This window comes from Ornithorhynchus anatinus, chromosome 3, assembly GCF_004115215.2.
Source record: "Ornithorhynchus anatinus isolate Pmale09 chromosome 3, mOrnAna1.pri.v4, whole genome shotgun sequence".
Taxonomy (NCBI): Eukaryota; Metazoa; Chordata; class Mammalia; order Monotremata; family Ornithorhynchidae; genus Ornithorhynchus; species Ornithorhynchus anatinus.
Window position 1 is genome coordinate 141,433,085 of NC_041730.1, and position 140,555 is coordinate 141,573,639.

Genomic DNA, 140,555 nt, shown 5'->3' on the forward strand with positions numbered 1-140,555 from the left:
CTTGGGCAGATCGCTCCGCTTCTGTGCCTCGCTTTCCTCATCTGTCAAATGGGGATACAATATCCCTTCTCCCTTCCCCTGAGACCGGGAGCTCCCCGTAGCTCAGGGATCTGGTCCTACCGGATTATCTTGTATCCCTTCATTCGATGAGAGTATTTATTGAGCGCTTACTATGTGCAGAGCGCCGAAGTAAGCGCTTGGAATGGACAGTTTGGTAACAGGGAAAATCCCTGCCCAATGACGGGCTCACAGTCTAATCTACTCCAGAGCCTAGGAGAGTCTTGACACGTAGTAAGCACTCAACGAATACCATAATCATCATCATCGTCATTACTGTCAGCAATGTCTAACGGGGGATGGAGTCACTGCCCAATTATGGAGTGGTTGAAAGGGTCGGGAGGGAGGAGGGTCTGGTTACCACTTACAATGTTGGTATTTGTGAAGCGCTTACTCTGTGCGGAGCACTGGTAATAATCATGTTAGTATTTGTTAAGCGCTTACTATGTGCCGAGCACCGTTCTAAGCGCTGGGATAGACACGGGAATCGGGTTGTCCCACGGGGGGGGCTCACAGTCTTCATCCCCGTTTTACAGATGAGGTTACCGAGGCACCGTGAAGTTACGTGACTTGCCCAAAGTCACACAGCCGACAAGTGGCCGAGCCGGGTTTCGAACCCATGACCTCTGACTCCAAAGCCCGGGCTCTTTCCACTGAGCCACGCCGCTTCTCTAACTGTTCTAAGCGCTGGGGGAGATACAGGGTCATCAGGTTGTCCCACAGTCTCATCGCAATCTAAATGCCCATTTGACAGATGAGGTCACTGAGGCCCAGAGAAGCGAAGTGACTCGCCCACAGTCAGCTGACGCGTGGCAGAGGCGGGGTTCGGACCCGTGACCTCTGACTCCCAAGCCCGTGCTCTCTCCACCGAGCCACGTTGCTTCTCTACCTTCTCAGTACAGTCCAGGTACCAAACTGAGAGGAAGCAGAAGCTTTAAATATTTAAGAGATTAATCACAATCAGGCCATGGCTAGAAATGGCCGTCTCTGAAACTATCAGTCCCATACTCGGAGTTCCACTGATTCTCGAATTTTTTAACAAATTCAACGGTATCTGTTAAGCTCTTGCTACGTGCCGGGCGCTTTAATAATAATAATAATAATAATGTTGGTATTTGTTAAGCGCTTACTATGTGCAGAGCACCGTTCTAAGCGCTGGGGTTAAACACAGGGGAATCAGGTCGTCCCACGTGGGGCTCCCAGTCTTCATCCCCATTTTACAGATGAGGAAACCGAGGCACAGAGAAGTGAAGTGACTCGCCCACAGTCACCCGGCCGACGAGTGGCAGAGCTGGGATTCGAACTCATGAGCCCTGACTCCAAAGCCCGTGCTCTTTCCACCGAGCCACGCTGCTTCGCTTTACCTGAGCACAGGGTCAGATCCAAGAAGCGGCATGGCTCGGTGGCAAGAGCCCGGGCTTCGGAAGTCAGAGGTCATGAGTTCGACTCCCGGCTCTGCCACTCGTCAGCTGGGGGGACTGTGGGCGAGTCCCTTCACTTCTCTGGGCCTCAGTTCCCTCATCCGTAAAATAGGGATTAAAAGTGTGTGAGCCCCCCGTGGGACCACCCGATTCCCCCGTATCTCCCCCAGCGCTTTAGAACGGTGCTCAGCACCTAGTAGGGCGCTTAACAGATACCAACATTATTAGGTCATGGGTTCTGATCCCGGCTCCGCCGCTTGTCGGCTGTGTGACCTTGGGCAAGTCGCTTCGCTTCTCTGGGCCTCATCTGTAAAGCGGGGGTGAAGACTGTGAGCCTCACACGGGACAAGCCGATGACCCCGTGCCTCCCCCAGCGCTTAGAACAGCGCTCTGCACGTAGTAAGCGCTTAACAAATACCAACATTATTAATCCGGAGATGTAGACTGTGAGCCCCAGCTGGGATGTGGACTGGGTCCCACCTCATTACCTTGCGTCTACCCCAGTGTTTAGCGCCTGGCACACGGCGCTGTAGAGAAGCACTGTGGCCTAGCGGAAAGAGCCCGGGCTTGGGAGTCAGGGGTCGTGGGTTCTAATCCCGGCGGATTAGACCGCAAACCCGTCAGAGGGCAGACACCGTCTCTATCTGTTGCCGACTTGTTCATTCCAGGCGCTTAGTCCAGCGCTCTGCACATAGTAAGCGCTCAATAAATACTATTGAATGACATCCTGTTGAATGAATAATCCCGGCTCCACCACTCCTCTGCTGTGTGACTTTGATTCTATTTATTTGCTATTGTTTTAATGAGATGTTCATCCCCTCGATTCTATTTATCGGCTACCCGTTCTCGCCCGTCCGTCCGTCGTCCGTCTCCCCGGTTAGACCGCGAGCCCGTCAGGGGGCGGGGACCGTCTCTATCTGTGACCGATCTGTCCATTCCAAGCGCTTAGTACAGGGCTCTGCACGTAGTAAGCGCCCGATAGATACTAGTGACATCATTACTATTACTACTACTATTATTGGAGAAGCAGCGTGGCTCAGTGGCAAGAGCCCGGGCTTTGGAGTCAGAGATCATGGGTTCGACTCCCCGCCCTGCCACCTGTCAGCTGTGTGACTGTGGGCGGGTCACTTCTCTGGGCCTCAGTCACCTCATCTGTCAAATGGGGCTGAAGACGGTGAGCCCCACGTGGGCCGATCCGATTCCCCCGTGTCTCCCCCAGCGCTCTGCACAGAGTAAGCGCTTAGCAAATGCCAACCTTATTATTAACAACAACAACAACATCCTCGGGCAAGTCGCTTCACTTCTCTGTGCCTCAGTTCCCTCATCTGCAGAATGGAGATGAAGACTGTGAGCCCCACGTGGGACAACCTGACTACCTCGCATCTACCCCAGTATTTGAACGGTGCTCAGCGCATAGTCGGCGCTTAACAAATACCAACATTATTATTATTAACAATCCCCTTGGGCGAGTGGGGATTGACCTCATCCATCCCCCGATTAGACCGTGAGCCCGTCACTGGGCCGGGACGGGCCGGGCTCGCTCTGTTGCCCGGTTGTCCATTCCAAGCGCTTAGTCCACTGCCCTGCACCTAGTAAGCGCTCCATAAATACTACTGCATGAATGAATAATGATGCTGGTATCTGTTAAGCGCTTACTAGGTGCAGAGCACTGTTCTAAGCGCTGGAGTAGACACAGGGGAATGCGGTCGCCCCACGTGGGGCTCCCAGTCTTCATCCCCATTTTACAGAAGAGGGGACTGAGGCCCAGAGAGGCGGAGTGACGCGCCCACAGTCCCCCAGCGGGCAAGTGGCAGAGGCGGGATCCGAAACCCATGGACCTCTGACTCCCAAGCCCGGGCTCTTGCCACTGAGCCACGCTGTGACTGGATGGGGGGGATGGGTGGATGAATGAATGACGGGATGAATGAATGACGGGAGGAATGGATGACGTCACCTCCGCCCCGCCCCCCGGCACGCACGCACGTACGCAGGAGGGTACGTACGTAGGCCGGCAGGCCCGTACGTCAGTACGTAGGCCGGCAGGCCCGTACGTCAGTACGTCCGTAGCCAGGCAGATAGAGAGGCCCGTCCCTACGTCCTTACGTCCTTACGTCCTTCCGTACGTCCTTCCGTCCGTCCTTCCGTAGGCAGACGGGCCGTCCGGGCGCCCGGGGGCCCGACACGCATGCGCAGCGGCCGTCCGGTCCGCCCCCGGCCCCTCCCCCTCCCCGTCCCCGTCCCCGTCCCCGCCCCGGGTCCGTGTGTGGGTGGGCGGGCGGGCGGGCGGTCGTGGGGGGTGTCGGCCTTCCCCGTCCCCCGCCGTCCGGTGCCGCGCCGTCCGTCCTTCCTTCCGTCCTTCCGTCCGTCCGTCCGGCGCGCCGAGCCAGCGGGACAGCGGCGGGTGAGCGGGGCCGGGAGGGGAGGACGGGGAGGACGGGGAGGACGGGGAGGACGGGGGCCGTCTCCGTCCGGGATGTTCTCCGCCGCCCCCTCGTCTCTGTCTCTGTCTCTGTCTCTGTCTCTGTCTCGTTTCTCCCCGCCTCGGTCTCTGCCGTCCCTCCGTCTCCGCCCGACCGCGGAGCCTCTGGTCCCACCTGCCCCCGCCCTCTCCGCTCCTGCTCCCTCTGCCCCCGTCCTCTCTGCCCCGTTTTCTCTACCCCCACCTCCTCTCTGCCCCCGTCCTCTCTGCCCCTGCCCTCTCTGCCCCCATCCTTGTCCTTTCTGCCCCCGCTCCCTCTGCCCCTGCTCCCTCTGCCCCCGTCCTCTCCGCCCCATCCTCTCTGCCCCTGCCCTCTCTGCCCCCATCCTTGTCCTCTCTGCCCCCATCCTTGTCCTTTCTGCCCCTGTTCTCTCTGCCCCCACTCTCTCTGCCCCTGCCCTCTCTGCCCACATCCTTGTTCTCTCTGCCCCGGCCCTCTCTGTCCCTGCCCTCTCTGCCCCCATCCTTGTCCTCTCTGCCCCCGCCCTCTCTGCCCCCGCCCTCTCTGCCCCGGCCCTCTCTGCCCCCGCCCTCTCTGCCCCGGCCCTCTCTGCCCCGGCCCTCTCTGCCCCGGCCCTCTCTGCCCCTGCCTTCTCTGCCCCTGCCCCGGCCCTCTCTGTCCCGGCCCTCTCTGTCCCGGCCCTCTCTGTCCCGGCCCTCTCTGTCCCGGCCCTCTCTGTCCCTGCCTTCTCTGCCCCTGCCCCCGTCCTCTCTGCCCCATCCTCTCTGCCCCATCCTCTCTCTGCTCCTGCTCTCTCTGCCCCTGCTCTCTCTGCCCCTGCTCTCTTTGCCCCTGCCCTCTCTGCCCCTGCTCTCTCTGCCCCTGTCCTCTCTGCCCCTGTCCTCTCTGCCCCTGTCCTCTCTGCCCCTGTCCTCTCTGCCCCTGCCCTCTCTGCCCCTGCCCTCTCTGCCCCTGCCCTCTCTGCCCGCATCCTTGTCCTTTCTGCCCCTGCTCTCTCTGCCCCCACTCTCTCTGCCCTCTCTGCCCCTGCCCTCTCTGCCCCTGCTCTCTCTGCCCCTGTCCTCTCTGCCCCTGTCCTCTCTGCCCCTGTCCTCTCTGCCCCTGTCCTCTCTGCCCCTGCCCTCTCTGCCCCTGCCCTCTCTGCCCCTGCCCTCTCTGCCCGCATCCTTGTCCTTTCTGCCCCTGCTCTCTCTGCCCCCACTCTCTCTGCCCTCTCTGCCCCTGCCCTCTCTGCCCCTGCCCTCTCTGCCCCGGCCCTCTCTGTCCCGGCCCTCTCTGTCCCTGCCTTCTCTGCCCCGTCCTCTCCGCCCCTGTCCTCTCCGCCCCTGTCCTCTCCGCCCCTCTCCTCTCTGCCCCGTCCTCTCTGCCCCTGCCCTCTCTGCCCCCATCCTTGTCCTCTCCGCCCCCGCCCTCTCCGCCCCCGCCCCCCGGTCTCCCCAAGCGAGGGCCGAGCCGGGCGGGGTGCCGGCCGCCGAGGGCTCTGCCGGCCGCCACCTCGGCCGGCTGTGGGCGGGAGAGTCTCGGCGGCCGTGGGAGAGTCTGGCCTCCTCCATTCCCGAAGTCGTCGTCGGGGGTCCGGGCCGGGGGCGGGTCCGGCCCGACCTTCCTCCCCCCGGCCCCGAGGACCGGCGGTCCGGGCCGGGGCCGGGGAGGCCGGCGGGGGCCCCTCCGGGGCGTCCGGGGCCGGGGAGGCCGGCGGGGGCCCCTCCGGGGCGTCCGTGCCCGCCTCTGCCCGGCCGTCCGCGGGGCCGCCCCCGGGCCGCCGCCTGGGTCCCCGCCGGGCCGCGCGGGGGGCGGGGTGACCGTGCCGTCGAGGGCGGACGGGAGCCCGGACGACGGCCGGCGCCGCCCGCCGGGGCGAGCGGACCCCCTCGGCGCCCGGGGACGGGCGTCTCGTCGCCCCACGTCCGCCCCGCCGCTCCGTCTCTGCCCCGCGGACCCGAGCGGGGCTCGGGCGCCCCGGACTCCACCGGGCCCGGGGGAGTCGGAGGGGAACGGCGCCGGGCTTGCCCGCGGTGGTCGTCGCCCTTCCTCCCCGGGAAGGGCCCAGACCCTCTACCCGCCCCGCCCCGCCCGAGGTGGCCGGGGAGCCGGTCGGAGCACGCCCTCCGTGCGGTCCCCGGCCCGGGAGAGGAGCCCCCCCCCCGACCGCCGGGGCGGTCACCTTGTCACCGGGTAGAAGACGAGCCCGTGCCGGTAGAGAGAGTCGCCCACGATGCCGCGTCGAGGTGACGGAAGGGGTGGCGTTATCGTCCTCCTTCCTCGGTAGATGCCGGCGTCGTTCGAGCCCGGCTGCGGGCCCGGTAGCCCGCGCTTCGGTCCTTTGGGGGTCGGAGGTCACGGGTTCGAATCCCGCCCCTGCCCCGGGTCAGCCGTGTGACCGTGGGCGAGTCACTTCACTTCTCTGGGCCTCAGTTCCCTCGTCTGTCGAATGGGGAGGAGCTGCGAGCCCCACGCGGGGCGACCCGATGACCCCGTATCTCCCCCAGCGCCTGGAACGGTGCCCTGCGCCTAGTAAGCGCCTAACAAATGCCGACATTCTTATTATTATTGTCTCGTGAGTCGGGATGGCGACCGGTGTAGCTTGCGATGTAATTCCTCTCCTGGGTCGCGGGTGACTGGGGGGCAGAGAGAACCGAGGCCTCCCGGAGGTCGGCGGCGGCGGCCGGCGGCCTTCGAGGCGGCCGGTTGTCTTCTTGATCGATCGGGCTCCCGGGAGGCGGCGGCGGGACGGGAGCGCGTTCTCCACTTGGCCGTTTCGCCCAGCGTCCCCTCGTGTGATAAGATGGAGCAGCCGGGCGAACGCCGCTTCTGGATATCCTCCTCTAGGCCGTTCGGCCGACGGGGGAGGTGTCACCGTCCAGATGACTGGGCTTCTGCTCTGCTTTAGGGAAACGATTCTGGTGAGAGCGGCTGGTGAACCCCTTCGCGACGAAAGAAGCCGGAGTTGAATTTGCCCGCTTTGGCCGTTGATCTTTAAGACAGGCTGATTCGGTCGGTCTCACCGTCCCTCCCAGATCCTCTCTTCCCAACTCTCTCGCGGCCGCCGTCTTCCCCGGCTCTCAGGCCCGCAACCCCCCCCCCCCGCCCCTCCGCCCTTCTTTCTCCCTCCCTCCCTCTCCCTCTCTCTCTCTCTCTGCCCCCTCCACCCCCGGATGTTCAGTCGGTCGCCGGATCCTGCCAGTGCTCTCTCGGAAACGTCTCCGGAATCCCTCCCTTCCTCTCCCTCCGAACGGCCGCCTCGCTAGCCCGGCTAGCCTCGACCGCTGCAGCACCCGGCTCTTCGGTGACCTCCAGCCTCTCCCCTCGCCCTCGTTCCGCTTCCCGAATCGTTCCGCCTCCATGTAGCTCTGCGCCCCTCTCCCCGCCCCTCGGGATCCTCCGGCGGTTGTCCGGCCATCTCGGCGTCGAGGAGAGGCTCCTCACCGTTGGCTTCGGTGCTTTCCATCGAGGCGTCCTCGTGTTCTCTGTCTGTCTCTCTCGCCTAACCGCTTATTCTGGCTCCTCTCCCACTACACCTCAGCTCCCCCGCTTCACTCCCGTCGAGCCCTCCTACCCCCCGTGCCTCCTTCTCTTTTCTCTTGCCACCCCCTCCTGGCTCACACCCTTCCTCCCGCCGGGAAACCTCTCCCCCTTCGCGTCTGACGGACCCCGCCCCCCACCCCCGTCTTCAACGTCCTTCTGAGATGGCATCCCTTCGAGGACGCCCTCCCTGATTCATCTCTCGCGTCGCCATCCGCGCTTCTCCACCGCCTCCCCGCGGGCTCTTCGGCGCGTCCGCGTCCCCCAGGCACTCGGGTGCTTATTCCTCTTCTCCCCAACTGCGCTCGTGGCGGCCGCGTCTTCACGCTCCTCCGTTGCTTCCCTTTCCTTTTAATTGATTTTAGTGTCCGCCTCTCCTGCTGGATCGTAAGTTTCCCGAGGGCAGGGATAATAATAATAATAATAATAATAAATGTCGGCATCTGTTAAGCGCTTACTATATGCAGAGCGCTGTCCTGAGCGCCGGGGGAGATCCAGGGTCGTCGGGTTGTCCCACGTCAGGCTCACGGTTACAGATGAGGTAACTGAGGCCCAGAGAGGTGAAGTGGCTCGCCCACGGTCACCCAGCTGACGGGTGGCGGAGCCGGGATTCGGACCCGTGACCTCGGACTCCCAAGCCCGGGCTCTCTCCACCGAGCCGCGCTGCTTCTCATGACGTCTGCCTGCTCTGTCCTTCTCTCTCGAGCACTTGGGTACGGAGCTCGGCACTCAGCGAGAGCTCAGTAAATACAGTGGTTTGACCGAACTGATTTTCAGCGTCGGGGCGATGGCTGTGCCGATCGATCTCCGGCTCATCTCCTCATCAGAGGGTGAACGTGTCACGGATCTGGGAGTCGGTTCCGTCCCTGGGAGACGAGTCCCCGGGGTCTCCCCGTGTTGCCCGCGCGAGTCGGAGGTTTCCGTCTGCCGCGGTGTTAGTCGGAAGCTCCCCGTGGACCCCGTCGCCGAGGATCCCCTGGGGGGATCCGGCCGCAGGGGGTTCCGGAGAGCGGTCGGCGTTATTCCTTCCGCCCCCTCGGCGGCGTTTGGCTGGGAAGAACGCGGAGCCGCTTAGCGCCGACTCTTCCGCTCGGGGGTCCCAGGGAGCTAGATTCCCCCCCGGCGCCGTGCCGGGAAGAGCCGGGGGCCGTGAAAGGGCGGACGGTTGCGTGGGGCTCTCGAACCGTGTGTGGGAGGTGCCCGGAGCGCCCCGGACGGGGTCGGAGGGAGCCAGTCGGGCCGGGGGCCGGGAGGAGAGGCCGGAAGGCCGGCCGCAGGATTCCGAGAGCGGGTCGCGGCGGCCGAGCGCCTCGGGGAGGGGGGCTCACGCTGCCGGAGGCCTCGGAGAGCCGGGCCCCAGACCAAGCGCGCGGCCAGAACGCGATGGGGCGGCCCGCCTGGGAGTCGTGGGAACAAGAGGCCGGGGCCGAAGAGGAGGCCGCGGCGGGAGCCCCGCGGCCTCGGCCCAGGAGAAGCCGGGGGCGTCCGGGGGGCCCCTTCGTGCCCCCTCGGTCCGGGGGGGGGGGCACCTCGGGAGAGGCCGCCTCCGGGCCCTGACCTTCGCTCCCGGGGCCCGACCCCGCGGCCGGCCGGGGCGGGAGCTCCCGGCCGCGCCGAAGCTGGGAAGGGTCACGCCTCCCCGCGGGTAGCCCCTCGGGCGGGACCGAGAAAGCCGCCGACGGCAGCGGCGGCGGCGTTTACCGAACGGCGGCCGGGGGCCGGGCGCTCTACGAGGCGCTTGGGAAGTACAGACTGAAAACGTGGCACCTCTCCCGCCCGCGGGGAGCCTCCGCTCCGGCGGGGCACAGACGTGAGCGCGTCGGCCGTTAGAGCGGTCGGAAGTAGAGCCCGGCGAGAGTAAATGCCGGGGACGGGCGTCGAGAAGTCGTCGGTCCCGAGGGTGACCGACGGGAGGCCGGGGCTCGATCGGGAGAAGCTCACCGGAGGATGCGGGATGGCGGGGGGAGCCGGGGGTCGGGCCGAGGTGTGGGGAGGGTGGGAGTCTGAAGCCGGGGCGACCGGCGGCGGGACGGTCCGCGGCGAGGCCCTCTAGACTGTGAGCCCCTCACCGTGCGGGGACGGTCTCTACCCGTGGCCCGGTTGTCCGTTCCGAGCGCTAAGTCCAGCGCTCTGCGCGCGGGAGGCGCTCGGTAAATACATCTGAATGAACGAGGGAGGCCTAGAAGGTCGGCTCGGGAGAAGCCAAGGCAGCAGGTGGGGGAGGAGAGCAGAGAGCCGCCCGGGTCGGGTGGGGCTAGGCGGCGGACGGCCTGGAGGGCGCCGGGGGCCGGGCCGGGAGGTCCTTCGTTCATTCATTCAATCGTATTTAGCAACGATAATAATAACGATGATGGTATCTGTTAAGCGCCCACTACGTGCCGAGCACTGTCCTGAGCGCCGGGGTAGATACAGGGTCATCGGGTTGTCCCACGTGAGGCTCACGGTCTTCATCCCCGTTTTCCAGATGGGGCCACTGAGGCCCAGAGAAGCGAAGCGACTCGCCCGCGGTCACCCAGCCGACGAGCGGCGGAGCCGGGATCCGAACCCATGACCTCTGACTTCCAAGCCCGGGCTCTCTCCGCCGAGCCCCGCTGCTCCTCTGTACTGAGCGCTTGGAATGTACGAATCGGTAACGGATAGTCCCTGCCCTCTGACGGGCTTCCGGTGTAATCGGGGGAGCCGGACAGACAGGAGCAGTAGCCGGGGAGGACTCGGGGGACCGGTCCGAACCACCCCCAACGCCATCCCTGCCCGGGGCCCCAAGGGCTCCGGCCGAGTGGCGGGAGCCCGGGCCGGGGCGGCGGGTTCTAGACCCGGCTCCGGTGCCGTCAGCGTTTACCGAGCCTCCCCCCCCGCCGCCCGCCCCGGACACGGCGCACCACGGGAACTGAGCGCCCGGGAGGTTCAGAGGAAAGAGGTCACGCGTTGCCTGCCCCCGAGGAGCGGAGACAGACGGCGGCGGTATTTATCACCGGACTCTTGGAAATAAATAGCCGAGGGGACGGTGGAATCGGTGTCGCGAATGGGGACGGGCGGTGTGGCCTAGTGGGAAGAGCACGGAACTGGGAGGCGCAGGGGGCGGGGATCGGGTCCCTACCGACTCTCTTGTAGTGGCCTAGTGGCTCGGGAGTCAGAGGACGTGGGTTCTGATCCCGGCCCCGCCACCCGTCTGCTGGGCGACCTTGGGCAAGTCATCTGACTTCTCCGCGCCCCGGTGACCTCGTCTGGAATACGGGGGTCAAGACCGTGAGCCCCACGTGGGACAACCCGATTGCCTTCTGTCTCCCCCATTGCCTGGCACGTAGTGAGCGCTCAACAGATACCGTCATCATCATTACCGTTATACTCTCCCGGTCGATCGGTCGACTTTATCGAGCGCTTACTGCGTGCCACGCACTGTGCGGTGTGCTCGGGAAAGTATGATACGACAGAGTCGGTAGGCGTGATCCCCGCCTACCGGGAATTTCCGGTCTCCGGGTAGGGACGGGCTTTAAAAGGCATACGGAGATGGCAGAGTCCCAAGTGCTCAGTACGGCGCTTGGCACCCACGAGACGTGCAGCGGATACCACCGACTGATCCACGGGAACCAGGCTGAGCGAGCCGCGGATTAGATCTGTGACTCGGTAACGGTCGTAAGGGCGTCGGGTGCTCCCCGTGTGCCGAGCCCCGAACTGAACGCCGGGAAAGAGTCCGCGGGTGGGGATGAGACGAGACGGACAACAGGTGGAGACCGACGACAGGTCCGGGGGAGATGAAGCCAAAACATTAAGCATAAAGACCGAAACCCGGGCCGGGGCGGGGCCGGCGGCCAGAGGAGCGGCGTCGGTTGCTTGCCGGCCGCCCACCCGCAGAGATCCCAGTCTTGGAGGGAGAGGCGGGAGTGGACGTTGGCCGCCGGGACCCCCGTGGGGTGGGGTGGCGGCCGTTCCTTTTCCCGGCTCTGGCGTCAGCGAAGAGGTGACGTCGGGGTAGGATTTTCCGAGGAACGGTCCAACTGAAGTCGTTCGATTTCCGTTTTCCGTTGGTTTTCTGTCGGTTCGTTTTGCCTAGGACCGGCCTCTTCCCCCGGGTCGTTAGACTTCCGAAGAATATTTAGGAGGAGCCAGTAGGTCAGAGCCGCCGCCCGCTGGGTCCGGCCCCGGCCCCGCCCACGGCCTCCCTGGCCCACTCTTCACGGCTCCCCGGGTCTGCCCTTCTCCCGGACCCCCCGCCCCCGCCGTTCCCCTGGAGGACTTGGGCTCGAATCCCGGCGCTGCCACTCTCCCGCTGCGTGACCCCGGGCAAGTCACTACGCTCGTCTGGGCCTCAGCTTCCCCCACCGTAAAATGGGGATTCGCTCTCCGTTCTCCCTCCCTCCTCCTCAAACCGCGAGCCCCACGTGGAGCGGGCACCGTCCAGCCGGAGCGGCTGGTATTTATCCCAGCATTTAGAACAGCTCTCGACCCCGGGGGCTCAACGGATTCCGTAACGGTAGTGACGGGTATCGTCCCGTCCCGAGGGGTTGCGGCCCCTCGGAGGGAAGAGTGACCGTTGTCTGGCACGGGACGGGACGGCGGGGGGGCGATCCTGTTCCGTCGGAGGGGAGAAGCGGCGTGGCGGCCTGGCGGCTAGAGCCCGGGCCCGGCCGGCGGGAGACCTGGGTTCTGATCCCGGCCCTGCCGCCTGTCTGCTCTTTGACCCTGGGCTGGGCACCGAACTTCTGGACCTCGCTTTCCTTATCTGTAAATTGGGGTTGCGACGATCAGACTGCGAGCCCGTCAGCGGGCAGGGATCGTCTCTGTCGGTTGCCGAATTGTCCGTTCCCAGCGCTTAGTCCGGTGCTCGGCACGTAGGAAGCGCTCAATAAATGCTATTGAATGAGTGAATGCCTGTAATTCCCTCCACCTTAGCCCGTGAACCCCACGAGAAGCAGCGTGGCTCACTGGAAAGAGCCCGGGCTTGGGAGTCAGAGGTCTTGAGTTTGAATCCCGCCTCTGCCACTCGTCAGCTGTGTGACTCTGGGCGAGTCACTGCGCTTCTCTGGGCCTCAGTTCCCTCATCTGTAAAATGGGGATTAACTGTGAGCCTCACGGGGGACGACCCGCTTACCCTCTATCTCCCCCGGCGCTTAGAACAGTGCTCTGCGCATAGTAAGCGCTTAACAGATACCAACATTATTATTATTATTATTATTATGTGGAGCAGGCACCGAGACGGTACTTACCCCAGCACTTAGAGCGGTGCTCGGCACATCGAAAGCACTGAACACACGCCACATTATTATTATTATGATTGACTACGGTTCCACCTCCCCCCGTCTCCCTCCTGTCAACTCCTTCCGAAACGTCCCCGCTCCTCGAGAAACTCCAGGGGTTGCCCGTCCTCCTCCGCATCAAACAAAAACTCCTCACCGTTGGCTTTAAAGCACTTAGGGACCTCGTCCCCTCCTCCTCCTCCTCCTCCTCCTCCTCCTCCTCACCTCGCTACTCTCCTACTCCAACCCGGCCCGCACCCTCCGCTCCTCTAACGCCAACCTTCTCGCTCTACCTCCGTCTCGTCTAGCTCGCCGCCGCCCTCTCGCCCACATCCTACCTCTGACCTGAAACGCCCTCCCTCCTCATATCACGATGATGATGATGATGGTATTTGTTAAGCGCTTACTATGCGCCGAGCACTGTTCCGAGCCCTGGGGTAGAAACAAGGCGGGCGGGCTGTCCCCCGTGGGACTCGCATGTCTTCATCCCCATTTTCCGAGGCACAGAGAAGCGAAGTGATCTGCCCAGGGTCACACAGCAGGCGGGCAGCGGAGCCGGGATCAGAACCCACGTCCTCTGACTCCCGAGCCCGGGCTCTTGCCACTGAGCCACGTCGGCTTCTCAGATCAGACAGGTAATTGCTCTCCGCCCCTTCGAAACTTTATTGAAGGCCCATCTCCTCCAGGAAGCCTTCCCTGACTAAGCCCTCCTCTCCTCTTTTCCCACTCCCTCCTGCGCCGCTCTTACTTGCCGTTTCATTCGTCCTCCCTCCCCTCCCCGTAGCGTATATGGATAGATCTGTCATTTATTTATTCATCGATTTATATTAATGCCTATCAGCCCTTTAGACGCCGAGCCGGTTGCGGGTAGGAATGTGTCTAGTACTGTGCCCCGCACATCGTAAGCGCTCAATAAATACCATCGGATGAATATTCTGTACTCTCCCAAGAGCTTAGTGTAGTGCTTTGCACGTAGTAAGCGCTCAGTGAATATGTTTGAATGAACGGATGAACTCCGTTGTGTGGTCCTCTCCCGAGTGCTCGGCACAGGACTCTGCCCCCAGTAAACACCCAATAAACTCCAGTGATGGATTGAAAGTCCGGTTCAGACTCGCCCGTTCCGTCCCCTGAGGGGTTCTCGGAGCGAACCGTCCCGACCACGGAGCGGGGGTTGGGAAGGGAAGGGAGAGCTTCTCCATTTGGTCACGGACGAGCCTGCAAATATAATAGTCACGGTAATGTTGGTATCCGTTACGCGCTTACTATGTGCGGAGCACCGTTCCAAGCGCCGGGGTAGATCCGGGGTCATCGGGTCGTCCCTCGTGAGACTCACGGTCTTCATCCCCATTTTACAGACGAGGCCACTGAGGCCCAGAGAAGTGAAGTGACTTGTCACACAGCTGACAAGTGGCAGGCCCGGGATTCGAACCCGCGACCTCGGACTCCCAAGCCCGGGCCCTTGCCACCGAGCCGCGCTGCTTCTCTACCACGCAAATATATATGCCCCGCAAAGCCGGGTGTGCCCGAGGAGGCGGTAGCCCTCAGGGGTGCCCTCGGCCCGGTCCACGCCGTCCGCGACCCTCCGTCCGGCCTGCCGAGCCCCGACCGCGGCCGCCCGGGCCGTCCGAGCGGTTGGTGGCGGGTAGCGGAGGCGCCCGGGCGGAGGCGGGCCGCTCCCCTCGCCCTCCCGTGGCCCGGTCGCCCCGGGGCTGCCGCGGGGGTCCGTCGGAGGTTCCCGCTCCCCGAAGGGGGCCCGGCGCGGTTCCCCTGATCCCCGGACAGGGTGCTCCGGGCTCGAATCCCGCCGTCTGTCCGCTGCGTGACTTTGGGCGGGCACTCCTCTTCTCTGGGCCCCAGCTCCTTCATCCGGGGACGAAGACCGCGGGACGGGGGATTGCGGCCGACCCGATGCTCCCGTATCCGCTGCGGTGCTCAGCACGGCGCCTAGCACGGGGTAAGCTCTCGACGGATGCCGTGAAAAAAGGTGGCGCCGTCCTTTAGGCCCGGCGTGGCCGCCGGCGTCCGGGGAGGAGCTGGGCTTCCGCTCCCCTGCAGCCCCCTTGCCCCGCGCCGTCTGGGCCTTCTCCATCCCGGAGGAGGAGCCGGGGCGGGGGGGGGGGCGGCCGCGGAGCGGCAGATGTGACCCCGGCGGGTGCGTGGCGGGGCGGGGGGTCGGCAGATGCGCTCTCCGGTGAGCGCGCGGTAGGGCGAGGGGTACGGTTCCGGACCCCGCGGTCGCATCGACCCCCCCCCCGCCCCCCCCAAGACCGCGAGCTCGTTGTGGGCAGGGATCGTCTCTGTCGCTGCACCGTACTTTCCCAAAAGCTCGGCCCGGTGGTCTCTCTCCACACCGTGAGCGCTCAGTCAGTACGACCGAATGAACGCGTGGATCGACGTGGGGTTTTCCGGCATCCGCCCGACGCCCGCGCCCTCCGTCTCGCTGTCCGTGGCCGTGCCGGGGCGGGGTCTCGGCCACCCGTCGCATCCGCTGGGCCGGAAGGGCCGAGCGTTGAGGCGGCCAGGTTTCGGGGGTCGCTCTCGAAGGAGGGAAGCGTGGCGGAGCCGCAGGGCGGGCGCCCTCCCGGGCCGAGCGTGTTCTCCTCGCTCCGGGAGCGGCCCTCGCCCGCCCGAGGCTCGGTCCGTTGGGCACTCTGGCCGAAGCCGCGGCCGGCTGTGCTTCTTCCTCGCCCGCCGGCTCGGTTAGGGGAGCCCCCCGCCGTCCCTCCCCCGCCCCGCGCCGACCGGGGCCCGGCCAGTCCCCCCGCGGGTCCTCCCGGGTGCCTTGCCGGTAGCCGCGGGGAGCCCGGCGCCCAGCTCCCCGGCGGGGCGCGCTCACCCGGTCCACCCTCGGCCCGGGTTCTCGCCGCGCGGTCCGGCGAGGGCGCCGGGGGAGCGGCGGCCCGACGGCTCCGGTTCCGGTCACTCGACGGTCAGCCCGGAGAGCGGCGGCCCCCAGGTCGGCCCGGCCGCCCAGACGAGGACCGGCGGACCCCGGGACCCCCGACTCCCGGGCGGAGCCTCTCCGAGGCGCGGAAGGTGAGCGACCCGTGCTGCTCCGGACTCGCCCGCGGCTCGTTGCGTTCTCCTTCCCGGCCGCCTTAGCCCTCTCGGGGCACGGGGCCGCCCCGCCAGCCTGCCGGGGCTGTTGCCCGAGCGCCCCCGGGAGCCAGGAGACGTGGTGCCCGCCCTCGAGGAGCTTCCGCTCTGGTCGGGGACCCGGAGGCCGTGGCGGGTCCCAGCGGGAGGGGAAGAGGAGGTGGCCGGGGCCGGGTAGGTGGGCGAAGGGGAACGGCAACCGGGGGCGGGGATCTCCTCGGCCGCCCCTCCCGGCCCCCGGCCCGGGGTTGGGTTCCCGTGGATCGGGTCGACCTGCCGGCCCAAGGGGGCCGGGCCGGGCCGGGCCAGACCGAGGGGCCGTTCCCCAACGCGTCCCCTCGGGTGCCGTCTGCGGAGGCCGCCGGTGGGCCTCCAGGGCGTGCCGAGGGAGCCAGGAGCGCCCCGGGCCTCGTCGTCTCCAACCGACGAGGCCCCGCCGCCCTCTCGCTCCCGCCGGAGGCGGGGAAGCCGCGTGGCCCGGTGGAAGGAGCCCGGGCCCGGGGGACCCGGGTTCCGATCCCGGTTCCGCCGCCGGCCCCCCCGGCTGACCTCGGCCAAATCTCCTCGCCGCTCGGGGCCTCGGCTTCCTCGTCTGCAAAAAGGCAGTCGATTCGTTCTCCCGCCTACTTAGACTGTAAACCTCACGCGGCAGAGGGGCCGCATCCAGTCTGCCTACGCCGTAGTAATAGTGATATCAAATACCACCGTTGTTATTACCGTTACTGTCGTCGGTCCGCCCTCCAGCATCCGGGCTCTGTCCGGCACAAAGCGCGTAGCAGTTACCCCTGAGCTCGTGGCCAGCGATTGTCCATCGGCGTTGGCGGCTTGCCAAGGTTAATGTATCTTTTTTTATCTTTCAGAGGGCCGATAGCCAAGCGGGCCGCCGCCAAGCACCCTGGCCCTGAATGAGGAGGAGGAGGAGGAGGAGGACGCCGCCGCCGCCGCCGCCCCTCTCGCCCTGGTCCGTTCCCTCTTTCGGCTTTTCTCTGTGAGGCAATCTTTCCTCCCCCCCCCCCCGTGAGCCAGAGGACAATAAATGGAGACCCTTTTTCAACGGAATTCGGCCGAATTGGATTCCTTCCCAAACTCATTTCCTCTGCGAACGTTGCTTCTGTGTGTCTGACGGTATACGATACCTCTTCTCTATTTTCGGTTTGCCCACGTAAATAAATATAGGTGACTGCGTACGCGTGCGTGAGTGAGAGTGAGAGCGCGAGAGATTTTTCGGTCATCCTCGTCGCTGCCAGTGACCCGCCATTTTGGGCCGCTCTATTTCCCGTCCACGCTGTTGCGGGATCGCCATTAGAGATGGGGCGATGTGTATTTTGAGGTGGAATCGGTGAATCAGGGTGGTGTTCACTGAGCGCCCACTGTGTGGAAAGCACTATTACAGAGGGCTTGGGAGAGTGCACTGGATGCAGAGAAGCAGCGCGGCTTAGTGGAAGCAGCGTGACCTAGTGTGACTTAGAGAGGCCGCGTGGCTTAGTGGAAAGAGCCTGGGCTTGGGAGTCAGAGGCCATGGGTTCGAATCCCAGCTCAGCCACCCGTCAGCTGGGTGACTGCGGGCAAGTCACTTCACTTCTCTGGGCCTCAGTGACCTCATCTGTAAAATGGGGATTAAGACGGTGAGCCTCGCTTAGGACGACCCGACGACCCTGTATCTCCCCCAGCGCTTAGAACAGTGCTCTGCACAAAGTAAGCGCGTAACAGATACCAACGTTAATTAAAACGAGAGAAACTGCGTGGCTTAGTGGGTAGAGCGCGGGCCTGGGAATCAGAAGGACCTCGGTTCTAATCCCGGCTCCGCCACTTGTCTGCCGGGTGTTCTCGGGCAAGTCACTCCTCCGGGCCTCAGTTTCCTCATCTGTAAAATGGGGATTGAGAATCATCCCCCATGTGGGACGGGGACTGTGTCCAACCTGATTAACTCGTCTCCACCCCAGCGCTTAGAACGGTGCCCGGCACATAGTCCTTCGTTCAGTTGTATTTATTAAGAGCTTACTGTGTGCAGCGCACTGTACTAAGCGCTTGGGAGAGTACGATACAACCAGAAACAGTGGCATTATCTGCCCACGGTGAGCTCACAGTCTCGGGGCGGGGGTGGGGGCAGAGAGGCTTCGACGCCAATAAATTACAGATACATAGAAAAGTGCTGTGGGGCTGGGATGCCGGGGGGTAGAGCAAAGGGAGCGAGTCGGGGTGACGCAGAATAATAACGTTGGTATCTGTTAAGCGCTCACTATGTGCAGAGCACCGTTCCGATCGCCGGGGTAGATACGGGGTAATCGGGTCGTCCCACGTGAGGCTCACGGTTAATCCCCATTTTACAGATGAGGTAACTGAGGCCCGGAGAAGCGAAGTGACTCGCCCACAGTCTCCCAGCTGACAGGTGGCAGGGCCGGGAGTCCAACTCGTGACCTCCGACTCCGAAGCCCGGGCTCTTCTCCACCGAGCCACGCCGCTTCCCGAGGGACGTGAGGAAAAGTGGGGCTTAGGCTGGGAAGGCCTCTCGGAGGAGATGGGCCTCCGATAAGGCTTTGAAACGGAGGAGAATCATCGGCCGGTGGATTCGAGGGGGGAGGGCGTTCCAGGCCAGAGACGGGACGCGGCCCGGGGGCTGGCGGTGAGACGGGGGAGGTCGAGGCACGGCGAGAAGGTCGGCGCTGGAGGAGCGGAGCGTGTGGGCTGCGTTGTAGGAGAGAGGGGAGGCGAGGTGATGGACGGCTTTAAAGCCAGTGATGAGGAATTTTTGTTTGATACGTAGTACGTGATAAGTACATAGTACATACTAAGCGATTCACGAATACCACGTAGTAACTGCTTAAAAAATACCACAACCACCCCCCCCCCCCGCCCCCGAAACTCTGTTCCCTGTCGGTAAACCGGCGGTCAGAAGTGATATGAACGGTAGTGAGGGCAGGAGGAATCCCAAGGAGCTCCTCATCTTCCCTCGCAAACCCCGTCCTGTCCCGAACTTTCGCGTCACCGTGGACGGCACAGCCGTCCTTTCTGTCTCTAGCCCGCAACCCCGGTGTCATCCTTGACTCCGTTCTCTCGTTCGCCCGACATCCGACCCGTCGCCAAAGCCTGCCGGTCTCACCTTCGTAACGCTGCCGAGATCCGCCCTCGCCTTGCCGTCCAGTCGGCTACCGCGTCACTCGTCCTCTCCCGCCCGGATTCCTGCACGACCTCCTGCCTCTCCCCACTTCGGTCCGTACTCCACTCTGCTGCCCGGAGTATCTTTCTACTGAAACGTTCAGGGCACGTCACCCCTCCTCCTCAAAATTCTTCGGCGGTTGCCCGTCGACCTCCATGTCAAACAGAAGCCCCTCACTGTTGGCTTCAAAGCTGTCCATCCCCTTGCCCCCCCCCCCCCATCTCCGCTCCCTTCTTTCTCCCTCCCAGCCCTCACACTCCGCTCCTCCGCTGCTGCTGACCTTCTCACCGTGCCTCGATCTCGCCACCGACCCCTGGCCCACGTCCTATCCCTGGCCTGGAACGCCCTCCCTCCTCAAATCCGGCAGGCAATGAATCTTCCCCCCTTCGAAGCCCCACTGAAGGCTCACCTCCTCCAAGAGGCCTTCCCAGACCGAGCCCCCTTTTCCTCAGCTCCCCCTCCCTTCCGCGTCCCCGCTACTCGCTCCCTTTGCCCTCCCCGCCCCCGCCCCACAGCACTTAGGTATTTATGTATCTATAATTCTATTGATTTAAATTGATGCTCGTTGACTTGTTTTGATGTCCGCCGTCTCCCCGCTCCTTGACCTAAGCCCTCTGTGGGCAGGGATCGTCTCTATTGCCGAATTGTACTTTCCAAGCGCTTGGTACTGTGCTCTGCACACAGTTAGCGCGCAGTGGATATGTCCGACTGAACGAGTGAACGATGTATCTCAGGATGAGCTGGTGGAATAATAGTGGAATAGCAGGGCTCGGTGGAAGGAGCCCGGGCTTGGGAGTCAGAGGTCGTGGGTTCTGATCCCGGCTCCGCCACTTAATTCGCTTACCTTCTCTGTGCCTCAGTTACCTCATCAGTAAAAATGGGGATTAAAAAATGTGAGCCCCACGGGGCACGATCCGATCACCCTGTATCTACCCCGGCGCTCAGAACAGTGCTCTGCACACAGTAAGCGCTTAAATACCATAATTAAATTAATGTACTTAAGGAAAGACATAAACGTGGAGGGTGGGAATGAATACGCACACAGGGCCGGGGTGACTGCTAGGTTGATCAGCCTGGGACTTTGGCGATTCGTCGGTCTCTGTGTCCGGGAAGGGGTGGGAAGCAGCGTGGATCGGTGGAAAGAGGCCGGGCTTGGGAGTCAGAGGTCATGGGTTCGAATCCCAGCCCTGCCACTGGTCAGCTGTGTGGCTGTGGGCAAGTCACTTCACTTCTCTGTGCCTCAGTTACCTCGTCTGGAAAATGGGGATGAAGACTGTGAGCCCCATGAGGGACAACCTGATCACCTCGTATCCCCCCAGCGCTTAGAACAGTGCTCGGCACATAGTAAGCGCTTAACAAATACCAACATTATTATTATTATTATTATTTTTAAAAGGTTTGGGAAGTGGAGGAGAGTTATGGTCTCTTGGGTCGGATGGGGCAGGAATTCCAGGGGACAGTGGGGCAGCGAGGGATGGTGAGGAGGAGAGCTGAAACGATAGTAGTCATTGAGTGCCTACTGTGTGCAGAACGCCGCTAAGCGCTCGGGGGAGTCCAATTCAATAGACTCGGCAGACACGTTCCCTGCCCGCAAGGAACTTACAGTCTAGAGGGGGGAGACGGGCCTAGTGGATAGAGCGCGGGTCTCGGAGTCAGAAGGACATGGGTTCTAATCCTGGATCCACCACTTGCCTGCTGTGTGACCTCGGGCAAGTCACCTCACTGCTGTGCCGCAGTTACCTCAGCTGTAAAATGGGGATTAAGACCGTGAGCCTCACGTGGGACAGGGACTGTGTTCCATCCACTTGACTTGTATCCACCCCATCGCTTGGAACAGTGCCAGGCGCACAGTGAGCGCGTTAATAAATACCACAGTTATTAGCGCTGTTAGATTCCGGATATGGACCTAAGAGCTGGGTAGAGAGTCAAGAGTCTAGGAGATGCAGAAGGGGGAGGGGGTGGGGGGGGCGAGGGCGTAGCCGCGGAGAAGGTAGCGTTTTAGTAAAAGCCCTGAAGGCGGGGAGAGCGGGAGGCTCTGCCGTGGGCATGGCCGCCGCGGGGGCTGGTCTGCACGTGGTGCCCGGTTGATGCCCGTGTGGCGGGTGGACTTAGAGACGGAGGGAGGATTCCTGGCGGCGCTGCCGCCCGGCGCATCCCGAACGGTGTCTGCCGTCGTGGCTGTTGTCATGTGGGAGGCCCCGGCATTTCCGCCGGGTGGACCGGCAATGCTGTGGCACGTGCGTGTGAGAGAGAGAGAGAGTGCGTGTGTGCGTGTTTGTCCCTCTACGAGGGTATGTGTGTATGGGGAGTGTGTTTAGGGTATTTGTTAAGTGCTTACTGTGTGCTTGGCATTGTGTTAAGCGCTGGAGTAGATACAGGCTCATCAAGTCGAGCACAGTCCGTGTCCTAAACGGGGCTCACAGTCGTCATCTCCATTTTACGGACAAGATCGCCGAGGCACAGAGAAGGGAAGCGACTTGCCCCGGGTTCCGATCCCAGGCCCGCCCCCGTCTGCTGTGTGACCTTGGGCAAATCACTTCATTCATTCGATAGTATTCATTGAGCGCTCACCATGTGCAGAACACCGTACTGAGCTCTTGGAATGTACAGTTCGGCGACACTTCTCTGTGTCTCGGTTCCCTCATCCGTCCAATGGGGAATAAAACTGTGAGCCCCGTGTGGGGCAGGGACCGTGCCCAATCTGATTATCTTGTCCCTATCCCAGCGCTTAGTACAGTGCCTGGCACGTAGTAAGTGCTTAACAGATACAAGCGCTTAACAGATAACGTTAACGACGGCGAGGTCACGGAGCATATAAGTGGCAGGGCCGGAGTTAGAACCCCGGTCCTCCTGACTCCCCTAGGCCACGCTGCTTCTCACTGCGTCTGTGTGTGTCTAGGATTTTGTGTACGTCTGTGGGGGTGTGCGTGTGTCTGTGAGTGTGTGGCGTCTCTGGGGGTGTGTGGAAGAGGGGTTTTGGGTGGGCCCGTGCGTCCGTGAGGGGTGAGTTGGGGCATCTGTGAGAGGAGTGACCGAGGGCTTTGAAACCACCGGTCCAGAAGTTGGTTTGGTTTTGAGATACGGTTCGGCCCTGCCCCTCACCGCCCCGGGCCGGCGGGATATCGAGGCTCCAGGTTGTCTGGAGCAAAGGCCCGTCTCTGGGCACGGAGGTCGAGTCGGTCCTCCTCCCGCGGTGTCGCGGGGACGCCCGGGACGGGGCCGGCCGCCCTGGGCCACCGCCTCGGCCTCCCCCGGCCGGCCCGACCCCAGAGATGCTGCCGGGGCCGGACCCTGGGGACCTCGCCGCCCCCCCGCTTCTCTCCCCTCGTGTCTGGGCACCGGGGGGGGAGCGTCGCGGGGGGGATCCCTCGCCGCCCGCCGCTCCTCCCCGCTTGTGGCCGGGCGCCGGGGAACGTCACCGGGCGGATCCCTCGTGGCCGGGCGGGATAAGCCGCCGGAGTCCGTCGCCACGCCCCAGCCTGGGACCTCAGGCACTTGGCTCTCAGGAAGGAAACTCTCCGTAACCACAAGCGGGAGCACGGTGACGGAGCACCGTGGGCGAGCGCGGGGCCGGCAGACTCCCAGCCAGCGCGGCTCCGGAGGGGGTGGAGGGAAGACAGAGGAGGGACAGCCCGGCGGCCGGTGCCGGCGGGGTCCCTCGCTCAGTCGGGGGGGTCCGTCGGCGGATAAATCAGTCGGTGACAGCGATCGGGCAACCGCTCGAGGCTCTCGAGAGTCCAGCAAAGCCAGACCCGTGTTCCCTGCCCGCCACGAGCTTCAGGTGAAGTGGGGGAGACTGACGGGAAGACAGACGAGGGACGGGGCAATAGGGAGAACAGTCGTCGGGAAGAGTTCTCGCTCGGGAAACTGAGAAACGGAGACTGGCGGTTCCGCTCCCGCCGCGTCGCCTCATCCCAGATGTTGCCTTGCATCCGGCCCTCGCCCCGTGCTCCGTCGCAGCCCTGGAGTTGGTTTGGAGCGCGGTCCTCCGGGACCCACGTGCCAGTCGCCTCTCTCTGGCTTTAACCGCACGGCCGGAAATTGAGGAAATGGAATCGGGGAGACGGTTTTGAAAACCCTGCTATGTGCCTCAGCCCCGAGCAGGCTGCCCTGCTGCCCAACTCCCCTACCCCGGCCCGTGCCCCGGTACCCGCGCCGATAACCGCAGGCTCGGTGACTACCCCGGTCGGTACCCCGGTCCTGGCACCGGTGCCCGCCTCCGTGACGGCCCCATCCCGTACCCCAGCGTAGACCCCAGCAGCTGCCTCAGTGACTACCTCCGATCCGTACTCCGGTGGCCACCCGGTCCGTACCCTAGTGCTGACCCCAGTGGCTGCCGTGGTAGCCACCCCGTGGCGATCTGAGTGGCGGCCCCAGTGGGCACCGTGCTCAGGGGTATTGAGTAGAAATAGCGTTCGCTGTTTCCACGGGGGCAGTCGGGCCCCGTCCCTGTCCCTCAGGGGGCTCACGACCTGATCTGGTCGGTCTTACCAGTTGGGGCTGCGTGGGGTAGATCGGTCGCTCGGGCGTATTTATCGCGTGCTTACCGTGTGCAGAGCCCTGTACCGAGTGCTTGGGAGAGAACGACGTAAGAGTCGGTCAACGGCCTCCCTGCTCACAACGAGCTCCCGGGTCCACGGGAGGAGACAGACGATATGAATAAACGAATCACGGATGCGTACGGGAGTGCCGCGGGGCCGAGGGAAGAGCGAATAAAGGGTTGCAGATCCCAGCGTACGGGGGACACAGAAGGGAGCGGGAGAAGAGGAGGCGAAGGCTTCGGTGGGGAATGCCGTCTGTTGGATGTGGAGGAGGAGGGAGCTCCGGGCCAGAGGCGGGACGTGGGTGAAGGGTCGGTGGTGAAATAGATGAGATTGAAGTACGGTGGCGTTAGAGGAGCCGAGCGTGCGGGCTGGGTCGTGGCGGGAGAGCGGTGAGATGAGGTAGGAGGACGCGAGGCCACCGAGCGCTTTAAAGCCGACGGAAAGGAGTTCCCGTCTGAGGCGGAGGCGGACGGCCGTGGGGAAACACGGACTGAACGTTTCTGTAGAAGGGTCATCCGGGCGGCAGGGTGAGGTATGGACTGGACGGGGGAGAGACGCGAGGCTGGGAGGTCAGCCGGGAGGCTGATGAAGTCATCAGGTGGGATGGGATGAGTGATTGGATTAACGCGGGAGCGGTTTGGAAGGAGAGGAAAGGGTGGATTCCAGCGATGTCGCAGAGGTCGAACCCCCGGGATTCGGTGACGGATCGAATACGCGGGTTGAATGAGAGAGGTGAGTCGAGGCTGACGGTGAGGCCGAGGGCTCGGGAGATGGGGAGGACGGCGATGCCGTCTACGGGGACGGGAGAGTCGGGCCGGGTGGGACCGTACGGAGTTCTGTCTGGGCCACTGACGACCGTTCTCCCGGTCGCGGTCATCGAAGGCCCCCGGGCACGGTTTCCTTTGGAGCCGGAGTCGCCCGAGCGGGGAGCCTGCGGGGGCCAGAGTATCCCCGTGGCCCGGGGTCGGGCCGAAGCCGCAGTCCGTGTCGGGCGTGGCTGGTGATTTCCTGCTGGGTGATTGGAGTAGAAGTGACGGAATATATTGAGCAGCAGCCTGGCTTCGTGGCCAGAGCACGGGCCTGGGAGTCAGAAGGACCTGCGTTTTAATCCCGGCACCGCCACACGTCTGTTGTGTGACCGTGGGCGTTCATTCGGTCGTATTTATTGAGCGCTTACCGCGTGCAGAGCACCGGACCGAGATCTGGGAAAGTACAGTTGGGCGACAGAGAGAGACGATCCCTACCCAACAACGGGCTCACGGCCTAGAAGTCTTCACTTCTCTGCGCCTCAGCGAACCCGTCTGTAGAATGGGGATTGAGAGTGTGAGCCTCACGTGGGACAGGGGGTGCGTCCCACCCGATTAGCTCGGATCCACTCCGGCTCTTAGGGCTCGGCGCGGAGTAAGCGCTTAACGGATACTATCATCGTCGTCATTATTGTTATTCTCGCCGGGCGCCGGCTCAGTACAGTGCACCGTCCTGAGCCCTCTAGTCGTCCTTTGGCTCTTCCGACGGTCTGGAAGGACCCCAGTCGACGCTTCTAGTCTGCCTCTTCCGGTTCCTCCTCTTCGCTTTAAAATGGGGAAATGGAGTTTCCATCTTCATAACCTGCGGGCTCCGTCTCCGTCTGGAGGACGCCGCGGCCGACGCGACGGAACCGGAACGGACACGTCCGTGGTGATGAACTTTTCCGCGGGGACACGTCCCACAGAGACGAAACGCCTCCGCGGATGCGCGCGCGGCGGCGCCGTATCCGGGGTGACAGACGCGCCCGGGGTGCGAGGGAAGCTCACGGCGGGCAGGAGATGCGTCTGTTTATTGTCGCGTGGTACTCTCCAAAGCACTCAGTACGGCGCTCTACGCACGGTAGGCGCTCGGTACATCCCACTGACTGACAAACGCATCCTCAGTGACAAACGGGCACTTCGGCGCTCACCCCAGTGCCTGAGACGTAATGAGCACTTAACAAATCACGTAAAAAATAAAAAAGGCGGTGGGGAAGAGGGTGGGTTCTGTGAGGTCAGGGATCGCGGCTACTCACTCTCCTACTCTCCCAAGTGCTCAGTCCAGTGCTCCGCTCGGAGGAGGCGCTCAACAAGCTCCATCGACCGAGCGGCCTGGTATATGGGGGGGGGGGGGGCTTTCCCTCCCCAGAGGGGGAGAGATCGTCCCCATTGGGCGGAATACACCCCGGAGCTGCCCCCGGCTGGACCCCTGGAAGGCCGCTGGGCCCTGAGGTCGCCCAGCCGGCAGCTCGGAGCCCCGCGTACCTGTCCTGGTGATGATAACGGTAACTGTGGTATTTGTTAAGTGCTTACTACGTGCCAGACACTGTACTGAACCACGTGGATACGAGCAGATCGGGTCGGACTCAGTCCCTGGCCCACGTGGGGCTCACAGTCTCAATCCCTATTTTACAGATGCGGGAACCGCCCTTCGTCTGCTGTGTGACCTCGGGCAAGTCACGTTACTTCTCCACGCGAGCCCCACCTGGGACGGGGACTGTGTCCAACCCGATTCGATTGTCTCGACCCCAGCGCTTAGTACAGTGCTCGGCACGTAGGAAGCGCTTAACGAAAACCACCGGAATAATATTACTGATTGCACGCCTTCTGGATGTGGCAAGGAGGGCGACCCCTTCTTCCGGGGAGGGGGGTTGCCAAAGAAGACCTTGCTGGCACCCCTCTAGAGTGTTAGCTCGTTATGGGCAGGGACGTGTCTGCTAATTCTGTTTTATCGCGCTCTCCCAAGCGCCCGTAGCAAGCGCTCTATAAATACCGTTGATGGATGGATCGATCGGTCTGGGCGGGAGCCTCCGGGCGGCCGAGGGCAGGGGCTGACGGGTGCCTGTCTCCCTCCGGTTCCCACAGAGCCCCCCGCGCGGCCCGTCGCGCTCCAGCCCAGAGCGGGCCCGTGGAGGAGCCAGGCCGCCTCCACCGGAGTGGTTCTCCCCGGCGATGGGCGGCCGCCGGGGGCCGGCGGGGACGGACGGACGCCGGAGCCCGGCCGGGCCGCCGTGGTGATGACCCCGACCCGAACCCTCGCCCACCGGCCTGCCGCCCCCCTACCTCGCGGGACCTCGGACCCTGAGCCGGTAAGAGTGGGACGCGGGTCCCCCGACCGACCCTCCGGGGACCCGCCCGGACCGGGCCGCCGCCGCCCCCGCCTTCATCGGGGAGGGCGAGGCCGGGAGGGAGAAGGGGCTCGAGCCCCCTCACCCGCGGGAGGACGGCCCGGACAGAGAGCGGCCGGGGGGAAGGGCCCGGGGAGAGGAGCGATGTCCGCGAGCCAGGGGCGGGACCCGGGTTAGGAGTGGCCCCGAACGGAGCTGGGCCCGGGGGGGGGGGAGGGGGTTGGGGAGGGTCACGGGCGCAGCCTCCGTCCCGCCCCGGGGAGATTGAAGAGGGAACAGGTGGGGCTCAGGAAACTCAGAAATGACCAGAATGAGGGGCTGGGGGACCAGGTTCGCCGGGGGGCAACGGGCAGGAAGGACACCGTCTGCGGTAGTGACGGAGGTCAGGGACGGGGGACGCCGTGCGCGTGACGGTGACGGCGGGCAGGAACAGTGGGCCCCGTGCGTGTGACGGGGAGGAAGGACAGAGACGGGACGCCGTGTGCGTTTGTGTGCGTGAGAGAGAGACAGACGGAACGGACTGGGACGGGCGACGCCGTGCGCGTGTGGTGATGAGGATGGACAGGGATCTCGGACGCCGCGCGTGCGAGACGGAGAGAGAACAGACAGGGACGGCGGATGCGGTCTGTGTGGCGGTGAGGATGAGCAGGGCTGGTGGGCCCTCGGGGTGGGGAAGGCAGAGGTAAAAGCAGCGGGAACCTGAAGGCCCGGGAGCCCGTAGCACACATTTCACAGGCCGCTGTCCACAATTGACCTCAGGCAGCTCGAGCCCAGAATATGCAGAGAGCCTCCCGATACTGATAAAAACGATAATAAAAAAGAGAATAATAATTGCGGCACTGTTAGACCCGTACGGTGTGCCGGTCCCGGCACTGAGCGCCGGGGTAGATCCGAGATCACCGTGTCAGACGCAGTCCCCGTCCCGCACGGGGTTCACCGTGGAAGTGGAAGGGAGGACGGCGATTTTAACCCCATTTTAGGCATGAAGAAATGGGGATCCAATCCCCGCTCTTCCTCCCCCTTAGATTGGGAGCCCCGTGGGGGACGGGAACCGTGTCCAACCTGATGATCTCGTGTCCGCCTTAACGCTTAGTAAAGCGAAGCGGCGTGGCTCAGTGGAAGGAGCCCGGGCTTGGGAGTCGGAGGTCAGGGGTTCGAATCCCGGCTCTGCCACTTGTCAGCTGCGTGACTGTGGGGGAGTCGCTTCACTTCTCTGTGCCTCAGTTCCCTCGTCCGTAAAATGGCGATGAAGACCGTGAGCCTCACGTGGGACGACCTCGTTCCCCGTATCTCCCCCAGCGCTTAGAACGGTGCTCTGCACGTAGTGAGCGCTTAACAAATGCCAACATTATTATTACAGTGCTTAACACACAGAACGCACCTAGCGAATGCCACCGTTATCGTTATCGCTCTTATTATCTCGGCGCGTACCGGAGAGTTACCCGGGGTCCGTGACAGCCCCTAATTCCAGTGAGCCAAAACCCCGGACCTCCAACTGCTCCTCGGTGTCCCCCCGGTTGCCGTGGGGATCCTGAGGCCCCCCCACCCCCAAGGGGGTGATGTGGTTGGATCCCGTTGAGGCGGCCCCGCCAGCAGAGGATGTGTGCGTGCGTGTGTATGCGTTTGCGTGTGCACGCCCGGGTGCATTCACCCTCCCGCTGGGCCACGCGGCTCTCAGGGTGCACCCCGTGAGCCCGGCCGGGGGCCCTCCGCAGACGGGGGCCCGCCCCGGAGGGACCCCGGGCCGGGCCCCGGGGCCGGGCCGAAGCCTCGCCACGCAAACGGAACCCATCTTTGAAGTGAGGCTTGGAGAGGGAACGGAGTTTCTGTTGATTTGCAGCTCTCTCCGGGGAAGATGAGTCAAGGAGCCACCCTGTTCTCTCACGGAGTCGTGGGTAAGTAGCCCGAGCTCCCGGGGGCCCGTCGCCAGTCGCTTCACCCGGCGGGGCCCGCGGGGCGAGAGCCGGAGCGTTTCCAGAAGCGTCGGTAACGCAACGCGTCCCGGGGCGGTTGTCCGTTTTCGCCCCGGAGGCCGAGGGAACCGTTGGTTCGGGGCCAGGGTCTCACCGCGCTGAGGACCCGCGCGCGTTCATTCGTTCACTCCTCCGTCGAGGGCTTACCGTGTGCGGAGCACCGTACTAAGCGCTCGAGAGAGTAAAGTGCGACAATCAAGTGACACGCTTCCTGCCCACAGTGAGCCTATAGTCTAATCTTTCTGCTCAAAGTGCTGCTGGTAGAGAAGCAGCGTGGCTCAGTGGAAAGAGCCCGGGCTTGAGAGTCGGAGGTCATGGGTTCGAATCCCGGCTCTGCCACTTGTCAGCTGTGTGACTGTGGGCGAGTCACTTCACTTCTCTGTGCCTCCGTTACCCCATCTGGAAAATGGGGCTGAAGACCGTGAGCCTCACGTGGGACGACCCGATGACCCCGTATCTCCCCCAGCGCTTAGAACAGTGCCCCGCACGTGGTAAGCGCTTCACAGATACCAACATTACAATTATAATGAGGTTAACGAATAGGTACCTCAAGGTAGAGATGGCTTCTTAGTCTCCTTCCTTATGCGTTCAGCATGCGCACAGTAGGGGCTTAGCGCGGGGCTCTGCCCCCACAAGATGTCCAGGACAAGTGCAGGAGGTGCCTACTAGAGTGATTCGCACCCTCCAGGTGTCCTGAACAATGCTCTGCAAACAGGAGGCACCCGGTACGGTGCTCTGCGCACAATAGTTGCTCAATAAATACCAAAATGGCTGGAACTCCCTGCCCCTCCTTATACACCCGACCACCCCTCTCCGCGTATTCAAAGCCCTTACATCCCTTCCAAGACGCCTTCCCCGATTAAGCCCCCTTTCCCTCCCGGCTCCCTCTCCCTTCTGCGACGTCTACGAGCTTGGATCTGTCTCCTTGGGACGTTTGGTATTCGCCCCACCCCCGACCCCACAGCATTTTCTTTCTTTCATTCATTCATTCATTCATTCAATAGTATTTATTGAGCGCTTACTACGTGCAGAGCACTGTACTAAGCGCTTGGAACGAACAAGTCGGCAACAGATAGAGACGGTCCCTGCCGTTTGACGGGCTCACGGTCTGATCGGGGGAGACGGACGGACGAGAACGATGGCGATAAATAGAGTCAAGTCAATTTAGGGGCATAGCTTTAAATTATATATTATAAATGGTGTATTTATATTAACGTCTGTCTCCCCCTCTAGAGTGTAAGTTCGCTGTGGGCTGGGAACACGTCTACCAACTACTACTGATAAAAAGGTTATTTAGTAAGGGCTCTTCTCAGTGCTGGAGTAGATAAAAGTTTATCAGGTCAGACACAGTCCCTGTCCCACAGGGGACTCACAACCTAAGTAGGAGGGAGAACAGGTTTTGAATCCCCATTTTCCAGTTGAGGAAACCTAGGTCCAGAGAGATGAAGCGACTCGCCCAAAGTCACACAGCAGGCAACTAGCAGAGCTGGAATTGGAACCCAGATCCTCTGGCCCCCGGGCCCGAGCTCTTTCCAGGAGGCCACGCCGCTTCTCGACTCTTCTAACTCACCGGACTTTAGCCCGTCACCCAAATCCCTCGGAAAAGCCTTTTAGCAGTCGCTGGAGGTCCGCGGGCGGGACGGCACACAGCCGTTCTTAAACCGCTTCCCCGAGTCGGCCGGGAGCCGGGAGCCGACCCTGAGCCTAAAGGACAACGAGCTCACCCGACTCGGGCAGCGCGTTTAAGCCACCGCGTCGAGCGGAAGTGCTACGTCTGCCGGGACGGACTCTGTCGGGGTCGGCGTTAGCCTCGTGTCAGCGCGTCTGCCAAGATGAGCGTTGGCGCCCGCACCGGGGCCGGCGTCTGCGCCGCCGTCGGCGTCGTGCGTCGCTTTCGGTGCCGGGGTCGGGGCTAGAGTCGGGGCCGACGTCAGGTTCTAGTCTTCTCCCGGCCCGGGCCGCCGGTGTCGGGGTCGGGGTCGGCGCCGCGGTTCGTGCCGGCGCTAGTGATCGCCGCGGTGTCCGTCAGCTCCCCGTTAGCCGACGGTTGGGTTTTCCTCATTCCCGGGGCAGCGGGCCGAGCCATTTCAGTTTTCCTTCTCGGTAACGACGCTCTGCCAGCCAGGGAAGGGGCCTCTGCCGGCCAGTGGGCCGTTCCCCCCGGACCGTCCGCTGACCCCGTCGACCTCTGAACGGGAACGCGTATGTGCTTGGAAAACCGCCGGCCCGGGGAGGGCTCCCCGACGGTCCCTGGCGATCGAGCTCTTTGGAAGGGAAATGTCTCTGCTCTAAAGCGGCCACCTCACAAACTCTCCTCTCTCCGCCGGCCGGGCCGGTGCCGAGGGGCCCGTCCGTCGGCGTCCATGCCGGGCAGGCCTCCGTGACGGAGCCTGGGGGTTCCGGCTCCGCGAGGTGTTCCCGGAGCTGAGCCCGGATCCAGAAAATGAAGACGCTTTCGGTTCTTTTCGGGAGAAAGGAGCAGGAGCAGCAGCGTGGCCGTGGGCGGGGGCAGACACAGCACAGAACCTGTGTATGAATGGGAGTTAGCGTCACGGAGAGGCGGGCTAGGCATTCTGGCGAGCCGGAGGCTTCAGGCGAGTATGTGGACTGTGGACCCACGGCCGGCGTTGGGAAAGTTAGGAGGCTCCCAGGGGTGACCTCGGGCCACCAGCCGGGGGGTTCATTCATTCATTCATTCATTCAATAGTATTGAGCTCTTACTATGTGCAGAGCACTTTACTAAGCGCTTGGAATGTACAATTTGGCAACCGAGACAATCCCTGCCCATTGACCGGCTTACGGTCTAATCGGGGGAGACAGATGGACAAAAGCAAGACAACTTAATCGCAATAAGTAGAATCAAGGGGATGGACACCTCATTAAAATAAATAGGGTAATAAAAATATACACAAATGAGCAGAGTGCTGAGGGGAGGGGAAAGGAGAGGGGGACGAGAAGAGGGAAGGGGGGGATAGGGGGCTTAGCTGGGGGAGGTGAAGGGGGGACAGAGAGGGAGCAGAGGGAGCAGGGGGAAAAGGGGAAGCTCAGTGTGGGAAGGCCTCTTGGAGGGGTGAGCTCTCAGTAGGGCTTTGAAGAGGGGAAGAGAGTCAGTTGAGCGGAGGTGAGGAGGGAGGGCGTTCCGGGACGGCGGGAGGACGTGAGCCGGGGGTCGACGGCGGGACAGGCGTGAACGGGGGACGGCGAGGAGGCGGGCGGCGGAGGAGCGGAGCGTGCGGGGTGGGCGGTGGAGAGAGAGAAGGGAGGAGAGGTAGGAGGGGGCAAAGGTGACGGAGAGCCTCGAAGCCTAGAGTGAGGAGTTTTTGTTTCGTGTGGAGTTCGATAGGCGACCACCGGAGGTTTTTAAGAAGGGGAGTGACACGCCCAGAGCGTTTCTGCGGGAAGATGAGCCTGGCGGCGGAGTGAAGAATAGACCGGAGCGGGGAGAGACGGGAGGAAGGGAGATCCGAGAGAAGGCTGACACGATAATCCAGCCGGGATATCACGAGAGCCTATACCAGTAAGATAGCCGTTTGGGTGGAGAGGAAAGGGCGGATCTTGGCGATATTGTAAAGGTGAGACCGGCGGGCCTCGGTGACGGATCGGACGCGTGGGGCGAACGAGAGAGCCGAGTCAAGGATGACACCGAGGTCGCGGGCTTGAGAGACGGAAGGACGGTCGTACCGTCCACGGTGACAGGGAAGTCAGGAAGAGGACGGGGCTTGGGAGGGAGGGCATCTAAATAGACCTTAGTGCTGCCGTCACCAGAGACGGAGCACTGGCCTAGTTGGGCCCCTGGCCTGCGTGGCCCCTAATCTGGGTGGACCACCGGTCTAAATAGACCACTAGTTTGGGTGAGTCCCGGGTCTGAAGGGACCGCTGTCTGAATGATTCCCTGGTCCGGGTGGGCCCCCGATCTGGCCGGACCCCTGGTCCGGTTCAACCGCCGTCAGGATGACCCCGGTGTCGGTGGGCCGCTCTCCGGGTGACCCCCGGTCCGAACGGGCCCTGGCCTGGACCCGGCGTGACGTTCTCGAGACGAAATCTCCGTCGACCGTAATGGACCGAGACCCTCTCCGTAGAGACAAAGGAATCGGATTTAGCCGTTGAGAATTTCCTGTGGTGCCCGACGGAGCAACGCTTAGAAAAGAAAGCGCGGAACTGTACAAATAGCGTGACGCTTTTACTCCAGGGAGAGGATAGTCTGTTGACCCGGCCCCTCTACATTGTGCCGTGGAGCATTTCTCTCTTCCAGAATCGCTAAGGTGAGCCATTATTCAGGCCCGGTAGTGTCATTTTCAGACTCATGAGATTCAGGGCCCAGAACACGGCCCTGGTCGAGACTCACTTATAATTCAGGAACTAACCAGGTTTGCGTTAGCCGTATCTTAGCCAAGATTTCGGTCGTCGTCAACGTGCACGAGTCGCTATAGAATGAAGAAATGTGGGACCTGGAAGCTAGCTGTAGATGATCAAGAGTGGGAGCCCCATGTGGGGCGGGGACTGAGGCCCAGAGAGGTTAAGTGGTTTGCCCAAGGTCACCCAGCAGACAGATGGCAGAGGCGGGATTAGAACCCAGGTCCTCTCGCTCGCAGGCCCGTGCTCTTTCTAGTAGGCCGTGCTGCTTACCTTTATCGAGCACCTCGTGGGTGCCGAGCACTGTAGTAAGCACTCGGGGGGTGTAATAGAACAGAATTGGTAGAAACGTTCCCTGCCCACAAGGAGTTACAGTCTAGAGGGGGAGACGGACATTAATATAAATAAACACTAAGTGCTTCGGGGCTAAGGATGAGGTGAATAAAGGCTACAGATCTAAGTGCGAGAGCGATGCAGAAGGGAGAGGGAGTAGAGGCACCGAGGGCTTATTCGGGGAAGACCTCCTGGAAGAGATTTTTTTTTAATGATATTTGTTTTGCGCTTACTCTGTGCCAGCCTCTGGGAAGCAGCGTGGCTCAGTGGAAAGAGCCCGGGCTTGGGAATCAGAGGTCATGGGTTCGAACCCCGGATCCGCCACTTGTAACTGTGTGACTGTGGGCAAGTCACTTAACTGCTCTGTGCCTCCGTTCCCTCATCTGTAAAATGGGGATTGAGACTGTGAGCCTCTTGTGGGACAATCTGATTACGCTGTATCTACCCAGCGCTTAGAACAGTGCTCTGCACATAGTAAGCGCTTAACAAATATTATTATTATTGCAAGCTCATCAGGGAGGACACGATCCATGTCCCACACATGGGGCTCACAATCTTAATCCCCATTTTATAGATGAAGTAACTGAGGTACAGAGAAGTTAAGTGACTTGCCCAAGGTGATTTTAATAAGACTTTGAAGGCGGGGAGAGGGATCGTCCCACGTTGGACGTGGAGCTCCAGGCCAGAGGCAGGATATGGCGGAGGGGTTGGTGGTGAGATCGATGAGAGTGAGGCGTCTCATAAGTAGGTTGGCGTGAAGCTTGGAGGAATGAGGTGACCTTGCCGGACTGTAAGAGGAAATGGGTGAGGCGAGGTGAGGTAGGAGGGGGCAAGGCGGTTGACTGCTTTAAAGCCAACGGTGAGGAGTTGCTGTTTGATGCAGAGGTGGATGGGCAACCCCCGGTCAGCCCCAGCCCGATCAGTCTGTCAGTCAGTCACTCACGGTCACAGAGTCAATAAGTCACCGTCGGTCACAGGAGTTCCGTGGCTCAGTGGAAAGAGCCCGGGCTTGGGAGTCAGGGGTCATGGGTTCGAGTCCCGGCTCTGCCACTTGGGCAGAAGCACTTAACTTCTCTATGCCTCAGGGACCTCATCTGTAAAATGGGGATGAACTGTGAGCCTCACGTGGGACAACCTGATGACCCTGTATCTCCCCCAGCGCTTAGAACAGTGCTCTGCGCGTAGTAAGCGCTTCACAAATACCAACATTATTAATTCAGTCACTCAGTCACTCAGCTAATGAGTCAATCACAATCTCTCCGGTCCAGCCAGCCGGGCAGGCACGGTCACAGCTAGCCGGCTAGTCGGGCACTTTGTCCTTCTGTCCATCTGTCCTTCCACCAGGCAGGCAGTCAGTGGTCTTTCATTCTATCAATCAGGAGTGTTTATTCATTCAGTAGTATTTATTGAGCACTTACTATGTGCAGAGCACTGCACTAAGCGCTTGGAATGGACAAATCGGTAACAGATAGAGACAGTCCCTGCCCTTTGACGGCATGCTTACTGTGTGCAGAGCGTCGGTCTAAGTGCTTGGGAGAGTACAGAGAAGCAGCGTGGCCTCCTGGAAAGAGCCTAGGTCTGGGAGTCAGAGGTCGTGGGTTCTAATCCTGGCTCTGCCACATCTGCTGCGTGACCTTAGGCGAGTCGCTTAACCTCTCTGGGCCTCGGTTGTCTCGTCTGTAAAATGGGGATCAGGATTGTGAGCCCCGTGAGGGACAAGGACCGCGTCCGCCCCGATTACCTTGTATCTACTCCAGCGCTTAGAACAGTGCCTGGCACCTAGTAAGCGCTTAAGAAATATCACACTTTATTCTTATTACAGTTCGGTAGAGTTGGTAGATATGAGCCCTGCCCTCAAGGAGCTTATAGTCTAGAGGAGGAAACGAACATTAAAATAAATTACAGATAGAGGAGGTGTCAGAGCATCGATCAGTCATCGGTCATTCGGAGAGTCAGCCGCCGGTTAGCCGGCCAGCCGATTATTAATAATAATAATAATAATAATAATGTTGGTATTTATTAAGCGCCTACTATGTGCCGAGCACCGTTCTAAGCGCTGGGGTACATACAGGATAATCAGCTTGTCCCACGTGAGGCTTGCAGTCTTCGTCCCCGGTTTGCAGATGAGGTAACTGAGGCATAGAAAAGTGAAGTGACTCGCCCACAGTCACACAGCTGCCAAGTGGCAGAGCCGGCATTCGCGCCCATGACCTCGGACTCCCAAGCCCGGGCTCTTTCCATTCGGTACCTCCCGGAAGGAACGGGAACTCACATATTCAGTGTCACCTAATGCTGTTGGCTCTACCTTCACGACATCTCTAAAATCTGCCTTTCCTCTCCGTCCGAGCACCTCGATCCTAAATCTTATCCTACTGCATCGGCTTCCTCGCTGACCTCCCTGCCTCCTGTCTCTCCCCACTCCAGTCCAGACTTCACTCTGCTGCCCGGATCCTTTTTCTGAAAAGAGTTCAGTCCTTGTTTCCCCACTCCTCAAGAACATCCTCAGTCCCACATCACTTTTGCACACATCCATAATTACTTTTAATATCTGTCTCTCCCTCTACAGTGGAAGCTCCTTGTGGGCAAGGAAGGTGTCTACCAACTCTGGGGTATTGTACTCAACTCTAATAATAATAATGTTGGTATCTGTTAAGCGCTTACTACGTGCAGAGCGCTGTTCTAAGCGCTGGGGCAGATACAGGTGATCAGGTTGTCCCACGTGAGGCTCACAGTCTTCATCCCCATTTTACAGATGAGGAAACTGAGGCACAGAGAAGCGAAGTGACTCGCCCACAGTCGCACAGCTGACAAGCGGCGGAGCCGGGATTCAAACCCATGACCTCTGACTCCCAAGCCCGGGCTCTTTCCACTGGGCCACGCTAGTACCGTGCTTTGCACATGGTAAATGCTCATTAAATATGATTGATTGATTGACGGATTGGAAGAGCCTAAAGGAAGTCACCTGATCTCCCAGTTCCTAGTCGATGATGATGGTATTTGTTAAGCGCTTTCTACATGCCAAGCACTGTTCTAAACACCAGGGTAGATAGAAGGTAATCAGGTGATTGGTTCATTCAGTCATATTTATTGAGCGCTTACTGTGTGCAGAGCACTGTACTAAGTACTTAAAAATAATGATGGCATTTGTTAAGCCCTATTACGTGCCAAGCACCGTTCTAAGTGCTGGGGTAGATACAAGGTTATCAGGTTGTCCCACGTGGGGCTCACGGCCTTAATCCCCATTTTACAGATGAGTTGACCGAGGCACAGAGAAGTCGATTTGACTTGCCCAGAGTCACACGGGGGACAAGCGGCGGAGCCGGGATTAGAACCCACGACCTCTGACTCCCGAGCCCACGCTCTTCCCGCTAAGCCACGCTGCTTCGAGTTGAGCCGAGGGCAGCAGGGACGATGTTTGCGGACTACCCGCTGGCTGCCAAGTACCGTGCCGGGCGTCCCTGCCGTTAAACATGGCAACGGCCAATGGTGACTGGGCATTCCTGTCTGTCCGTCTCCCCCGATCAGACCGTATGCCCGTCAGAGGGCGGGGACCGTCTCTATCTGTTACCGATCTGTCCATTCCGAGCGCTTAGTACAGTGCTCTGCACATAGTAAGCGCTCGATAAACACTATTGAATGAATGCATTTTTACACAAAAACGGCAACTTCCGTGGTGGTCTACGGTCAGTTCTTGGACTGGTTTTCCGTCTCCGAACAGGGTTCGCCAGGATCCAGTCTTTGGCTGGCGTCGGGGATTCTCCGGCCGGTCAGTCTATCAGTTGCCTCGAAGCAGCGTGGCACAGGGGAAAGAGCCCGGGGTTGGGAGTCCGAGGTCATGGGTTCGAATCCCGGCGCTGCCGCTTGCCAGCCGGGTGACTGTGGGCAAGTCACTTCTCGGTGCCTCAGTTCCCTCATCTGTAAAATGGGGATTAAGACCGTGAGCCCCCCGTGGGACAACCTGATGACCCTGCATCTACCCCAGCGCTTAGAACAGTGCTCTGCGCATAGTAAGCGCTTAACAGATACCAACATCATTATCATTCTTACTATTGCCCTGGAGCGAGGAGACGGTCTTCTCTGACCGCTGTTCGTGGCAGCGACCGAGACCGAGCCGCTGCCCGCTACCCGGGCTGAGTCCCGGGGACAGGCACAAGACCGGGCCCCGGGCCGGGCTGGGGCAGCTCCCAGACGGGAAAGGGTCGGGGGGCAGACCTGGTGGCGAGGGGGGCGGGGGGAGAGGAGGAGGAGGCGGAAAGAGGAAGAGAGAGAGGAAGGAAGAGAAAAGAGTGAAGCGGCCTCAGTCCTGGGAGAAGCCACCGCGGCGGTGCCAAGAGAGAATCGAGGAGAGGGGAGGAGAGCGGAGATACTTGGGGCATCGTGAGGTGCGGCCTGAGGCGTTTTCGGAGCGGGATCCCGTCTCCTCCTCTTCCGGTCCGGCAGAAAAACAAGGCGAGGGGAGGGAGACAGAGACGGAGAAGGAGAGAGAGAATGCACGTGGGTGCCGGCGGGGCCCCCGGCCGTGAGCACGACGGTGTGGGTGGGGAGGGGAGGTCCCTCAGGTTGACCCCGAGGTCCGGGACCGTTGGGGGCGAGGGGGCGCAGCAGGCTAAGGCCCGCCCCGGTCCTCTCCCCTCCCAGGGATTTCGGACGCAGAAGCCGACCGGTGGAGGGACCGCGACGGGCGCTGCCCCCTTCGGCTCGACCGGCCCGGCCCCGGGGTCTGGGACCGCCTACCCGTCCCGGGAGCGGACCCCCCGCCCTGGGGGGAGGAGGCCGCGGCCGCCACCTGCTCCGTCACCAGCCTGATCGGGGACCTGAGCCTGAGCGACCCCCCGGCCCCGCCCGCCCCCTCGGCACCCCCCAGCAAGCGGCCGTGCCGGCCGCTCTCCTTCTCCGACGAGACGTCCGGCTGTCGGGTGGCGTGGAGGCCGTTGGGCTCCCGGGTCTGGACTCCGGTGGAGAAGCGGCGGTGTCTCAGCGGGGGCAGCGTCCAGCGCCGGGGCGGGGGCGGCGGAGCCATGCGGCGGAGCTCCAGCTTCAGCCTGCCCTCCGGGGCCGGCCCGCTCTCCTCGGCCCGGGACCGGCCCGGCCGGCCCCTGGGCCAGGGCCCCCCGGGGGGACGCCGGGCAGAGCTGCAGCGGTCCCTGTCCTGCTCCCACGAGCCGCTGTCCGCGCCGGAGTGGCCGCCGTCGCCCGGCGGCACGCCGGCCTCCACCCCCGAGGCGGCCCGGCGCTCGGCCGGGCTGGCCCGCAGCCGCTCCCAGCCCTGCGTCCACCACGACAGGAAGGCCGGGATCAAGCGCCGCAGGCCGGCGGGCACCTGGGGGCCGAGGCCGTCGCTGGACCTGGCCAAGATGACCCAGGTAGGTCTCCGCTCCCCGGGGGCGGGGGCGGGCGGGGAGCCTCTGACCGGCCCGGGTGGACGGGGCCGGCCGGGACGGGGAGCGTGCGTTCCCGGGCCGCCGTCGAGCTCGACCCCACCGGCCGTGGCGGCCCGCCGCTCCCCGGGCCCCGAGCCCGTGGTCGGAGGGGTCTCCTTCCGTCACTGCAAGATGGGTCGCCGTGGTCCGTCCCGCGGTCCCGTCCGTAGCCTCCTCCCGCGGCCCCCCGCCCTCAGCCCCGTCTGCGGCCCCGCTTACGGACCCACGGTTCCGCCCCCGGCCCTCGGCCCCCTCTCCCGGCACTTAGCACTCGGGTCTCGTTTCGGCCCTCCGGTCCTCCGGGCAGACTGGACAACCCGTCCCATCGTGGTCGCGAACCTCTCCTCCAGGCCTGGGGGTCGTTCGGAAGGAGGCGCAGGCCCCCCGATGGGCTTTATCCCGCCCTACCTCTCGTGTTTCCGGTCCCGGCATTAGGCCCGACTGGCCGGGGACGTCCGACCCTCCCCGGGGCCGCGTTGGGCTTCCCGAGATTGGGATCGGGCCCCGTTGGGCTTCCCGAACGGCTTTGGGAGGGAAAGCGTCCGGCCGGGTGGAGGCTTCTGAGCAGCTGAGCGTCCTGCGGCGGGGCAGAGGAGAGAACCCAGGCTGAGCGGCAGCGATGGCGACAGTGGTGGTGATGATGAGGCGGTCGTGGTCGTGGTGTTTATGGAGTGCCTGCCGAGTTCATTCTAGAGAGGGAAAAAAGCGTCGACGACCCTGGAAGGGAGAGGCTGGCGGTAGTATCCATTAGACTGCACCTGTGAGGTTGCTTGGCGCTTGGCTCAGTGGAAAGAACCCGGGCTTAGGAGTCAGAGGTCATGAGTTCTAATCCCAGCTCCGCCCCCTGTCAGCTCTGTGACTTTGGGCGAGTCACTTAACTTCTCGGGGCCCCAGTGACCTCATCTGGAAAATGGGGATTCAGACCGTGAGCCTCAAGTGGGACAACCCGATGACCCTGTGCCTACCGCAGCGCCTAGAACGGTGCTCGGCACATAGTAAGCGCTTAACAGATACCAACCTTATTACCGTCGTGATTCTCCGGACGGTGTCCGGTGCCGTTCGGGTGGCCCGCCACCCGGTGGGACCCAAGGGGCCTCCCGGCAGTTGAAACTGAAGAGCGGACTTCAGTGGGCCAAACCGGGGGTTGAAACCTGGGCGTGAGCTCCAAGGTGCACGGTGTGTGTGTCACACGGTGTACTGGGGGTCAGAATGCGGGTGGGGAGGGGTCAGGACCGTGGCGGGTGGGACGGTCAGTATCACGGGAGAAGGTCAGCGCCAGGGGTTAGGACCATTAAAGATGCTTTGAAAGGTTTTGGCCAGAATCCCCTCCCTCGATATGCTGCACCTGTAACTCATCCCCCATTATTAACCAGAGGGTCTGGGAGAATTCATTCACTCGTATTTACTGATTGCTTACCGTGTGCAGAGCACTGTACTGAGCGCTTGGGAGAATTGACAACTCCTTCAGGAGCAGAGAGACGTTACTCTCATGAATGAAAACGAACGAGAGTGGGAACTGAGAAGCAGCCGGATTTCAAGCGTTTCGATTGACGCATGCTAAGAGAACAGAAGACTCCCCAAATCTCAGCCTTTGTGGAATCCGGTGTCGGGGACCGTCCAGTGCAGAGCGGACAGACGTTCTGGCGAAGGAAGCCGTGGACGTGAGCCTGGAAGGGATCCTTCTCGTTCGGATTCTACCGTCCGGGGCCCGGGGAGGCCTCTCGGGGGACCCCTGAGGCGGGCTGGGGTCCCACCCCCACCCCGGCTCCGTCCCCCGGCACGGTGTCCACGGTGGGGATGAGAGAGATGACAGCCCCCACGGCCAACTGGGCCAGAGTCTCCCTCGGCCCCGGTTTGTGTTCAGACCGGAGCGATCCCATCGGGGCCGAAAAGACCCAAGACGGCGGTTTTCTGGCCCTCGAATACCCGGTAAACTGCCTCTTCCGATCCCCAACCCATTAAAATCCCTGCCCGTTTTCTCCCGCATAGTCAGAGCGGAAAGTTGGCACATCTAGCCGCCCCCTGCCCGCTTCGCCCTCCGAGGGGTCTCCGGGAGAATCCCTCCGCGAGGCGGTGGCTGGGCGTCCCCAGCCTGGCCCCGGGTGAACGGGAGGAAAAAGCAGCATAAGCCGCTGTCGACAGCATATCTGACAGACTCCGTCAGGGCCCCTGGAGCCCTCTCTGACCGCCAAGACCGATGACCGCACACCGGTCACCGCTTCCTCCTTCCAGCTTCCTCCCGGAGCAACGTAGGAACTGGGATGGAGAACGGTGCCGATGATTTTCCAGTGGTTTGGAACCGACGTTGGAGAGAACAGCAGTTAGCGATGAGGCCCAGGGTGGTCGTTTTCCTCCGGATTTTCAACTTCCCTGGGCGGCTCGCAGGAGGAGCGAATGGGGTCTTTTAACGTTCTGACATAAAGGAGGAAGACGGGTCGAGCAGACGCCAGGTCGTCGGCTGCCGCTGCCTTTTCCCCCTGCTCTCCCCTTCCTCCCTTCCCCCCTCAAGTCGCCGAGCCACCGAACCGGCGACCGCCGAGTTCCGGCCGACGCCGGAAGATCCAGCGGGAAGAGAGCGGTGGCAGAGATAGTATTAGTTAAGCATCTGCTCGGCGCCGAATCCCGTGCTGAGCACCGGGAAGGAATCCAGAGATGGGAATTAGCTAGCCGTGGTCTCACAATCTAAAGATAAGCAGTGGGAGGGAGGACTCCCGAGGACAAGGGAACGGTCGGACCAGAGACAACACGAAGGCCGAGGTGCAGGGCCCCGCGGGGTTCTCGGCACCCTCCCGGAATCCTCTGCGGAACCCACCTCCGGAACCCGGCAGAGACGTCCGCTCCCGGCCCCGGCCGAAGCCTCCCGCCGCTCTGTCGGTTTTAGGGACCGAGGGGTGTGCGGCCACATCGTGAGCCCCCCCCCGTAAGCACCCCCGCCGGCCCAGGGCCCGGCGGGAACCGAGCCTCGAGGGTGGGCGGGGAATGCGCCCGTTTATCCTCGTATCGAACTCTCCCGAGTGCTCGGTACAGCGCTTCGCACCCACTCGGCACTCGGGAAATTCGACCGAATGATTGAATGAATGAATGAATGAATGAATCCCCGGGGGTTCACTAAGCAGTCCGGTCATACGGCCCCGTAATAAATTAAAAATGCAAATCAGAGTGCTGATAGATGAGCTCTGGAAATGACATGTAGAAAGCCTCAGGGGAAGAGGCTCTCCCTTTCGTTCCCCACCACAGGCCAGACCCCAAAGACCGTGGAAGAGGTAGACCGTAAGCGGGGCGGGAGATGGTAGGCGGCCACGTGGGCCCGTGCCCGGACCCGGGAGGACGGGGCCCCGACGGGGACGAGGACCTGGAGGACGGGGGCCGGGAGGTCAGGGCCTGGACGGACAGGGACGAGGACCAGGAGGACAAGGGCCGGGAGGGTGGGGGCCGAGAGGATCAATTTATGCATTGATAAGAAGAAGGGTCTCCACCTGAAAGGCGAGCAGCCATACCATTCCTACTGTCGAGCGCTTAATCACGTCGGTATTTGTTAACAGCTTACTACGTGCCAAGCTCTGGGGTAGATACAAGGTAATTGGGTTGTCTCACGAGGGGCTCACGGTCTTCAGCCCCATTTTACAGATGAGGGAACTGAGGCCCAGAGAAGTGAAGTGACTTACCCAAGGTCACACAGCTGACGTGTGGAGGAGGCAGGATTAGAACCCACGACCTCTGACTCCCAAGCCCGGGCTCCTTCCACTGAGCCGCGCTGCTTCTTAGGAGTGCTCTCCCAGAATCCTCTGGGAAGCAGACCGAGCACAGTACAGTGCCGTCAGGAACGCTCTCCCAAAGTCCTGCAAGAGAACCGGCAGTGTGGCCTGGTGGAAAGAGCAGAGGCCTGGGAGACAGAGGACCGAGATCCTCACCCGGGCTCCACCCCACGTCCGCTGGGTGGCCTTGGGCAAGTCACTTCAAAGCAACGCGGCTCAGCGGAAAGATCCCGGGCTTAGGAGTCAGAGATCGTGGGTTCGAATCCCGGCCCCGCCACTTTCATTCAGTATTCATTCAATAGTATTTATTGAGCGCTTACTATGTGCAGAGGACTGTACCAAGCGCTTGGAACGAACAAGTCGGCAACAGATAGAGACGGTCCCCGCCGTTCGACGGGCTCACGGTCTAATCGGGGGAGACGGACGGACGGGAACGACGGCGATAGATAGAGTCGAGGGGAAGAACGTCTCGTAAAAACGATGGCGACTAAATAGAATCACTTGTCAGCCGGGTGACTGTGGGCAAGTCACTTCACTTCTCTGTGCTTCAGTTCCCTCATCTGTAAAATGGGGATTAAGACTGTGAGCCTCACGAGGGATAACCTGATCACCCTGCATCTCCCCCCGCGCTTAGAACGGTGCTCTGCACATAGTAAGCGCTTAACAAATGCCAACGTTATTATTACTATTTTCTGTGCCTCAGTTACCTCATCTCTAAAAGCGGTGAGCGCCCAGCTGGTCAGCCACGGGCTAGGGACCCCCTCCCCCTGCGATCGTACGCAGAGGGATGTGCCAGGGCAAGTTTGGGAAGCCACGACCACCCCCGCCAGACTCAGGCCACCCCCATCCCCTCCGGCCCCTGGGCCGAGGCCTGACGGCTTGGTTCGGTCCAGAGGAGAGTGGCGGCTGCGAGGCTGTGGACGGAGACTGGGCCCACACCAAATGGAGCTAGAGTTTCAGTCAGTTCATTCATTCATTCATTCAATAGTATTTATTGAGCGCTTACTATGTGCAGAGCACTGTACTAAGCTCTTGGGACGAACAAGTCGGCAACAGATAGAGACGGTCCCCGCCGTCTGACGGGCTCACGGTCCGATCGGGGGAGACGGACGGACGAGAACGATGGCGACAGATAGAGTCGAGGGGAAGAACGTCTCGTAAAGACGATGGCGACTAAATAGGATCGAGGCGATGTACAATTCATTAACAAAATAAATAGGGTAACGGAAATATATACAGTCGAGCGGACGAGTACAGTGCCGTGGGGATGGGAAGGGAGAGGTGGAGGAGCGGAGGGAAAAGGGGAAAAAGAGGGTTTAGCTGCGGAGAGGTGAAGGGGGGGGGGGCGGCAGAGGGAGTAGAGGGAGAAGAGGAGCTCGGTCTGGGAAGGCCTCTCGGAGGAGGTGAGTTTTAAGTAGGGTTTCGAAGAGGGGAAGAGAATCAGTTTGGCGGAGGTGAGGGGGGAGGGCGTTCCGGGACCGCGGGAGGACGCGGCCCGGGGGTCGACGGCGGGACGGGCGAGACTGGGGGACGGCGAGGAGGCGGGCGGCGGAGGAGCGGAGCGTGCGGGGTGGGCGGTGGAGAGAGAGAAGGGAGGAGAGGTAGGAGGGGGCAAAGGTGATGGAGAGCCTCGAAGCCTAGAGTGAGGAGTTTCTGTTTGGAGCGGAGGTCGATAGGCAACCACCGGAGTTGTTTAAGAAGGGGAGTGACGGGCCCAGAGCGTCTCTGTGGGAAGATGAGCCGGGCGGCGGAGTGAAGAATAGACCGGAGCGGGGCGAGAGAGGAGGAAGGGAGGTCAGAGAGAAGGCCGACACGGTAGTCTAGCCGGGATATAACGAGAGCCCGTAGCAGTAAGGTAGCCGTTTGGGTGGAGAGGAAAGGGTGGATTTTGGCAGTCAGTCAATCTGTGGTGTTCCCGGACCGCCACCTGGGTCCGGAGCACCTTCCCGAGAACCTACCGTGTGCAGAGGGCTGTACTGAGCACCTACTAGAGGTAGAAAAATGTACTAATTTCATTCATTTAATTGTAATACTTGTTAAGCCTTTACTCCGTATCGGGCACTGTACTAAGCGCCGGGGTGGATGCGAACACATAGGGTCGGACACAGTCCCTGTCCCACGTGGGCCCGGTCTCAGTCGCCGTTTTCCAGATGAGGGAACTGAGGCCCAGCGAAGTGAAGTGACTTGCCTAGGGTCACCCAGAAGACACGCAGCAGAGCCAGGATCGGAACCCGTGACCTGCTGACACCTAGGCCCGTGCCCTATCCACTACGCCGTGCTCTTCTCAGTAGGGTGCAGAGTGCTGTATTGAACACCTCCCGTGGGAGACCGCTGTATTGAGCTCTTGGGAGGGTACAGTAGAGTTCGTTGATACGATCCCTGTCCTCGGGGAGGAGGCTGTCTGCTCTGTGACCTCGAAGTACTTAACGTCTCTGTGCCTCAGTCACCTCATCTGCAAAATGGGATTAAGACTCGGAACCCCATGTGGGACAGGGACTGTGTCCAACTTGATTGACTTGTATCTGCCTCAGTACTTCAGAGCAGTGCTTGGCACAAAGTAGGGGCTTAACAAGTACCCTGAAAAGAGTAGCAGAGTTTGTTTACGTACCAAAGTGTAAAGGGAAAGACAAGTGCAGAACTGCTGAAGTGGTATTATAATTATTATTATAGCATTTATTAAAAACTTACTATGGGTCACACAGTGGTCTAAATGCTGGGTAGATGGAAGTTTATGAGGTTGGACACAACTCAAGACCTGAGGAGCAGGGAAATGAATCGGCCTCGTGGCTTTCTCAGGAGCTTTCGGCAGGACCATGTATTTTTGTGCATGTCTCCCTGCACTCAGAGGCCCGCCTCCTCCTCCTCCTCCTCCTCCTCCTCCTCCTCCTCCTCCTCCTCCTCCCCCCACTCCTCCCCCCACTCCTCCCCCCACTCCTCCCTCCACTCCTCCCTCCTCCCTCCTCCCCTTCTTCTTCTTCCATCCCTCCGCTCCCTCGAGAGATGCCCTCTGACATTCTCCTCTGGAAGATCCAACTTAATACAACTGATCGAATCCCAGCCAGAGTTCAGCCTCAGGAGTGAAAATGCAGTGATTTTCCTCTGGAATGCCCAAGCATTAAAAACATGGTTGTCTGGGACAGGGACCCCCGGAGGATGGTCCCCGTCACTCTCCCTCAAGGCTGGGTGTGTAGGTGAAGGACTCCCGGTCCCTGGACCCTGTCCCTCTCCCTCGGGATTGGGTGTGTGGGTCAAGAACCTTCCGGTAGGCGGTCCCTATCACTCTGTCTCGGGACTGGATTTCCGGGGTACGGACCCCCGGGAGAGGGTCCCTGTCGCTCTCCCTCGGGGACTGGCTTTCCGGGTCAAGAACTCCCCGGTAGGTGGTCCCTGCTACTCTCCTTCAGGATTGTACATCACCTCGCCCCTTCCTACCTCTCCTCCCTTCTCTCTCTCCACCGCCCACCCCGCACGCTCCGCTCCTCCGCCGCCCGCCTCCTCGCCGTCCCCCGGTCTCGCCCGTCCCGCCGTCGACCCCCGGGCCGCGTCCTCCCGCGGTCCCGGAACGCCCTCCCTCCTCGCCTCCGCCAAACTGATTCTCTTCCCCTCTTCGAAACCCTACTTAAAACTCACCTCCTCCGAGAGGCCTTCCCAGACCGAGCGCCCCTTCTCCCTCTCCTCCCTCTACCGCCCCCCCTTCACCTCTCCGCAGCTGAACCCTCTTTTCCCCCCATCTCCCTCTGCTCCTCCCCCCCTCCCTTCCCCTCGGCACCGTACTCGTCCGCTCGACTGTATATATTTTCATCACCCTATTTATTTTGTTAATGAGATGTACGCCGCCTCGATTCTATTTAGTCGCCATCGTTTCTACGAGACTTTCTTCCCCTCGACTCTATCTATCGCCGTCGTTCCCGTCCGTCCGTCTCCCCCGATTAGACCGTGAGCCCGTCGAACGGCGGGGACCGTCTCTATCTGTTGCCGACTTGTTCGTTCCAAGCGCTTAGTACGGCGCTCAGCACATAGTAAGCGCTCAATAAATACTATTGAATGAATGAATGAATGATTGGGTGAGTGGGTCAGAGAGCCGGGGGAGATGGTCCACGTGGCTCTTGCCAAGTGCCAGTTCAGCTCCCAGGACCCACCAGGCACAGGTGTCCCGGGAAGGAGACCTCTCACTGCGACCGTCTCCCCGTACCTGCCCCGGCCGCCTCTGCCTCTCTCGTCGCCAGGTTCCCGGGCCCGGCGGAGCCCACGCCGGATGCCCTCGGGACAGACGCCCCGCCGCTCCGCTCCGACGGAGTCTCGTCCGCCAGGAGGCCCCGGTCCCCCGTTTCTGGGCCACGGGGTCGTGGGTTTCCCGAGCCGGGTCAGTTCAGCCGCTGTTTCTTCTTCTTTTGCAGAACTGTCAGACGTTCAACAGCCTCTGCTGCCTTAGGTCCCCGGGGGATGACCGCCGCCCTCAGACTCGGGCGCCCCCCGGCCCCGGCGCCACGCCGCCCTGGGCGGCCCCGCCACCTGCCTCCCAGCGCGCCCGGGCCCAGACTCCGGCCGGAACGCCACCCGCCGACCCTCGAGGCCGCGGCGGCGGGGAGCGTGCGGCCTCCCGGGACGGCCCGGCCGACGAGGAGCCGGTCCGCCGCGCCGTCGCAGGCCGGCGCGGGGGGGCGGGGGGCCGGCCCGGGGCCACCTGGAGCGAAGGCCGCCCCGGCGGGGACGCCGTCTTTCCGCTGGACGGTGAGTTAGACATCGAGCAGATAGAAAAGAACTGACGGGGTGACGCCGCCTCGGGTCGGAGAGCGCGGCGGGGTGCCCGGGCTGGACGGGGCGGGGTGGAGGCCGGGACTGGGCCGGGCACCGCGGGGCCTCGCGGGCGAGGCGGACGGTGGCGGGGGAGGGCTGGCCGACCCGGGAGCCGGGGTCACGGGGCAGGCGGAGTCGGTGGTCCCCGGGCCCCGTCCCCACTCTGCGGGGAGCCGTCTCCAAAGGCGGGATCCTCGGAGGGCCCCTCCCCGCCCCCCCCCGGGACCCCCGGCGGGTGCCCGGCGCGATAGCCGACCTCAAACTGCCACAGTCTGCGTCCGTGCCTTTCACTTCCCCATGAGACTCTGGGGTGGCCCATTCCATCCGTGAGAGAGCGGTGTCTCTCTCTCCCGGAATTCTCCGGGAAGGTCTAGGTGTGGGGTCAGATCCCGCAAACCGTATCGGTGGGGTAGGGAGAGGGCTGGGTCGGGAGAGGCGATACGGTGGGTGTGACTGAGTGGGAAGAGGCGATAGGGTGGGTGTGGCCCCGGGCCGGGCGAGCCGCCCGGGGGCCCGGGCCTGGGGACGGAACTGGGCCCGGCCGGGACCTGTCAGCTCCGCGGCGAGGGGCGGCCGGCCCCGCGCCCCAGAGGGCGGGTGTCTCCAGGCAGCTCACTCCTCACCTCCCGCCTCGGCTCGGGATGGGAAATGGATGGGAGATGTGACCCGGATCACGCGGGGCCGTCGCGGGGCTCCGGTTGGGAGCCGTCGGGACCCCTGAGCGTGATGCACCCCTCGGGCCGCTGTGACGGGTTCCTCAAGAGAGGCCCAGAGAGGAGGCCTCATCCTGGGGACCCGCAGATCTCGGGGGAGCGGGGACCGCGGCCGGAGGGCCGGACGGCACGGCCCGGGGTCATCGGGGGAGTGAGACCCGCACCCGGAGGACTGGGCGACACCGGCCGGAGTCACTAGGGGAGCGGGAACCACAGTCGGAGGACTGGGCGATACCGTCCAGGCTCACCGGGGGAGCGGAGACCGTGGCCGGAGGACCGGGCGACACCATCCGGCGTTACCGGGGGAGCAGGAGCGACGACCGGGCGACGCCGTCCGGGGTCACCGGGGAAGCGGTAATCACGGCCGGAGGACCGGGCGACGCCGTCCAGGCTCACCGGGGAGCAGAAACCGCAGCCGGAGGACCGGACTACGGCGTCCGGGGTCGCCGGGGAGCGGGAGGCGGTACCCGCGGCGTCGGTTCCCGGCACGTCGGTTCTTTATTTACGCTCCGATTAACCACTCGTACTCGCGCGCCGAACGCGCTCGCGAGCTCTCGGCCACGCGCGCGGCAGCCACGCAGCCCGCGATGCAGCCCGTGGGCTTCCCCGGCCGGTGACGCAGAAGCACCGGTGACGTTTCTGTTCCCCGTAGGGTTTCCCCTCCTGACTCGCCCTCCCTCCCGGGCGCGCCGCTTTCCGGGCAGAGCCGGGCTGACATCGCCCCCCGGCGCCTGACGGGGAAAGCGAGCTTTTAGGGGCTATGCCATGGGGGGCGGGGGGAGCCAGTAAGTTCTTCCGTGGGTCTAACCGCAATCTCTCCTGCTGTGATGTAAGCCATTTCCGTCAGACCGTCGGCTCCTTGAGAACTGGGATCGTGTCGACTCACTCCGTTATGCTCTTCCGAGGGCTCGGTGCCCTACCCCGCGTAGCGTAGTGGGTAGAGCCCGGGACTGGGAGTCGGAAGGTTATGGGTTCTAGTCCCGGCTCCGCCACGCGTCTGCTGTGTGACCTTGGGCGAGTCGCTTCACTTCTCTGGGCCTCAGTTCCCACATCTGCAAAATGGGGATGAAGACTTGTGAGCCCCACGTGGGACAACCTGACTACCTTGTATCTACCCCAGTGCTTAGAACAGTGCTTGGCACGTAGTAAGCGCTTAACACATACCTTAATAATAATAATTATTAATGCACCCTATTGATTTCCTCTGAAGGACAGGTAGGCAACGCCCCCTTCCCCAATAACCCCCGATCTGATTACAATAATATAATAATAACAGTAATAGTATCCTAATAATTGTGGCATCTGTCAAGGCTTACTCTGTGCCAAGCACTGAGGTAGAGACCAGATGGTCGGCTCCATCGCGGACAGCCCTTTTGAGAGTAGGAGTCGGATTGCCCCTCCCTCGGACCGAAAACCTCCATTCCCTTCCAGCCTTTCCCCAGAAGATTATCTCCTAGCTCGCTGCCCATTTTGATCACTCTGCCGCGGCCCCTCCAGGGTTTCACTTCCTCCTTTTTCAAGGGTGGAGGTGGGAGTGGCCCCGGGGACCGTAGCCGGACCTTCCCGGGCAGCTGCTGGCAGAACGGGACGGGCCGGCACAGTCCCCCACCGGGACCAGCGCGGTCATTAAAATGGCCCAGCCCTGCTGACCCCTACTCGGTCCACCGAGACCCCCGGGTCGCTTCCCGCCACCTCACGTCATGCAGAGTCTGCCCCGGCTCCGGGCGACCGGTCCTGACGACCCTCCCTCGGCGACGCGTCCGTTCAAGGCTGCCCTTTGGCCGCCTGTCCCCCGCCCCCATCCGGGTGGGTTGCCCGTGGAGGTAGATCACCAACATTATTATTATTGTATTTGTTAAGCACTTAACTATGTGTTAGGCACTGTTGTAAGTTCTTGTGGTAGGTACAAGCTAATCAGGTCTGACAAAGTCCCTGACCGTTGTAGGGCTCACGTTCTAAGTAGGAGGGAGAACAGGTATTTGATTTAATCCCCTTTTTACAGTCGAGGAGACCGAGACACGGAGAAATTAAGTGACTTGCCCAGTCACACAGCAAGCGGTCGGCAGAGCCGGGATCGGAACCCGGGACCTCTCCCTTCCAGGCCCGGGCTCTTTCCGTCAGACCCCGTAGCTTCTAGGCAGATGGGGCTTGTCTTCCTACACGGACGGAACCGAGTCTGGTGCCGGCTGCCCCGTGGGCGGGGGCCGGCTCGGGTCCCGGCACCGTGGGATGAAAGATTTTTCTAACTATTTAGGCCTCGGGTTGGTTTTGTTGCCTTCCCGGCCTGAGCTCTCCGGATCTTGTCCCTGCACTGTCCCCGGGTCTCCGCGGGAGCGGAGGCCTCCGCTGCCCGCCCGTCGGCTCCGGCGGTGGGCCGGGTAGATGCCCCGACCCGGCCGACGCTGCGGCCGGGGCACACCCTGTCGCCTCGGCGGTCCCGCGGGCGCGGGCCGGGCCGGGCCGCGGTGAGGTGATTCGGGCCTCTGGGTTGGTGGTAGAGGCCCGAGTCGACCGGTCTCCGTGGGCCGCCGCGGTTTGCCGCGGGGTGGGGAAACGGTGGGCCGGGAGTCGCCTCGGCGGCCGATCCGGGGAGCCGGCGTGGAGGCTCTTTCTCGGGGTTCCCCTTCCGGGTCCTCCGCGGGGCCGGGGCGAGGGCCCGTGCTGGGCCTGGGCTCACCTGGCGGGCCTCTGTTATTAGCACTTGATTGCCGGTGGCTCGTTTTCCTCACCCGCCCCTCCTGGCTCCCTGCCCTCTCACTCCCCGGTCAGGTAGCTCCCCACTGCCTGCCCGTTCCCTGCCCCACTGCCCCTGCCCCCACCTGGAGGGCTGCCCACAGCCTTCCCTCTCCCTGCCTGGACGGCCATCCCTCCCCGGACGGTTCCCCCCGGGCCCGGGCGGCCCCCCGCCGCCCTCCCACTCCCCACCGGCCCGGGATGTCTTTCCTGAAGTAGGTTGGGTGAGCAGACCGGGCTCCCCGGGCACGGGGGGAGGAGGGCGTCGGTGCCCACCACCAGACGATGCTGGACCGAGGCCAGCCCAGCCCAGCTGGGATCGGGGGTCCCCGGGAGCAGAGACCTCAAGGAGCCCCGGGCACCCGCCCCCATGCAGCCCCATCCCCTCTGGTCGGCACCCGCCCCCGTCCATCGTCCTCTCCTGGGCGCCCGCCCTCCCTCCCCACCTCCCACTGGGCCCGAAGCACCCTGAAAGCCATCGCCCCACCCTCAGGTCCCCACTGCAACTCCAGGCTCCTGCCGCTAAGGTCCAGCCCGGTCCCACGGACCCCCAGCCCGGTCTCTCGGACCCCCACAGCCCCAGGCGCTTGTGGAAACCCGGGACAAATTTTGTGGATTGAGAGCAGCACAGTGAAAGCATCCCTTCGAACGAAAGGGCGCTCCGGGGCCGAGCCCTGGAGCGGCCTTTCACAAGGCGGCCGGGCGCGGGGGCGCCCGTGGCCTCTGATCACTGGATGGGAGGCGGGGGGCCGGCTGGACAGGCCGTCCCCTCCTGCCTTATCAGAGAAATTTCTGCAGGGAAACTTGGCCTTAATCCCCCCTGGGCTCGGTGGGCCAACGCCCACCAGGACCGACGGACGTCCGGTCCGGCCGGGAGATTGGCCCGGGGGCTGCCCGTCGGGGGTTTGGGAAAGCCTTATTTTTAAAATGCAATCTGTAGCCGCAGACCTTTGCGGATTCGTATGCAAAATCTCGCGTAAGATGAAATGAAGAAGCAGGCAGGCGAGCCAGCGGGCGGGACGGGTCAGGATGGCCTACCGTGGGCGCCTGGGCTCCGGGCCGGCAGCCGGATCCCCGTGGGATCCTCGTAGAAGGTCCGGGCGGGGACCGTCCGGCCCCCGGGGACCGACGACCCACAGCCGGTTTTCACGTCCGTGGTCTGTCGGCCCGAGCCGGGGGCCGCCGCGAGGGGCTGGGTGAGGACAGCCCGGCGGCCTTCCTGGTGGAGGCCGTCGCCGGGCCTGGTGGGGCCTGCCTCCCCGGGCCTGCTGGAGGCTTGGGGGTCGAGCCCCCGGGCAGCAGGAAGCAGGCCGGGGGCGACGATCTCTCCGGTCAGCCCTGTCGGCAGCCAGATAGCCGCGCAGGGGCTCGCTCTGTTAGAGGAGGGAGGAAGGAAGGGAGAGGTGACCCAGAGCCGGCGCCAAGGCCCGGTCGCTCCTCCTGTCTGGGGAGTCCGGCCCCCCGTGGAGGAGGAAACGGTGATTCCTGCACCCGGGCTCGGGGTGCCGGGGGGAAGGGGCCGCCGCGGGTCCAGGCGGGGCCATTTTGGAGCTGCAGTGGGCTTTCCCGAAGCACGTTCTCGCGGCAGAGGAATCACGAGGAGCCCCGATGGCCAAAAACCCTCCCGAGAATGTACGAACCGCGGAAACTTAGCGTCCCTCCCTCCAATTTATTGCACAAACGCACGGCTCCGTAACGCCTAAGGAGGTGGGTCTGCAGAAGACGTAACCTCTGTCCCAGGTCTCCCGCCACCGTGCGAGACTGTCTCCTCGCCGGCCGCTGCTCAGCCTGGTCTCGACGATGACGATATGCTATTGCACTAAAGCCACTCCGGGCTCTCAGGAATTCGCTTGTTACTTTTACCGTGTAAATAAAGCTTCCTGGTTCCATACTTGTCCGGCTCTTTCTCGGTTTCTCCGCCCCTGCAGTGGGTGCCCTGGGGGAGGAGTGTGGGCGTGCGTGGGGGGTTGTATGGGTGAAAGAGCCTGGGCCCGGTAGTTGCAGGACCTGCGTTCTAATCCCAGCGCCGCCGCTCGTCTGCCGGGTGACCTCGGGCGAGTCACTTCACTTCTCTGGGCTTCGGTTCTCTCGTCTGCAAAATGCTGATGCGATACCTGTTCTCCCTCCTACTTAGATTGTGAGCCTCACGTGGGACCTGGTCATCTTAGCGCTCAGTACAGTGCTCGACACATAGTAAGCATTTAACAATTATTGTTATTGGGGTTTTTTTCTTCTTCTTTCTTCTTTCTTCTTTCTTCTTTCTTCTTTCTTCTTTCTTCTTCCTGCTTCCTTCTTCTTTCTTCCTTCTTCCTTCTTCCTTCTTTCTTCTTCTTCCCGGGGCTCGGATTGAGCACGCCACATATCCACCCCAACGTAGGCCACGACCGTGTCCAACCCTGCCGACCCCAGGGTGGGGTGGGGGTTTTCTGAACAGCTCTTGCAGGGGGAGGTTGGGCCTTGGGTCCGATGCAGATCTCTGGCCTCGGTGGGCACCAAGAGCTTGTCCACTAGTGGAGGCCCGACCGGGGTTCCCGTGGCCAGCATTCCTGGTCTCCCGGTTCCATGGCCTGCATTCCCCCGGCTAACGGTTCCGTGCTTGCGGTCCCGCGGCCAGCGTCCTCCTGTTTACAGTCCCTTGGCGTCGGCTCCCGTGGCCGGAGTTACACGTATTCCCGACCGTCCCGTGGCCTGCGTTCCCGTGCCCGGAGAGGAGCTGAGCGCGTTCAAGCCCCGCAGGGAGAGCCGAGCAGGACGGGAACTCAGCCGCTTCCGCTCAGGTAAGGGGTCCGGGTCAGAACGGACACGGACCGGGGACGGCGCGGACGAGGGAGCCAGACTCAAGTGGGGTTCCCAAGGAGAGCGGGTACGGTCTCTACCCTCACCGACTCTGAAATCTCTCTACCCAACCACAGCCTCCTCACCTGCCTTCTCTTCCACACACCCACTCCTCACAGATCTGTCCTGTTCCCCTCCAGAGACCTCCGATCTTTGGACCCCCTCAGTTTTCTCGCCTTAATGCCCCACTTAGTCCCCGTGACGCCCTCAACACCACCCTCTCTACTGAACTCAGTACACTCCCCTATCCTTTTGTCGATGTCCTACCACTAACCCACCACCCCAGCTCACCTCCACAGTCCACTTCTTTCAATCCCGAGCACGAGCCGCAGGCACTGCCGGTAGAAATGCAGATATCTGGCCGTCCTCCTCCTCCTCCTCAAGTTCATCCCTGCCTGCTTCACCTCTGCCCTCTCCTCTGCCCGGCAATATTATTTCTCTATCCTTATTGACATCCATGTCTTGTGTCCTCCCCGGTTGTTTCAGACGTTTAACTCCCTCCTCAAACCTCCGTCCCCCTTCGACGTCATCCCTTGCCCGTAATGACCCGGCCAGATATTTTGTTAATAAAACTGAAGCCATCGGGCATGATCTCCCTAAAATCTCCGCGGCTACTCTCCGGTCCCTTCTTCCTCTGCCCCTTCAACTCGCCCAGCTTTCCCAGCAGGATCTCAAGAGGCAATCTCCCGCCTCCTCTCAAAATCTGCCCCCTCCCCGTGCCTCCAGATCCAACCCTTTCCTCCTTAGCAAAACAACTGTCCCCGTCCTTCTTCCCTCCGACAGCCATCTTCAACTGTTCACTCTCTAATGGCTTCTCCACCGCTGCTTTCAAATACGCTCACGTCTCCTCTTATCCTAAAGATACTGCCCCTCGACCCCACGGCTACCCCCAGTTATCGCTCCATCTTCCTCCCTCCATCCCTCGCCAAACTCCTCGAGCCAATTGTCTACCCCACTGCCTCCACTTCCTCTCCTCCAGTTCTCTCCCCGACCCCCTGCAATCTGGATTCCACCCTCTTCACTCCACCAGAACCACCCTCTCCGAGGTCACCAGTGAACTCCTTCTTGCCGAATCCAACGGCCTCTACTCCGTTCTAATCCTCGTCGACCTCTCAGTTGCCTTGGACACTGTGGACCGCCCCCTTGTCCGCAAACATTCTCCTACTCGGTTTCACTGATACCGAGAAGCAATGTGGCCTAGTGGATAGAGCACGGGAGTCAGGACCTGGGTTCTAATTCCGGCTCCGCCACGTGTCTGCTGTGTGACCTTGGGCAAGTCACTTCGCTTCTCTGGGCCTCAGTTACCTCATCTGCAAAATGGGGATTTAGACTATGATCCCCATGTGGGACACGGACTGTGTCCAACTCGATTAGTTTATATTTACCCCAGGGCTTATTCAGTGCCTAGTAGATAGGAAGCACTTAACAAATACGATCATTATAACTATTATCATTACCACCACTGCTAATAATAATGATTCAATAGTACAGAGTTCACAGTGCAGTTACCGACTAGAGGATCCAAGCAGTCATCCTGTCCCACCTCGACTACTGCATCAGCCTTCTCGCTGACCTCCCTGCCTCCTCTCTCCCCACCCCAGTCCATACGTCACTCTGTCGCCGCGATCGCTTTACTACAAAACCGTTTAACTCGTGTTTCCCCACTCCTCCAGAACCCCCAGTGGTTGTCCATCCATCAGCAGTTTTGAACTGGACTCTCCCAAGTGTTTAGTAAAGTTCTCTGCACATAGAGAGCACTCAATAAAAATCACTGGCGAGCCACCTCCTAATCGCTCCCTCCTACCTCACCTCACCTCTTTCCTATTACAACCCAGCCTGCACTCTCCATTTCTCTAATGCCAATCCACTCACTGTACCTCGATCTCGTCTACCTCGTCGCCGACCCCTAGCCCGTGTCCTGCCTCTGGCCCGGAACTCCCTCCCCTCTCATATCCGACAGACCGTCGCTCTCCCCACCTTCGAGGCCTTATTAAAATCACATCTCCTCCGAGAGGCCTTCCCTGACTAGGCCTCTTAACCCCTACTCCCTCTCCCTTCTGCTTCGCCCTTGCGCTCGTATTCGAACCCTTTCTTCACGCCCCCTTCAGCTCCATAGCACTCACGTCCGCATCTGTAATTTAATGTCTCTTTCCCCCTCTAGACCGTAAGCTCCCTGTGGACGGGGAGTGTGTCTACTAATTCTGTTATACTCTTCTCTCCCAAGCACTGAGTGAAGTGCCTTGCACACAGTAAGGGCTCAATTCATAGAATTGATGGATTGATCGACCAGAGAGCTGCAGCCAGAAAGCCACGATCAGAGGGCCGAGGCCAGAGAGCCGGGGTCGGAAAGTCACCGTCAGAGAGCCGTGGCCGGAGAAGCGTGACCAGAGGGCTGCGGCCAGAGAGCCGGGGAGAGGGCCGTGATCGGAGAGCCGGGACCGGAGAGCAGCCGCCAGGGAGCCGGAACCGGAGAGACCCGCGGTCAGAGAGCCGGGAGCGGAGAGACGCGGTCGGAGAGACAGGATCCGAGGGCCGGGTTGGGTGTCTGTGGTGATTTCTGCAGTAGGTGTGGCTGCGGCTCCTCGCTCCACCAGCTCCCCTCCTCCCTCGAGGCTCTGGTTTTGGGGGCCCTGCTTGGTTGTACACGCTTAGGTGCATAGTCCGGGTGGGGCGATATTTTATTCGTAGGGTTTCTAGGACTCAGAAGGATAACCAAAATAACAACTCTGCTGTTTATTAAACGCTTACTGAGGGCGAGGAGCTGTGATGAATGGCGGGGTGGATAAAGGAGAATCCAATCAGAACCCAGTCCTCGTCCCACCCGGGGCTTACGGTCTAAGGGGGGGAGGGGGTGGAGAGCAGGAATTTTATCCCTACTTTACAGTTGAGGAAATTGAGTCCCAGAGAAGAGACTCAAGAGGCTTGCCCAAGGTCACTCAGGAGCCCAGTGGCAGAGTAGGATTAGAAGCCAGGTCTCCTGCCTCCCAGCCTGGCTCTTTCCAGCAGGCCTCACCGCCTCGGCCCGGAGCCTGCTGTCGGCGGGATCGCCCCGGGTGCTGGTCGAGCGTGACCAGAGGCTCGACCCCCGCCCGACGAGTCCAGCAGCGCTGGTGAACACGGGGGCGGGGGTGGCAGGTGGATAGTGGGCGGGGCTCGGTGGGCACCGCCAGCTCCGGTCATCCCTTCCGGCCTCACTCCCTCCTGAACATTTCCCGTGCCGATCCGAGGGGCCTCTCCCGTCCCGGCCACCACCAGCCGGGACCGGGGCGTTTCTGCCCGGTGGTGACGGTGGTGGTGGTGGTGGCCCGGTGGAGCAGAAGAGTGGGAACGTCGTCAGGCTCTAGCCCCTGTGAAGGGGAGCGGCTCCCGAGAGAAAGACTCGGGGCCCGAGGCCCGGTGGGGGTCACTCACCCCTTGCCCGGATTCTCCTCAGAGACGATGCCAGCCGGTGACTCGGAGGGAGAGAGGGAGCCGTCACACGACGCGCTCTGACTGTCACCGCCAGAAAGGGGGCAGGGGGAGCAAGGGAGGAGGCCGCAGCGGTCACCGCTGGGAGTGGGATGGGGAGCGTGGGAGGAGATCGCGGTGGTCACCGCCGGAGGATGAGGGGAGCGTGGGAGGAGGCCGCAGCGGTCACCGCTGGGAGCGGGAAGGGGAGCGTAGGAGGAGGCCACAGTGGTCTCTACCGGAGGTGGGCGGGAGCAGGGAAAGTGACCGCAACTCATCCCAGTCCCATCGGCCTGGTTCATCCCGGGCTGGCCCCCATCCCCACCCCCCCGGTCCCACCCGGGCCGACCCCTCTTAACCCAGGCCAGCCCTGTCCCTCCCGCCTGGTCCATTCCAGGCCTACTCCACCCCTCCCGCCCAGTCTGTCTCAGGCCGGCCCCACCCCTCCTTCCTCTCCCTCCCTCGCTCCTTAGGGAGTGGGAAGAAGTGGTCTGGGCCTGTCAGCTGCTGGCCCCGTGGGCCTCGAGCCCATTTCTCCAGGATGCTAATATCTGCAACGACTGGAATTTCCACACCCACCTCGTTCATTGCCACGACACGCGCCTGGCCTAACGGCGGGCAGCTGGGAAAGGAAACGGATCCGGGGAAAGGGGCAGAATCCTCTCGGGTCGGCACTCCGAGGCCTCGGGTTCCTGCAGCCCCAAGAGCTATTCCACAGGGAGAGTGACTGGAGCCAGGAGTGGTGGCCGAGGCGGCCCCCGGGGTCGCCGTTGGGATGGGCTCTCCGGGGCCCGGCCGCGCCGGCATGAGCTCACCTCAAGGGACGGGAAGCCACAGTGAGGACTTTTAGAGTTTTAGCCCCAAGAGCCAAAGGCCAGGAGAGTCAGACCCCGGATCGAGAGTCCCGAAACCGAACCCCCAGGGGCTAGTTCGTGGCCGGGGCGGGGGGGTGGGGGGGTGGGGGCGGGCCGGAGGGTGCAGCCTGGGACAGGGCAGCCTGCGGCAGCCAGTCACGAACGGAGAACGGTGAACATCGTGGGGCTGCGAACCAAGTGCGGACTATGCGCTGAGTCCTGTGCTCATCCAGGGACTTGGGGGGCTGAGGGCCTGTAGAGACCTGGGAGGACAGAGGCAGGCAGGCGGGAGGAGATTGGAGAGGCCAGGGAGAATGGGGGAGGCCGGGGGGATCAGGAAGACCAGAAGTTGGGGAGGCTAGGGAGACCTGGGGTTGGAGAGGCTGGGGGAACCGAGGAGGTCAGAGGTCAGGGAGGCTGGGGGACCAGAGAGATCGAGGGTTGGGGAGGCCAGAGGTCAGGGAGGCTAAAGGTCAGGGAGGCTAGGGGAACGATGGAGCCGGAGGTCAGGGAGGCCGGGGAGGCTAAGGGGAGCGGGAAGGTCCAGGGCCCGGCATCACGCCCGGGGGAGGTGCTGCAGGAGCAGATCTGCTGCCTCGGCGAGGTCGTCCACGTAGCCGTCGGCCTTCACGTCGGGGTGCCGCTCGTCACGGGGCCTGGAGGGGAGGGGGAGACAGTGTCACCCGGGAGCCGAACCGCCGGAACTCACGGGAAACCCGGCCCGGAGCCCCTCGGCCCCGGGGACCTGAGGGCTGGGGGGACACGTCCCAGGGACGCAGACCCCAAGGACGCGAATCATACCTGGGGGACGTGAACCTCAGGGGCAGATACCTCAGGGACACAGACCCAGGGGACACAACCAGGTGGACAAACCCCCCAGGGACATGAACCCTGGGGATGCAAACACCAGGGACATGAACATGGTGACACAAACCCCGGGGACATGAACCCCACAAACTCCAGGGACAGGAACCTGGTGGACACAAACCTGACACATACCCCGGGGACATGAACCCGGTGGACACAAACCCAACACATACCCTAGGGACACGGACCCTGAGGACACGAATCCGACACAAACCCTGGAGACACGAGCCCTGTGGATACACACCCGGGGGGACGTACCCCAGGGACGTGAACCTGAAGGACACAACCCTGGGGTCACAATCTACTTCGACCTTTCAGGCAGGGCTTTGGGTTATTTCCTTTGTTCTTCAAGGGTGGCACCCACTGTCTATCTCTGTGTGTCTCTATCTCTGTCTCTCTGACTCCCCATCTCTTGCTCCGGTTTCCCTGTCCTCCACCCCAAGCCCCCGGCTCTAATCCAGAGGGCTGAGATGGTGACAGTCGGCCCTCCGCGTCCCTGCTCTCTGGGGATGGTCATATTTGCCTGCGGGACAGGGCAGGGTCCGGCCGCCCGGCCCGCCCGCCCGCCCATCCGGAACCCGTGCAGCCAGGAGTCCGGATGGCTGGGGAGTCGGGAACCGAGGACTGAATGTCGGGGGCTCAGCCGGGGTGGGCAGGGAGCCAGCTGGGGGGGGTCACCCTCGGTGCTTCTGAGTTCTGCCAGAGTCCCACCTCTCCCCGCCCCGCCAGCAAGAAGGTCAAGGGAGAAATGAGAGGGTCCTCCTCCCACCCCGGCCCATTTCATCCCTGCCCCGTGACCGAGTGCTGGCAGACTGGACTAAGGGACGGCGAGAGCGTGAGAACGAGGGCGGTCCCCCCACACGCAGTGTCCCCGTGGGGCTATTTTGGGCCCGGGGACATCTGTGCCGGCACTTGGACTCTCGGCTCTTCGAGAAAAACCTCGTGTATTGAGGAAAAGGCTGTTCCAAAATAAAATCTGGGTCTGAGGGGGGGCCCGCAAGGGGGATCGTAGGCAGAAAAGCTGGGGCAGGGCCGGGGAACGCCATCAGATCTGGGTGTGCCTCTATCTCTTTTTGCCATTCTGCCTCTCTCTCTGCACCTCGGTCTCTCCCACATTCTCTGTGTCTCTCCTTCTCTTGCTCTCTGTCTACTTGAGTGGACAGTATGTTTCTGTTGACAGACCACTATAATGGGTGCCTCTTGTGTACAGAGCATTGTTCCTCAATCAATCAGTGGTATTTATTGAACACTTATTGTGTGCAGAGCACTGTACTAAGCACCTGGGAGAGAATAATACAACAGAGTTGGTAGACTCTTATCTTTAGGACCTACTGCTTGGTGATTGAGGTATCTGGTCCCTTCTAAGGGCAGAGTGCTCTACCGGGTACTTACTGATGGTGGGGCACACGACTGGGCACCTGATGTATGCAGAGTGTTGTACTCAGTGCTTGGGGGAGTCCAATAGAGGTCAAAGACACGATCCCTGCCCTCGAGCTTACGGCCCAGTGGGGCCTTCCCGGAGTAGGCCCTCATTTCTCCCACTGGGCCTTCCTTTTGCATCACCTCTGCTCCGGGCGGTGCCCCACTTAAGCAGTTGTGATCGACCCCAGCCCCGCAGCCCTTATGTCCATATCCCTGGCGATATTCTCCCATTTCCCCTATCGGTAATATATATTTTCACGTCTGTCTCCCCCTCTGGACTGTAAGCTCGTTGTGGTTAGGTACCGTGCCCAGCAGTTCTACAGTATCGTTCTCTCCCAAGGCCCTAAGTAGCATGAAGCGGCGTGGCCTAGTGGAAAGACCTGGGGCCTGGGTTCTAATCCTGGCTCCACCACTTGCCTGCTGCGTGACTTTGGCAAGTCACTTCATTTCTCTGTGCCTCTGTTTCCTCAGGTGTAAAATGGGGATTCAGTACCTGTCCTCCCTCCTATTGAGACTGGGTGCCCTGTGTGGGACAGGGACTGTTTCTGACCCGATTAGCTTCTATCTCCCCCAGTGCTTAGAACAGTGACTGACACATAGTAAGCGCTCAACAAATCCCATCATTATTATTATCGGTAGTAGTTTGGTGCTTGGCACACGGTAAGTGCTCAATAAATACCACTGATTGATTGATTCGCCGATTGAGGGGCAGTGCGGCTCAGTGGAAGGAGCACGGGCCTGGGAGTCCAGAGGACCTGGCTCCTAATCCCAGCTCCACCATGTGCCTTCTGTGCAATCTTGGGCGAGTCACTTAACTTCTCTGCGCTTCCATTCCCTCATCTCTAAAATGGAGATTCAATACTTCTTCCCCCTCCTATTTAGATTTTAAGTCCTGGGTGGGACAGGGACTATGTCTGACCTGATCATCTTGTCTCTTCCAAATGCTTAGAACAGTGCTTGGAACATAGTAAATGCTTAACAAATACCACAATTATTATTATTAATATTATTGTTATGATGATGACGGTAATGGAGAAAATGGAGACAGTGACCAACAGAGGAGACAGGAGGAAGAAGGAGGATGCGAGTGTGGCAGGACCAGGTGTGGCCAAGCAAACACGTGGCTGCAGGTGGTAGATATAAGCATCTTGGGGCTGAGGAAGGACAAATCAAGGCAGAAAACCAGCCACAGACGCTGCAGTGAAAGCTGAACGCAGGCTGGAATGGCTCCTGAATGACCCTCCGCCTACCCCCAGGCCCCCAACCCCCCAGTCGTTCTCCCATCGGTCCTGAACGGAGCCTGGATGGAGCCTTCCCTGCCTCGGGGTGTGAAGACCACACTGCACTGAGCGGAGGACAGCTCTCACACAGCTCTAGAGAAGCAGCGTGACCTAATGGACAGAACAAGGACCTGAGTTCTAATCCCAGCTTCACCACCTATCTGCTGGGTGACTTCAGGCAAGTCACTTCACTTCTCTGTGCCTCTGTTCCCTCATCTGTAGAATGGGGATTAAGACTGTGACTCTCATGTGGGACATGGACTGTGTCCAACCTGATTAGCCTGTACCTACCCCAGGCTTAGTAGAGTGCCTGGTACGTAGTAAGCACTTAACAAATATCATGAAAACAAACCAAAAAAAGGTGGTCAAAGATTGAAGTATGGCCTCCTTCCCTGTAGTTCATCGCCTGGTGGCTCCTCCTGTCTGCTTGGCTCTCTTCCCCTGCTCCGCCCGGCCGTCCCCTTCCCTCCCCCGAGCTGACCCCCCCTCCAACGTTGGGCTCACCCTCCCCCAACCCCCGCCCCCCGGTCCCCAACCAAATCCGCCAGACCGCGGCATTTCCCATCTCCACGGCCCTTCTGAAACCCCACCTCCTCCGGGAAGACTCCCCTGATGAATCTCCCCTCCTCAGCGGTCATCCCGGAGCTCTCCTGACCCCTCATTGATTTTCACTTTTATTCCATTTCCCCGTTGGTTTGGGGTTGGTTTTGTTGCAGTCGGCTGTAAAGAGCTGACCTCCGTATCTGGAGGAGACCCCAGTGAATCACTGACGAGAGCGAGTACGACCGAAAAGGGCAGACTGTGTGTGTCGGGGGGTGGGAGCGGACGGGGAGCACCCACAGTCCTGACCACACTGCACACACAAAATGGTCAGCCTTCCCTGTGTTGCTGTATTTAATGTTTGCAGCTCCTGCCTCCGTTTGGTCTTGGGATCAGAGCGCGTCTCCCTCCTGGATGGCGGTGCGCTCTGCTGATCTGTCCTCGGATTTGATTCCCAGCGATCAGCTGGGATGCAGCGCTTTCTGACACTCTGTACCGCCCTGTCCTTAAAACGCTCCCTCTGCCCTCCCGACTTTCAGTCTCCCAGTGTCAGCTCTCCACAGGCAGCTATTTGAGTTTCCTGCTGTGGGTCATCCTTCCCTCGTGTCCCACCCGGCATGGCTGTGTTAAGGAGAACAGAGCTTCGATGCTAGGCGAAGGATGACGTTCCAGGACTTGAGGATTCGTCATCTTTTCTTGGCATTTTCATCATATATATGTGAACTGAGCACGCCCGTCGTCTCCAGCATTAGATCGGGAGCTCATCGAGGGCAGGGACTTTGTCTTCAATCAATCAATGAATCAGTAGTATTAGAGAAGCAGCGGGTCTCAGTGGAAAGAGCACGGGCTTACGAGTCAGGGGTAGTGGGTTCTAATCCCGGCTCCGCCACCTGTCAGCTGTGTGACTTTGGGCAAGTCACTTCACTTCTCGGTGCCTCAGTTACCTCATCTGGAAAATGGGGGTGAAGACTGTGAGCCCACATGGGACAACCTTATGACCCTGTATCTACCCCAGTGCTCAGAACGGTGCTCGGCACATAGTAAGCGCTTAACAAATACCAACGTTATTATTATTATCATTGTTACTGAGCACTTACTATGCAGAGCCCTTTTCTAAGCACTTGGGAAAGTACAATACAGTGGAGTTGGTACATGCCATTACCTGTCCATAAGGAGCTTCCGGTCCACAGTGGGAGACAGACATTAAAATAAATTAAAGTTAGGAGAAATAAGAGAATAGAAGAATTTAGACACAAGTGCTGTGGGGCTAGCAATGGGAAGAATAGCAAGCGCAAAACAATGATAATAATGATGATGATGACGATGATGGCATTTGTTAAGCACTTACTATGTGCCAAGCACTGTACTAAACACTGGGGTAAATACAAGATACTGGGAAGCAGCGTGGCTCAGTGGAAAGAGCCTGGGCTTCAGAGTCGGAGGTCATGCGTTCGACTCCCGGCTCTGCCACTTAGCTGTGCGACTGTGGGCAAGACACTTAACTTCTCTGTGCCTCAGTTACCTCATCTGTAAAATGGGCATTAACTGTGAGCCTCACGTGGGACAACCTGATTACCCTGTATCTACCCCAGCGCTTAGAACAGTACTCTGCACATAGTAAGCGCTTAACAAATACCAACATTATTATACAAGATCATCAGGTCGGACACAGTCCATGTCCCAAATGGGGCTCCCAGCCTAAATCAACTGCATTTATTGAGTGCTTACTATGTGCAGAGCACTATACTAAGCACTTGGTAGAGTAGAGTAAAATAGAATTAGCGGACACATTCCCTGCCAGTAACTAGCTTATACTCTAGAGCTTACAGCCTAAATAGGAGGGACAACGGGTACTGAATCCCCGTCTTACAAAGCACAGGGAAATGAAGCAACTTGTCCACGTCACTCAGCTGGCAAGCGGCAGAGCCAGGATTAGAACCTAGATGCTCTGACTCCCAGGCCTGGGCTCTTTTGACTCGACCCTGCTGTTTCTGAGTCAGAGTCCATCTGGGTGTGCCCGTCCCTGGGGGTCGGGAGATGACCGATCGGAGCTGGGGGTGGTGTTGGATCACCATGTGGGTGCTGGCCCTCCTGGTGGCGTTTAGACCCAGCTCCCCCGAGTCGCTCTGAGCCGGGACCGGGGTCGGTGCTGTCGGCCACCACCGTGTGGCCAGAGAGACGTCCTTTGGTGGGGATTCCCCGGGCCCCCGGCCCCTCTGCGCACGGGCGAGGGAGGAGCCGTGCTGATCCCAACAACCCCATCCGAGGAGGGGAGGGAGGAGCCGCGCTGACACCACCAACTCCGTCCGAGGAGGGGAGGGAGGAGCCGCACTGACCTGAACTTTCCCGTCCGGACTTGGAGCGCTCTCATGCCACAGCGCTGGGCCCCGCCAACATCGCTCACGATGTCGTCTCCGATCATGAGGGTCTGGACCGCAACGACACAGATCTCCATCAGCTGGCCCGGCCCCACCCTGCCCCGTTCCGCCACCCAACCTCCTCCACACCCCGACCCGTGCCCGCGGCTCGGGGCGACCCCATCACCTGGATTGGAAGAGACACTAACGCCCCTGGACAGAGGCAGAGACACCCGACCTTGGATGCATCTGGCATTGCCCCTCCACGGGTAATAATAATAATGTTGGTATTTGTTAAGCACTTACTATGTGCAGAGCACTGTTCTAAGCATTGGGGTAGATACAAAATAATCAGTTTGTCCCACCTGAGGCTCACAGTTAATCTCCATTTTACGGATGAGGTAACTGAGGCATAGAGAAGTTAAGTGACTTGCCCACAGCTGACAAGTGGCAGGGCCGGGATTCGAACCCATGACCTCTGACTCCCAAGCCCGGGCTCTTTCCACTGAGCCACGGATAGCAGCTCGAGCCTCCATCTCCCCATCCCCCTGCCCCCATCCAGCTGGCGATCAGTCAAAAAAGCCCCAGGGATCTGGGAGCTAGGACCGGAGGGAGAATCTGTGCCGCCCCACTTGGCCAGGCCCGGTTCTTGGGGCGCTGGGATCCATGGCCGGGAGACACACGACCAGTTTATCGCAACGTCTTTAGACGTCCCAATAGCGAAACAGGAATGGCCACAGAGTTCCCTCGGGTCATAACACTGGGCCTCGGTGCGAAGCACTGTGTGGGAGGTGTCATGTGGACAGCGCCGAGTGGGAAGCACTGTGCCGGAAGCATTCCACGGGAAGTGTGGGAAATGCTGTGTGGGAAGTGCTGTGTGGGAACTGATATCTTAGTGACAGCCCTGGGACGTGCAGAGAAAAAAGGGCCTTTGGAAAATCAAATGGGGTACTGAAATTCCCACAGCCATCTTATTTCGCTCAAAATATCTGCAAGAGCAGACTTTCTCAGGTGGCATAAAACAGATCCATATCCTTACTGCTTTACCAGTCTGCTAGCCAACCTGTATGCCGGTGGATCAATACATCAGTGGACCACTATACAAAGTATACCAAGTATACCAAGCCAACCTTAGTCACTTCAAATTTATCCTTCCCTGCCTTAACTCTGCCCTCTCCTCTGCCAGACAAAACTATTTTTCTTCCCTCATTGACACCCATGCCCGTCACCCCCGCCAATTGTTCTGGACTTTTTACCTCTCCTCAGGCCCCCTGTTCCTCCCCCTCCCCCATCCCTCACCCCCAACGATCTGGGCACCTCCTTCATTATGTAAATGAACACAATCAGGTCTGAGCATCCCAAAGTCACCCTCCTCCTTTTCCATCCCCCCCACCCCGCTCCCAACCCTCTCCCCTACTTTCCCATCCTTCCCTGCAGTATCCTCAGAGGAGATCTCCTCCTTCCTCGCAAGTGCCACCCCCTCCACCTGTGCTTCGGACCCCATTTGCGTTCACCTTATAAGAACTATCGCCCCTTCCCTCCTCCCCTCCTCAACTTGTATCTTTAACCGCTCACTCTCCAACGGCTTCTTCCCCTCTGCCTTCAAACATGCCCCCGTTTCCCCCATCCTAAAAAAAAAATCCGCTCTCGACCCTACTTCCCCTTCCAGTTATCATCCTATCTCCCTCCTACCCATCCTTTCCAAACTCCTAGAACGAGTCGTCTACACTCGCTGCCTTGAATTCCTCAACTCCAACTCTCTCCTGGGCCCCCTCCAATCTGGCTCCCGTCCCCTCCACTCCACCGAAACTGCCCTCTCAAAGGTCACCCACGACCTCCTTCTTGCCAAATCCAATGGCTCCTACTCTATCCTGATCCTCCTCGACCTCTCAGCTGCCTTTGACACTGTCGACCATCCCCTTCTCCTCCACACCTTATCTTGGCTTCACGGACTCCATCCTCTCCCGGTTCTCCTCTAATCTCTCTGGCCGTTCATTCTTGGTCTCCTTCGCAGGCTCCTCCTCCCCTCCCATCTCCTAACTGTAGGGGTTCCTCAAGGGTCAGTTCTCGGCCCTCTTCTTTTTTCCATCTACACTCACTCCCTTGGTGAACTCATTCGCTCCCACGGCTTCAACTATCATCTCTATGCAGATGACACAAATCTACATCTCCTCCCTTGTCCTCTCCCCCTCCCTCCAGGCTCGTATCTCCTCCAGCCTTCAGGACATCTCCACCTGGAAGTCTGCCCACCACCAAAAACTCAACATGTTTAAAACTGAGCTCCTCGTCTTCCCACCCAAACCCTGTCCTCTTCCTGACTTCCCTGTCACTGTGAAACGCACTATCATCCTTCCCGTCTCACAGGCCCGCAACCTCGGTGTCGTCCTTGACTCTGCTCTCCCATTCACCCCACACATCCGATCCGTCACCAACACCTGCCGGTCTCACCTTCACAATATCGCCAAGATCCGCCCTTTCCTCTCCGTCCAAACTGTTACCGTGCTGGTACAAGCTCTCATAATATCCCAGCTGGATTATTGCGTCAGCCTCCTCTCTGATCTCCCTTCCTCCTGTCTCTCCCGGCTCCAGTCCATTCTTCATTCCGCTGCTCGGGTCATCCTCCTACAGAAAGGCTCTGGGCACGTCACTCCCCTCCTCAAAAACCTCCAGTGATTGCCTATCAACCTTGGCACGAAACAAAAACTCCTCACTCTTGGCTTCAAAGCGGTGCATCACCTTGCTCCCTCCTACCTCACCTCCCTTCTCTCTTTCTACCGCCCACCCCGTACACTCTGCTCCTCTGCCGTTCACCTCCTCAGGGTCCCTCGTTCGCGCCTGTCCCGTCGACCACTGGCCCACATCCTACCACTGTCCTGGAATGCCCTCCCTCCTCACGTCCGCCAAACCAACTCTCTTCCCCTCTTCAAAGCCCTACTGAGAGCTCACCCCCTCCTGGAGGCCTTCCCAGACTGAGCCCCCCTTTCCCTTTGCTCCTCCTCCCCTCCCCATTCTCCCTTCCCCTCCCCACAGCACTGTGCATATTTATATATATTATTTATTACTCTATTTTGTTAATGATGTATATATAACTATGATTCTATTTATCTTGATATCTATGCCAGACTACTTGTTTTGTTCTGTTTTGCTTTGCTGTCTGTCTCCCCCATTTAGACTCTGAGCCCATTATTGGGCAGGGATTGTCTCTATCTGTTGCTGAATTGTACATTCCAAGCACTTAGTACAGTGCTCTGCACATAGTCAGCACTCAATAAATACGATTGAGTGAATGAATCAAAGGAGCTGTGAAGATGAGGAGAGCTGCGGTCTGCCGGATGTGAAGGGAGCGAGAGTTCCAGGCAGGAGGGAGGGAGTGAGCAAGAGCTCGGTGGCAAGAAAGGTGAGAGCGAGGCCCGGGTTGGTTTCAGAAGAACGAAACGTGAGTTGGGACGTAGTGGGAGAGGAGCGAGGAAAAGTGGGGAGAGAGCTGATTGAAGGCCTTAAAGCCAAGGGTCAGGAGTTTCTGCTTGATGTGGAGATGGATGGACATTTTTGAGGAGCAGGGACAGCTGCGCAGAAAATGATCCTGGGAGCTAAGTGACCTATAAGCTGAAGAGGAGCGAGGCAGAGGGTGGGAAGTTTAGCGAGGAGGCCGGTGCAGTAGTCCAGTCAGGACATGTTGAGTACTGGGACCTGCAGGGGATTAGTTCTGCTGGAGAGGAAGGGGTGGATTCTGGAGATGGTGTGAAGAAAGAGCTGGCAGGATTTGGTAACTCTGAATATGGCGGGGTTGACAGAGGCTCAAGTTCTGGTCTCCAAATCAAAACCTTATTAAAAGCATGTCCCCACCAAAAGGCCTGGCCTGACTAAATCCCTCATCCCCCCAACTCCCTCTCCCATTTGCATCGCCCTTCCATTTGGATTTGTACCCTCAGCCCCACAGCTCTTATCTACACATCTACAGAGCGGGAGCATGGCCTAGTGGAAAGAGCACGGGCTTGAGAGTCAGAGGACAAGGGTTCTAATCCCGACTCCATCACTTGTCTGCTGGGAGACCTTGGGGAAGTCACTTAACTTCTCTATGTCTCAGTTACCTCATCTGTGAAATGGAGATTAGGACTGTGAGCCCCAAGTGGGACGAGCTGATTATCTTGTATCTACCCCGGTGCTTAGAACAGTGCTTGGCACATAGTAAGCACTTAAAAAATACTATTATTATTATTTACACATCTGTCTTTAATTTTTAAATTTTAATGTCTGTCTCCCCTTCTAGACTGTAAGCTCTTTGAGGGAAGGAAATATGTCAACTAACTGTTGTATTGGATTCTCTCATGCTCTTAATACAGTGCTCTGCACACAGTAAGTGCTCAACAAATATCACTGATTGATTGAGAGAGATAGCGAAAGAGAAGTCAAGGATAATGTCAAGGTCATGGGCTTGAGAGACAGGAAAGAGTGTGGTGATGTCAACTGCAGTGGGAGAGTTAGGAGGGGTGGGAGCAGATAAGCTTCCTTAGGGAGCGTGTGTAAAATGGAGAACTGAACCTTGAGGGTCTCCCAAAGGGGGTGAGAGGCAGAGGAGAAGCCAGTGAAGAAACTGAGATGGAGCAGGTAAGAAGAGATAAGGCAGAGAACCAGGAGAGGCAGAATCTGTGAAGCCAAGGTCGGAGAATCTTTCCAGGAGCAGGGGGTAGTGCACAGCGCCTAAGGCTGCTGAGGGGATCAAGGAGGACAGGACTGAACAGAAGGAAAACCACTGGATTGAGAAGCGGTGGAGGGAAGCGTGGGTGCCCGGCCAGGGGCTGGCTGGGTAGTGGGAAAATCTCCTATTACCGTGAGGTTCAGAGTGCCTTAATTCCCCGACAGTCAATCAATCGATCGTGTTGATCGAGCCCTTAATGTGTCCAGAACCCTAGCCTAAACACTTGGGAGAGAACAATGCAACAGAGTTGGAAGACACGACTTCTGTCTAAAACGAGAAGTGGGAGCTCCTCTTGCCCGGGGATTGTGCCTACCAGCCTACCGTGCTCTCCCAGGCGCTTAGTGTTCAGTGTTCTGCATGCAGTAAGCGCTCAGTAAATGCCACGGACTGATTGTTGAGGACAAGCCTGGGAGTCAGAGGACCTGGGTTCCAATCCCAGCTCCACTCCTTGTCTTCTGTGTGACCCTGGGTAAGTCACTTCACTTCTCTGTGCCTCAGCTTCCTCATCTGTAAACTGGGGATTAAAACTGCGAGCCCCATGTGGGACTCGGACCGTGTCCAAACCGATTAGCTTGTATTTAACCCAGCGCTTAGTACAGTGCCTGGCACATGGTAAGTGCTTAACAGATACTATTTAAAACAAAAACCCCAAAAAAACTGGTGCGATGGGAAGACCAAACACGTGTGCAAGTTGAGAGCGGTTGGCCGGGGCCCAGAATGTTCGTGGGGAGTCCTTGGTTCCGGTGGGATTTCTCTTGGGTGTTTGGTGGCAAGACGTCAGTCTGGGGCCTTTTGGCAAGCCCTGCCTCGGCCAACATAGCCCGACCTGCACCTTGGGGCACCAGTGAGAGATGATCCGGCGACTGCACGTTCTGCCCACGGGGAGACACTTCCGCACCTTCCCAGGCCCGCTGGGAACTGAGACAGCGGCAGGGCTCTTCAACGGCAAAAGAGGGGGGAGAGCTGGGACCTGCTCCCTGCTCCTCCCCGCTGCTCCGCGGTGGCCACGGCTCAGCACTGCCCCTCTGGCTCTCCACCAATCCATCACTGCTATTTATCGAGCCTTCACTGTGTGCAGAGCACTGGACTAAGCCCTTAGGAAAGTGCAATGCAACAGAGTTGATAATAATGATGATAATAATAGTGAGAAGCAGCATGGCTTAGTGGATAGAGCATGGGCCTGGGAGTCAGAAGGACCTGGGTTCTAATCCAGGCTCTGCCACCTGTCTGCTGCTTGACTTCGGGCAAGTCACTTCACTTCTCTGGGCCTCAGTTACCTCATCTGTAAACTGGGGATTAAGAGCGTCCATGTTGGACAGGGACGGTGTCCAACCGGATTCATTTATATCTACCCCAGTGCTTAGAACAGAGCTCGGCACATAATAAGTGCTTAAAAAGTACCATAATTGCTATCAATTACTATTATCAATCAGTAATAATAATGTTCCTCGTTAAGCACTTCCTATGTTCCAAGCACTGTTCTAAGTGCTGGGATCGATACAAATTAATCAGGAGGGGAATAGTCTCCTTGCCACATGGGGCCCACAGTCTAAGGAGGAAGGAGTAAGATTTAATTCCCATTTTACAGACAAGGCAACTGAGGCACAGCAAAATTAAATGACTTGCCCAAGGTCACACAGCAGGCATAGAACCCAGGTCCCCTGATTCTCAGGTCCAGGCTCTATCCATTAGGCCGTGCTGCTTAGTTGGTAGACACGTTCCCGGCTCGCAACAAGCTTATAGCCTAGAGGGAGAGCTGGGCGTTAATATAATTAAAGATAAATGAATAAATGATGGATAGGTACATAAGGGCTGAGGGGCTGATGAAGGAATGAATAAAAGGTGCAAATCCAAATGCAAGGGAGATGCAAAAGGGAGTAGGGGAAGAAGAAATGAAAGCTTAGTTGGGAAAGGCACCTTAGAAGAGATGTGCTTTTAATAAGGCTTTGAAGGTGAGGAGAATAATCATCTGTGGGGTACGAAGAGGGAGGTCGTTCTAGGCCAGAGGTAGGACGCGGGCAAGAGGTCGGCAGCGAGGTGCCATGGCCTGGCTGGTCGGACCTAGACCCTCTCCCGTGGAGTCCTCACGGGAAGCAGCATGGCCTAATAAGAAGAGCTCGGGTCTGGAAGTCAGAGGACCTGGGTCCTAATACCTGTTGAGAGCTCACCTCCTCCAAGAGGCCTTCCCAGATTGAGCTTCCCCTTTTTCCTCTGCTCCCTCTCTGCTCCCCCTCCACCCTCTGCTCCCTCCCCCTTCCCCCCTTCACCTCCCCTCAGGTAAGCCCCCTTTCCCTCTGCTCCTCTCCATCTCCCTTCCCCTCCCTTCGGCACTGTGCTCATTTGTCTATATTTTTATTACCCTATTTATTTTGTTAATGAGGTGTCCACCCCCTTGATTCTATTTATCGTGATCAAGTTGTCTTGTTTTTATCCGTCCGTCTCCACCGATTAGATGGTGAGCCCGTCACTGGGCAGGGATTGTCTCTATCGGTTGCCGAATTGTACATTCCAAGCGCTTAGTACAGTGCTCGGCACATAGTAAGCGCTCAATAAATGCTATTGAATGAATGAATGAATGTTCTCCCTCTCCTTTAAACTGTAGGGCAGGTACTGTGGACGACCCGATAATCTTATTTCTGACACAGCACGGAGTTCAGTGTTTGGCTTAATAAATTTCATTTTTGGTATCATTATTATTATTATTACTGAGGCTTTGATTCCCCTTGCGTTGGCCACCGCCGTTTCCTGTGGAACTGTCTTTTATGATGCAGCACGGCCTAGTGGACAGCGCCTGGACCTGGGAGTCAGAAGTACCTGGGTTCTAATCCCAGCTCCGCCACTCGTCTGCTCTGTGACTTTGGGTAAGTCACTTCATTTCTCTGTGCCTCAGTTACCTCATCTGCAAAATGGCGATTAAGACTGTGAACCCCATGTGGGATAGGGACTGTGTCCAACCTGATTAACTTGTATCTACGCCAGTGCAGTGCTTGGCACCTAGTACGCGCAATCAATCAATCAGTGGTATTTATTGAGTGCTTTCTATGCGCAGAGCACTGTACTAAGCTCTCGGGAGAGTACAATACAGTGGAATTGAGATTGAGGTGTGGTGAGTAGGTTGGTGTTAAAGGAAGTAAATGCGTGGGAAATACGCGAGGTAAGGTAGGAGGGAGCAAGGTGATTAAATGTTTTAAAACTGATGGTAAGGAGTTTCACATGAACCAAGTGGGATAAAATAAGCGCTTGGATTAACACGGTAGTAGTTTGGATGGAGAGGAAAGGGCGGATTTTAGCGATGTTGTGAAGGTGGAACTGACGGGATTCGGCGATAGATTGAATATGTGGATCGAATGACAGAGATGAGTCGAGGTAATGCCAAGGCTACAGGCTTGTGGGGCAGGGAGGATCGTGGTGCTGGGTACAGTGATGGGAAAGTCAGGGGTAGGACAGAGTTGGGTGGGAAGATAGGTTCTGTTTTGAATATGTTAAATTTGAGGTGTCAGTGGCTCAAAGGATCCACTAGCTAAGGGATGTCCTGAAGGCTGGGGGAAACGCAGGACTGCGGAGAAGGAGGGCAATCAGGGCTGGAGATGGAGATTTGGGAATCATCCCCGTAGAGATGGTAGTTGAAGCTGTGGGAGCAAATGAGTTCTCCAAGGGAATGGGTGTAGATGGAAAACAGGAGGACCCCAGAACTGAACTTTGAGGAACTCCCAAAGTTAGGGGGTGGGAGGCAGAGGAGGAGCCTGCAAAAGAGAGAGGCAGAATGGGTTTGGGAGTCAGATGACCTGCGTTCTAATCCCGGCTCTGCCAAATACTCGCCGTGTGATCTCGAGCAAGTCACTTAACCTCTCTGTGCTTCGGTTCCCCTGTTCTTCCTCCTTATTAGTCTGTGTGCTCCATGCGGGACAGGGACTGTGTTCAACCTAATTAACTTGTATTTACCCCAGCACATAGAACAGTGTACGGCACATAGGAAGCACTTAACAAATACCGCTGAAAAAGGGCAAACAGAGAGACAGGAGAAAGAGGAGGAGAACCAGGAGAGGACAGTGTCAGTGAAGCTGAGGTTGGAAAATGTTTCCAGGAGAAAGGGCTGGTTGACAGTGTTGAAGCCTGCTGAGAGGTTGAGGGGGATTAGGATGGAGCACGGGCTGTTGGATTTGGCAAGAAGGACTTGTGACCTTTCTGGGAAAGCGATGGAAGCCAGATTGGTGGGGGTCAGGGAGAAAAGTGGAGGAGAGGAACTAGAGAGAGTGGGTGGAGACAACTCGCTCAAGGAGCTTGAAGAGAAATGGTAGGAGGGAGCTGGGGCGGTAACCGAGGGGGCTGTAGGGGTCAAGGGAGGGTTTTTTTAGGCTAGGGGAGGCGTGAGCATGTTTGAAAACAGTGGGGAAGAAACCACTGGAGAGCAAACGGTTGAAGATGGTGGACAGGAAGGGAAGAAGGGAGGGGGCGAGCACTTCGATATGGTGCAGATGGATGGGCTTAGAAGCACAGGTGGAGGGGGTACATTTTGAGAGGAGGCCAGAGATCGCCTCTTGAGTTACTGCTCTCCGGCTCCTGCTTACCTCTCTGCCCTTCCCGATAAATTCAGCATGGGTGGGGGAGCGGCCACACCTCCCAGGGTTCTCAGCAGTGGGGTAACTTCTCAGGAAGCCTGCCCAGCCGGGGCCCGTGTCGCTCTGGCACCGGGGTGGGGGCACGACCCCTCTGCGGAATGGCTGCCTGGAGCAGTGAAGGTTTACAGTCCGGCCTGTAGCCAGCGCATCCACCCGCCAATGCTCCCGCTCCTCGGGGAGCTCCCAGAGTCCTCAACGGCAGGGCCCCTCCACAGAGGGGCTGCCTGTGAGCAGTGAAGGCTGACCATCCAGCCTGTGGCCAGCGCATCCACAAACACTCCCGCTCCTCAGGGAGCTGCCGGATTTACTGCCGGTGAAGGGCAATAATCGCTAGAGGAGGGAGCAATTATTCCCAAATCATTTAGGATTTAAAAAATCATTGGCAAGAAGATAGGGGTCAGGAGGTGCGCCGTCAAGGGAAATAAAAAGCTCTACCTGTCAAGTGCCGATCTGACTTCCTTTCTGACTGCAGTGTGGCGAGCAGAGAGGCCGGGACAGAGAAAGGTCGCCCCTCCCCTCGCCCCCCGCCACTGGGAATGGGATGAGGTGGTCTCCGGGCGGGGGTCCCCTCACCCAGGCTGGCGTGGTGGCGGTCGCGGACTCGGCCACTGGGTCAGAGCCCGGCGGGGCTGGCTTGGGGCTTTCGTCAGCCCTGAGAGGACGAAGCAGAAAGGTGGGCGTATTGGAGATGGCCTTCAGAACCACTTGGGGATACCTGGCTCCCGCCTGAGTGCCGTGTTCCGACATTTGTAATCATCGGGTGTTCACCAGATAGGTTGGCGAGGAGCGGGGGGGTGTGTCCCGGTTATCGGTCTGAGGTGTAGAGTGATCGATCGACTGAGTGACTGATTGATTGAGTTCTCCTTCACCCGCCAAGCCTCAAGGCCAAAGGGGAGAGGCTCTGCAGGTGCCCAGAGTCTCCAGCCCTCGGAGTCAGGATCCCGCATTCAGGAGTTTGCCACTGGGATGAGCTGGCTAGGGATGGAGAGGATGAGAATCCCGGGAGTCAGAGCTCACCGTCACCTCCTGGCAGGATGCCCCACGGCCCAGTCTGGATGGACGGGGAGGGGAGGTGAAAGGTGGACAAGGCAGACTCCAGGAAAGAGATAAAAGGGGAGGATGATTCAGAAGAGGCAATCAGATGGACGAGGTAGGGAATACAGAGCGATGAGATGGACAAGGCAGAGAGACGAAGGAGGTGGACAAGACACACTAGGGGATGAAGCAGAGAGGATGATGAGGAAGAGGGATGAGAAAGAGACACGGACAAGATGGAGATGAATGGGGCGGACAAGACAGCCCAACGAGATGGGCAAGACAGAGAGACAGTTGAGGTGGATGAGACGGAGATGGCCGAGGAGAACGGTACACACACTACACACTGAGAAGTGGTGGGGCTGAGTTAGAAAGGGCACAGACCTGAGAGTCACAGGGCCTGAGTTCTCGTCCCAGCTCCGCCACTTGTCTGCTGTGTGACCTCGGACAAGTCACTTCACTTCTCTGTGCCTCACTTCACTTCTCTCTGCCTCAATTTCCTCCTCTTTAAAATGGGGATTCAACAGCTGTTCTCCCTCCCTCTTAGGCCGTGAGCCCCATGGGGGACAGGGACTGTGTCCGACCTGATTATCTTATATCTACCACTTGGGGCCGGGCAGCTCGGACTCGGCTCGGGCACACGCCTCCTCCCCCAACCGCCCCTCTCGGCACATGCAGGCCAGCCAGTAGCCAACCCATGGGGACTTTGGTTTCTTGAGGCCAGCGGCCGGTGTGGGCGGGTGGGGGGGGAGACCGCTGACGACCGTCTGTTCTGTCCCAGCCTGACCAGGGTGGTCGGCCCCTCTCTCCACATGTCTACATGGCCCTGGACGCTGTAGAGATGTTCATAAAAATAATTATAATGCTAATAATAATAATAATGAGGATTATGGTACTTGCTAAGTGTTTACTATGTGCCAAGCAGTGTTCTAAGCCCTGGGGTATTCAGGGTAATCAGGTTATCCCCTGTGGAGCTCACAGTCTTCATCCCCATTTTACAGATGAGGTAACTGAGGCCCAGAGAAGTTAAGTGACTTGCCCACAGTCACACAGCAGCCAAGTGAGGAGCCAAGCTGAGGAGCCAAGCCAAGCTGAGGAGCTGCGTGGCTCAGTGGAAAGAGCCCGGGCTTTGGAGTCAGAGGTCATGAGTTCGAATCCCAGCTCTGCCACTTGTCAGCTGTGTGACTGTGGGCAAGTCACTTAACTTCTCTGTGCCTCAGTTACCTCATCTGTAAAATGGGGATTAAGAGTGTGAGCCCCACGTGGGACATCCTGATTCCCCTGTGTCTACCCCAGCGCTTAGAACAGTGCTCGACACATAGTAAGCGCTTAACAAATACCAACATTATTATTATTATTAAGTGGCAGAGCTGGGATTCAAACCCATGACCTCTGACTCCCAAGCCCGTGCCTCCTTCCACTGAGCCACACTGCTTCTCTGTAAAGGACTTCACCCTATGCTGGACATTTCCAACTACCACCCCTTTGAACAAGACACGGGCCAAACTTCACAGGTCGGAGGGGAAGTGCGTTCAAAACTCCCCTTGGAGGGATGCGACCGGCAAACCTTCAGAATCCCACTCCTAGACCCGTGTGAGCGAGGGCCGAAGCCAGAACCTCTCAGGCAGTGAAGGGTGGGTGGGTGGAGGCACCTGGAGGGGCAGAACGGGATGCAGAAAGTAGAGGGAGTCTGGGTGGGTGAAGGGGAGACCGAAGGGTCGGGAGCCCCGAGGGAAGGAAGAGGTGTCCTGAAAAGTACAGAGACCTGAGGCAAGCGGGGACCGGGGCGTTGCTGTGTCCGATAACAGAAAGGGCATTGGGAGAGATGAGAGAGGCTCCGCCGCCTGCCCCCCTCACCTGCCCCTCCTGGGGCAAGAGCCTCCAGAAGACCCGCCACAGTCGCCTACTCCGCTCAGCAACGACCCCTGCCTTGTTTGGGCGTGGCGGGGCCGGGGCGCAGCAGTGGGAGCGCCGGGCCGGCTGGGCCTCCACAAGGCAGGGCCCGGGGTTGGGGCCAGGGTGGGGGCCGGGGCTGCGGCCTCCGTGACTGCTGACCTCGGGAGAGCTCCGTCCTGTGGGTGGGTGGGGGCCGGGGACCCCACTCCGGTAGCCACAGTGCTTCTTGGCTCAGTGGAAAGAGCCCGGGCTTGGGAGTCAGAGGTCATGGGTTCTAATCCCGGCTCCGCCACTTGTCAGCTGTGTGACTTTGGGCAAGTCACTTGACTTCTCTGGGCCTCAGTTCCCTCATCTGTAAAATGGGGATTAAGACTGTGAGCCCCATGGGGGGCAACCTGATGACCTTGTATCTACGCCAGCACTTAGTGCTTGGCACACAGTAAGCACTTAACAAATGGCATCAACATTATTATTATTTATGCTTGCCCTTGGCTTTACAGTGTTAGTTCTGTCTCTTCCGATCTGCGGCCAAACTCGTTCTCCCGGAGGACCGTGGCCCAGGACCAATTCTCATCAGCATTTTCTTCCCCAGAGCTTCGTTCGGGGCTCTACACGCAGCAGGGGTTCAGTAAATGTTACTGTGGTAAGAAGCCCCGAGCAGCAGGTAGCCTCCTTGTCCCTGGGCAGCCCTGTTTGCGCCCCACCCCCCCATCCCAGGCCCCACACCGAGGACGGGATGAGGGCGAGGTCTTACCTGGCTGGCTTCGACTCCCAGGTCCCGCAGCGCCGACTGGAAAAACCAAGGAGTCGGTTTCCCCACCACTTCGGCGTGGATGTCGCAGGCGTACTGTGGAGGGGACAGAAGCCACGTGAGCAGGGGGCGGCCATCGTCGAGCGACTGTTGTCCTGGCCGAATCGGCTCCTGGGGCGCTCCACAGGGGCCGGCCAGGGGACTCGGCTCCCCACCTCCCGCTCCCCACCGTGCTCTGCCCGGCCGGTCCGGCTCCCCTCCTCGTCCAGGCCCCCCCAGGCCCACGGGGACCCGCCCCAGGCCAGCCAACGTGGAGCCCTGGAGCCCCAAACAGCGGGACCTGAGTCCATGTCTGGGTTCGATCATTTATTCAGCTAGTCCATCTTGACACCTTTGGGCTGTTTTCCAAGGATGTCCTTCCGCTCTTCCTCCTGCTCCCACTGTTTGTAGATTCATTCATTCATTCAATTCATTCAATCGTGTTTACTGAGTGCTTACTGTGCGCAGAGCACTGTACTACGTGCTTGGGACGGTGCAATATAACAATACATGGACGCATTCCTTGCCCACAATGAACTTACAGTCTAGAGGGGGAGACAGACCTTAATAGAAATGAATAAATGACAGATATGTCCAGAAGTGCTGTAGGGCTGGGAAGGGGGATGAATAAAGGCAGCGAGGCAGGGCGATGCAGAAAGGGGTGGGAGAAGAGGAAAGGAGGGCTTAGACAGGGAAGGCCTCACAGAGGAGATGTGCCTTCAATAGGGCTTTGAATGCGGGGGAGAGTCATTGTCTGATGGGCACTCATCATCTAAACTCAATGGAGGCTGCCTGCATGGTGACCTAGTCATGCTTAGGGTCCTGGTTGGCCTTTTACTGCTTGATTCACCCAAAGTGGAACCGAGAGCCTCTGTAATAGAGGAGTTCACTTCAGTGTGGAGATGAAATATGGTTCAGACAGGTAGGGCGATAATAATAATAATAATAATGATAATGTTGGTATTTGTTAAGCCCTTACTATGTGCAGAGCACTGTTCTAAGCGCTGGGGTGGATACAGGGTCATCAGGTTGTCCCACGTGAGGCTCACAGTCTTTATCCCCATTTTACAGATGAGGTAACTGAGGCCCAGAGAGGTTAAGTGACTTGCCCATAGTCACACTGCTGCCAAGTGGCAGAGCTGGGATTCGAACCCATGATCTCTGACTCCCAAGCCCGGGCTCTTTCCACTGAGGTACGCTGTTTCTCTCAGGGCAAGAAAACTAAAGAGTGTCATGGGATCTCCATCAAACCCAAAACTCACCAACAGCACTGGAATTGCAATATGGATCTGCACCTTGCCCAGATCCAAGCGATATTAGCAGTAACTCACTGTAGAGAAGCCGCGTGGCTTAGTGGAAAGAGGCCGGGCTTGGGAGTCAGAGGTCATGGGTTCTATACCCGGCTCCACCACTTGTCAGCTGTGTGACTTTGGGCAAGTCACTTGACTTCTCTGTGCCTCAGTTACCTCCTCTGTAAAATGGGGATTAACTGTGAGCCCCACCAGGGAGAACCTGATTAACTTGTATCTACCCCAGTGCTTAGAACAGTGCTCGGCACATAGTAAGCCCTTAACGGATTCCATCATTATTATTATTATTATTTCTCCTGCAGGAAGCTCCTCTCTCAAAATGCATGAGAACAGCTCTAAGGTAGTTAGGGAGACACCCAGTAGATCTCGACAGGCTACGGCCCCCTCCCCCCAGCCTCCAGCAGGTAAGACGAGCGATACAATACCTCCAGCGCCTTCACGAAGGGGCCAACGTCCAGCTGGAGTCCATCCGTCCCTTTGTAGAAACGCCTGGAAAGGGAAGCGACCACATTCACGTAGGGTGAGAACGTGAGGAGCCATGGATAGGAACTGTGTTTCCTGTCTCAGCAGCCCGTGGAGTTCATTTCGCATAAACTCACATCCTTAGGAATGAAACTGTAAGAGTGACAAGCGGGTCCTAAAAGTGGCAGACTCTTGGCCCAGCTACAATGGGAGGTCACCGGTGTCCACTGACTAATAGGGTGGGAGACCGGAGGGAGTTTCTGCCAAGAATTCTCCCCAACAACGGACTGAAGGAGAGAATGCCATCAGATCAACAGCAACGGTCACCTTCCTTATTGGAAGTAGAGTTTCACGTGAGGGTGCAGCACCTGGACCGAAGGGGTGGGTTTGACTGACTGACTGAGGTGCCTGCCCACCTCGGGGTAGGACCTCGCTGACTGGGCCGGGCCCAGAGGCAGAGAGGCGGGCAGGCTGGCAGGGCGGCCCAGGGGCCTTCCCCAGGGGCCGGGTGGCGACCACCCACCCATCCATTCAAACTGGCTGCCCTGAAGCCTTCCCTGAAGGCCGGAAGGCGACAGGGCAGAGTCGATCGAAGGAAAACATGTCAGTGCCAAGCCAACAGCCAAACGGAAGAAACTGGAGCCCGGTAAGTTTCCTGGGAGTCCATCGCCCCGCCCAGAACTCTTGCTCTCATCCCTACATACCCCATGTGTGCGGGGGGTTAGGGTTAGGGGGCTACGGTGATTTAAGCTGAGGGAGCGTGAGGCCTCTTCTAAGTTTAGAACAGTTGGGAAGCTGGACTCTTTCATTCATTCATTCAATAGTATTTATTGAGCGCTTACTGTGTGCAGAGCACTGTACTAAGCGCTTGGAATGAACAAGTCGGCAACAGATAGAGACAGTCCCTGCCGTTTGACGGGTTTATGGTCTAATCGGGGGAGACGGACAGACAAGAACAATGGCAATAAATAGAGTCAAGGGGAAGAACATCTCGTAAAAACAATGGCAACTAAATAGAATCAAGGCGATGTACATTTCATTAACAAAATAAATAGGGTGAGGAGCCGGGTGGCAGCAGCCTGAGACGCTCATCTGCTGGCCCCTTTACCACCCAACTCGTTGGCCTGAGACTTTTCTCGTTTATGCTGCTTTGTATTTATATCATTTCACCTTCCGTTCTGTGTCCGTCATCAAATCCACCCCCGCCTTATTCTTAGATTGTGAGTCCCTGCAGTATCAAGGAAGGTATCTAATTCTCACCCATGTGGCTTTTTTCCTCAGTGCTTCCTATAATACTCTGCACACAGTAGGTGCTTAATCCTGTTACTACAACTACTGGTATTAAGACTAGCTAAGAATAACAATAATAATTGTGGAATTGGTTAAGTGCTTACTATGTACCAAGCAATGTACTAAGCACTGGGGTAGATACAAGATCATTAGATCAGACAGAGTTCCTCTCCCATACAAGGTTTACAGTCTAAGAGGGTGGGAGAATAGGTTCTTAATCCCCATTTTATGGATGAGAAAATTAAGTTCATTCAATAGTATTTATTGAGCGCTTACTATGTGTAGAGCACTGTACTAAGTGCTTGGGATGAACAAGTCGGCAACAGATAGAGACGGTCCCTGCCGTTTGACGGGCTTACGGTCTGATCGGGGGAGACGGACAGACAAGAACAATGGCAATAAATAGAGTCGAGGGGAAGAACATCTCGTAAAAACGATGGCGACTAAATAGAATCGAGGCGACGTACAATTCATTAACAAAATAAATAGGGTAATGGAAATATATACAGTCGAGCGGACGAGTACAGTGCCGTGGGGATGGGAAGGGAGAGGTGGAGGAGCAGAGGGAAAAGGGGAAAAAGAGGGTTTAGCTGAAGAGAGGTAAAGGGGGGGCGGCAGAGGGAGTAGAGGGAGAAGAGGAGCTCGGTCTGGGAAGGCCTCTCGGAGGAGGTGAGTTTTAAGTACGGTTTCGAAGAGGGGAAGAGAATCAGTTTGGCGGAGGTGAGGAGGGAGGGCGTTCCGGGACCGCGGGAGGACGTGGCCCGGGGGTCGACGGCGGGATGGGCGAGACCGAGGGACGGTGAGGAGGCGGGCGGCGGAGGAGCGGAGCGTGCGGGGTGGGCGGTGGAAAGAGAGAAGGGAGGAGAGGTAGGAAGGGGCAAGGTGATGTAGAGCCTCGAAGCCTAGAGTGAGGAGTTTTTGTTTGGAGCGGAGGTTGATAGGCAACCACTGGAGTTGTTTAAGAAGGGGAGTGACATGCCCAGATCGTTTCTGCAGTTAAGTCAAAGTGAAGTCCAGTGACTCGCCCAAGGTCACACAGCAGGCAAGTGTCCAACTCATGATTAGAACCCAGGTCGCCTGACTCCCAGCTCCACCCTCCTTCCTCTAGGCATGCTGCTTACTACCACCACTGCTCTTCCTCCTCTTCCTCCTCCTATTTTCTTATTTGGACTGAGAAATTCTACGATTTTCGATTTATGATGCCCAACTCTCAAAACTGTCAAAATTCAGGCCCTCTGTAGGTTGAACTTCAGATAGAAAATCCTCCTCATTTGCAGTCCTAAGGAATAGTTCAGGTTCCGCAACTCAAAATTAGACATCACGTAGATCAATCGATTAATCAATGGTATTTATTTGAGGGCACGCTGTGTGCACAGCACTGTACTAAACCATCAGTCAACCAATCAATAGGATTTATTGACTGCTTACTGTTTGCATTTGAGGAAGCACAATACAATACAGTTGGTAGACACAATCCCTGCCCATGAGGAGCTTCCAGTCTAGAGAGGGAGACCGACATTAAATTAAAGTAGAGCTAGGAGAAGACTTAGCAAAGTGCAAGGATACGGACATAAGTGCTTTGGAGCTCAGGGTGGGGTTAGAATCAGCGAGGCTCACTGGAAAGAGCACGGGCTTTGGAGTCAGAGGTCATGGGTTTGAACCCCGGCTCTACCACCTGTCAGCTGTGTGACTTTGGGCAAGTCACTTAACTTCTCAGTGCCTCAGTTACCTCATCTGTAAAATGGGGATGAAGACTGTGAGCCCCACGTGGGACAACCTGATTCCCCTGTGTCTACCCCAGCGCTTAGAACAGTGCTCGGCACATAGTAAGCGCTTAACAAATACCAACATTATTAATCAAACTTTTAAAGGGGAAGAGATTTGAAGGCATAGACGCCTCAGAGGGAGAGCTATTGATGCCTGTTTACTTGTTTTGATGTCTGTCTCCCCCTTCTAGACTGTAAGCCTGTTGTAGGCAGGGATTGTCACTCTCTCCTGCTGAATTGTACTTTCCAAGCGCTTGGTGGAGCACTCTGCACACAGTAAGCGCTCAATAAATACATCTGAATGAATCAATTCAAAACCAGTAAGGGAGCCTCCTAAAAACGAGGCCTCAAAAAATTGTTACAAACTCTTACTTGGTTTGATGTCTGTCTCCCTGCTTCTAGACTTTGAGCACGTTGGTGGGTAGAGATTGTCTCTGTTGCTGAACTGTATTTTCCAAGAGCTTAGTACAGTGCTGTGCACTCAGTAAGTGCTCAATAAATATGATTGAATGAATGTATGAATTTTAAGCAGACAGAGGAAACAAGGGCTTGAGTTTGCTTTAATGTGTCTTGCCTATCTCCACAGACTTTCCTAAAATCCTTCTCCCTTCTTCAAGCCTTCCTCAAATCTTCCCCACTCTTCCATTGATCCCACTGTGGGCAGGAAACGCGTCTACCAATTATTTTTTATTGTACTCCTCCAAACGCTTAGGTCAGTGCTCTCCTCCCAGTAAGTGCTCAAGAAACACCATCGACTGATTTATCGATCGATCGATAGATGGTATTTACTGAGCCCTCGACTGTGTGCAGAGCACAAGGAGCTTTCGGTCTAGAGGGAGAGACAAAAATTCAAAGAAATTACAGATATGGACATAAGTACTGTGAGGCTGAAGGTGGGGTGAATATCAAATGCTTAAAGGATACAGAGCAAAGCGCAAGGGCAATGGAGAAGGAGGAGGGAGGAGGGAAAATGAGGGCTTAGACGGGGAAGGCCTCTGGAAGGAGATGTGATTTTAATAAGGCTTTGAAGGTGGGGAGAGTGGAGGTCTGTCGAATATGAAGGGGGAAGGAGTTCCAAGCCAGAGGCAGGACATGAGCAAGGGGTCGGTGGATAGACGAGATGGAGATACGGTGAGTAGGTTGGCGTTAGAGGAGCGTAGTGAGCGTGAAGGGTTGTAGAAGGAGATAAGTATCATATTACTATTTTGCCCGCTACTGTTACTCTGGGAAGCAAAGCCTGGAATGTAGGTATGAATGAGGGGAAGGGAGATCAGGGTATTTAGTTTAGCTGGTGGTATCCTCCCTGAGGAGCCTCCCCCAGGCTCAGGTTCACTCAGGGAAAGGATCTCTCTTCACACTCAAAAGAATTCCCACAAGCGGGTCTCCTCAGGCCCCCAAACCCTCCCAGGCCACGGGAAATGTGTCCAGAGCAGGCAGGTAAGATCTGATGCTTTATTCTTCTGCCATTTTCAATTATTCAGCCCCGGCTTGCTTTCAAATGACCAGCTGACCTTTGCTGGAACAGACATTAACCTTCCATAGTCTAGCATAAACAGCTTAATTTCCTGACAGGGGCATGACAGGAGAAATTACCCAGCCAATTCCCACTCGGCCCAAACAGATGCTAAATGTAAATCACTCCACACACTGTGCTCCAGCTATTCTGACACTCTTCCTCTCCGTGACACGGCTGAACTGGGAGACCGCATCGCTACGGATTCCTGCGTTGGGTCGGTGGCCACTGCGCCCGCTGTGACCACTGTACCCGCTGTGCCTGCTGCACCCTCTTTGGCTGCTGCGCCTGCTGCTGTTTGACAAGGTGATTGTGCCCCCATAAAGCCCTGGACTTCCAGGGTTGACACTCCTGGACACTGTGGCTATGGCAATATGGAATAAGTAATAATAATAATAATCATAATGATGGTATCTGTTAAGCTCTTACTACGTGCCAAGCACTGTTCTAAGTGCTGGGGGAGATACAAGGTAATCAGGTTGTCCCTCGTGGGGCTCACAGTCTTCATCCCCATTTTACAGATGAGGTCACTGAAGCACAGAGAAGTTAAGTGATTTGCCCATAGTCACATAGCGGACAAGTTGTGGAGCCGGAATTAGAACCCACGACCTCTGACCCTCAAGCCCGGGCTATTTCCACTGAGCCACCCTGCTTCTTGGAATCTTGGATGCACCTTCATCTCTCCGGGATGGACACTCGAACCCCAAGAGGGACCGCTGGTGATTCGACTAGACCGTAAACCCAGTGTGGGCAGGGATTGTCTCTCTTTATTGCTGAACTGTATTTTCCAAGAGCTCAGTACAGTGCTCTGCACACGGTAAGCTCTCGATAAATATGATTGAATGATTAGGCACTCAGAGTCTGAATGGCTGGCCAATTTCTGTAACTCCAAAGCCAAAGGCTCTTCCCTGTTCCCCCTTGTGCCAGCACCCAGGACTCCAGACGTCATTGGCGGAGAATCTGTCTCACTTTGATGGGGGTGACTATTTGGTTATAGCCAAATGTGACTACAGATTTGGGATGAGGGTCTTCGGGTTTGGGAGAACACTGCTTCTGATGAAGAAATGCTGGAGAATTCAATGGGAAGTCGCATGGCCCAGCGGAAAGAGTGCTTAGAACAGTGCTCTGCACATAGTAAGCGCTTAACAAATACCAACATTAAAGAGGCCAGGCCTGGGAGTCAGAGAACCTAGGTTCTAATCCCAGCTCTGCCTCTTGTTTGACCTTGGGCAAGTCACTTACTGTCTCTTTGCCTCAGTTATCTCATCTGTCTATTGGGGATTAAGACTTTGAGCCCCACATAGAACATGGACCGTGTCCAACCTTATATCTGCCCCTGGCACATGGCAAGCACTTAACGAATGCCATTAAAAAAAAAAAACCTATGCTGGGAAGTGACGCCTTCCCCTTGCTCTTGCCTCGGACAGGAGCAGGTAGAGGATCGGATCCAGTTAATAACAATAATAATAATAATTGTGGTATTTGTAAAGCTCTTACTCTGCGCCAGACACTAGGCTAAGCTCTGGGGTGGATACAAGCAAATCGTGTTGAGTGCAGTCCCTGTCCCACCTGGGGCTCACGCTCTCAATTCCCAATTTGCAGATGAGGCAACTGAGCCACAGAGAAGTCAAGTGATTTGCCCAAGGTCACAGAGCAGACAAGTGGCAGAGCTGGGATTAGAATCCAAGACCTTCTGACTCCAAGGCCTGTACTCTATCCACTCCACCATGCTGCCTTTCCAGTTCTGTGCTACTCAAGTCCCACAGCCCCAGTAAGCCAATAGAGGCGCAGCTGTGTGGCGGTCCATTGGACTCCGGAACAAGCCCCTCCTGATTCATTCATTCAATAATATTTATTGAGCGCTTACTATGTGCAGAGCACTGGACAAAGCACTTGGAATGTACAGTTAGGCAGCAGTAGAAAGAGAGAAGGGAGGTGAGGTAGGAGGGGGCAAGATGATGGAGAATCCAGATTGGGAATTGAGACTGTGAGCCCCATGCCGGACAGGGACTGCGTTCAACACGATTTTCTTGTATCCACCCCAGAGCTTAGTCCAGTGCCTGGCACATAGTAAGCGCTTAACAAGTACCACAGTTATTATTATTATTGTTGTTATTAAGTGGATCCAAAGCTCTACCTCCTCCAGTCCCCAGAGCCAGATCCAGCCAGCGCTTGGAGCTCAGAGGACTCAGAGGGGACCTGGTTTGTGGGGGAAAATGGCTGAGCCCAACTAAGCCCTCATGTCTTCTTCTTCCGCTCCCTGCTGGGTCGCCCTTGCACTTGGATTTGCTCCCTTTACTCATCCCGCTCCCAGCCCCACAACATTTATGTCCGGATCCATCGTTTATTTTTTTATATTGATGTCTGTCTCCCCCTCAAGTCTGTAAGCTTCTTATGGGCAGGGAACATGTCTACCAACTCGGTTTTAACTGTACTCTCCCAGCGCTGAGTCTAGTGTTCTGCACATAGTAAGTGGTCAATAAATGCCATTGACTGATTGATGTGATTTTAGTAGGGCTTTGAATATGGTAGAAATAATAATAATAATAATAATAATAATAATAATAATGGCATTTTGTTAAGTGCTTACTATATGCCAAACACTGGTCTAAGAGCTGGGGTTGATACAAGGTAGTCAGGTTGTCCCACGTGAGGCTCACAGTCTTAATCCCCACTTTACAGATGAGGTCACTGAGGCCCAGAGAAGTGAAGTCACTTGCCCAAAGTCACACAGCTGACAAGTGGCGGAGCCGGGATTAGAACCCAAGACGCCCAAACCCGTGCTCTTTCCACTAAGCCATGTTATCTTCCGGATATGAGCAGGGAGGGAGCTCCAGTCCGGAGGGAGGGTGTGAGGAAAGGGTTGGAGGTGGGAGAGATGAGAATGAACAAGTGAGTACTTTGGCTTGAGTGGAATGAAGAGTGTGAGTTGGGTTGGAATGGGAGAGGGGGAGAGGGAATGGAATGCCTTAAAGTCGGTGGTCAGGTGCACCTCCCCGACTTCTGCCCTGGCCCTCCCCCCCCAACCCGAGGAGACGATAACCAGACACTCACCCTTTCCCCAGGGACAGAAGAACGGGGTTTTCCAGGCTCATGAGGACTCGGAAAGCCTCATTGACTTTCTGGTAAGAAAAGTCTTCGCCGGCGTCCGCGACCACCACGCAGTTTGGGTTGGTTCTGTCGATCCGGTCAAACTCAGGGCGGACAGCTAGAAAACAGGGTAGACGGTGAGCACCGCGGGTCCGTGGCCGCAGTGGCCAGTGACGGGCAGCCGGCCAGACCGTGGCCCCTGTGACCACGTCCCCATCCGTTGGACTGAACCCGGCCTCCCTGGATTCGATCTCTGCTCCCTCACCTCTTGCCCGCAGCACTAAACTGTCCGTCACTGTGCTCAGCCTGTGTCCAGCCTGTGCCTGGACTGTCTTTGGACTTTGCCTGGCCCACGCTCGATCTATAGCTCACCTTTTGCTTGGCCTGTGCTTGGCCTTTGCCCGGTCTGTGCTCCGACTGTCCTTGACCTGTGCTCCTAGTGTGCTCTGCCTGTTCCAGGCCAGTGTCCAGCCGGTTCCCGGCCTGTACCCAGCCTGTGCCTAGTGTGTGCTCAGGCTGAAATCAGTGCTCAGAACCAGAATCCAACAACACTGCAGCTCTGTACACCACAGTCAAGAAGCCCTCGCCCGCAGGGGGCTTATTATAAGCAGAAATGTGTCTGTTGTTATAGCATACTCTCCCAAGCACTTAGTACAGTGCTTTGCACACAGTAAGCGCTCAATAAATATGATTGAAGAAGACAAATAAGAAGAAGGGAGAAATCCTTACCTGCAGTGAGAACCCCGGGTGTCCTGGGAGAATCTCTCCTGCCTGCTTATTAACACTATTGTAGTGTGCCTTACTGTAGCATGTTGCTATATTAGCGATCTCGCTTGTTATTGTTTATTGTCGTCAGACTTTGAATTTGATCAGGTCGCCCCTTAATCGAGTCTACCCCCGACCCTGATCATCGCCCCTTTTATTAACACGACTATATTGTATCATACTGTATCATGTTGCTATATTAGCACTACTGTATTGTATCATACTGTACCATGTTGCTATATTACCGATTTCGTTTATTACTGTTTATTGTTGTCAGTGCTGCCACCCACCTCTCTGGCCTCGCCATGTCCCTCCTCCCCCCCTCCCCCCTCCCGCCCCTTCCTATCCTCCCCTTCCCCTTCCCCTTCCCCTCTCTCGCTCAGCTCTTTCCCGCTCTCTCCTCTGTCTCCTCCCCCCCTCCTCTCTCCCGCCCTAGAACCCCACTTTACCAGCGCTACCCCTCTTCCCCCTCCCCCTACTCTTCCCCCCACCAAACCCCCTCTTCACCCCCTCCCCCCTTCTCTCTTCCCCACCCATGCCCCATCCCAGTCCTCTTGTCCCACCGCTACCCCTCATCCCCCTCTCCCCATCCAGGGCCCCGCCACCTCCTTCCCATCCAAACCCTCCCCTCCCCCCGCCCTTCCCCCCCTCCCCCCTTGCACCCACAGCTACTTTCAAGTGTGGCCTCTGGAACCCCCGCTCTATTACAGGTAAGCTACCTTTCATCCATGACCTTTTCCTCTCTCTCTCTCTCCTCCTCCTCGCCCTTTCGGAGACGTGGCTCTCTCCCGAAGACACGGTCTCCGCCGCCGCTCTCTCCGGCGGAGGCCTCTCCTTCTCCCACTCCCCCAGACTCACCGGTAAGGGAGGAGGCGTCGGCTTCCTCCTCTCGCCCCGTTGCCGCTTCCGCACTATCCCTCCTCCCCCCCTCCCTCTCCTTCCCCTCCTTCGAAGCCCATATCATTCGCCTCTACCACCCACTCCAGTTACTTGTCGCCGTCATCTACCGCCCTCCCGGTCCCACCTCCGACTTCTTCAACCACCTTGACCCCTTTCTCACCTTCCTTCTCTCCTTCTCTCTGCCCACTCTGATCCTCGGAGACTTCAACATCCATACGGATGTACCCGACGACTCCTCTGCCGCCCGCCTGCTATCCCTCCTCGACTCTGCCGACCTCCTCCTCCACCATACCGCGCCCGCTCACCGACTGGGTCACACCCTCGATCTCGTCATCTCCTACCGCTGCACTATCTCCTCCCTCACTGACTCTGAAATCCCTCTCTCTGACCATAACCTTCTCACCTGCCTCATCTCTCACATTCCCTCCCCCTGCAAATCTTCGCTACTGCCCCACAGAGACCTCCGCTCTCTCGATCCCATCCGTCTCTCCAATAGCATCTCTCCTCACCTTGCCGCCCTGTCCTCTCTTCCCACTCTCGACGATCAGGTCTCCGCTCTCGACTCCCCCCTCTCTACTCATCTCGACTCTCTCGCCCCCCTTTCCCTCCGCCGCTCTCGCTCCACTAACCCACAGCCCTGGATCACCTCCTCTGTCCGCCTCCTACGCTCCTACGCTCAAGCTGCCGAGCGCCGCTGGCGAAAGTCCAAGCACCGAGCCGACCTCACACACTTCAAATTTATCCTTTCCTGCCTTAACTCTGCCCTCTCCTCCGCCGGGCAAAGCTTCTTCTCCTCCCTCATCGACACCCATGCCCGTCACCCCCGCCGATTGTTCCGGACCTTTAACTCTCTCCTTAGGCCCCCTGTTCCTCCCCCTCCCCCATCTCTCACCCCCAATGATCTGGCCACCTATTTCCTCACTAAAATCAACACGATCAGGTCTGAGCTCCCCAAAGTCACCCCTCCGCCTCTCCCCTCCCCCCCACTAACCCCCTCCCCTACTTCCCCATCCTTCCCTGCGGTATCCTCAGAGGAGATCTCCTCCCTCCTCGCAAGTGCCACCCCCTCCACCTGCGCCTCGGACCCCATTCCCTCTCACCTTCTTAAAACCGTCGCCCCTGCCCTCCTACCTTCCTTAACTTCTATTTTTAACCACTCAATCTCCAAGAGCTCCTTCCCCTCTGACTTCAAACATGCCCACGTCTCCCCCATCCTAAAAAAACCCGCTCTCGACCCCACTTCCCCCTCCAGTTATCGCCCTATCTCCCTACTACCCTTCCTTTCCAAAATCCTAGAACGAGTCATCTACAATCGATGCTTAGAATTCCTTAACTCCCATTCTCTCCTAGACCCCCTCCGATCTGGCTTCCGTCCCCTCCACTCTACCGAGACTGCTCTCTCTAAGGTCACCCGTGACCTCCTTCTTGCCAAATCCGATGGCTTCTACTCCATTTTAATCCTCCTTGACCTCTCTGCTGCCTTTGACACTGTCGACCATCCCCTCTTCCTCCATACCTTATCTCACCTTGGCTTCACGGACTCTGTCCTCTCCTGGTTCTCCTCTTACCTCTCTGGCCGGTCATTCTCGGTCTCCTTCGCCGGAGCCTCCTCCCCCTCCCATCCTTTAACTGTTGGAGTTCCTCAAGGGTCAGTTCTTGGCCCTCTTCTGTTCTCCATTTACACTCACTCCCTCGGTGAACTCATTCGCTCTCACGGCTTTGACTACCATCTCTACGCAGATGACACGCAGATCTACATCTCCGCCCCGTCCTCTCCCCCTCCCTTCAGGCTCGCATCTCCTCCCGCCTCCGGGACGTCTCCACCTGGATGTCGGCCCGCCACCTAAAACTCAACATGAGCGAGACTGAGCTCCTCATCTTCCCTCCCAAACCCGGTCCTCTCCCAGACTTCTCTAGCACCGTGGATGGCACGACCATCCTTCCCGTCTCTCGGGCCCGCGATCTCGGTGTCATCCTTGACTCGTCTCTCTCGTTCACCCCACGCATCCTATCCGTTACCGAGACCTGCCGGTTTCACCTCTACAATATCGCCAAGATCTTCCCTTTCCTCTCCACCCAAATGGCTACCTTACTGTTACGGGCTCTCGTTATATCCCGGCTAGACTACTGTGTCAGCCTGCTCTCTGATCTCCCTTCCTCCTCTCTCTCCCCGCTCCAGTCTATTCTTCACTCCGTTGCCCGGCTCATCTTCCTGCAGAAACGATCTGGGCATGTCACTCCCCTTCTTAAACAACTCCAGTGGTTGCCTATCGACCTCCGCTCCAAACAAAAACTCCTCACTCTAAGCTTCGAGGCTCTCCATCACCTTGCCCCTTCCTACCTCTCCTCCCTTCTCTCTTTCTACTGCCCACCCCGCATGCTCCGCTCCTCTGCTGCCCACCTCCTCACCGTCCCTCGGTCTCGCCCATCCCACCGTCGACCCCTGGGTCACGTCCTCCCGCGGTCCTGGAACGCCCTCCCTCCTCACCTCCGCCAAACTGATTCTCTTTCCCTCTTCAAAACCCTACTTAAAACTCACCTCCTCCAAGAGGCGTTCCCAGACTGAGCTCTTCTTCTCCCTCTACTCCCTCTGCCATCCCCCCTTTACCTCTCCTCAGCTAAACCCTCATTTTCCCCTTTTCCCTCTGCTCCTCCACCTCTCCCTTCCCATCCCCACAGCACTGTACTCGTCCGCTCAACTGTATATATTTTCATTACCCTATTTATTTTGTTAATGAATTGTACATTGCCTCGATTCTATTCAGTTGCCATTGTTTTTACAAGATGTTCTTCCCCTTGACTCTGTTTATTGTCATTGTTCTCGTCTGTCCGTCTCCCCCGATTAGACTGTAAGCCCATCAAACGGCAGAGACCGTCTCTATCTGTTGCCGACTTGTTCATCCCAAGCGCTTAGTACAGTGCTCTGCACATAGTAAGCGCTCAATAAATACTATTGAATGAATGATGAGTTTACAGTGTAGATGGGTCACAGACATTAGTATGGATAAATAAATTACCAATGTGTACAGAAGTGCTGTGGAGCTGAGGGAGGGGCGGGGAGAATGAAGGGTGCAAATACAAGTGCCAGGGTGATGCAGAAGGGAGTGGGAGAAGAGGAAATGAGGGCCTGGCCAGGGACGACTTCTTGGAGGAGATGGGCCTTCAATACATCTGAGGTGGGGAGAACGATCGCCTGTCAGATATGAAGAGGGAGGGTGTTCCAGGACGTAGGGGAGAGGATGGCAGCGAGACAGATGAGATCGAGGTACAGTGAGTCGGCTGGCATTAGAGGAGTGAAGTATGTGAGTGGGGTTGTAGTAGGAAATCAGGGAGGTAAAGCAGGAGCGGGCAAGGTGACTGAATGCTTTAAAGCCGACGGTAAGGAGTTTCTGTTCGATACAGAGGTGGATGGGCAACCACTGGAGATTCTCGAGGGGGAGGGAAACACGAACTGAATGTTTTCTTGTTGAAGAGTAATCCAGGCAGTAGAGTGAAGTATGGACTGGAGTGGGGAGAGTCAGGAGGCAGGGAGGTCAGCAAGCAGGCTATAATAATAATTCATTCGATCGTATTTATTAAACTCACTGTGTGCGGGGCATACTATGCTGAGCATACCGTAATAATTACGGTATTTATTAAGCACTTACCAGGTGCCAGGCACTGTAATCAAAGTGGGATAAAATAAGTGCTTGGATTAAGCACTTATTAAGCAGCATGGCTCAGTGGAAAGAGCAAGAACTTGGGAGTCAGAGGTCATGGGTTCTAATCCCGGCTCCGCCACTTGTCAGCTGTATGACTTTGGGCAGGTCACTTCACTTCTGTGTGCCTCAGTTAGCTCATCTGTAAAATGGGGATTAAGACCGTGAGCCCCACGTGGGACAACCTGGTCACTTTGTATCTCCCCCAGCACTTGGAACAGTGCCTTGCACGTAGTAAGCGCTTAACCAATACCATTATTATTATTATTAGCGTGGTAGCAGTTTGGATGGAGAGGAAGGGGTGATTTTAGTGATGTTGTGAAGATTAAACTGACAGGATTTGGTGACGGATTGAATATGTGGTTTGCCTGAGAGAGATCAGTCGTGAATAACGCCAAGGTTACGGGGAAGTGAAGCAGGGAGGACGGTGGTGCTGTCTACAGTGACTGGAAAGTAAGCGGGAGGACGGGGCTCGAGTTGCCCCCACGTGGGCCTTTCTCAGCCGCAGGGTTAACCTCACCGTCGTGGACGAGCAGGTGCGGCCTCAGGTGGCGTTCCTCCAGGAGGTGACACACGGCCGGCACGGGAGCCGTCACTTCGCTCTCAGAGATGTCAAATCCCAGATGCTGCAGCATCGCCACAAATGCGCCCAGAGGCCTCTGGGACTCGTTGGTGCAGAATCGCAGCTTCAGCCGGGATTGTTTCAGCCTGTCCGAGAAATCAACACAAGTGAGGGCCTGGGGGAAAAGGCGAGGAAATAGTCCAACATTCATTCATCTGCCTAACCCTCCGTCCAGCCGGCAACTGCTCATTCATCTGCCCTACCATTCATTCACCCATCCAATCATGACAATAATAATAATCGTCGTACTTGTTAAGCACTTGCTATGTACCAAGCACTCTTCTAAAAGCTGAGGTAGATGCGAGTCGATCAGGTTGGACACAGTCCCTGTCTCACGTGGGGCTCATACTCTTAATCCCCATTTTACAGATGAGGGAACTGAGACACAAAGCACTGAAGTGACTGACAGATGGCAGAGCCCAAATTCGAACCCAGGTCCTTCTGACTCCTAAACCCATGCTCTATCCACTAGGCCATGCCGCTTCTCTGTCTAACGTCTGCCTAACTATGAGATGCAGCGTGGCTCAGTGGAAAGAGAACGGGTTTAGGAGTCAGCGGGTCATGGGTTCTAATCCCGGCTCTGCCGCCTGTCAGCTGTGTGACTTTGGGCAAGTCACTTAACTTCTCGGCGCCTCAGTTACCTCATCTGTAAAATGGGGATTAAGACTGTGAGCCTCATGTGGGACAATCTGATTACCCTGTATCTACCCCAGCACTTAGAACAGTGCTCAGCACATAGTAAGTGCTAAACAAATGCCAACATTATTATTAACTATCCATCTATCCACCCAGGTCTTGGATTCTAGCCCCAGTTCTGCCACTTGTCTTCTATGTGACCTTGGGCAAGTCAATTCATTTCCCTGGGCCTCAGTTACCTCATCTGTAAAATGGAGATTGAGACTGCGGGCCCCATGTAGAACAGGACTGTGTCCAACCCAATTTGCTTGTATCCACCCCAGTGCTTAGTACAGTGCCTGGCACAGAGAAATCGCCTAACAAATATCACCATCATTATTATTATTCAACCACCCAACCTCATTCTCTCCATCAGGTGGCTGCATAATAATTATTAATATTTGATTAATAATTAGTTATTGTTATTTGTTAAGCGCTTACTATGTGCCAAGCACCGGTCTAAGAGCTGGGGCTGATACAAGGTAATCAGGTTGTCCCACATGGAGCTCCCAGTTTGAATCCCCATTTACAGAAGAGGTAACTGAGGCACAGAGAAGTTTAGTGGCTCGCCCAAGGTCATACAGCAGACAAGCGGTGGAGCCGGGATTAGAACCCACCCTCTCTGTCCAGGCCCGTGCTCTTTCCACTAGGCCACGATGCTTCTCCCAGTATGTCCTATGCACCGCCCCCCACGTGAACTCAAGCTGCTACCGATCCCATCCTCTGCATCTCTCTTTCCATCAGGTGGTCATAGGAGCCCACCATGGCTGCTGCTGCTGCTGCTGCTGCTGCTGCTGCAGGGTGTGAGTCAGTCAATCAATCATATTTATCGAGCGCTTAAAGTGTGCGGAGCACAGGGGAGAATATAATATAACACTATCACAGACACATTCCCTGTCCAGAACGAGCTTACGCTCTAGAGGGGCCGCCAACCCCATCCTTGCCCTACGTTCCCCCCAGGACGGTGACCCCGGGCCCTGCCCGCTGACCGGGGGGCGGCACAGAGATTGCAATAACACCCTGTCTGGGTAAAGTCGTAATCTTTAAAGCCACATTCGTTTTACCACTGCATTTATTAACTGCTTCTTCTGCAGGAAAGCACTGTACTAAGCGAATTCTAGAGATGCGGCGAAGGCAGAACTGTTAAGGCGGGATAATAATTTGGTATTTGTTAAGCGCTTACTATGTGCAGAGCACTGATCTAAGCGCTCTGGTGTAGACACGGGGGAATCAGGTTGTCCCACGTGGGGCTCACAGTCTTAATCCCCATTTTACAGATGAAGTAACTGAGGTACAGAGAAGTTAAGTGACTTGCCCAAAGTCACACAGCTGACAAGTGGCAGATCTGGGATTCGAACTCATGACCTCTGACTCCAAAACCCGTGCTCTTTCCTGTGAGCCACGCTGCTTCTCTGCCTGGCATCTGCAAAATCACTCGAAACCTTGCCCGAAAAGCCAAGTTGCCGTCTCCGGGCATCAGCCTGCAGAACTCTTCCTGGAAAGCTGATGACAGCGGAGGGCATTATTTCAACTCATTTAACTATAGGCAACCCTCTTCTTCCATAGCAGGAGTGATTCATCTCCTCCTTCTTATTTGTCTTTGTTAATCATAGGAGTGTGAATTATCAATTACACTTAGTGGTTAATTGCCCTTCATAAAGATAAGCTTTTATAATTTTAAATTAGTTAGTTAATACATTGTAACTAATAGCCTCCCCTTGTATGTTGTAAATACATCTTCATTGACTGGAGTCGCAAATGCGAGTTTCGCTCCCTCACAGGGTAATGAAGCAGTTGAGCGAAGAAGCGCGGGGAGTGCCCAGGGGGTCATTTCTGGGAACGGACGCCGGTGTGACCTTCTCAGAACAATAAACGCCGATCGGTGTGACCGTCCGACGGCCGTGCTCCGCATCTGGCATTCCAAGCACAGCCGGCCGGCGTCTACAACAGACAGTGACTCTCCCCCTCTTCAAGGCCTTATTGCGGGCACATCTCCTCCAAGAGGCCTTCCCTGACTAAGCCCCCCTTCCCTCTTCTCCCACTCCTTTGTGCGTCACCCTGACTTGCTCCCTTTTTTCATCCCCCCTTCCAGTCCCGCACTACTTATGTCCAGATCTGTCATTTATTTTATATTAATGTCTGTCTCCCTCTCTAGACTGTAAGCTCGCTCTGGGCAGGGAATGTGTCTGTTCAGTTATTTTATTGCCCTCTCCCAAGCCCTCAGTCCACGCTCTGCACACGGTAAGCGCTCAATAAATACGATGGACTGACTGACTACAACGCCACCGTCCCGCAGTGAACGCGGGGAGTCAGGGGAGACCCCTCCCTGCCAGTTGTCCAACCCGGGAGCCGTGCCAAGAGGAGCTGCCACCCAGGCCCCAGTGGGGCCGACCACTCGGGCCTCTCTGGGACTGTCCCTCCGGCTCTTGGGTTTTGGGGAGTGGTGAGGAGAGCAAAGGCCAGAACCGACACAAGGGTCGAAGCGATTCCCATGCAGTGACTGGCCCCAGTGGGATGATCTGTGGGTGTCTCGAGGGTCGGAGGCAGCAGATCTGATGGTAGGATAGCCTCCTGAGTGGCCCGTTGATGGAGAACTTTTTACCCTCCTTCCTGCTGCACGTGGAGAAACAGTCGGGCCCCCAGTCTGGGCTTCGGCCTCGGCCGCTCGGGTGAGCGCGGCTCAGACACACTGACCGTCAGGATGGGCGAGGGGCGTCCGGCCGCTGGCAAGACCTGCACTGGATGTCTGGCCGCTTCCACATCCGGTCGCTTCTTCCTTCACGACCTCTCCAGAATCCACCCTTTCCCCTCCATCCAAACTGCTACACACGCTGGTCCAGGCATTTGCCTCATTCCAATTCAACTAGTGCATCGGCCTTCTCGCTGACCTCCCTGCCTCTCCTCTCAACACTCCATACTTCACTCTGCCGCCCGGATCATTTTTCTAAAATGTTGTTCAAGGCAGGTCTCCGCTCGTCTCCCCTCCCAATTCTCCCTCCCTTCTGCGTTGCCTATGCACGGGGATCTGTTCCACTCTAAGCACTTTGATCGTCACCCCATCCCCAACCTCACAGCTCTTATGTACATAGCCTCCCTTATACTCTGCCATTTCCCTGTAATTGATTTTAATGTCTTTCTTTCTCATTAAAGAGTCAGTTTCTTGAGGGCAGGGACCGCGTCTACCAGCTCTATTGAATCGTACTCTCTCAAATGCTTAGTCCAGTGCTCCACACAGTAAGCAATCGATCCATCAATCAATCGGTGATATTTATTGAGTATTTACTGGGCAGAGCACCAGTCTAAGCGCTTGGGAGAGTATAATATAACAGAATTGGTAGACGAGGTCGCTGCCCAGAAATGAGCTAAATCTTTAAATCACTCAATTACCTTGCCCCTCCTATCTCACCTCACTACTCTCCTACTACAGCCCAGGTTGCACTCTTCGCTCCTCTAATGCCAACTTTCTCACTCTACCTCGATCTCCTCTATTTCTCCCCGACCCCTAGCCTGCATCCTGCCTCTGGCCTGGAAAGCCCTCCTCATATCTGACGGACAATTACTCTCCCCTCTTTCAAAGCCTTATTGAAAGCGTATCTCCTCCAAGAAGCCTTTCCCTACTACTAATACTAATAATAATTATTATTATGGTATTTGTTAAGTGCTTACTATGTGCCAGGCACTAAACTAAGCGTTGGGGTGGATACAAGCAAATGGTGTTGGACGCAGTCTCCGTCCCAGTCTCAATCCTTATTTTACAGATGACGTAACTGAGACCCAGAGAAGTGAAGTGACTTGCCCAAGATCACACAGCAGACATGTGGTGGAGCTGGGATTAGAGCTTCTAACTCCCAGGCCCTTGAAATAAAACTCTTGGCGGGCATAGTCCAAAGTCTTCCTGCCAGTGGGATTAACTAATCCATTTAAAGTTTTGACCTGCTTTTTATATCTTCAGAAAACGCCCCAACACTATTCTCATTTCTCTCCGTGATTCCGAGCCCTCACCTGTCCCTTACCTTCCCCACAAGGTGCTCAAGGGCCTTAGTAAGCCCTCTTTTTTTCTCTTCAACTCCCTTCAGCGTTGCCCTGACTTGCCCCCTATATCTATCCCCCCTCCCAGCCCCACGGCAGTTATGTACAGATCTGTAATTTATTTATATTAATGTCTGTCTCCCCCTCTAGATCATAAGCTCATTGCGGGCAGGGAATGTGTCTGTTTATTGTTGTATTGTGCTCTCCCAAGCGCTTAGTACAGTGCTCTGCACACAGTAAGCATGCAATAAATACAACTGACTGACGGACCGACCATTGATCGATTGATCCTCAAGACCCTCCAGTTACCCATTCCTCTTCACACTGAGCAGAAACTCCTCTAACCATTAGCTTCAAGACACTCTATTTCACCTCTTCCCTTTCCCAGTGCACCCACTTCACTCCTCTAATGGCAACCTTCCGTGTCTCCACTCCTCTGTCATCCTACCTTCCCTCTTGCCTGGAACGCCCTCCCTTTCACATCTGGCAGACTACCGCTCTCCCCACTTTCAAGGCCCTTCTGAAATCACATCTCCTCCAGGAAGTCTTCCCGGATTCTGCTCTCATCTCCCTACCTGTCTCCCCCACAACTGTCACTTCAGCACTTCCTTGTTTCCTGAGCCCTTGGTGACTCCAAGGGCTCAGGATCTGGGATAAGGACATATCAGAACCCAAGGGCCAAGGTGGAGTGAGAGACAAAGGAAACAGAGAGACAGAGACAAGAGAGCAAGACAGAGAGAGACAGAGGGAGAGAGGCAGAGACAGCAAGAGAACAAGACAGAGACAGTGGGAGAAAGTGTATATATCCATAATTCTATTTATTTACACTGATGCCTGTTTAGTTGTTTTCATGTCTGTCTCCCCACTGCTAGACTTTAAAGCCAGTGTGGGCAGGGACTGTCTCTCCTTATTGCTGAATTCTACTTTCCAAATGCTTAGTACAGTGCTCTGCACACAGTAAGGGCTCAATAAATATGACCGAATGAATGAATGATAGCAAGAGAAAAAGACAGAGACAGAGTGAGGCAGAGAGAGCAAGAGAAGAAGACGGAGAGACAACGAGAGAGGCAGTCAGAGAGGCAGACAGCAAGAGAAAAAGAGACAGACTGAGGGATGGAATTAGAAAGATGGAGCATGACAAAAATGGGGGTGAGAGAGAAACAAAGAGCAAGAGTCATTGAGGCAGAGTGATAGAAGAAGACAGGGAGAGAAAGAGTGAGATAGAGACAGGAGGAGAGTGTGGCAGAGGAAGGGGAGAGTGAGAGAGATGGAGGGAGGATTAGAGACAGATTAAGAAGGGAGGGAGGGCTAGAGAGAGGGGGTGGCGGAGGAGGAGGCCGCCAGAGAGCGGGTGACAGCAGGGGACTCTGGAATCTGGGCCCTCCTGCCAGGTGAGCTGATCTGTGATTGACCTCTTCCTCATGTCCTCATCTGACAGGCAGGGCAGGGCAAGACAGGATAGGACAGGACAGGATGGGAAAGGATGGGAAAGAATGGGGTGGGACAGGGCAGGACCATATGGTAATGGGACAGAACAGGACAGGAGAGGACGGGACAGGAGAGGGAGCGGGGAGGAGGAGGAGGATCCTGGTAGTAACACCCCCCTCCCTTCCCTGCACAGTTCCCGGGGCACTGGCAAGTCTGGCCCTGACAAGTCACCCCGAACCTTAGCCAGCTGCTGGCTGTCAGCATCTGCCCGGCCAGGATCACTCACCCGAAAATAATGGCAAACTCTCCTTGGGCAACCCCCGCAAAGTGCCCATGCAATCGCTTCACACTCGGGCTGACCTTGGGCAGCATCACCCACCCTGCCTGGGATAAATGCAACCAACAATGCCAACCCTTGGGGATGGACCAATCTCCCCCTCTCTGTGTGAACCCCCCCACAAACCGTGCCAACCCCCACAGATTCTTCCTGCCCCCAAGGACTGTACCAACCCCCAAGAATGTTCCAACCCCCGGGACTGTACCAACCCTTGGGTAATTTATCCCCCCCAGGATCATTTTTCTACAAAGACATGCAGGACATGCACTCCTCAAAAAAATTCCAGTGGTTGCCCATCCACCTCTGCATCAAACCAAAACTCCTCACTACTGGCTTTAAAGCAGGCCATCACCTGGCCCCCCCATCTCACCTCACTTCTCTTCTTCTACAACCCAGCCCGCACACTTTGCTCTTCTAGTGTTGACCTTCTCACTGGGCCTCCATCTCGTCTATCTCACTGTCGACTAGCCCATGTCCTGCCTCTGGCCTGGAACACCCTCCCTCCTCAAATCTGACAGACAATTATCCTCCCTCCCTTCAAAGTCTTATTGACGGCACATCTCCTCCGAGAGGCCTCTCCAGACTAAGCCCCACCCTTTCTCATCTCCCACTCCCTTCTGTGTCACCCTGACCTGCTCCCTTTGCTCTTCCCCGCTCCCGGCCCCACGGCACGTATGTACAGAGCTGGTCCGGGGGGGATTGGTATGATTCCAGAGGTTTGTTCGGTTCCGAGGATGGAGTTGGCATGGTCATGGGGGAGGTTGGTATGGTCCTAAAGGTTGATACAGTTCTGGTGGGCGGTATGGTCCTGGGGCGTGGTACGTTTCTGGGGTCGGTTCAGGGGTCTGCTATGTTACAGGGAGTTGGCCTGGGTGAGAGGGTTGGCATAGTCTGGGGGAGAATGCTGTGATCCCAGGGCTTGGCACAGCCCTGGAAGTTGGTAAATTCTTTGGGATGGGTTACAGTCCTGGGGATTGGCATGTTTTTAGAAGATGGTACATTCATTCAGTCATATTTATTGAGCACTTACTTTGTGCAGAGTGCAGTCCCTTTAGACTGTAAGCCTGTTATGAGCAGGGATTGTGTCTCTTTATTGCTGTATTGTACTTTCCAAGCACTCAGTACAGTGCTCTGCATATAGTAAGCGCTCAATATATATGATTGATTGAATGAATGAATGACTACTAATCGCTTGGGAGAATATAATGCAATAAAAAAGACACATTACCTGCCCACAATGAGCTTACAGTCTAGAACGGGGGAGACAGACATCAATACAAATCAATAAAATAATAATAATGTTGGTATTTGTTAAGCGCTTACTATGTGCAGAGCACTGTTCTAAGCGCTGGGGTAGACACAGGGTAATCAGGTTGTCCCACATGGGGCTCACAGTCTTAGTCCCCATTTTCCAGATGAGGTAACTGAGGCACAGAGAAGTTAAGTGACTTGCCCACAGTCACACAGTTGACAAATGGCAGAACTGGGATTCGAACTCATGACCTCTGACTCCAAAGTCCATGCTCTTTCCACTGAGCCACGCTGCCTCTGGAATCATACCAGTCTCCCCCGGACCATAACAACCCCTGGGACCGTACCAAATCTCCCTGCAAATTGTGCCAATGCCCCCAAACTGTGCCAACCCCTGGGACCGTACCAATCTCCCCGCAACCGTGCCAACCCTGGACCAAAACAACCTCTGGGACCAAACCAACCCCTGGGATTGTATCAACCTTTGGGACCAAGCCAATCTCTTCCTGGACTATACCAACCCACCTAGACCGTGCCAACCCCCCCAGACTGTGTCAACCTCTGGGACCCTATCAGCTTCCAGGACCATACCAATTTCTGATCCCCCACCAGCCATACCTACCCTCCTAGACCCTATCTACCCCATCTACGCCCAGACGGTACCAACAACCCCTGGCCATGCCAACCCTCCTGACCATACCTCGGGCGTATAAAACCCAGTAACTTCAAGGGGCAAAGGTTAAGACGACACCACTGACAAAAACCCAGCCTTTCCCCAAGTTACAGATTTCACTCCTAGCTAGATCAAAACCTGGAGGAAGGGTTCTATTGGTTCAAACTTCACAACACCGCTAAAGTCGGCCTTTTTCTCTCCATCCAAACTACTACCATGTCAATCCAAGCACTTAGCCTATCCCACCTCGACTACTGCATCAGTCTCCTTGCTGACCCCCCGCCTCCTGTCTCTCCCCACTCCAGTCCATACTTCACTCTGTGCTCTGGATCACATTTCTACAAAACCATTCAATTCATGGTTCCCCACTCCTCACGAATCTCCAGTGGTTTCCCCTCCACTTCTGCATCAAACAGAAACTCCTCACCATTGGCTTTAAAGCACTCAATCACCTTGCCCCCTCCTACCTTACCTCGCTGCTCTCCTAATACAACTCAGCCCTCACACTTTACTTTAATGCCAACCTGCTCAATGTACCTCCATCTCATCTATTTCACCGGCCATGTCCTGCCTCTGACCTGGAACTCCCTTCCTCTTCATATCTGACAGATGATCACTCTCCCCACCTTCAGAGCCTTGTTAAAGGCACAACTCCTCCAAGAGGCCTTCCCCAACTAGACCCTCATTTCCCCTTCTCCCATTCCTTTCTGGGTCACCCTTGTGCTTGAATTTGCACCCTTTATTCACCCCTCCCTCCACCTTGCAGCACTTAATAATAATAATAATAATAATAATAAAAACTGTGGTATTTGTTAAGTGCTTACTTTGTACCAGGCACTGTATTAATCGCTGGGGTGGATACAAGCAAATCAGGTTAGACACCGTTCCTGTTCCACTTCGAGAAGCAGCGTGGCTCAGTGGAAAGAGTCCGGGCTTGGGAGTCAGAGGCCGTGGGTTCTAATTCCGGCTCTGCCACTTATCAGCTGTGTGACTTTGGGCAAGTCACTTCACTTCTCTGTGCCTCAGTTACCTCAGCTGTAAAATGGGGATTAAGACTGTGAGCCCCACGTGGGACAACCTAATTACCTTGTATCTACCCAGCGCTTAAAACAGTGCTTGGCACATAGTAAGCGCTTAACAAATACCAAAATTATTATTATTATTTCACTTAGGTTTCCCAATCTTAATCCTCATTTTACAGATGAGGGAACTGAGGGACAGAGAATCAAAATGACTTGCACAAGGTCACAAAGCAATTAAGTGGCAGAGATGGGATTAGAACACCCAGGACCTTCTGACTCTCTTCCCCGTGCTCTATCCACTAGGCCATCCCCCTTCCCTGAACAGATCTTTAATTTTCCTTTAATTTTCTATTAGATACCTACTTGAACATAACACTATTAATGCTGCAGCCACTACTGAAGGCCCCAGCCCCCCGCACTCCACCCCATCTCAAGCAACAATAGCCACCCAAGCACTTAATAATAATGTTGGTATTTGTTAAGCGCTTACTATGTGCAGAGCACTGTTCTAAGCGCTGGGGGAGATACAGGGTAATCAGGTTGTCCCACGTGAGGCTCACAGTTAATCCCCATTTTCCAGATGAGGTAACTGAGGCAAAGAGAAGTGAAGTGACTTGCCCATGGTCACATAGCTGACAAGTGGCCGAGCCAGGAGTCGAACCCATAACCTCTGACTCCAAAGCCCAGGCTCTTTCCACTGAGCCACGCTGCACTTAGTACTGTGCATAATTTCTTGATTTACATTAATGTCTGTCTTCCCCATCTAGACCATAAACTCACTGTGGGCAGGGAATGTGTCTGCCAACTCTGATCTATTGTCCTCTCCCAAGCTTTTAGTCCAGTGCTCGGCACACAGTCAGCGCTCAGCAAATACGAGTGATTGATTGACTGATCAATACCACACTTGCCAGAGTGCTACCTAAAGAGGTTATTGAATTGTCACCGCTGGGGACCGTTCCTGACAAGTCCTGGTGCATTATCCCCATTGGCAATAACTGGGGAGGAGGTGATTGTGTTTCCAGTCAGTCAGTCAATCGTATTTTTTTCAGTAGGATTGGTGCTGAGCTACAGAGATTACATTTGCACCACCACCGATGCTAGATGGAGGTGGTTTTATTTTCACCAACAATGCTGCTGAGCAGAGGTGATGGACTATTTTATTTAGCACTGGTGCTGGACTGAGATGATTGTGTTTTCACAGCCATCAGTGCCAGGCAGAGGAGATTGTGTTTTCACTAGTATTGATGCTGGGTAGAGGTGAAGCAGTGAGATTTAGTGGAAAGAGCCCGGGTTTGGGAGGCTGAGGTCGTGGGTTCTAATCCCGGCTCTGCCACTCATCTGCTGTGTGACCCTGGGCAAGTTACTTACCTTCTCTGGACCTCAGTTACCTCATCTGTAAAATTTAACTTAACTGTAACTTAATTTTTTGAGGCCTGGTTTTTAGGAAGCTCCCTTCCTGGTTTTGAAAGTCAGATAGTAAAATGGGGATTGAGACTGCGAGCCCCATATGGGACAACCTGCTTACCTTGTATCTACTCCAGCGCTTAGAACAGTGCTTGGAACCTAGTAAGTGCTTACCAAATACCACTATTATTCTTCTTATTATTATCTTTTGGCCACGTCCCTTAGCACTCATCTTTCCACTCATCAGAACTCTCCATTCTCTTCCCGCATCCCTGTGCATCGAGAAGACACTCCTGCCCATCGGCTTCAAGGCTCCCCAACAATTCCCTCAAATTTTCATATCTGCTCTCTTCACCGGCTACTCTGCAGCCTACTCTCTTCATTCCTTCCAAGCTCTCCTGCTACCTATACCTCACTTTCATTTCTCCCTCTGCCCCAACACTCACACTTTCTCCAGCCTGGAACTCCTTTCCCCTTTAAATTTGCCACGGGTTTTTCCATCTGCTAAATTCTCCTGGAATCCCTGAAATTAGAGAAGAAGCATGACTCAGTAGATAGAGCATGGGCCTAGGAGTCAGAAAGACCTGGATTCTAATTCCGGCTCCGCCACTTGTTGCTGTGTGATCCAGGGAAAGTGACTTCACTTCTCTGGGCCTTACTTACCTCATCTGAAAAATGGGGATTGAGACTGTGAACCTTACGTGGGATAGGAACCGTGTCTGACCTGATTACCGTTTATCTACCCCGGTGCTTAGTACAGTTCCTGGCACATAGAAAGCGCTTAACAAATACCATAAAAAAAAGGAAGGTCAGATCTGGGAAAAATAACCCTGTTGCCTGACATGCCAGGCAGACCTGTCAGAATCAATCAATCAGTGGTATTTATTGAGTGCTTAAAATGTGCAGAGGTCTGTACTAAGCACTTGGGAGAGGACAATACAACAGAATTAATGGAAACACTGGCTGCCCATATGAGTTTACAGTCTAGAGAGGGAGACTGCATAAAGCTTTTGCCTTTTACTAAAGATTTCCATGGAGAGGATCAGTTAAGAGTTTGTAACAATTTTTTGAGGCCTCATTTTTAGGAGGCTCCCTTCCTGGATTTGAAAGTCAGATATAAAAATGATGGTAATCAGTTGTGTACATGCTCCCAAGTCCCCTTTTCCTTTACTTTAACACCCTTCTGCATTGCCCTGACTTGCTCCCTTTATTCATCCCCCTTCACAGCCCCACAGAACTCATGTCCATATCCATCATTTATTTGTTTTTATTATTGTCTGTCTCCCTCTCTAGACTGTAAGCTTATCGGCTCATTGTGAGCAGGGAATGTATCTGTTTATTGTTGTATTGTACTCTCCCAAGGGCTTAGTACAGTGCTTTGCATAAAGTAAGCACTCAATAAGTGACTGAATGGAGATAGACATTAAACATGAATAATTTATACTATATAATTTAAACATATGTATGTAGGTGCTGTGGAGTTGAGGGTGGCGAATAGCAAATGTCCAAAAGTTATGGGTTCATTCATTCATTCAATCGTATTTATTGAGCGCTTACTGCATGCAGAGCACTGTACTAAGTGCTTGGAAAGTACAATTCAGCAACAAAGAGGGACAATCCCTACCCAACAACAGGCTCACAGTCTAGAAGGGGGGAGACAGACATCAAAACAAGTAAGAGCTTGTAACTTAATTTTTTGAGGCCTCGTTTTTAGGAGGCCCCCTTACTGGTTTTGAATTCATTCACTCAATTCTATTTATTGAGTGCTTATTGTGTGCAGAGCATTGTACTAAGCGCTCGGAAAGTACAATTCAGCAACAAAGAGAGACAAACCCTGCCCACAATGGGCTTACAGTCTAAAAAGGGGAGACAGACATCAAAACAAGTAAACAGACATCCATAGCATCAATATAAACAAAGAGAATTATAGATAGGTACACATCAAAACAAGTAAACAGACCTTAATAGAAATAAATAGAATTATGGATATGTACATATATTCCCAAGTGCTTAGATGAAGCAGATGGCAGAGGGCTCAGTCGGGGGAGACCTCTTGGAGGAGATAAGACCTCAATAATGCTTTGAAGGTGGACAGAGCGGTGGTCGTGGTTGGGCAGATATGGAGAGGGAGGAAATTCCAGGCCAGGGGGATGGCGAGGGAAAGGGATTGGCAGTGAGACAGACGAGATTGAGGCACAGTGAGCAAGTTAGCACTAGGGGCTGGAGTAGGAGATCAGTGAGGTGAGGTCCGATGGAGTGAACTGACTGAGGGCTTTAAAAACACTTTGGAGAACATGGAATGCAAGCGTGTTCCAAATCTTCAACCTCGGTGGCGTGCAGGTCAGGGTAGGCAGGTGGGCCGAAGCCCCGTCCCAGCGAAACACTCCTGCTCTTCTATTTCCGGAGTGGTAATTTATTTTAAAGTCTGTCTCCCTATCTAGACTCTAAGCTTCTCATGGGCAGGAATAGTATCTCTTGACTCTATGATACTGTACCTTCCCAAGTGCTTAGTACACTGCTCTGCACACAGTAAGTGCTCAATAAGAACCATTAGTTGATTGATTGGAGTGGGATGAGGGGTGGTGGGAGCAGGGTCTCTCTCTCTCTCTCTCACCCCGCAGACCTCCTGGAATTGGGTGTCCCTGGGAAACCAAAGCCTGGTGGGTCCTGCTGCCCACCGCCTCTTTGAGAGGCAGGGAGGGACAGGCTAGAATGGGTGGATGGGGGTCATTCGGGGTCAAACTCTGCCCCCTCCTGACTACTGCCTCACTTCCCCCTCTCAGCCCCAAACCTCTCTGCCTGCATCTGTATGTTTGAGTCTCCTTTGTTAATGAATTGTACATCGCCTTGATTCTATTTAGTTGCCATTGTTTTTACGAGATGTTCTTCCCCTCGACTCTGTTTATTGCCATTGTTCTCGTCTGTCCGTCTCCCCCGATTAGACCGTAAGCCCGTCAAACGGCAGGGACTGTCTCTATCTGTTGCCGACTTGTTCATCCCAAGCGCTTAGTACAGTGCTCTGCACATAATAAGCGCTCAATAAATACTATTGAATGAATGAATGAACATGCCTGCTCTGTGACCTTGGGCAAGTCATTTCACTTCTCTGGGCCTCAGTTAAGTCATCTGTAAAATGGGGATTAAGAGTGTGAGCGCTTTGAGGCAGGGACTGTGTCTAACCAGATTAACTTGTATCTACCCCAGTGTTTAGGATAGTGCTTGGCACATAGGAAGCACTTAACAAAAACAATAATAATAATAACTAGGCCATGCTGCTTCTCCCAAGCGCTTAGTACAATGCTCTGCACCTAGTAAGCACTGCAGATCTATCTATGGCCTACTGAGGGGCTGACTCAGTAAGTGCTGAGCTGGTTGTGGGCAGGGAATGTGTCCTTTTGTTCATTCATTCATTCACTCGTATTTATTGAGCGCTTACTATGGGCAGAGCACTGTCCTAAGCGCTTGGAATGTAAATTCGGCAACAGATAGAGACATCTCCTGCCCAACAATGGGTTCACCGTTCATTCGTTCGTTCAGTCGATTGTCTGTGCTCACTATGTGCAGAGCCCTGTACTAAGCGGTTGGGAAAGTAGACCACAGCAATAAAGAGGGACCATCCCTGCCCACAGTGGGCTTGTTCTCTCGTCCTCACCCGAGCGCTCAGGACTGTATTTTACACACAGTAGGCGCTCAATCAATAGGATGGAATGAATGAATGAATGAATGAATAGGGATGAGGGAAGAGCCCGGGCTTGGGAGTCAGAGGTCGTGGGTTCTAATCCCGGATCCCCCACTTGTCAGCTGTGTGACCTTGGGCAAGTGACTTAACTTCTCTGTGCCTCAGTGACCTCATCTGTAAAATGGGGGTCTGTAAAAATCTGTAAAAAGAGTGTGAGCCCCACATGGGACACAACCTCATCACCTTGTAACCACCCCAGCACAAAGAACAGTGCTTTGCACATAGTAAGTGTTTAACAAATCCCATCATTATTACTATTATTATGCGGTAACAGAGGCCCCGAGAAGTGAAATAACTTGCCCAAGGTGACAAGGCTGGAGGAGCCAAGGCTGGTTGCCCGGTGCCTAGGCTGGAGGAGCCCTTATTCATTCATTCATTCATTCATTCATTCATTCATTCATTCATTCATTCAATAGTATTTATTGAGCGCTTACTCTGTGCAGAGCACTGTACTAAGCGCTTGGAATGAACAAGTCGGCAACAACTTTTGCCCCCCACCCCCTCAACTGCTCCCACAGACACACATAGAGAGGGAGCAGCGTGGCTCAGTGGAAAGAGCCCGGGCTTGGGAGTCCGAGGTCGTAGGTTCGAATCCCGGCTCTGTCATCTGTCAGCTGTGTGACTCTGGGCCAGTCACTTCACTTCTCGGTGCCTCAGTTACCTCATCTGTAAAATGGGGATGAAGACTGTGAGCCCCACGGGGGACGACCTGATTCCCTTGTATCTCCCCCAGCGCTTAGAACAATGCTCGGCACATAGTAGGCGCTTAACAAATACCAACATTATTATTATTATTATTATTATTATCATTATTGTGATTATCCCGGCTCCGCCATTCGTCTGCAGCGTGACCTCGGGCAAGCCGCATACCTTCTCTGTAAACCTCATCTGTAAAAGGGGGACTAAGACTGGGAGCCCCAGATGGATAACCTGATGACCTCGTATGTCCCGCGGCGCTTGGCACACAGTAAGCGCTTAAGGAATCCAAATCCCGCAGACAGCCACCGAGCCAGAGACCCAGACCCCCCACTCCCCCCCGCCCCCACTCCCCCCGGTGGCCCATGTGGTCCCCTTACCGACTGACGGCGCGCTGGGCTCCGGGGATGGGGCGGAGGGCTCCGTGGGCGCCGTCGACGAGCACCCCGCTGATGTCCAGCAGCACCGCCTCCACCCCCGACAGACGCTCCCGACAGGCGTCCATGGCCCCCCCCGGGACCCCCGGACCTCCCTCCGGCCCCGCTGCCCCGCCCCTCCGATGCCCACCCCGGAGGCCCTGGTGTCCTGGTGTTCCGCCCCTCCGGCCTTTGGGTCCTCCCCCTGCCCCGCCCCCGGTGTCCCCGGTGTCCCCGGTGTCCCCGGTGTCCCCGGTGTCCCGCCCCTCCGGCCCTTCCCTGGTGGCCCCGGTGACCCCGGTGTCCCGCCCCTCCGGTCCTGGGGCCCGCCCCCCGCCCCTTCGATGCCCACCCGGGAGGCCCGGGTGTTCCCGGTGTCCCGCCCCTCCGGCCCTGGGGCCCTCCCCCTACTCCTCCCCTGGAGGCCCCGGTGGCCTCGATGTCCCGCCCCTCCGGCCCTGGGACCTTCCCCCTTCCCCTTCCCCGGTGTCCCCGGTGTCCCGCCCCTCCGGCCCTTCCCTGGTGGCCCCGGTGACCCCGGTGTCCCGCCCCTCCGGTCCTTGGGCCCGCCCCCCGCCCCTGCCCCTCCGATGCCCACCCTGGAGGCCCGGGAGGCCCTGAAGGCCCCGGTGTCCCGCCGCCCCCGCCCCTTCCCGGGTGGCCCTGGTGGCCCCGGTGACCCCGGTGTCCCGGGCCGCCCCTCCGGTCCTGGGGCTCGCCCCCCGCCCCCTGCCCCTCCGATGCCCACCCTGGTGGCCCTGGTGCCCCCCCCCCCCGGTGGGCCGGCCCTGTCCTCAGCCCCCGGACCCGCCCCTCCTCCCACCCCCCCAGCCTCGGGCCCGCCCCCCGCCCCCTGCCCCCCGCCTTCTGGGAAATGTAGTCCAGGGGGGCGGGGGGAACGAGAGGGGAGCGGGGGGGACGGCGGCGGGGGGGACGGCGGCGGTGGGGCCGAGCCCGGGCCCGGGCGGGGCTTGGAGCTGGCGCGGGCCGGGGCTGCACAGCCGGGACCAAATCAATACCCTCCCTCCCCGCCGTTCATCGATCCGTTCACTTCTCGGTCAGCGGGTGCAGAAAGCAAGACAAACCGACACACCTTAATAATGTTAGTATCTGTTAAGCGCTTACTATGTGCAAAGCGCTGTTCTAAGCGCTGGGGGGATACAAGGTCATCAGGTTGTCCCACGTGGGGCTCACCGTTTTCATCCCCATTTTACAGATGAAGGGACGGAGGCACTGAGAAGTGAAGTGACTTGCCCAAAGTCACACGGCTGGCAAGCGGCGGGGTTGGGATTCGAACCCATGACCTCTGACTCCCAAGCCCGAGCTCTTTCCACTGAGCCAAGCTGCTTCTTGCCCACGTATTTATTGAGCGCTTATTAGGTGCACGGCAACAGATAATAATAATGGTGATATTTGTTAAGCGCTGACTATACGCAAAGCACTGTTCTAAGCGCTGGGAGGGGGGGGGGATGCAAAGTGATGGGGTTGTCCCCCGTGGGGCTCACAGTCTTCATCCCCATTTTACAGATGAGGTCAAAGAGTCCCAGAGAAGTGAATCGGCTTGCCCGACGACACACATCTGGCAAGCGGCGGAGTCGGAATTAGAACCCACGACCTCTGACTCCCAAATCAGCATGGCTCAGTGGAAAGAGCACGGGCTTTGGAGGCAGGGCTCATGAGTTCGAATCCCAGCTCTGCCACTTGTCAGCTGTGTGACTGTGGGCAAGTCACTTAACTTCTCTGTGCCTCAGTTCCCTCATCTGTAAAATGGGGATTAAGACTGTGAGCCCCATGTGGGACAACCTGATTCCCCTATGTCTACCCCAGCGCTTAGAACAGTGCTCGGCACATAGTAAGCGCTTAACAAATACCAACATTATTATTATTATTATTATTATTAAATCCGGGCTCTTTCCACTGAGCCACGCTGCCTCCTCCCCAATAACGGGCTACAGTCAACCACCTAACAGGTCGTATAGAGAGCGGGGAAGTCCTTCCAATACCAGAGAACGAGGACTTGCAAAGACAAATGAACATCCATTTTGAAATGTATAAAGTAGTGAGGAGCGGGATAAAATCCAATACATTCATTCAATCGTATTTATTGAGCGCTTACCATGTGCAGAGCCCTGGACTAAGCACTTGGAATATACAAGTCGACAACAGATAACGACAATCCCTGCCCAACAACGGGCTCACAGACTAAACGACGGGCTCACGGTCTAAATGCACTGTACTAAGCTCTTGGAATATACAAATCGGGAACAGATAGGGACAATCTCTGCCCAACAACGGGCTCACAGTCTAGAAAGGGGAGAAAGACAACAAAACAAAACAAGTAGGCACCAATACCATCAGAATAGATAAATAGAATCATAGATATATACACATCATTAATAAAATAAATAGAGTAATAAATAATATATGCACATATGCACCAATGCTGTGGGGAGGGGAAAGGAGTAGAGCAGAGGGAGGGAGTCGGGGGAGTGGGGAGGGGAGGAGCGACGGAGGGAAAGGGAAGGCTCAGTCTGGGAAGGCCTCCTGGAGAAGGTGAGCTCTCAGTAGGGCTTTGAAGAAGGGAAGAGATTGAGTTTGGCAGATGTGAGGAGGGAGGGTGTTCCGGGACGGCGGGAGGACATGGGCCAGGGGTCGACGGCGGGATAGGCGCCAACGGGGGACCGTGAGGAGGTGAGGGGCAGAGGAGCGGAGTGTGCAGAGTGGGACGGAGAAGAAGAGAAGGGAGGTGAGGTAGGAGGGGGCAAGGGGCTGGACGTCTTGGAAGCCAAGAGTGAAGAGGTTTGCTTCATGCGAAGGTTGATAGGCAACCACTGGAGGTTTTTGAGGCGGGGAGTGACATGCCCCAGTACCTTTCTGCAGAAAGATAATCCGGGCAGTGGAGTGAAGTATAGACTGAAGCGGGGAGAGACAGGAGGATGGGAGATCGGAGAGGAGGCTGGTGCAATAATCCAGTTGGGATATTATGAGAGATTGTAATAATAATAATAATGTTGGTATTTGTTAAGCGCTTACTATGTGCCGAGCACTGTTCTAAGCGCTGGGGTAGACATAGGGGAATCAGGTTGTCCCACGTGGGGCTCACAGTCTTAATCCCCATTTTACAGATGAGGGACCTGAGGCACAGAGAAGTTAAGTGACTCGCCCACAGTCACACAGCAGCAAGGTAGCAGTTTGGATGGAGAGGAAAGGACAGGTCTGAAGGTGACACCGGCAGGTTTTGGTGACGGATTGGATGTGTGGGGCGAATGAAAAAGCAGAGTCCAGGATGAAAGCATCCCCTCCCCTGTTCTCCCTTCCTCCCTCCATTCAGGCTCACATCTCCTCCTGCCTTCAGGAGATCTCTACTTGGATGCGCTCGGGCAATCTCAAACTCGACATGTCCAAGACAGAGCTCCTTATCTTGCCTCCCAAATCCTGTCCTCTCCCGAACTTTCCTATCACTGTAGATGGCACACTATTCTTCCTATCTCACCAGCACGGCCGTAACCTTGGTGTCATCCTTGACTCCACTCTCTCATTCAACCCGCATATCCAATCTGTCACCAAATCCTGTTGGTCTCACCTTCACAATATCACCAAGATCCAACCTTTCCTCTCCATCCAAACCACTACCAGGTTAGTACAATCACTCATCCTATCCCGACTGGATGACTGTATCAGCCTCCTTTCTGACTGCCCAACCTCCTGCCTCTCCCCACTTCAGTCCATGCTTCACACCACTGCCCGGATTATCTTTCTTTAGAAATGTTCAGGGCATGTCACCCCCCTCCTCAAAAATCACCAGCGGTTGACTATCAATGTCCGTATCAAACAAAAGCTCCTCACTATTGGCTTTAAAGCTCCCCATCACCTTACCCCTTCCTACCTCACCTTGCTTCTCCCCTACATCCCAGCCCGCAAACTCTGCTCCTCTGGTGCTAACTTTCTTACTGTGACTCCATCTCGTCTGTCCCGCCGTCGACCCCGGCCCGTGTCCTGCCTCTGGCCTGGAGCACCCTTTCCCCTCAGGTCCACCAAACAATCACTCTTCCCCCCTCCAAAGCCATACTGAAGGCACACCTCCTCCAAGAGGGCTTCCCAGAATAAGCTCCCTTTTCCTCAGCTCCTCCTCCCTTCCACATCACCTCGACTCCCTCCCTTTGCTTTTCTTCCCTTTCCCCGCCCCACAACACTTATGAATATATGTATATAGCTATAATTCTATTTATTTATATAGTTGCCTGTTTACTTGTTGTGATGTCTGTCTCTCCCCCACAACCGCCCCTGACTGTGACCCCGTTGTACGCAGGGATTGTTTCTTTTTATTGCTATATTGTACTTTCCAAGCTCTTAGTATTCACAGTAAGCCTTCAATAAATATGATTGAATGAATGAATGAATGCTTCCTGTGCACAAAGATGAAGTAGCAGAAAAGGTACTTGAAAACATAGATGAACATCCAGTTAAATATATATGTAGGTATATGTGTAAGTGATAAGGAATGAGATAAAATAAAATACATTAGATCTAAGTGTGGCGGTTGGCTTCAGTCAATCAATGGTATTTACTGAATGCTTACTTTGTAGAAGGCACTGTGCTAAGCGTTTGGAAAAGTACAATATAACAGCGTTGGTAAACACGTTCCCTGCCCACAGGAGTTTATAGTCTAGAGGGGGGGAACACGTTAAAATAAATTATGGGTGTTCATTCGATTGTATTTATTAAGCACTTAACTGTGTACAGAGCACTGTACTAAGCGCTTGGGAAAGTCTATTCTTTATTCCGCTGCCCAGCTCATCTTCCTGCAGAAACGCTCTGGGCATGTCACTCCCCTTCTTAAAAACCTTCAGTGCTTGCCTATCAACCTTAGCACGAAGCAAAAACTTCTCACTCTGGGCTTCAAGGCTCTCCATCACCTTGCCCCCTCCTACCTCTCCTCCCTTCTCTCTTCCTACTGCCGACCCCACAGGCGCCTCTCCTCTGCCGCCCACCTCCTTACCGTCCCCGTTCTCGCCTATCCCGCCATCGACCCCTGGGCCACGTCCTCCCGCTGTCCTGGAATGCCTTCCCTCCTCACCTCTGCCAAACTAACTCACTTCCCCTCTTCAAAGCCCTACTGAGAGCTCACCTCCTCCAGGAAGCCTCCCAGACTGAGCTTCCCCTTTTCCTTCTGCTTCCCCTGCTGCCTATCTGCCCTGCCCCCTTCACCTCCCCTCAGCTCAGCCCCTTTCCTACCTCTTTCCCTCTGCTCCTCCCCCTCTCTTTTCTCCTCCCCTCAGCACTGTGCTCATCTGCTCATTTGTATATATTTTTATTACCTATTTATTTTGTTAATGAGATCTACATCCCCTTGATTCTATTTATTGCTACTGTTTTTGTCTGTCTCTCCCGATTGGACTGTAAGCCTGTCAATGGGCAGGAATTGTCTGTACATTCCAAGAGCTTAGTACAGTGCTCTGCACATAGTAAGCGCTCAATAAATACTATTGAATGAATGAATGAACAGTAAATGGTGACATTCCCTACCCACAACCAGCTCACAGTCTGGAGCGGGGGAGACAGACATAAATACAAATAAATGAAATTACAGCTATGTACATAAGTGCTGTGGGGCTGGGGCGGGGACAAGGACAAAGGGAGCAAATCAGGGTGATGCAGAAGGTAGTGGGAGGTGAGGAAAAATGGGGCTTAGTCTGGGAAGGCCTTTTGGAGGAGAAGTGCCTTCTGTAAGACTTAGAAGGGGGGGAGAGTCATTGTCTGTCAGGTTTGAGGAGGGAGGACGTTCCAGGCCAGTGGGAGGATGTTCCAGGCCAGTGACAGGAGGTGGGCCGGGGTCGATAGAGAGGCAGGAGAGATGGAGGCACAGTGAGAAGGTTAGCACCAGAGGAGCCAAGTATATGGGCTGGGTGTAGGTGGAGGGAAGCGAGCTGAGGTGGGAGAGAGCAAGGTGATGGAGTGCTTTAAGGCCAATGATGAGGAGTTTTTGTTTGATATAGAAGTGGAGAGGCAAACACTGGAGAATTTTGAGGAGGGGTGTGACATGTCCTGAGCATTTCTTTGGAAGGATGATCTGGGCAGTGGCGTGAAATGTGGCCTGGAGTGGGGAGAGACAGGAGGTTGGGAGGTCAACAAGGAGGCTGATGCAGTAATCTAGGCGGGATAGGATGAGTCATTGTATTAACGTGGTAGCAGTGTGGAAAGAGAGGAAAGGGCGGATTTTAGCGATGTTGTGAAGGTGGGACCGACAGGATTTGGTGACGGAGTGAACATGTGGGTTGAATGAGAGAGCAGAGTGAAGGATAAGGCCAAGGTTACGGGCCTGTGAGACAGAAAGGATGGTGGTGCCTTCTACAGTGATGGGAAAGTCAGAGAGAGGACAGGGTTTGGGTGGGAAGAAAAGGAGCTCTGTTTTGGGCATGTTAAATTTGAGGTGATGGGAGGGCATCCAAGTAGAGATGTCTTGAAGGCAAGAGGAAATGTGAGACTGCAGAGAGGGAGACAAATCAGGGCTGGAAATGTAGATTTGGTTATCATCTACATAGAGATGATAGTTGAAGTCATGGGAGTGAATGAGTTCTCCAGTGGAGTGAGCGTAGATGGACAATAGAAGGAGACCCAGAACTGAACATTGAGGGACCCCTACAGTTAGGGGCTGGGAGGCAGAGGAGGAGAGATGGAGAATGAATAGTCTGAAACATAAGGAGAAACAGGAGAGGAGGATTAGGATGGAGTAGAGGCTGCTGGATTTGGCAAGGAGAAGATCAGTGGTGGCCTTTGAGAGGGCAGTTTTTGTTCATTCAATAGTATTTATTGAGTGCTTACTATGTGCAGAGCACTGTACTAAGCGCTAGTCGGCAACAGATAGAGACAGTCCCTGCCGTTTGACGGGCTTACAGTCTAAGGGAGAGACAGACAGACAAGAACAATGGCAATAAATAGAGTCAAGGGGAAGAACATCTTGTAAAAACAATGGCAACTAAATAGAATCAAGGCGATGTACATTTCATTAACAAAATAAATAGGGTAATGGAAATATATACAGTTGAGTGGACGAGTACAGTGCTGAGGGGATGGGAAGGGAGAGGGGGAGGAGTAGAGGGAAAGGGGGAAAAGAGGGTTTAGCTGCGGAGAGGTGAAGGGGGGTGGTAGAGGGAGTAGAGGGAGAAGAGGAGCTCGGTCTGGGAAGGCCTCTCGGAGGAGGTGAGTTTTAAGTAGGGTTTTGAAGAGGGGAAGAGAATCAGTTTGGCGGAGGTGAGGAGGGAGGGCGTTCCGGGACCGCGGGAGGACGTGGCCCGGGGGTCGACGGCGGGATAGGCGAGACCGAGGGATGGCGAGGAGGTGGGCGGCAGAGGAGCGGAGCGTGCGGGGTGGGCGGTAGAAAGAGAGAAGGGAGGAGAGGTGGGAAGGGGAGAGGTGATGTAGAGCCTCGAAGCCCAGAGTGAGGAGTTTTTGTTTGGAGCGGAGGTCGATAGGCAACCACTGGAGTTGTTTAAGAAGGGGAGTGACATGCCCAGATCGTTTCTGCAGGAAGATGAGCCGGGCAGCGGAGTGAAGAATAGACCGGAGCGGGGCGAGAGAGGAGGAAGGGAGGTCAGAGAGAAGGCTGACACAGTAGTCTAGCCGGGATATAACGAGAGCCCTTAGCAGTAAGGTAGCCGTTTGGGTGGAGAGGAAAGGGAGGATCTTGCGATATTGTAAAGGTGAAACCGGCAGGTCTCGGTAACGGATAGGATGTGTGGGGTGAACGAGAGAGACGAGTCAAGGATGACACCGAGATTGCGGGCCTGAGAGATGGGAAGGATGGTCGTGCCATCCACAGTGATGGAGTGAAGGGGGCAGAAGCTAGATTGGAGGGGGTCCAGGAGAGAATTGGAGGAGAGGAATTGGAGACAGCGGGTGTAATTGGTAAATTCAAGGAGTTTGGAGAGGAATGATAGGAGGGAGATGGGCCGATATCTGGAGGGACCCGTGGGGTCAAGAGTGGGTTTTTTCTAGGTAGGGGAGACATGGGCATGTTTAAAGGCAGTGGGGAAGAAGCCCTTGGAAAGCGAGTGGTTGAAGATGGCTTTTAGGGAGAGAAGGAGGGAGAGGGCGAGAGTTTTATAAGGTGCGAGGGAATGGGGTCCGATGCGCATGTGGAGGGGGTGGCATTTGAGAGGAGGCAGGAAATCTCCCCTGGAGATACTGCTGGGAAGGATGGGAAAGTTGAAGAGAGGGCCGGACGCAGTTCACACAGCAGGTAAGTGGTGGAAGCTGGGGTTAGGACCCAGGTCCTCTGATTCCCAGGCCCACACTCTTGTCACTAGGCCATGCTGTGAGCCCCACAAAAGGATTTAAGTGTGTGTGGAGGGGTGTTAATATTTAGGGGGTTTTGTGACATTAAAGTCCTAGAATGGCAGTTGGGGGATATAATGTTTGGGGAGATGAGGAATTCAAGCATGGGGGCCTCTTAGAGATTAGAAGAGAGCAGTGCTTTGATATGGGAGGGAATTATACTCTTCAAAATTCTTAGTACAGTGTTCTGCCCATAAAAGTGCTCAATAAATGAGCAGAACATTGGCAGTGGGAGAGACAAGAACAAGGTGCAGCAAATAGATTAACTCGAGGGGCATAGTCGCAGAAGGTATTGGATGAGGTGGAAGGGACTTTACAGAGGGCCTTAAAGTTGATGGTGAGGACTTTCTTCTTGATGTGGTTGAGGATAGTACAATCCCTGGAGGTTTTTGAGGGCTGGGGATACATCAGCAGAACGACTTTTTTTAGGAAAATGATCTAGGCAGAAGAGTGAAATATGCACTGGAGTAGGGAGACACAGAAGGCATGGAGGTCAGCTGATGCAGTAGTCAAGCCAGGATTTGACAGGTGCTTGGGCCAATATGCCTGGGCTGCTGCCCGGATCATTTTTCTGTAAAAACATTCAGGACATGTCACCCCCCTCTTCAAAAAACTTCAGTGGTTGCCCATCCACCTCTGCATCAAACAAAAACTCCTCACCATTGACTTTAAAGCAGTCCATCACCTTGCCCCTTCCTATCTCACCTCGCTTCTCTCCTTCTACAACCCGGCCTTCACACTTCACTCCTCTAGCGCTAACCTTCTCACTGTGACTCGATCTAGCCTGTCTTGTCAGCAGCCCCTACCCCAGGTCCTGCCGGTGGCCAGGAACACCCTCCCAAATCTGACAGACAAATGACTCTTCCCCCTCTTCAAAGCCTTGTTAAAGGCACATCTCCTCCAATAGGCTTTCCCAAACTAAGCTCCACTTTTCCTCATCTCCCACTCCCTTTTGGGTCACCCTGACTTGCTCCCTTTGCTCTTCCCCTCTTCCAGTCCCACAGCACTTATGTACATATATGCCATTTTATTTATTTCTGTTGATGGCTGTGTCTCCCTCTCCAGACTGTGAGCTCGTTGTGGGTAGGGAATGCCACTGTTCATTGTTGCACTGTGCTTCCCCAAGCGCTTAGTACAGCGCTCCGCACACAGTAAGTGCTCCATGAATACGACTGAGTGAATGAATGTATGACAGTGGGGGCAGCCTGGATGGAGAGGAAGGGGCGGATTCCGGAGAAGCTGTGGAGAAGGGACCCATAGGATGCGGTGCCCCGCTGAATGAGAAAGAGGAGTACAGGATAATGTCACGGGTACGGGCTTCAGAGCCGGGGGCAGTGACGGGGGAAGAGTGCCGTCCACTGGGATGGGAAAGTTGGGAAGAGGAGGAGTAGGAAGAGGAGAGGATTTGAGAGGGAAGACCAGGAATTCAGTTTTAGCCATGTTGAGCTGGAGTCGGGGGGAGGGAGGGGGGACTCGACCCCACACGACTCTGCTCCCCCGGTGAGACGTGGACACGAGTGAACTTTGCTGTGGCCACTGCGGCCCCGGGCCCAAGGACAGGCCCGCGGCCCGGGCCCCGGGGGCTCGGAGTCGGGGCCGCTGCGGACCCCCTCCCCTCTCCCCTTGGCGGGGACCCTCCCCCCTGGCGGGGCCCCTCCCCCGGGGCGGGGCCGACCAGGGCCAGGGCGCCGGGGAAGGGGCTGACCGGAGGACAGCGGCGCGGGCCCCGGGGCCGAAGCACAGTTCCATGAGAGCTGCCGGCCGGGGACCCGGCCCCAAGCCTCCGCCGTCCCGTCCGTCCGGACCGTCCGGGGATTCCGGTCCGTCCGGTCCCTCCGGAGCGTCCGGAGCGTCGGCCCCGGCCCGGGCATCGCCGGGATCAGCGCCGCCGTCCGGGGCATCACCGTCACCATCACCATCACCGCCGTCCCTCCCGTCCGAGGCATCTCCATCACCATCACCATCACCACCTCCCCTCCCGTCCGAGGCATCACTGTTACCATCACCGCCGTCCCTCCCGTCCGGGGAATCACCATCACCATCATCCCCATCACCGCCTCCCCTCCCGTCTGGGGCATCACCATCATCCCCATCACCATCACCGCCGCCCCTCCCGTCCGGGGTATCACTGCCACCGCCGTCGCCACCGTCGCCGGTCCTGTCCGGGGCATCACCGTCGCCCCTTCAGTCCAGAGCATCACCACCCACATAACCTCTGCTCCCGTCCGGGGCATCACCATCACCATCACCATCACCGTCAGGGCCGGTCCCGTCCGGGCCATCACCGCCGTCGCCGGTGCCGTCCGAAGCTCCCGCCGGGCCGATGCTGGGCCCGGGGCCGGGGCCGGGGCCGGGGTCAGGCCCGGGGCACCGGGAGCCGGTCCCCAAGCGGCCATCGACCCAGCGCCGAACCGCCTTCTCCGTCCTGGACATCCTGGACCCGCACAAGTTCACGCCCTTGAGAGGCGCCTGTCCCGGCCCGGGAGGAAGTTTAGGGGTCGCCGGGGCTGGGCCCGGATCAGGGCCGGGGTCCGCCCAGGACCCGCAGACTCAGCCCGAAGCACAGGGTAAGGATCCGCCCGCCCCTCACCGAGCCCTGGGAGGGTCCTCGGTCCTGGGCAGGTTGGAGCTCCCGGGGGTCCCAACGCTCGGGATTTCGGGGCAGCCCCTTCCCCCCTGTTCCTAACCCCCTTCCCCCCACCCCCAACTCCCAGGACCCTCAATCTCCCCTCCCCCCATCTCCCCCGGCCCCTTATCTCTGCTCCACGTCCTTCTAATAATAATAATAGTATTTGTTAAGTACTTACTCTGTGCCAAGCACTGTACTAAGCGCTTGGGTAGCTACTAGATAATCCGGGCGGACACCATCCTTGTAACCTATTGAGTTCACACCGTAAATAGAAGGGAGACTTTTTACAGATGAGGAAACTGAGGCATAGAAAAGTTGTCACTTGCCCAAAGTCACCCGGCAAGCAAGTGGCAGAGTCAGTCAGCCAGCCAATTTTAATTATTGAGCCCTCACCGTGTGCAGAGCACTGTGCTAAGTGCTTGGGAAAATACTATATAAAAATATAATAATGATTCATTCATTCATTCAATAGTATTTATTGAGCGCTTACTATGTGCAGAGCACTGTACTAAGCTCTTGGAATGAACAAGTCGGCAACAGATAGAGACGGTCCCTGCCGTTTGACGGGCTTACGGTCTGATCGGGGGAGACGGACGGACGGAAACGATGGCGATAAATAGAGTCGAGGGAAGAACGTCTCGTAGAAACGATGGCGACTAAATAGAATCGAGGCGATGTACATCTCATTAACAAAATAAATAGGGTGATGAAAATATATACAGTCGAGCGGACGAGTACAGTGCCGTGGGGATGGGAAGGGAGAGGTGGAGGAGCAGAGGGAAAAGGGGAAAAAGAGGGTTTAGCTGCGGAGAGGTAAAGGGGGGGGGGGGCGGCAGAGGGAGTAGAGGGAGAAGAGGAGCTCGGTCTGGGAAGGCCTCTCGGAGGAGGTGAGTTTTAAGTAGGGTTTCGAAGAGGGGAAGAGAATCAGTTTGGCGGAGGTGAGGAGGGAGGGCGTTCCGGGACCGCGGGAGGACGTGGCCCGGGGGTCGACGGCGGGATAGGCGAGACCGAGGGACGGATGATGGTACTTGTTATGCTCTTACTATATGTTAAGCGCTGGATATAGCCAGATGCGTTTCCTGCCCAAAGTCGTGATTAGGACCCAGATCCTCGGATTTCCAGGCTCTTTCTACTCGGCCACTCTGCTTCTCACAATCTCCCCTTTCACCTCCTCTGACCCCCCAATCTCCTCTTGCCCCTCCCTGCCTCCCAAGGACCCTCAATCCCGGCCCTTGTCCCCATCTCCTCTGCCCTCCCCCCTCTTTCTCGTTCACCTCCTCTGACTCTTCCCAACTCTTGCTCTCCCCTCCACCTCCTCTGACCCCCAATCTCTTCTTCTTCCATCTCCCCTCACCCCAATCTCCTCTTGTCTCTCCATCCTTCCCGGACCCTCAATCTCCCCTCCCCTCAACCCCTTGGTTTCTCCCCCGTCCTTCTCGCCCTCCGAATCCCGTTCTTGCCACCTCCCCCACCCCCCCCCGCCACTGGCATGGTCCTGACTGGCCGATACGCTTCGGGTGCACGTGATAATAATAACAAAAATAATGATGATAATAATAATGACAATAATAATAATAATAATGGTGTTTGTTAAGCGCTTATTCTGTGCCAAGCACTGATCTAAGCTCTGGGGGGGATACAAGGTAATCAGGTTGTCCCCCTTGGGGCTCACAGTCTTCATCCCCCTTTTACAGATGAGGTCAATGAGGCCCAGAGAAGTGAAGCGACTTGCCCAAGGTCACCCAGCAGACAGCGTGGCTCAGTGGAAAGAGCCCGGGCTTGGGAGTCAGAGGTCATGGGTTCGAATGCCGGCTCTGCCACTTGTCAGCTGTGTGACTGTGGGCAAGTCACCTCACTTCTCTGTGTCTCAGTGACCTCATCTGTAAAATGGGGATTAAGATTGTGAGCCTCACATGGGACAATCTGATTACCCTCTATCTACCCCAGCGCTTAGAACAGTGCTCGGCACCTAGTAAGCGCTTAACAAATACCAACATTATTATTATTATTACAAGTGGAGGGGGCGGAATTAGAACCCATATCCTCTAACTCCCAAGCTCTTTGTCACTAGGCCATGCCGCTTCCCGTGAGGACGGCGACGGGGCTGTCATACTGACCGCACGGGAGGAGAATTGGGTATTTGGGAGACTCCCCTTGCAGAAACCCCTAAGGCGACGACATTTTCTCCCCGCTCGGACGGGGGGGCTGGACGGACCACGGCCTGACCTCGGGGCTCTGGGCTCACCCCTAGGGCGAGGAGGGGTCCCTGGGAAGGGGCTGCGATGGATTGGCCGGGCGGTGGCTATTTCCACAGTGGGGAAGGGGAAAGCCAAAGTTTAGATGTGACCGTCGTCAGCTCAGGGCGCTCAGTGCTGAAAAACCATTCATTCATTCATTCATTCATTCAATAGTATTTATTGAGCGCTTACTATGTGCAGAGCACTGTACTAAGCGCTTGGAATGTACACATCGGTAACAGATAGAGACAGTCCCTGCCCTTTGACGGGCTTACAGTCTAATCGGGGGAGACGGGCAGACAAGAACACTAGCAATAAATAGAATCGAGGGGATGAACATCTCATTAAAACAATAGCAAATAATAGAATCAAGGTGATGTACATCTCATTAGCAAAATAGGGTAATGAAAATATATACAGTTGAGGGGACAAGTACAGTGCTGAGAGGAGGGGAAGGGAGAGGGGGAGGAGCAGAAGGAAAGGGGGGAAGAGAGGGCTTAGCTGAGGAGAGGTGAAGGGGAGGTAGAGGGGGAGCAGAGGGAGCAGAGGGAAAAGGGGAGCTCAGTCTGGGAAGGCCTCTCGGAGGAGGTGAGCTTTAAGTAGGGTTTAGAAGAGGGGAAGAGAATTAGTTTGGCGGAGGTGAGGAGGGAGGGCGTTCCAGGACCGCGGGAGGATGGCCATACCAGCATGGGACGGCCAGCTCAGGACAGCCCATCCAGGATAGCCCGGGAGAGCCAGCCCGGGACAGCCAGCCTGGGACAGCCAGCCCGGGACAGCCAGGGACATCTATGAAAAGCATAGAAAGAAGCAGCATGGCCTAGTGGATAGAGCGCGGACTTGGGAGTCAGAAGGCCGTGGATTCTAATCCTGCTCTGCCACTTGCCTGCCACCTGGGGCAGGTCACTTCACTCTGGGCCTCAGTTCTCTCATCTGGAAAACGGGGCTCGACAATGTGAGCCCCACGTGTTGCTGGGGCTGTGTTCAACCCGATTTGCTTGCATCTACTCCAGCGCTTAGCAGAGTGCCTGGCGCACAGTAAGCCCTCAATGAATGCCGTAATAATAATTATTATTGTAGCCCGCGGCAGTCAGCCGTGGGGGTGGGGGCAGCCCGGGGCAGCCGTTCCGGGACAGCCCTGGGCAGCCAGCTCGGGAGAGCCAGCTCGGGGCAGCCGTTCCAGGATAGGCCGGGACAGCTAGGAGAAGCATAGAGAGAAGCAGTGTGGCGTAATGGTTAGAGCACGGCCCTGGGAGTCAGAAGGTCGTGGATTCTAATCCCCGCCCCGCCCCTTGTCTGCCGTGTGACCTTGGGCAAATCACTTCACTTCCCTGTGCCTCAGTTCCCTCATCCGTAAAAATGGGATCGAGACTGTGAGCCCCACGTGGGACAGGGGCTGTGTCCAGCCCGATTTTCTCCTATTCACCCCAGCGCTTAGCAGAGTGCCTGGCTCACGGTAAGCTCTTAATGAATGCCATAATAATAAAATTAAAATAAGAAGAAGAATGGTATTTGTAATAGTGGGATTATAGCCCGCGGCAGCCAGCCCGGGGGCGTTGGGGCGGGGCAGCCCGGGGCAACCGTGCCAAGATAGCTCTGGGCAACCAGCCCGGAGAGCCAGCCCGGGCCAGACATTCCAGGATAGCCCGGGGACAGCCAGTCCAGGACAGGGGCAGCGGGGAAGGAGCGTTCTCCTCTTCTCTCTTCTCCTCTCCTTTCTCTCCTTTCCTATCTCTTCTCCCCTTTCTCTTCTCTTTTCCTCTCTCTTCTCTTCTCTTTTCCTCTCTCTCCTCTCCTCTCCTCTCCTCTCCTCTCCTCTCCTCTCCTCTCCTCTCCTCTCCTCTCCTCTCCTCTCCTCTCCTCTCCTCTCCTCTCCTCTCCCTCTCCCTCTCCCTCTCCCTCTCCCTCTCCCTCTCCCTCTCCTCTCCCCTTTCTTCTCCTCTCCTCTCCTCACTCTTCTCTCCTCTCCTCTCTCTTCTCTCCTCTCTCTTCTCTCCTCTCCTCTCCCCTTTCTTCCTCTCTCCTCTCCTCTCCTCTCCTCTCCTCTCCTCTCCTCTCCTCTCCTCTCCTCTCCTCTCCTCTCCTCTCCTCTCCTCTCCTCTCCTCTCCTCTCCCTTCTCTTCTCTTCTCTTCTCTTCTCTTCTCTTCTCTTCTCTTCTCTTCTCTTCTCTTCTCTTCTCTTCTCTTCTCTTCTCTTCTCTTCTCTTCTCTTCTCTTCTCCTCTCTTCTCCCCTCCCCTCCCCTCCCCTCCCCTCTCCCTCTCCCTCTCCCTCCCCCTCTCCCTCTCCCTCTCCCTCTCCCTCTCCCTCTCCCTCTCCCTCTCCCTCTCCCTCTCCCTCTCCCTCTCCCTCCCCTCCCCCTCCCCTCCCCCTCTCCCTCTCCCTCTCCCTCTCCCTCTCCCTCTCCCTCCCCTCCTCTCCTCTACCTCTCCTCTCCTCTCCTCTCCCTCCCCGCGGGGCCGGACCCCCGGGTCGATATTCTATTACTGCGTCCGGCCTATCTCCCGTCCCCAGCCTGCAGCCTCCGACTTCAAACCTCCTTCCCCTGTCTGATCCTAATATTGTTCGATTCAAACTTGCCCCGTGCGAGATGACATCTATCGACCGGGCCCTCCCCTGAAGCTCCAACCCCATTACCGAGGCAGGGGCGAGGAGATGGGGAAGGGGATTTTGCTTTCAAAGGAGAAGCTGTGATAACTTCTTGCCTAATTGCTCCCAAGCGCAGATCGGGCCCTGACCGGAGCTGCGGGACGGACCCCGCAATCTCCTGACACTCTCCCATCCCCTTTCCACTGCTTCTGGGTTTGGGAATCAGAGGGCGTGGGTTCTAATCCCCATCCGCTACTTGTCTGCTGGCTGACCTTGGGCACGTCGCTTCGCTTCTTTGAGCCTCAGTCACCTCATCTGTAAAATGGGGATGAAGACTGTGAGCCCCGTGTGGGACAACCCGATTGCCTTGTATCTACCCCAGAGTTTAGAACAGTGCTTGGAACATAGTAAGCGCTTAACAAATGCCATCGTTATTATCATTATTATTATTATTATTATCCTGAGGGAGGAAGTGAGGAGAACCAGGTGAGAAGGGGTGCAGGCGTGGGAAGACAGGTGTGGAGGGGGAGCAAGTGGGGGAAACAGGTGAGGAAGGGGAGCAGGTAGGGAGGGGGAACTAGGAGGGGAGAAGGAGGTCAGCAGGGTGGGGGCAATTGGGGAAGGGGGCAGGGATTTCCACTCCTGCCCTCCTGCTGAACAATGATCATATCCCACTGGTCGAACCCAGGCCCCGGCTAGGGCAGGGGGAGACATTAGGCAGCTCTGGACACATTTGGGGGTAGCTGGACTGTGGATAGTCCTCTAGACTGTGAGTTCATTGTGGGCAGGGATTGTCATTGTTTATCATTGTATTGTACTTTCCCAAGCGCTTAGTACAGTGCTCTGCACACAGTAAGCCCTTAATAAATATGATTGATTGATTGATTGATTGATTGGAATCGGGGAGGGCAGGGGAAGGAAACTCACTTCTCCCCTAGCTGCTAGAGGAACAGTGTGGCCTAGCGGAAGTCTGAGCCCGGGAGTCAGAGACCTTGGGTTCTAATCCCAACTCTACCACTAGCCAACTTAATTTCTGTAGGTTTCAATTTCCTCATCTGTAAACTGGATATCTCTTTTCCCTCTACCTGGACTGTGAGTTCCCCTGGGGACAAGGACTGTGCTCAACCTGATTATTTTGTGTCTGCCCTAGTGCTTCATTCAGTTCATTCGATCTTATTTATTGAACATTTACTGTGTGCAGAACACTGCACTAAGCTTTTGGGAGAGTACGATATAACAGTAAACAGACATTCCCTGCCCACTGTGAGTTTAGAGTCTAGAGAGGGAGGCAGAGATTAATATAAATAAATAAATTAAAGATATGTACATAAGTGCTATGGGGCTGGGAGTCGGGATGAATAAAGGGGAAAAGGAATCTTCCCTCAGAAAGTTTTAAAAATAAAGCGAATCCCCTGCTTGTGCCCCCCAAAACCAGACCAAAACAAAAAAACTACTGGAATGGCCTCACTCCTCACCTCTGCCAAACGAACTTTCTTCCCCTCTTCAAAGCCCTACTGAGAGCTCACCTCCTCCAGGAGGCCTTCCCAGACTGAGCTTCCCTTTTCCTCTGCTCCCTCTGCTCCCTCTCTGTTCCCCCTTTGCCCTCTGCTCCCTCCCCCTTCCCCCCTTCACCTCCCCTCAGCTAAGCCCCCTTTCCCTCTGCTCCTCCCCCTCTCCCTTCCCCCTCCCCTCAGCACTGTGCTCATTTGGATATATTTTTATTACCCTATTTATTTTGTTAATGAGGTGTCCATCCCATTTATCGTGATTATGTTGTCTTGTTTTTGTCTCTCTGTCTCCTCGAATTAGACTATAAGCCCATTATTGGGCAGAGATTGTCTCTATCTGTTGCCAAATTGTATATTCCAAGCACTTAGTACAGTGCTCTGCACATAGTAAGCGCTCAATAAATACTATTGAATGAATGAATGAAATCAGAGTGACTCAGAAGGGAGTGGGAGAAGAGAGGAAATAATAATATTAATAATGATGGCATTTGTTAAGTGCTTACTATGTACAAAGCACTGTTCTAATTGCTTGAGAGGATACAAAGTGATCAGGTTGTCCCACATGGGGCTCACAGTCCTAATCTCCATTTTACAGATGAGGTCACTGAGGCACAGAGAAGTGAAGCAACTTGCCCAGAGTCACACAGCTGACAAGTGGTGGAGTCAGGATTAGAACTCATGACCTCTGACTCCCAAGCCCAGGGTCTTTCCACTGAGCCACACCGCTTCTCTAAGGAGGGCTTAGTCAGAGAAGGCTTCTTGGAGAAGAGGTGTCTTCAATAAGGCTTTTAATGGGGGGAGAGTAATTGTCTGTTGGACATAATAAATGCTTAATTTAATAAGTAGTAATAACCAACAAATACTGTGATTATTATTATTATTGTACTTATGGTATTTATTAAGGGTTTACTATATGTCAAGCACTGTTCTCAGCGCTGGGGTAGATAAAAGTTAATCAGGTTGGACACAGTCTCTGTTTGTTGTTGTTGTTATTCTTGATGATGAGGATGATATCATTCTGCACCCTGACCCCTGCCTGCCTCGCTTTTACCCCAGATGTGAACTTCCAGGAAGCAAGTGATGCATCCACCCTGGAGGGTTTCCCGGAGGAGGAGGAGGAGGAGGAGGAGGAGGACTACGACGACAATGATGATGAGGATGCAGGGCCACAGCAGCAGGAGAAGAAAGAGGAAGAGAGGGATGGGGAGGAGATGGGGAAAGAGAAAGGAGAGGACAAGGAGGAGGAGAGAGAGGAGGAAGAGAGGGCAGGCCTGCACCATTCGCCCGGTCTCCAGGGGCCCGCAGCAGTCCGCCTGTCCAGCGACGGCTCCCCGCACCGCCAGCCGAGCTGCACCAGGCCTCGCCGGGCCCGCACCGCCTTCACGTATGAACAGTTGGTGGTCTTGGAGAGCAAGTTCAGTGCTTCACGGTACCTGTCGGTGTGCGAGCGGCTCAGCCTGGCACTGGCCCTCAGCCTGACCGAGACACAGGTCAAAATCTGGTTTCAGAATCGCAGGACCAAGTGGAAGAAGCAGAACCCTGGGGCGGACGGGCCCGGCGCGGGGCCCGGTGCTTCCCCTGGGGCGGCCGGTCCCAGCTCGCTCCCCGCGGGGCCTTGCGGCGGCCCCAGCCCCGCCCCCCTGGGCCCAGGCCCCCACACTCCGACCTTCCCGACTTGGGCCCCCCGCTCCGCGCCAGCTGGCGGTGTCCTGTTCCCAGTCCTGGCAGCTCCTCTGGCTCCCTTCCTGCACCCGTATCTGGCCCCTTTCTATGGGCCTCACGGGTAACGGGGGGTAGCCTAGGCTGGACCCCTGTTCTGCCTCTGCCCCAGCCCTCCAGGCCACCCCCTGACCCTGGCCATCTGCGGATGTCGGAGCTCTAAAGGCCCCGTGGTTGACCTGATGGCAGTTGGCCTGATGGCGGTTGGCAAAGGCCAATGGCTCATGACCAGCCTTGGTGGTGGTTAGGGACAGCCCGGCATGGCTCCCCGCCAGATCTCGGGGAGTCTGGGGAAGAAGGAAACAACCAAGTCAGAGTCCAAGCCATTTCTAGCCAGCTGGACACTCGGCACCGACCAGCCAGAGGCCGGGTCTGCGTCTGGTCAGCTCCAGGTTGGGCCATGAGCAACCCCGCTGGGGCCCCGGCTGTTCTCAGCTCTCTCTGGTCAAAGAGTTCAGCCCTGCCCAGTACGGCACGGCCCAAATCAACTTGGCTCAGCCCAGCACAGCCCATCAGCTCATGGCCCGGCGCGCCATGGCCCAGTTCAACATGGACCAGCTGGGCACAGTCCTGATTGGCATGACCCAACCCAGGCACTGTCCAGACCGTCACGGCCCAGGTCAGCCCGGCCCAGCCCAGCATGTCCCTCTCAGCCCAGAGCAGCCCATCGCTCCATGGCCCAGTGAGCCGTGGCCCAGATGGGCACTGCCCAGCACACCACGGCCTGGATCAGCACAGACCAGTTGGGCACAGTCCGTATCGTCACGGCCTAGATCAGCCCACCATGGCCCAGGATGGCATGGTTCAGACTAGCAAGGTCTAGATTGGCACCCCTTTCCCCGTCATGGCCCAGCAAGCGTAGCCGGGCACAGCGCTGCCAAGGTAAACCTGAGGCTCAGTCATTTGTCCGTGGGTGCAGAAAGCTGCAGATCCGGACCCCGAAGGAGCCAGAAGATTGTGTGTGGGAAACTCCAAGCCTTGGTAGGTGAGGGAATCACAGATTTGCACTTCGACAGAGCAGGGATTTACCTGCACCCCGAGAGTGGGATGGGCTGCAGCCTCTGGCCACGAAACCCTTCTTTCTGGCACTCATTTCTTCACCCAGAGCCTCACCTATCAATCAATCAATCAATGGTGTTTACTGACAGGACCATAACAGGAAAAGGAGGAGGAAGAGGAGTCAACAGAGGAGAACTTTCCCGGGCCTTGGGCAGAGGCTCCTCTCCCGGCGCCTTCCAGGGTCACCCAGTGTCTTCCAGTGTCTGGCGATGGGCTGATCAAGAAAGCTCCTTGGGTTTGCCTCCTTCTCTCTAGAAACCTAGAAAGGGAAGCATCCCTCCACTGACACAACCCTGCAAAACAGGGTTTCCACTTCGCAAGCAAGTGGAAAAATGGATGACCTCCGGCTACTCAACTGGAAACGCCTCAAAACTACTAAGCTCCCTCCACCCTCTCTGCCCCTTCCCACCCTTCCCTCTTCCTGGAATGTCAACCGACTCCAAGGCAAAGTGCCCTTCGCTGGCGCAGAAGGGTAACACAACGTTACATTATGTGGGCCGTGTGTGTGACGCTGGGCTGGGCTGCCGTGCTATCTTGCACTGTGCTGGGCATCCCGGCACTGTGTGCTCACTGGGATCGGGACACTTTAGAAACTGTACAGTCTCCAGAATCTGAGCTCTAGCTGGACCCCATCAGCTCACTTTGGTCTGCATCCGTACCTCCGGGAAATGGGTCTTCCTGGAGCGATTGTCTCAGGGGGATTTTAAGTTCCATTTCTATCCTCCAATGACTTTCCTCTCCTCATAAAAAGACCATTTCTCACGTTTCCCCTTGAGGCAAGTTCTGACTGTGCCTCAGGGCAACAGCTCCGTGGTTCCAAACAATTTTTTGCATTGCCACTAACACCAGGCTTGAAGGCAGTGAAGTCTGGGGGTGGGGGACCGGTCTGGCTGAGGTGTGGGCCACTCAGGCTGGGTCTGGGGGAACCAGTCTGGCTGAGGTGGGGACCAGTCCTGTTAGGGCGGGGGGCTGGTTCAGCTTGGGTAGGGAGGCTGGTCATTTTGGGGGAGGGATCCAGTCTGACTGCAGATGGGCCAGGATGGTTCAGCTGGGGTGAGGAGGGCCAGTCCATCTTAGGCAGGGTTAAGGGTGCGGAAGGGTGGGGCGCAGTTCAGCTGAGGCGGAGGGCTGGTTCAGCTGCGGCAGGGGGGCTGCTCCGGCTGGTGCGGAGGACGGGGTTGTCTAGCTGGCCCTGATTTGGCTTGGCATTATCATCGCCTTGAGACTTAGAGATGGCTGTGACCATTAGCAGCCCTGTGACCGAGGGGAAGAAAGCAGAGACCTACCGATGTTCTTGCTTTGTTCATAAAAACCATGGGTGATAAAACTGATGAGGATGACAAGATTGGTGATGATGATGACGATGACGATGAGCTGTTGTGAAAGCGAAAAATTCTGTTTCTGCGGGTTAGAACCCAGGCAAGTTTATGCTTTGTCAAGAAGATTCTCTGGTTTCATCTCTCCATAGGCCCCAGATGAAAGACCCCTTAGCAGCCATGTAGCATTTCAATTTTGAGTTTCTTCCCTTAAATTGGATTTGTGCCACCTGTCTTGGACATTCTTCTTTGGACACTCACCCTGCCGACACACAAGCCCCTTCCCTGAGCCTGGCACTGGATTTAGCATTGCTTCTTTCTCCCTGAAGCCACCCCCTGCCTAGTTCATGATTTAAACTTGGTCCTTGGGGACTTGCAACTCCACAATCTCTTTTGCCTCTGGGCAACCCGATCTGTGTCTAGCTGTAGTTGTCCTTCTAGTCGAAGGCGACACATCTTCCGACACTTCGCCTATGAGTGAGTGAGTGGCTGAAAAGATCAGTGGGGTAATCCACGGACCCGGCCCCATCAGGCACACAGAAAGGTTGTCTCTTGTGGGGTTGTCACGCTGAACATTTGCAGGACCTGGTGCTGTTTTCTCTTTTGCCTCATTGTCTCTCTTACCATGTGAAGTTTCCCTCTGGATCGACGTGCACCACACTGATCTGTCCTCAGCCGTGGACTCCCAGCTTTTAGCTGGGGTACAGCACTACCTAAGGCTTGGTTTTACCCTGTCCTTCCCTCTAACCTTTTGGCTTTTAGTTTCCCAGTGACAGAGCTCTCTGGACAGCTGTTTGGGTCTCCTGCTGCTGATCATTCTCCTCATGTGTCCAATGGCCCTGTGTTAGGGTGAGCAGAGCTTCCGTGCTGGGGGACTGACGACGTTCCAGAACTTTACTGTTTGGGATTTTTGTCTCTCCCTGTTGATTTTTTTTTGATGGTACTTGTTAAGCGCTTACTCTATGCAAGCACTGTAATAAGCGCTAGGTTAGATGTTAAATCTGGCCCATCAGTGACGCTGGTGTAAATGGTTAAGGAGAGGATGTGATGCCTGTTTGGGGTCCAGGTCTCCCAGCCAACAGAGAAAGTTGGACATCCCGACAACTCTGTAGACCTTCAGTTTGGTCTGGAGCCAGATGCCACACTGCTGGTGCTCTGTTTCCCAGTCACCCAAAGGACAAATCAAATTATTGATTAATTGATCTCAAGAACCTGAGAACCTAATTCCTATCACGTTTAAGAATAAAGTCTTAGGAATCACACGTATTAGAGATGATCATTATTATTCAAAGAAACCCAGCTGGTAACCACAAATTAATTTTCTATATTTGTCCATTTCAGTATTTGTTGAGTGCCTACTTTGTGCAGAGCATTGTACTAATTGAGGCAGTGAGGCCTAGTGGAAAGAGCACAGGGTTGAGAGTCAGGAGAGCCATAGTCTAGTCCCGGCTCCACCGCTTGCCCGACGCGTGACCTTGGGCAAGTCACTTGACTTCTTTGGCCTCAATTTCCTTAACTAATATTAATAATGATAATTATGGTATTTGTTAAGCGTTCACTGTTTGCCAAGCACTGCTAAGCACTGGGGTAGATACAAGGTAATCATGAATTTCTTGAGCGCTTATTCTGTGCCGTGCACCATGCTAAGCACTGAGGTAATAATAATAAGATAAAGGGTCATCAGGTTGTCCCACATGGGGCTTACAGTCTTAATCCCCATTTTACAGATGAGGTAGCTGGGGCACAGAGAAGTTAAATGAGTTGCCCAAGGTCACTCAGGAGACAATGACAGAGTGGGGAGTAGAACCCACGTCCTCTGACTCCCTAGCCCATGCTCTTGCCACTAGGCCATGCTGCTTGCCTGTAAAACTAGGATAAACTTACCTGTTCTCCTTCCCTCAGACTGAGAGGACCATATGGAATGAGAACTATGTCCATTCTGATTATCTCGTATCTACTCAAGTGCTTACTTCATGATATTAAGCGCTTAGTAAGTGCTTAATGAATGCCATTATCATTATTATTATTATTGAAAGAGAACATCAAAAGGAAGAGGCATAGTTTCATGCCCTCTAGGGGTTTACAACAGAATGAAGGAAAAGGCAAACTTGAATTATTTTAGAGTGGGAGCAGGAGGACAGACAAGGATATAGCAGGTAGGAACACTAGTACTAATTCCTCCACCACTACTAACCTTCCATCACTCCTAACCCTCGACTACTAGCAGCGCAGCTCAGTGGCGAGAGCATGGGCTGGGGACGCAGAGGTCATGGGTTCGAATCCCAGCTCCGCCGCTTGTCAGCTGTGTGACTTTGGGCAAGTCACTTCACTTCTCTGTGCCTCAGTTCCCTCTCCTGTAAAATGGGGATGAAGACTGTGAGCCCCACGTGGGCCCATGTGGGACAACCTAATGACCTGGTATCCTCCCCAGCGCTTAGAACAGTGCTTTGCACATAGTAAGCGCTTAGCAGATGCCATCATTATTGTTATTATTATTACTAATCCTTCACCACTACTAAAGCTCCACCACTACTAACCTTCCATCCCTACTAACCCTGTGAGCAAGTCACTTAACTTCTCTGTGCCTCAGTGACCTCATCTGTAAAATGGGGATTAAGACTGTGAGCCTCATGTGGGACAACCTGATTACCCTTTATCTTCCTCAGTGCTTAGAACAGTGCTCTGCACATAGTAAGCACTTAACAAATACCAACGTTATTATTATTAACACTGCTAGCCCTCCAAAACTGCTAACCTTTCACCACTACTAATCCTCCAACACTAACCCTCCACTACTACTAACCTTCTGCCACTATTATGGTATTATTATATGACTATTATTATTAGTAATAATAATAAGAAGAATTGTGGTATTTGTCAAGCGCTTACTGTGTGCCAGGCACTATACTAAGCACTGGGGTGGTTACAAGCAAATCAGGTTGGACACAGTCCCTGTCCTACAAGGGGGCTCACAGTCTCAATCCCCATTTTACAGAGGAGGGAACTGAGGGCCAGGAAAATAAAGTGACTTGCCCAAGGTCACACAGCAGACAAGTGGCGGAGCCGGAATTAGAACCCATGACCTTTTGACTCCCGGACCCGTGCTCTGTCCACTACGCCATGTTGCTTCTCATCAACCTGTGTTAACCCTCTACAATTACTAACCCTCCACCACGACTAATCCACCAACACTACTAACCCTCCATTACTACCAACCTTCTGCCACTATTAACCCTTCACCACTACTAACCTTCCACCCCTACTAATCCTCCAACACTACTAATAACGATGGTATTAGTTAAGCGCTTATTATGTGCCGAGCACTCTTCTAAGTGCTGGGGTAAATACGAGGTCATCGGGTTGTCCCACGTGAGGCTCACAGTCTTCATCCCCATTTTCCAGGTGAGGGAACTGAGGCACAGAGAAGTGAAGTGACTTGTCCAAAGTCACACAGCTGACAAGCGGTGGAGTCGGGAGTAGAACCTATGACCTCTGACTCCCAAGCCCGGGCTCTTTCCGCTGAGCCACGCTGCCCCTCTTACTAGCTCTCCAACACTACTAACCTTTCACCCCACTGACACTCCATTACTTCTAACCCTCCACCACCACTATCTCTCCACTCCGTCTAACCCTCCAACACTACTAGCCACCTTTCACCAGTACTAACCCTCCATCACTCCACCCTCCATTACTACTAACCCTCCTTCACTACTAACCCGCCATTCCTACTAACTCTTCACCAGTATTAACCTTCCTTTACTACTAAGCCTTCACCATTACTTACCCCTCCATCACTATTAAACTTTCCACCACTGTGATTTTTTTAAACAACTGGAATTTCACAAAATGTTCTACCTCCAGGCTGATTTATAATTCTCCCCTCTGGGAAATCCAGAACACGGAATTCCTATAAACACTTCTTCCAGAGGACAGAATGGATCGGCTTTCCTTCTCCCTCCTTGGAAGGGAAAACACTTCTCTCTCAGCGAGTTCAGACTGTGATTGTGCTTTCTAAATTGCTGTTTAAAATTCCTCCCGGCCCCTGGCTTTCTTTCCTGGAGTTCAAACTGCCAAGTGGCTGAAGAAGCAACTAGTGTGATGATTTGGTCATGTGGTCCACAGCCCATTAAGTGATGCTATGATTAAGTACTGTGAAGTGACCGATATGCTTTAATGATTTATTTTGTCTTGGGATTGAGTGTCTTGAAATATAATTTCACTGTCATTCATTTCTTTACTGGAAATTATTATGATATTAAAATTTAGAGTTTTACATAGTTTGCCCTCCATACAATTCCTTACAATTTCCTTTTGGCTCCAACATTTTTTTTTCCACCTTCGGTGCCCAGAGGTTTGGATAGTAGTGGTAACGGTATTTACTGAGCACCCTCTGGGCACAGTGCACTGTGCTAAACAATTGGGAGAGCACAACAGAAACCTGAGATGCATTCCCTGCCTACAAGGAGCTTCTAGTCAATCAATTAATCCATTAATGGTATTTATTGAGTGCTAATCCTGGTCAGAGCACTGTACTAGACTCTTCAGAGAGTAAAACAGAGTTAGTAGACAATCTCTGCCTTCAAGGAGTTTACAGTCTAGCAGGAGGGACAGACATTAAAATAAATCACAGGTGAGGGAGGTGACTGAATATAGGGGTATGTGAATAAATTATGGGGAAAATGGAATGAGGGGTGAGTTCTAAAGTGCTTATTAGGTAGACTCAACTGCATCGATGATGCAGATGAGAAGGAAGATAGGTTCGTGAGGAGAGAACCTAGTCAGGGAAGGCTTCCTGGAAGAGAAAAACAGTGTGGTCTAGTGGCTAGATTCAGGGCCTCAGGGTCAGAAAGACCTGGGTTCTAATCCTACCTTCCACCACTGGTCTGTCGTGTGACCTTGGGTAAGACACTTCACTTCTCCTTGCCACAGTTACTTCATCTGTAGAATGGGGATTAAGACCGTGAACCCCATGTGGGACAAGGACTATGTCCAACCTGATTGGCTTGCATCTACCCCAGAACTTAGTACAGTGGCTGGCGCATAGTACTCCTTTCTGATCTCCCATCCTCCTGTCTCTCCCCGCTTCAGTCTATACTTCACTCTGTTGCCCGGATTATCTTTCTGCGGAAACACCCTGGGCACGTCACTTCCCTCCTCAAAATCTCCAGTGTTTGCCTATCAACCTTCACGTGAAGCAAAAACTCCTCGTTATTGGCTTCAAAGCTGTCCATCACTTTGCCCCCTCCTACCTCACCTCCCTTCTCTCCTCCTACAGCCCAACCTGCACACTCCGCTCCTCTGCTGCCGCTAACCTCCTCCCTGGGCCTTGTTCTCGCCTCTCCTGCCACTGACCCCTGGCCCACGTCCTACCGCTGACCTGGAACGCCCTCCCTCCTCACATCCGCCAAACTAGCTCACTTCTCCCCTTCAAAGCCCTACTGAGAGCTCACCTCCTCCAGGAGGCCTTCCCTGACTGAGCCCTCCCTTTCCCTCTGCTCCTCCTCCCCTCCCCATTCCCCTGACTCCCTCCCTCTGCTTTACCCCTTTCCCCTCCCCACAGCGCTTGTATATATTTGTACATATTTATTGCTCTATTTATTTTACTAATGATGTGCATTTATCTATGGTTCTATTTATCTGTTTTGATGGTAGTGATGCCTATCTACTTGTTTTGTTTTGCTGTCACTCCCCTCACCCCCCTTCTAGACTGTGAGCCCGTTGTTGGGTAGGGATTGTCTCTATCTGTTGCCGAATTGTACTTTCCAAGTCCTTAGTAGAGTGCTCTGCACACAGTAAGCGCTCAATAAATACTGTTGAATGAATGAATGAAGTGCTTAGTGTGGCTTAGTAGAAAGAGCATAGGCTTGGAAGCCAGAAGTCATGGGTTCTATTCCCGGCTCTGTTACTTCTCAGCTGTGTGACTTTGGGCAAGTCACTTAACTTCTCTGTGCCTCAGTTACCTCATTTGGAAAATGGGGATTAAGACTGTCAGCCCCACGTGGGATGACCTGAATACCTTGTATCTACCCCAGAGCTTAGGACAGTGCTTGGCACGTAGTAAGTGCTTAACAAATACCATCATCATTATTATCATTAATAACAAATACCATAAAAAAGAGGGGAGAGCAGTGATGTGTCAGATATGTAGTGGGAAAGAGTTCCAGGCCAGAGAGAGGATGTGGGCAAGGGGTTGGTGGCAAGAGAGATGAGAATGAATGAATTAATGAATGAATCAAGGCACAGTGAGTTGGTTGGTGTTCGAGGTGCAAAGGGTGTGAGCTGGGGTGTACTGGGAGAGGAGTGAGAATAGGTAGAGGGGACAGAGCTGACTGAGGGCCTTAAAGCTGTTGGCGAGAAGTTTCTGCTCAATGTGGAGATAGGTGGGTAACCATTGACAGTCCTTAAGGAGTGGGGAGATGTTTGCAAAATGATCTTTTAGAAAAATGACCTGGGCAGCAGAGTGAAGTATGGATTGGAGAACACTGTCAACAAGGGAGGCAGGGAGGTCACCCAGGAGGTTGACAAGGCAATAGTCATAATATGATGGTATTTGTTAAGCAACTTACTTTGTGCCAGGCACTGATCTAAGCACTGGGCAGATACAAGCTAATCAGGTTCATTCATTCATTCATTCATTCATTCATTCATTCATTCAATCGTATTTACTGAGTACTTACTATGTGCAAGCACTGTACTAGGTTGGACACAGTCCCTGTCCCACATGGGGCTCACAGTCTTAATCCCATTTTACAGATGAGGTAACTGAGGCCCAGAGTAGTTAAGTGACTTGCTCATAGCAGACAAGTGGCAGAGTCGGGATTAGAACCCAGGTCCTTCTGACTCCCAAGCCTGGGCCTTATCCACTACGCCATGATGTTTGAGGCGAGATATTACATATCCATGCTTAAGAGCAGCTTGGATAGAGAGTAAAGAGAAGATTCTGGAGATGTCATGAAGATAGAACTATCAGGATTTGGGGACAGACTGACTATGCGGGTTGATGGAGAGAGATAAGTTGAGAATAATGTCAAGGTTGTGGATGTGTGAGACAGGAAAGATATTGGTGTGTTTATAGTGATGGGAAAGTTGGTGGAGGCCGGGCTTCATTCATTCATTCAATCGTATTTATTATTTATTGAGTGCTTACTGTGTGCAGCGCACTGTACTAAGCTCTTGGAAAGTTTCAATTCAACCATAAAGAGAGAGAATCCCTCCCCACACCGGTCTTACAGTCTAGAAGGAAAAGAAGAGCCCTTCGAGCCGGAATCGAACCAGCAACCGAAGGATGTCCAAGTGTTTATTATTAGCAGGCCCCGTTTTACCAGCTGAGCTATTGAAACAACAGAGCAGACATTTTAAAGGTAATAATAATAATAATAATGTTGTTATTTGTTAAGCGCTTACTATGTGCCAAGCACTGTTCTAAGCGCTGGGATAGACATAGGGGAATCAGGTTGTCCCACATGGGGCTCACAGTCTTAATCCCCATTTTACAGATGAGGGAACTGAGGCACAGAGAAGTTAAGTGACTTGCCCACAGTCACACAGCCGACAAGTGGCAGAGCTGGGATTCGAACTCATGAGCCCTGACTCCAAAGCCCGTGCTCTTTCCACTGAGCCACGCTGCTTCTCCAAGGTACAAGTGAAGCATAAATTCCCACCATGTGGTATAGCTCTGGGCGGATGAGAGGCAACAGCAGGAAACTGGCCAGATTGGGAAGCAGTGTGGCTTAGTGGAAAGAGCCTGGGCTTAGGAGTCGGAGGTCATGAGTTCTAATCCTGCCCCTGCCACTCGTTTGCTGTGTGACCTTGGACAAGTCACTTCACTTCTCTGGGCCTCAGTTCCCTCATCTGTAAAATGGGGATTGAGACTGTGAGCCACATGTGGGACATGGACGGTGTCCAACCTAATATGCTGTAGCTATCCCAGTGCTTAGTACAGTGCTTGGCACATAGCGCTTAACAAATACCACAGTTATTATTATTAGATTGGTTTAAGCAATTAGGAAGGGGAGGCCGTCTAAGGGTAGGGGCTTACAGATGATTGCAACATCAAGAGGCAGAAATGAAAATGACAGGGTGAGGAGTTCAGTTGGGGGAGTTCAGTTCTCCTATAGAGGATAATTGAGATTTTACTGAGACTGAAATAGGGCACAGAGCTAATCGAAAGGCTGCCATCAGTTTGGTTCTGTTGATTTTTTGAACAATTTCTCAAGATTATTTGCACTACACAAAGAAGCATCCAGTTCACCTGACAGGTAAACCAGGCCGTCGAAATTCCTTTCCTTTCCAAAAGCAGTCCCTCTCCTCGCCCATCCCCGACTCTGCCCCACCTGCTATCTCCTTCCTCCACCTCCGGCACCACTGGTTTGCCCTTCGCTGACCATACAGCCCGGCAAAGAGCCAGGCAATTAGCTTGGGGAGTGACCTGGACCGCAGGCCATGGCTTTGGGGCCTCTCCTCAGTTGGGTATTTTCCCACCCATATCCGGGCTGGAGAAGAGATATCAAGGTTCTGTGAGACAGGGGACAAAGCAGAAAAAGCAGAAAAGACAGAGAGAGACTGCAGAGACAGAGAGAAACAGAGATGACAGAGACAGCTGCTTGACCTAGTGGAAATAGCACATGCCTGGGAGTGAGCGGTCCTGGGTTCTAATTCTAGCTCTGTTAATGGCTTGCTTGCTGTGGAACCTTGGGTAAGTCACTTAATTAGAGAAGCAGCATGGCTCAGTGGAAAGAGCAGGGGCTTGGGAGTCAGAGGTCATGGGTTCGAATCCTAGCTCTTCCACTCGTCAGCTGTGTGACTGGGCAAGTCACTTAACTTCTCTGTGCCTCAGTTACCTCATCTAGAAAATGGAGATGAAGACTGTGAGCCTCACGTAGGACAACCTGATTACCCTGTATCTACCCCAGCGCTTATAACAGTGCTCTGCACATAGTAAGCGCTTAACAAATACCAACATTAATATTATTATTAATTTCTCTGTGTCTCAGTTTCTTCAACTGTAAAGTGGGGATTCATTATACGTTCTCCCTCCTACTTAGACTGTGAGCCCCATGCGGGACAGGGACTGTATCAAGCAATCAATCAATCATATTTATTAAGTACTTACTGTGAGCACTACAGGCACATTCCGTGCCCAAAACAGGCTTGTAGTCTAGACTATCCAATGGTTCACAGTACAGTCTACGGTCTCCAACCTGATTAACTTTTATCTACCCCAGTGCTCCGAACAGTGCTTGTCACAAAGTAAACACTTAACAAATCCCGTAAAAAAGACAGAGACTACTGAACAGACAGACAGACAGAAATGGTCAGAGACTGCAGAGATGCAGAGACAGAGACAGCAAGAGTCTAGAGACAGAGGGAGCCAGAGACTACAGAGCATGCAGACAGAAACAGTCAGTGATTGTGGAGATGAAGAGAGACAGCCAGAAACTACAAAGTCACAGAGGGACAGATTTCAGAGACGGAGATGGACAGGTGGGAAAGATAGAGAGAAGGGGAGGGAGAGAGAGCTAAAGTGGATAGATGGTTGGGTGGATGGGCAGGGAAAGTGGAAGAAGCAGTGAAGAGATGTAAGAAGAGGGAGGGGGAAGGGAGATATGGGAATGGTGGAGGGAGGAATGGAGATAGCAGAGGGTGGGTGAAGGAGGAGGAGGAGGTGTGAAAGGGATGGGGGAGGAGCAGAGAGAGGAGGGATGGAAACGGTGGAGACTGTAAACTCATGGGCAGGGATCGTGTCTGCCAACTCGATCGTATTGTACTTTCCCAAGCACTTAGTACAGTGCCCTGCACGTAGAAAGTGCTCGATAGATACCATGGATGATGGTAAGAGGGGAGGAGGGAAATAATTGAGAAAGGGGGAGGGAGGGACAGAGGGGTATGTGGGAATGGAGTTGAGGACCTGGAGGCGAGAAGCAGCCCCACGAAAGAGTTGAGGGGGTTCAGAAGGGATGCTCCCACCTGGTCCACAGAAGTCGGGCTCTGAGCACCCCCAATTCCCCTTCAGATTCCGGCACCAGAGACACCGCCTGGTCAGTGTCGGGAGCGGCTGGCTGACCAGGAGGCTCACGGCCCCAACTCAAGAACCCAGTGGGCACTGGACTTGGGAGTGTTGTGCAAGACCTGTAGAAACACCAGATCAGCTCAGCTCACATTGAAGTTTGAGCTCCAGCAGGCACTCTGACCCCTTCGTGGGCCGGCCCTTCGGGGGCAACAGGTCTACGGGGATGACATGCTTCCAGGGATGACAGGCCTCCAGAGATCCACCTCCAGGGACAGGCCTCTGGGGCCGGCCCAGCTTGGCAACACGTGGTCCGGGCCGTCGTGGCGGGCCACGGGGTCAGGTCTGAGAGTCCAAAGTCTTTCGTATCGACGCGGCCTCTCCCAGTGTCCCACCCTCACGCTGGCCACTGGAAATTTCCTGACACTTTGCTGGCCTTCAAAGCCCAGGATCTGTTATCTGCTGAGATTTTGCATGATGATCCTTAGGATCGAAACAGTCAATAGCTTCTCTGGCCTCTCAGCCCCTTACAAAAGGGACCAAAGTCCCTTCCTCGGCCACTTCTGACCCTGTCCGGACTCAGGAGAAGGGAACATGGGAGAGTCATGATGATGATGATGATAGTATGATGATAATGATTTTAATAATAATGATTGTGCTTTTGGTTAAGGACTTATTATACACTAAGAGTTGAGATAGATACAAGATAATCAGGTTGGATACAGTCCCTGCCCCACAGCCTAAGGGGAATGG

The 140,555-nt window shown here is 56.2% G+C and overlaps 3 protein-coding genes and 1 pseudogene across 5 annotated transcripts; 3 read left to right on the forward strand and 1 right to left on the reverse strand.

Annotated features, from left to right (window-relative positions):
* Positions 1–3,791: 3,791 nt before the first annotated feature.
* FAM53B (family with sequence similarity 53 member B) lies at positions 3,792–56,274 on the forward strand. 3 transcript variants are annotated; one of them, XM_029059440.2, is made up of 9 exons: positions 3,792–3,879; positions 16,632–16,732; positions 26,343–26,566; positions 28,446–28,500; positions 37,903–38,627; positions 46,837–47,170; positions 52,817–52,875; positions 53,297–53,459; positions 55,742–56,274. In XM_029059440.2, the coding sequence occupies exons 3-9, from the start codon at positions 26,495–26,497 to the stop codon at positions 55,768–55,770; spliced, it is 1,437 nt and encodes a 478-aa protein (XP_028915273.1). In that variant the 5' UTR covers positions 3,792–3,879; positions 16,632–16,732; positions 26,343–26,494; the 3' UTR covers positions 55,771–56,274. The 3 variants fall into 3 exon arrangements, with proteins under 3 accessions (XP_028915273.1, XP_028915275.1, XP_039767578.1); XM_029059442.2 differs by having other exon boundaries at positions 53,314–53,459; XM_039911644.1 differs by lacking the exon at positions 3,792–3,879 and adding an exon at positions 15,421–15,711.
* Positions 56,275–57,902: 1,628 nt separating this feature from the next.
* LOC114810271 (phospholysine phosphohistidine inorganic pyrophosphate phosphatase) lies at positions 57,903–108,510 on the reverse strand. Its single transcript, XM_029061368.1, has 7 exons — positions 108,374–108,510; positions 92,638–92,825; positions 86,719–86,872; positions 79,059–79,122; positions 77,288–77,380; positions 64,264–64,355; positions 57,903–58,474 (listed from the first exon to the last, which is right to left on the reverse strand). Exons 1-7 carry the CDS (start codon positions 108,496–108,498, stop codon positions 58,375–58,377), a joined length of 816 nt encoding a protein of 271 aa, XP_028917201.1. The 5' UTR covers positions 108,499–108,510; the 3' UTR covers positions 57,903–58,374.
* On the forward strand, positions 104,513–104,649 carry LOC114810852 (annotated as a pseudogene).
* Positions 108,511–117,927: 9,417 nt separating the features above from the next.
* Positions 117,928–127,330, forward strand: NKX1-2 (NK1 homeobox 2; the record flags this gene model as incomplete). Its single annotated transcript, XM_029059911.2, has 4 exons — positions 117,928–118,053; positions 118,454–118,898; positions 119,005–119,310; positions 126,921–127,330. Coding segments are annotated over exons 1-4 (1,287 nt in total), but the record flags the coding sequence as incomplete, so codon positions are not given.
* Between the last annotated feature and the right edge of the window lie 13,225 nt (positions 127,331–140,555).

What these genes read in the sequence shown, in the direction of transcription:
- FAM53B (XM_029059440.2), top strand. Translation starts at nt 26,495, where the DNA reads ATGACCCCGACCCGAACCCTCGCCCACCGGCCTGCCGCCCCCCTACCT. An exon ending in CGCCGTCTTTCCGCTGGACG is followed by an intron (nt 47,171 to 52,816) that starts GTGAGTTAGACA and finishes CCTCCTACTTAG; the next exon opens with ATTGTGAGCCTCACGTGGGA. An exon ending in AGTACAGTGCTCGACACATA is followed by an intron (nt 52,876 to 53,296) that starts GTAAGCATTTAA and finishes TCCCGCGGCCAG; the next exon opens with CGTCCTCCTGTTTACAGTCC.
- LOC114810271 (XM_029061368.1), bottom strand. Translation starts at nt 108,498, where the DNA reads ATGGACGCCTGTCGGGAGCGTCTGTCGGGGGTGGAGGCGGTGCTGCTG. An exon ending in GCACCTGCTCGTCCACGACG is followed by an intron (nt 86,873 to 92,637) that starts GTGAGGTTAACC and finishes CCTGTTTTCTAG; the next exon opens with CTGTCCGCCCTGAGTTTGAC. An exon ending in TGGGAGTCGAAGCCAGCCAG is followed by an intron (nt 64,356 to 77,287) that starts GTAAGACCTCGC and finishes GTTGCGGTCCAG; the next exon opens with ACCCTCATGATCGGAGACGA.